Source organism: Pseudopipra pipra, chromosome 5, assembly GCF_036250125.1.
Source record: "Pseudopipra pipra isolate bDixPip1 chromosome 5, bDixPip1.hap1, whole genome shotgun sequence".
In the NCBI taxonomy this organism is placed as follows: Eukaryota; Metazoa; Chordata; class Aves; order Passeriformes; family Pipridae; genus Pseudopipra; species Pseudopipra pipra.
The window spans coordinates 39,745,955-39,858,902 of record NC_087553.1 but is presented as its reverse complement, the minus strand read 5'-3'; the positions used below and the strand labels follow the sequence as shown (position 1 = coordinate 39,858,902).

At 39.0% G+C, this 112,948-nt stretch overlaps 2 protein-coding genes and 2 long non-coding RNA genes across 11 annotated transcripts; 3 read left to right on the top strand and 1 right to left on the bottom strand.

Annotated features, from left to right (window-relative positions):
• The first annotated feature begins 6,001 nt into the window (after window positions 1-6,001).
• CNOT2 (CCR4-NOT transcription complex subunit 2) lies at window positions 6,002-86,395 on the top strand. Of its 8 annotated transcripts, none has more exons than XM_064655672.1 (17): window positions 6,051-6,132; window positions 36,291-36,363; window positions 42,446-42,516; window positions 51,927-52,049; window positions 62,547-62,613; window positions 65,917-66,064; window positions 66,680-66,862; window positions 68,836-68,915; window positions 70,054-70,179; window positions 72,696-72,820; window positions 74,252-74,372; window positions 74,484-74,640; window positions 76,459-76,520; window positions 76,617-76,666; window positions 77,490-77,590; window positions 78,163-78,307; window positions 85,256-86,395. In XM_064655672.1, the coding sequence occupies exons 4-17, from the start codon at window positions 51,939-51,941 to the stop codon at window positions 85,340-85,342; spliced, it is 1,563 nt and encodes a 520-aa protein (XP_064511742.1). In that variant the 5' UTR covers window positions 6,051-6,132; window positions 36,291-36,363; window positions 42,446-42,516; window positions 51,927-51,938; the 3' UTR covers window positions 85,343-86,395. The 8 variants fall into 8 exon arrangements, with proteins under 8 accessions (XP_064511745.1, XP_064511744.1, XP_064511742.1 ...); XM_064655673.1 differs by lacking the exon at window positions 6,051-6,132 and adding an exon at window positions 11,642-11,812; XM_064655674.1 differs by lacking the exons at window positions 36,291-36,363; window positions 42,446-42,516 and having other exon boundaries at window positions 6,046-6,132; window positions 85,256-85,361; window positions 86,115-86,395.
• LOC135414662 (uncharacterized) lies at window positions 65,011-69,592 on the bottom strand. Its single transcript, XR_010430772.1, has 3 exons — window positions 69,379-69,592; window positions 68,384-68,464; window positions 65,011-65,412 (listed from the first exon to the last, which is right to left on the bottom strand). It is a non-coding gene; the product is annotated as an uncharacterized LOC135414662 (long non-coding RNA).
• LOC135414663 (uncharacterized) lies at window positions 78,314-82,672 on the top strand. The gene is made up of 2 exons (XR_010430773.1): window positions 78,314-81,186; window positions 81,218-82,672. It is a non-coding gene; the product is annotated as an uncharacterized LOC135414663 (long non-coding RNA).
• A 6,184-nt stretch (window positions 86,396-92,579) lies between the features above and the next one.
• KCNMB4 (potassium calcium-activated channel subfamily M regulatory beta subunit 4) lies at window positions 92,580-111,363 on the top strand. Its single transcript, XM_064655667.1, has 3 exons — window positions 92,580-92,974; window positions 103,090-103,217; window positions 111,086-111,363. Exons 1-3 carry the CDS (start codon window positions 92,636-92,638, stop codon window positions 111,252-111,254), a joined length of 636 nt encoding a protein of 211 aa, XP_064511737.1. The 5' UTR covers window positions 92,580-92,635; the 3' UTR covers window positions 111,255-111,363.
• Window positions 111,364-112,948: the final 1,585 nt, after the last annotated feature.

Sequence of the window (112,948 nt, the reverse complement as noted above, 5' to 3'; positions counted from 1 at the left end):
ACATTTTTGGAGATAGGCCTGGCTGTCAGGGGAGAGCACATTTTTGGAGCTAGGCCTGGCTGTCAATCTTGAAAAACTGTCAAAAAGCAAGAACTAGAATTCAGCACTCTCCAGCCCCCTAGGCTGTTCCCTTCCCCACCTGAGACCTGTCATAAAGGAAAGGAATCATCCCTTACTGTAATTGTTTTCCTCAGGGTCCTGGTTACATGTTTTCTGATCATTTTTTACAAAGCTGTTGTAATAACTCTTTATTCCCAGGCTAACTTTTAATTATGACCATTTTAACCGCTTAAGTTTATGTTTCTATCAGCAGAGACTGCAGCTTAATGGAGAGAATGTAGCTCATATTCATTGTAACTACATTAGTTAGTCACGTGGAAAAGTCATGCCAAGGACACCCCAACACCTGGAATAAAACATTGACTGTCGTTTGACATGATCACAAGTGATGTTCCCCAGGACATTTGGGCCAGTTTTGTTTAATGTCTTTATTGATGGTCAGCATAAGGAAATTGAGTGCACCCTTAGTAAATTCACAGATGACACTATGTTGGGCGGGAGTGTTGCTCTGCTGCAGGGCAGGAAGGCTCTGCAGAAGGATCTGGACAGGCTGGATCGATGGGCTGAGGCCAATGGTATGAGATTCAACAAAGCCAAGTGCCAGGTCCTGTATTTGGTCATAACAACCCCATGCAGAGCTCCAGGCTGGGGGCAGAGTGGCTGGAAAGCTGCCTGGCAAAAAAAGGTCCTGGTTGACAGTCTCAACATGAGCCAGCAGTGTGCCCAGGTGGCCAAGGACACCAATGGTATCCTGGCCTGTATCAGAAAGTGTGTGGCCAGCAGGACCAGGGCAGTGATTGTCCCCCTGTACTCAGCACTGGTGAGGCTGCACCTCCGATCCTGTGTTCAGTTTTGAGCCTCTCACTATAAGAAAGACATTCAGATGCCGAAGTGTGTCCAGAGAAGGGCAATGAAGCTGGTGAAGGGTCTGGAGCACAAGTTTGATGAGGAGCAGCTGAGGGAGCTGGGGCTGTTTAGCCTGGAAAAAAAGAGACTTAGGGGAGACCTTACCACTCTCTATAGCTACACGAAAGGAGGCTGTAGCCAGGAGGGGATTGGTCTCTTCTCCCAGGTAACAAGCGATAGGATGAGAGATGACCTCAAGTTGCACCAGAGGAGGTTTAGACTGGATATCAGGAAAATTTTTTTCACTGAAAGAGTGGTCAGGCTTTGCAACAGACTACCCAGGGAAGTGATGGCATTATCATCCATGGAAGCATTCAAAGAATGTGTGACTGTGGCACACTTGGGGACATGGTTTAGCTGTGAACATGGCAGTGTTGGGTTAACTTTATGATCTTAAAGATATTTTCCATCCTAAACAATTCTAGGATTCCATGATTCAATAGTTTCAAATGAGAAATAGCACTTCAGACCAGGCAGCTCTCCAACACTACCAGAAAGCATGACACCGACTAAAGTCTCAAGAACTAAGGGAGGAAGGGTTTCTCTTTCCCCACTGCCATAAATTCCATCTCTCTGGGGATAATGTTGCTTGGGAATGTCAGTCAGCACCTATTCTGGCACTGACTTGTGCCTCTCTAATACTTCCCTCCTCCGGAAAACGTATTTCCATCTGCAGCATTATTCTTCTCTTTGTCTGAAGAAATACTTGGAACTGCTGCTATCTCTAACTCTTGATTTATCCTCTCATTTACTAGCACTCTGGCAGACCTCTTAGTTCCTATTCAGCAATGTGAAGCATCTTATTTTTGGAAAATTTTACATTTTATCTCCTCTTCAGGGTCATATTATTTTCCAGAATTGGCAGACTTCTTTTTAAACTTGGTATTTTTTCCCCCCAATACTCTGATATAATTAGCACTAAATCAGACACTGAAGGCACTAGAGCAGAAGGCTGAGAAAGGGTTTCCTGATAGTAAAAATATGAAAGGCTGAGATAAAGATACTTCTGCTCCCAATATTCCCTCCTGGAAACTACAAATCCAGCAGATGAGAAGCCATCTGTGTGGATACCTTGTGATGCATTTTAACACTAAAACAGTAATTGAGCTGCACTTCCAGGGCTTCCCTTGCCAGCAGCCATCCCTGGAAATCCCCTGTAGGAGTGAAAGGATAGATAAGGACAGTGCCATGGAAACAGCTGATCCTTTCCTTACCTTTCCTAAATACACTACCAATTGGAAACTAACTTGCAAAAGTCAAACTAACTAACCAAATCCATATAAATCTAAACATTTTATGCTCAATTTAAGTGGTGTAGTAATTAAGAACTATGAGAAAATACAGTAAGAAAATGTGAGGTCTTAGTGTTTTTATTCTTTAAAAAAATGCTTTAACACCTCTTTGTGGCGAGATCTTTAATATTAGGTTTGGTGTACACTTTGACACACCTTTATCCTTGTGTTTTAGAAATATTTAAAAAATCAAAAAGGCTATACTAATGAAAAAAAAAATCCACTATGTTCTTCTAGAGCAAAGATGAATGCCCAGGAGTACTGTAACCCTACAACTTTCCAAAGAGAGCAACTGAGAGACTTCTGAACATCATGCAGCAACAAGGATATCAGGGAGAAGCTGCAGCTCCATATTCATGAGTGTCACACAGTTGTCAGTTCAGCAGAAATCAGAAATTTCTGCCTCTTGCAGAAGAGGTATTTTACTGTTTTATCTAATCAAGTGCATCTTGCAATCAATGGGCAGTATCTTCTGGTTCAAGCTATTTCTTCCAAGGGATTTAAACTCTAATCTGAGAAAGGAAAATACAGCCTGTTTCACTACTGCTGAAAAGCTGCCAACCCTTGCTCTAGGTGATTGCTTTGACTGTGTTTGTTTTTCCTGAAGAATACTGGGAAAATATGTAGGTGGGAGAAGGAAGGACTCTTGCTACGTTCCAATGAATTTTTTGTTCTGTTTAAAAATGGCTTACAAGGTTATTTATCATGTTTTGCCTCTACTCATAATTGAGAATCGTGATCTTACTATGATTAATTTAATTTCATGTTTTGGTGAAGTGGAACAGTCTAACTCTGCCCTGCACATACTCTGGGCAATTCGCCTTCCTCCCTCTTCTGTGGCTGCATTGTCCACATCTTTTGGAGACACCTGGAGTCATCGAGCACCCACAGACTCTCTGGAGCAAAGGTCCAGAAGAACTGCAGAGAATTTCCAGTGAACGCTGATATCCATAAAGCATTTGGGTATTCTAAGCACACCTGACTCTCTTGATGACCCCTTCCCAAATTTTCCACCCTTTGGAAAATTTAGCTCTCTGTGGGCATTAGCAGAAGCAATAGTCAGCTGAAGTCCAAATGGCTCCTAGACATGTATCATGACTTCAGAACATGCATGTTAAGGCCCCAGCTCTCAAGAACATTAGGTCAAAGGTTGTGTCAAGTGACTTTAACAGCACCACTTGAAGTGTTGACTGCGGGGGCCTGCACACACAGTCACATGCAGGACAGGTTTTCTGTAATGTTTTATAGTTCATTCACCTGTGCTGCCATAGACAAAAGCTTGCAGATTCACTCCCACAGACCTTCTTACACTGGTTCAAGATGGATGGGTATCAGCCTGTGAAGTAAGTCAAAGGAAAAAAAGGGACCATTGATTAAATGAGATTAAAAATAACAAATGCATATCTATTTGTAGACAAACACTTGTAGGAGGTAAAACAGTACTATATATGGCTCAAAATGGATTAGGAGTGTCCACACATGATTACCAGTCCCTGCATTAAATGGGCTCAGAGCACCTCTTTACTTAAGCAGGTGCAACTATGGGAAACAGGCCTCACCATTGTAGAAAAATGTATTGAATCAAGACTAAAAGTAGCAAATGTATGAACACATACTTGAACACACCCTCTTTAGTGGCTTCAGGGTTTTTTTTAAAACATTAAAACACTAACTGCTTTCACTTTCTTTAAGAAAACAAATGAGGAAGTCGAATACACAGCCACTACAGCCTGAGTAATGAGGTTGCTCAACTAAACACATCTTTAGGAAGGGCAGGATAGATTTTTTTAATTAACAGAATTTAAACCACAATTTACACACGTTGTGGGTGCTAGGTAGGTAGTTGTATTAAGCTAACCAGTCTAAAACAATAAATGGTGGTTTTTTCCCATTACCTAGCTCTGTTGAACTATACAGGCTTCTAGTCTTATAAATGTTAATTGTTTTGCCTGTAAACTGTAATTTTACAATGGCCAGAGAGATCAGTTCATGTAGATGCAATTACAATGTCAGGTGCTTAGTTCACTTGCATCATACTGTTGAGTACCATCTTAAATGACTTCTCTTTGGGACACTGGAAAAAGAATTAGCTTTTGAAAAAGAAACTCATAATATTAAAGTGTAAAATAAAACATAATGAAGCAAAGTGTTTATAAATGGGTATAAAGGAGTCTGACTATCCAAATGGTTATTTAGCAACACTGATGATGAATAACATTGTTTACTGTTTTCAGTCTAAAATAACACTGATTATTGTTTTCAGCTTTTGTCACGTGGTATGAAGAACTGTTTGATTTTTCAGATTGAACAACAAAAGTAGTCCAGAAGTTCACACTCTACTTAAAACAGCATGTCACTTTTGGTGCTTTAAAATGGTTTGTTTGTAGCAAATATATACATATTTGAGTCACAAAAGAAAGGTTAACTTATTAGAATAGTAAAACACAGTGTTTTCCTGGATGATGTGTATAGACATTCATTTCAATGACATGGCACTCATGCTCATCATACAATTGAGCTGCATAAAAAGGTGGCAGCATTAAGAAACTGTCCTCCTGTCTTTGGTTAAAGACTGTTCTTTCATCTTCAAAACATGTGTATGTTGACAGACGTGTTACTGTAATACTAATGTTTCTATAATAGTGTTGTGCAACCTACTGAATTCTTAATTCAGTAATTCTAAAAGCAGTTTGAAGGGTCAAAACCAAACCTGAGAAGAAAGCAGACGTGAAACTATTGACAGAAACCTGTTATTTCTGGCTAAGTATCATATGCTCATCTTTTTGTTTGAATTTTTAAACTTTATGATGATTTCACAATAAAATTAAGGTAGAGTGCCATTGTTTTTCTTGATGGAGCAGAAAGCTCACCAGTAATGTTGGCCTTGATCCTGTAAACACTTGTGCAAGGTTTAGCTTTTGTACCATTGACAGTCTCATTGAATTCAAGAGGATTATTTGCATTATGAGTGTTTTGTGCATCACTTGTACTTGCTGTACTTGAGCCATTGCTGTAACATTCATGTTTTGAGGGTTGATAAATTGAAAACAAACGCCCAGTTGCATCATCTTGGTAATGTTCTTCCACTTTACTAACACACGAAGTGGATAGTAGGGCCTTCCTCTCCGCTGCTATCACACTGCAGAGAAAACGGGAATTTTCATACAATTTACCCCTTCGGGATGTCGTTCTTGACCTAGATCCCCCGCAGGATAACACACAGCCTGCGGTGAAGCCAGGCCTTTCCTTCTGCGCTCTGTAACCCACGGGCAGTGGACAGGCCAGGGCCACGGGGGATGGCACACCCCCTCTGGAAGCTGGGGCGCTTCCCAGGAGAGTGCGTCCCCCCGGGTTAGGTCTGCACAGGCCCCCGGCACCCGCGGGGGCGCAGGGGCGAGGAGAGGACCGGGGAGCCCTGCTCCGCCCGGACCCCGCTCACCCTACGCCCCGCTTTGGCCCGGCACCCCCAGCCTGGGCGCCACACTTTCCCTCACGAAACGGGACCCGGGCCGGGCGCGTCCCCGGCCGGCAGCGCCTCAGCGGTGCCGCGGAGCGCGGCGGGACCCACGGCCTGTGGGCCCGGCCCCCAGCGCAGGGCCGCGTCTCCCGCGGGAGGCGGAGGGAGCGCAGCCGAGGGAGCTGCTCCTTCCTCCTTCCTCCTCCCTCTCCTCCCCGTCCCCCTCAGCCTCTCCGGAGGGCCGGGCCGTTCCGGGCAGTGCGGCGGCGCTGCCCCCGCCCCTCGGCGCTGGCGGCCGGGCCGAGCGGCGGCGGGGTCACGGCGGCGGCCGGGTCAGAGGGTAAAGGTTGCTCCCCCAGCATCCTCCGTGCTGGATACTCAGCCATCTTGGATCCGCGGGACAAGAAAATTCATGCGGTGAGTCCGGCCCCGGCCGCCCCTCCCCGGCCCCGCCGCCGACCGGGGCCCCGCTGCCGTCCCGGCCGCGGCCCGATGCGGGAGGCCCGGGCGGCGGCGCGGCCCGCGGCGGGGTTCGGCGGGCCCGGGGCCGCCCCGCCGGGTTTCCGTTTGCTTTTGTCTCCGAGGGGGAGCGGGGGGGACGCGCGGCGCCCGAGCCGGGGGCGCAGCCGCAGGCCCGGCTCGGCCCGCCACCCCCCGCCCTCCTCCGCGGCCGCGGGCAGCGGCGGCCGCCGGGCGCCGCTCCGGGGTCGGGCGAGGCCGCGGCCCAGCGGTGCCCAGGCCCCGCATCCCCGCGGCCGCCGTTGGCAGCTCGCCCCGCGGCCCTCTCGGCCCGCCCGAACGGCTCCTTCCCGCCGCCGCTCCGCCGGCCGCTCCCGGGCCTCCCCCGTCCCTCCGAGCCGGTCCCCGCAGGGCTGCACGTCCAGCCGGCCCCCGCCCCTGCCTTCCCTGGGCCCGGCGTCGGGGCAGTGGAACCTGCCGCCCACGGCCGGGGCCGCGCCGGCCCCGCGCCTCGCCGAGCTGCCGTGCGGCCTGCGCCGCGGGCCCCGGGCGGAGAACGGCGGTGAGGCGGGGGTGCTGCTGGCTGTCTTTCTTCTGGAAAATATTTTTTTTTAGCTTGTGCCCGTTCCACTCTTCCTGGCGGCGGTTAAGGCGGTGTGTAAACAGGTTCTGGTTTTCCCTCGGACGTGTTTGTAAAACAAACTTGAAAGGGACCGAGCGCGGCCGCCAGAGGAAGGAGCCGGCCTTCCCCTGCCCGCCGAGGCGGCGGTGACAAGCTCTGTCGTGAACCTGGCCCGTGCTGGGGGAGGAGGTGGCACAGGGTGACAGGTTAGAGATGAGACAGGGACAGTAGAGTGGTGCGGAAAGGTGCAAGAGTCAATGCTGGCCATCCAGTTAGTGTATGTGTACTTCTGGTGAAAACAAGGTACCATCTAATGGGTATTTTTGGTTTTAGGGTGGGCTTGTTTTTGTGAAGTTGCAGGTAACTTTATTTTGGAGGCCCTGTAATGTGGGAAAATGAAAACACGCTTGTGTTAAGTATAGTAGCTTCTGCTGATGATCCACATCTAACAGAAGCACGTTTTTATTTCTGCTCTCTGTTTTATCAGGCAGAAAGTTGTTTCCAACTTTGCACTCTTTTATCCCCAGGGGAAGATTAGAACTTTCTGTGTCTCCTTCATGTATATATATGTATATATGTGTGTGTAACTTAGAGTGTGTGCGGGAGACATTCCTGTATGCCTGCACGGCAGCAACATCTGGTGCTGGTGACTGGCTGCTAGTCTTAACTCTTCAGCTGGGGGAAGGGAGTTTAAGATGATCAAACCTGCTGTCACATTAGTCAAGACCTTTATGTTCCTGGAAACTTGGATGTGTTTCAGACTGTTAAGACTTGTGAAGACCTGCAAGACCAAAATAATTGTTGAAGTTTATATTGCAATGACATATTTGTTTGGACCTGGGAGAATAGTTGTGTGTGTGTTGATGTACTTTGAGTTCTCTTACAGTGACACCTTAATAGAACGCAACTTGCAAGATTGAGTTTTATGGTCTGGAACATGATGTGTCCTGTGCCTTTTGCTTTTCTTTTTGCCCCCAAATTCCACTGTTGTTTATGTTGAGAATTCAGCTGGTATGCTAAACTTCAAGGCGTTGACTGCTTCTGATTTTAGAAAGGGATTTGAATACTCACTATCAAGAGCTGACTGGCTTGACTTGCAAGTGTATTTCCGTTTCACTTTCAGGAAGCTGTTGATAAAGCTAAGAGTGTAGTATTAGATAAACCTTGTCTACACATCTCTTCTAGAAACTTAATATTGCTGTCAAAGCAGTCATTGTTATTGCAACCTGTTCATGTGTAAGTTCTATCAACAAATGAAAGAAAAGCCCTTGGCTAAAATAAAGACCTCAGAAATTTATAAAAAAAGGAAGTTGAATTCTCTTTAGGATAATCTAATTTTAGAGAATTGTTATTCAGTGGAAAAAATAGGGCAGTGTCCTGAAGCTGGATGCTAAAAACCAGTCCCATAAATGGCTGTTTTCACCTGAAAATCGTGGTCTTTACCTCACTCACTTCATACAAAAATTCTAAGTGCCCGCAGTGATAGATCTCAGAAAGGATTTCTGCTATATTTGCTGTATTTCTGAATGCATTTCTGTTTAGATAGAGATTAGCTTTGAAATTAGGAACATTATTGCTTTTTTAACCTCTACTGTAGCTTTCTTAAAAACTACACTAATTTTCGTGTTGGTGCAAGGTCTGTCATAGAGTAATTGCAAAGTTGTAACCTCATTACAGCTTTAAAGCAGCCTTGTGTCATAACTTTGTTTATTCAGAAATGTTTTCCACCTTCTTTTTATTGACTGAAGAAGTGAACAGAACTTAAAAATACACCATAGTTGAATTAAAATAGAGGTTTCTTGCACCTGGCTATCTGTCTTGATCTGGAAACTGAAGAGAAGCATTGAATGGCTTGTTTTCCTATGGGGTAGCATAGAAAGTGTGCCAAGTACAGAATTTTGTTCTAAAGGAAGTAGACCCTTGTACTTAACTTTTTAAAATTATGTCTTCCCTTAAAGCTATAATTTGACTGAATACAGATTTTTAAAAGGCACCTTAAAAAAATATGTTCCCAAAGAAAAAAAAAAAAGAAGAAAAATTCTTAAATTCTTGGAAGAATACTTGCTGTATTTGTTGGGTGTGTTTCTAAATGTTAGCTTAAATGAAAGCCCTACGCCAGTTTCTATAGAAGTAGTTAGTCAAACTAACATTTTTTTACCATAGATTTAAATTATTGTTCTCTGAGTGATACAGTTTTTCTCATTTTAAAAATTATTATTAATACAGTGTATATTTGGATTTCAGCATTTGCTGTCAAAAGCTTAGAAGTTCCATTTAGGTTAACTTTGCTTCATCTGGGCTTTTGAGATATAAATAAATAAAAAAATGTAAGTCAACATTCTGCTATACAAGCTAATATTTTTGCTTGAAATTTATCCTGATGTCTCAGATGCACTGAAATGAGCAATTCAATACAGCCTGTTTCAGTTGTGTTTCCTGAATCATTGGCCTTTTTTTTTGTTCTTCTTTGCAGATGTGCTTTAGCACATAGGTGCTGTGTTTGTGTGTGTTGGTTGGTCTCCTGACTGGGGTTCCTGTAAAAGCATTTGAACACTTGAAATTTTGTGTGTAGTCTCATTGACTTCAAAGCACCGATACTCATATGTTAACTTTTTGCTTGAGAGTTTTCATGATGGATGCTGTATGTTGACAGCTAACTCTGCTTTTATTGAGCATTATAACTGCGTAGGAAGAATTGTGTCAAATGAAAATACTCACAGTAGGATATTTTAAATTGTCCTTATGAAATTATTTTGGTTTCAGGGCAGGTGTGTGTATACGAGACATGGTCTGTGCTGATCAGCACGAGATTTTTACATAGGATTGAAAATCTTTGCATTCGTATCCATAAAAATGAAAAAAAAAAAAGGCAACCCCCCAAAACCTCAACCATAAAATGTTCAGATCGCCCAAAGATGTTACTGAGACCCTGTAATTTGTCTTGAGATAGCATTGGTTATCAGTAGCGTTAGAGAAAATATGTGCATTATTCTTTACCCTTGACTTGGTTGCTCTGCCATCTGATTGTTCTTTGCAGTCGTAATATGTTTAATTTCACAACTCTCTACATTTCCTATGAGAATTCCTTTCAGATCAGGCTGGTGGGTTAAAAATTTGATTATAATGAAGACCTTTTTCAGACACATCCTTCTCTTGTTGAATTGCAATGCAAGAGTTGTTGACCAGAAATTTAGTAGTAGGTAAACAACTGTTTCTTCCTGTTTTCATTTTGATTTGGGATAATTCTTGGGGGGGTTATTTTTAAGTATCATTTTATGCACTTGAGGTGGATCAATGATGTTTGAATACAGTTGGCTGAGGTCAAGCTATTTGTCAAAAGGTATAGTTTATTTAAACTGAAAACTAGTATAACATGCTGCTGTGTTTGTGGTACATAAAATGGAAACTCCAACTTTGCATTACTCGTGCTGAGCAGGCAGTAATCCAATGGGTTGAGTTGGATTGTGCTTTCTGTCATTCTGAGTTTCATACCGAAGTGATGGTTAAGTCATTTAACCAATTTATAGCCAAGTTCTAGTCTGTAGCAAGAGGATAATGGTTTCCTGTGTTTTACTCCTATGGTTCAAGGCTTCTGTGGAACTAGGTACCAGTAGCAGTTCAGGTATATAGTTAGGGAAAACAATATTAAACCCCCTGAAATGACCAAAATAGCAATTGGGTTGTTTGTCCTTACGTGTTTCAGAATAGCACGTCCACAACGTTTTCATTACAATCTAAATATGTCTGCATTTGGAAACAATAGCAAGGAGTTTCCAGGCACCAAAGAGTAGCAGTAGGACTAATTACGGCCAACTATTTTGAATTATAAAATGTTCATGTTTAGATTTGTAGTCAGCTTCTTGGCAAACAAGTTTTTTTAAGGCTGTCTCTGTAACAGAGGCAATGATAATGTAATATCATATATTATCTTTTCTGTCAAAGGGTTGTAGGACAATGCTTGTCCTGGTGTAAAAAGAATAACTAATGCTTCCATCAGTGGACTGTGTACTTGTCATGCAGTCTATATGACTGTGTGAGTTTTTGCTTTGAGCTTCACTAGAACAGTACTTTTCCCCTTCCAGCCTGCTAAAACCTTGCATTGTTTGTGGTAAAATGACTATTCCTTGTATTTTTAATGCATTTTTTGTTTTAATTGCAAAAACTATTCGCGCAAAGGAAATGTTGCCAGAGAATTATAATGATGGAAAAAAGGTCTGCCAACCTTCTTTCTGTTGCTCTGCTGTGAAGGGGACTTGTTTGGGTATATGCTTGGAGCCTTTTACCATTCAGTAGGGATGAGATTTGTGAGAAAGTACTTGTTGCATATAAATATTTTTTTTTTGAAAAAGGTATGAAGCAGGAAAATAGCTGTGAAGCAGGTATTATATGTAAAGACTAAGTAGGTTAAAAAAACATATGGAAGAAGGTCTTCTCTCTTCTTGAGTGTTTCTACCATGTGTTGTGATGTGCAGAAGTGGGAATTGGAAAGGTTTTCAAGAAGAAATCAGCTGTACGCAGTGTCAATTTTGAAAGACTAATGAGATGATGAGCAATTCTGAATGTTAAAGTACCTTGCAATGTGGTGTCCACCTGTAAAACTGTTTGACGTAAAAAATCTTTTTTATGAGATGTTTGAATACTTTATTGCAGTGTCAGTACTGCTCTTGGTACTTCACTGTGTGGTGTACCTTTTCCAACATGCCAAAAGCACCATCATAAAATAGAAAGGTACCTTATTTTGAAATCTTAATTTTTGGATTATTTTCTGGATGTGGATGCACATTTCTAGTAAGTTGATCAAGATCAGATTGATTGAGATCAGCAATACACATGAGAATAAGTCAGTATTACTTTTTATTTCATGGTGCAAACTGAAGTAAATTCAGGTTCCTTTGCTACTGTGATATGGAGTTAATTTTTTTTTGGGGGGGGAAACTTTGGCATTTTCAGGATGATACGTTTTGGACAGTAAATACTTGTTTTCTTTCCCCCCCAGTTTCCTGAAAGTTCAGTTAGGTAAGAACATAAATGCTGTGAGACATTTGTGATGAAACAGGGAATATCCAAATTTCTTGCAAGGATAAAGTATAGTTTTCAAGAAATCACTGCTCTTCTGAACTTTCCTTATCTCAGGTCAGTGCATATTGTGACTACCAGCAGAATATGCTTGATGGCAAGTAGTATTATCATATCAGTTTAATTAGGAATTTGCAAACTGTTGATATTATCTGTAATCCAAATCTTTTAATTGTTTCCAAAAGATATAGAACTAGTTTAAATGACTTCTTTTTTAAAGCATCTGGCAGTTCTTTTGTGGTCCTCAGTGTAGATTCATTTCAGACTAGTCTGAATTAGTTTATATAGCGAAGTTTGACAAGTCTTGAAAACTGGGATGGCCAAGTGTAGGTCTGGTTGGTAACCAGGAGTGTCTCACTGAGAGGAGGCATCTTTAACTGCCCCTGAATTGTGCATTCCAGTGTTCAGCTGCTGGGCCTTTCTGTACTAGTGAACACCTGCATCTGCAGAGTCCATTTATTAAAACAGAATAATTTTGAGAAGTGTATTTTAAAACTCAGTAGGCTAAAGGTAATCCATAGGCCCTGCTGTACTTAGGAGAGAGCCTTAAGAGGAATAACATAGGCTGCAAATGAATAAACAGTGCTGGTAAAATCTGTTGATAGTAGAATGTGCTTAATGGATTGTTCTATGTTTGTAACTACAAGAAATAAAATAATTTAAAGTAGGTCAAGTATACACAGGTAACCCAGATTTTCAGTTAACTCAAAAGTTAAGCATTTAACTGAATTTATACTTTATATAGACATGTTTATATATGGAAACTTAAATCAGAAAGAGAAGTTAAGATTCAAATTATGGTCCTACAGACCTTATGAAATTGTGTCTAGGTAGAGGAAGGAAGTTCAAATTGGTGTGCAGTCTTGGAAAAGACATCCACTATGTGTTCTGTAGGATGGCAGCTGGTCAGGCATCCTGTAAGCACATGCAGACTTCCAGAATGTGTGTACTATAACTCTCTTTTCCCTGGGATGGGGGGAAAGTCATGAAGAGACGTGGAAAAGAAGGAAGTTGAGGGTTATCGTGGTTTAAGTATTAAGGAACAGAAGAACCAATCTGTAAGAAATTAATTTTTATTAGTTCTGCTGCTCATAGAAAAGAATATGTCTTTATGATTAGTAGTTTGTGTTTTGGTTTGGTTTTTCTTTATCTAATCAATGTAAATTAACTTTCATAGTCTCAGATGGTTCAGTATTTTTTGGGACTGTAAGGAGAGAACTCCAATCTGAATCAAATTTGATATTCTGCTCCAACTGAGCAGTTGTTCTTTGTGCATATTGATGTAACTGTCCAAGGCTCTGCAACAGATTCCAGTGAGGTACTTAATTTTGTAATGTGCTTCTAAAAATAAGTGCATAGTCTTATGTAACACATCTTGTATTGTTAGCACCTAGAGGCTTCATCCCCACTGGTATGAAGCAGAACACATCCTACGTAATTTTTGATTGTGGGTATTTACATCCGAAATATTTTCCCTGTCAATGTCTATGGCCAAAGAGTAGCTTTGCTTATCTTTTAGGAGTATCAAATATCTCGTTTGCATGGTTAGGTATGTTACTCCTCTGCATATCTGAGCAAAACAACAGTTTTTATATAGTTCAGCAGACATTTGTTTCTCTAAAGAAGTCCCAGGGACTCCTGCTCACAGGTATGTGCACTTTCTCAGAGACCTCTCACTTAATTTGGCTCTGTACTGGAACTGTAAGAGTTCTGTAAGTCCGTGGATGCTGCAGACATGAAAACGAGATGTTAATCATATTAATGCAGCTTTGAGGGCAAACTTGAAATCTCCTAGAAAATAAACCCCACTATTTTTTTAGCACTTTAGGTGACATTTATGATCAAATTATACTGTTCTGCTAGTTTCTGTACACCACTTGCTGTAGTCTTAGCAATGTTTTGATCTCTTTAATGTGGCTTTTCTCATGCTTTTTGAATTCAGGCTGCAAATAACGTGTTAAATGATAGTATGCATCATGTTTTGCTGATAGGATGATACCTGTACAGAACAAGCTTGTCATGTGTACATAATTTAAGGGTCAGAAATTAAATTTATCGAGAATTATAGCTTTATTATGGAGGAACTGGGTTCTCATTTTTCACCACTTCTTGAAGTAGGTGCTATATTTCTATGTTAGGAGCACAGCTGAAATTTCTGAGTAGAGGACTGAAAGTTCTTCTCGAACTCTGAGGCCAGAACAGAGACAACTGTTGTTTATTCTATTACTGTCCTTCTAAAAGTTAATTTTCTATAGTGTTGTTTACTGACATCCCAAGTCCTTCACTTTACAAGGTCCTTTTCTTTCCCTGAGGAATCTAGTAGTTCAGTGAAGAATGATTTCAAAGGTATCTGTGGTCTGAAGAAATAGATACTTGTAAAACTAAACAAACAGGTAGTCCCTTCATTAGGTTGCAGCTTTAACAATAAACGAGATTTTTGTAGATGCTTTCTAATGATTGTTTTATTTGAACAATTCAAATAATTTAATTTTCTAGCAGTGTCTAGGTAAGGTATCCATAACTTTGGGACAGGGGAAGTACTGTCAGCCCTCAGACTTCCTTGTCGACCGTAGAGGTAATCTAGAAAGATTGAAAAAATTGTAAAACTTGGTATTTATGACACCAGAAGCCCATGCTTCAGTGTGAGGGTTACCCTTGGCGAGGTATGGGTTACCTTTGTCCTTCCTGAGGCCAAACAGCACATATACATATTCAGGTAGTTAGATATGTGCCATTTCTACATGGAGAGGCTTTGTTTCTAGCTTGGATTTGGGTTGTTCTGTGGGAGAGTGGGCAACAACAGTTGCTGTAAGGCCTGTCATCCTGTGCCTTCTTCCTTTGGTTGTGTGTGTTAAGAAACCCTTTTGACCCAGCTTATGTATTGGGAGGGGAAGTCACAAAGCAATGCACCACCCTTCCTGGAGGCCTGTGGATACCATCCCCTTATGCTGGTGATGTGGAGACCATCCCTCCAGTTCTTGGTGAACTGCTGACTGTGCCTGTGAGGGAAGAGAGGGGGATATCTAACACAAAATCGTTGTTTCTTAGCTTTACCTTGTGCCTAGAAGCATTTTGCATTTTCCTCAATTCTGGGCTCTGCAGAAAGAGCCCTGGGACACAGCTGGAGCACTGTAGCTCTGGAGAAAGGAAGGAAATTCATTTGCTGGCCCTGCAGGGCTCCTGAGTGCCATGTTCTTTGTGTAGAAAGGCCAAGACTGTACCCTAGCCACCCTAGAGCAGCCATGCACCTTTGGTAGGCAATCAAGGAGCAGGAGAGCAAGGGTGGGGCAAGCATCCCAGAGGAGAAGAGCCTATGCAGGCCAGGCCCTGTTATTCTGTGCCTGGTGTGTCAGCTTGGGCTTAGCCTGTCACCCAGTACTGTGCTTGTAGAGAAGAAATGCAGTGTTTTTATAAGCAAATATGTTCTTCTGTTCTGTTTGGTATTTATTTCCTCTTTTTCTAGAGTAGGAGTCCAGGGAGCCAAACGCAAGAATAACACATTGGTTGTGTATTTCATTTTTTGTGTGCCCAGTCTTCTTTTTTATGAGTGTATCCCACGGTTTCCTCACCACAGCTATCTGTTGTCTGTCTGTCTGCTGGCAAGAGAAGATTGCTAATGTGAAGGAGGCCCTGGCAGTTGGCATTTTATCACCGAGCCTTCCTGGCTTGGTTTGAGCAGGGCTGTGTCAGGAAACTGTTGGTTTCACTACGTTCATGGGGGGTTGTTAGGAGAGGGGAGTTTTGTGAAAAGAATTTCCCATTTATTTTTGTGTGAAGAATCAGTACACACTTTTTACTTTAAATACTTAATTGTCCTGTTAATATAATTTAACTTTGTGAAGTTAGTGTTTATCCTGCACTCGTATAACTTGCTATTTATGAGAAGTTTTAGATTTTTGTGGAAGATGGTATAATGCACCCTTTCCTGTCTAATGAAGCAAAACTTTGAAATTTTATGTGAGGGTTATTCAAAATCTGACTTTTTGACGTGCAGCTTATAGAATGAATGGATAGTCTTTTATTGACTAACACAGGGTCAGAATGAGCTCACATCCCTCTAATGTTGCCCTTGACATGGCACTCTGTAAAACTGTATGAGTACGTTTTGATCCTTCTGAGGTATGATATTTTGGTTATGAACCTATTTTCTGTGAAAACCTTTTAGTCAGTAATAATTGTAGTGACACTTATCTGCTACTGTTTTTACTGGAAAAGCAAAAAGTGTATAAAAACCCCAAGGGAATGATAGATTTTGCTTAGAAGGTAAGCTTCTGAAATTGTTATGCATGAAGAACATGTAAAATAATCCAGTTGTCAGGGTTAAACTAATACTGAAACAAGAAAAAAAAATTGAAAATGGTCTTGCTTAATTAGTTGCCCTCATGCTATGTAGTATCAAACCCAGAAGACACACCAAATTCTAACTTGGTTTACAAAAGAAAGTTCCCTTTGGTGGTGTGTTTTTTCTCTCTGAATGCAGCTACCACGGTTCTGCTCAAGTTATACTTTTTTTTCTTTTTTTTTTCCTTTCCTCTATATTTTTCTCTCAGAGGTAAGACTCCAGTGGTGTCACAGGAAGGGTGCTATCTTGGAATAAGATGGACAGCTGCTGATAGAGTGGGTTTGGTTTGGGTTCTCCACAAGGCCTTGTCGTTCACTGGAAACCTCACCAGGTCCTGCTCCTGTCAGGAGTCTGACCTCTGTGGAAACTGTCAAACTGGCAAAATAAAATCAGCAAAAAATCAGAATTACGAATGGCTAGATTACTAATGGAAATATGTCCCTTGAGTAAGAATGAGACTCCTAGTGATACCTTGTAATTACACATCTGTTATGAGAAACTAATTTAAATTTGAGGTTGATGTATGCAGTGATAGTGATAGAAATCTATGCAACACTGGTGAGATGATCATATTCTTGCCCATAATCATTCTTCTGTAATATCAAATAGGGTTTAAAGTTTTAGCTATTAAAAGTTTAAAATTTTTTTCACTTACTGTGAGAAGCTTTTAGCTGGGTTAGTATATAAACCTAGAGAAGAGCAGCTATGTTCCATCAAATGGTGAAGGCTTTCCCAGTGTTAATATAGGCACATGATGCTGAGAACTTCAGTTTATCTGAAGGCAGGGGTTTAGATAGATGCAAGGCACTTAAGATAGCTTTTTTTTGTCTCCTGTGCTCCCAGAATGCCTCTCTTTTTCTACCTTAGGTATTCATACGATTTGTTGGATAGTTTGGGTTTTTTTGTCCCTGTGCTTTTCTTACTCTTTCATCACTTGTTTCCGCTGAGTTTCATTTCTTCCCCAACAATTTATTGAAAAAGATTGAAAAGCAAAGTTTTGGATTACCTCATTGTTCTTCCTGATGCTTAGTCTTTGTTTTGCCATGTCATAAACTTGTCTCATTTTCAGTTCATAAACTAAGAGAGATGTAGGTCACTGTTTATATGAGCGTTTGAAGTTTTGTTACAAACTCCTCCCTCAATACATAAGACCCTGCTTCAGTGACTGTTAAAATTGCAAATTCAAGGGAATCTGAATTGAAGAAATACTGGAATGAAGGTTTTCTTTCCTATCTTAACTCAGGATCCATCTCCATGTCACTGTTATATAGTTTTCTTCATCGAACGGTGTTTTCCCCAGAGCACTCTGGTCTCACTGGTTAGAGTGGATGCATGGTGTTCTCTCACTGAGGTTTTTTTTAATCCCCTTGTTCAGATCGTGCTATCCAAAATTATAAGTAAATACTAGGTTAATGTTTTCTCTCCAGTTTCTTCGTTACAGTTTCATGCAAGTGCTTTATAATGTTTTTTGAAAAAGTTATATTTTATATTTCCTCACTGGAGTGACAGCCATGCATTACAAATAGAGAAACTGAGACATTGGTTTAACATTTCATAATAGAAATGCCTTTCATTTAATTTGCAGCTGTGAATAGTTAATGATTCTGCATAGACTTGTAGTATTTCAAACAGAAGACACTTGTGAAAATCTTTGTGTGGCTCCCCCAGCATTATTAAAAAAATGAAAATACAAACCTTAAGAGACAGGCATAAAATCAGTTTACATATGGGGAATTTAGGCATCTTAGCTAGACACACTGTTTTCTTCCTATAGTCTCTGTGTAATTAATTAGAAGAGGATAGAGGTGCATCTTGACAGTGGTCCCTGGTCCATTGGCCAAGAAAATCCAGAAGGGGTGGGTCCAAGATCTGAAGCTCTGCATGCTGTAGCAGCAGGGTCTTTGAGACCCTTCGCTTTCCCATCAGCATCTTACATATCTGTCTCTTTCTTTCTGCAATTTCTTTTTCTGTTCCTGTTTTGAACTCTAATTCCTCTTCTGGTTCCCTCCTCCCCTAGCTATTTTCCTGATAGCACCCAGCGGGTTTGTAAGAGAATTAAAAGTATTTCTCAGTTCTAGGATGAAGTGTCCTTAGCTTTTCTGTAGCTAGGCTTACATCCACACCATTGCACAGAGGTCTCATGCAAGAAGGTGAAATGTGTTGTAAATCAGCGGAGAGCCTGTACAATCTCTGTGTAGCATGTGAGCAAGGTGGTGTTGCAGAGCCTGGCAGCTCAAGCAGATTTGAGCAGGTCTTCACTGTTATGGTACACAGTGCTTTCTTAAGACATGAACATATCATACTTGTCAGTGTTGCACAGTGTTCAAGTCCTAGAGCATCCCAACAGACTAGATTTTAAGATGTTTTCAGCTGGAGGGGGAGCAGTGTTTCTGTTAAAAAACATTCAGAAAAGATTGAACTATCTTAGCTACTGAAAAAAAAATAAATCTGATCAGTTTAGCCTGAAAGGTAGTTAAAGGTTGTCTTTGGGCATAAAAAGCTTGTGCGTTCTGTAATTTGGCCAAGTGAATTGTCTTGGTTTGAATATGGGGTCTTAAAACAGTGACTAAGATTATCCATCACAGTATTACTGCCTGTACTTTCTGTAACAATGTGAGTTCTTAAAAGTAAAACTGAATCTATGTTTTCATGGCTTTTTCTTCTTCCAAAGTAGTGCATTTTAAGGCAATTTTAAACAAGGCTGAGATTAAAGTGCATTTCATGTTGCATTATTGTGCAGTTCTCTGAACATGGAGTATAAGAAGAGCTATAGAAAATTTCTGGAAAGTCCTTAATTTAGAAGTGTTAGATAAACCTCAAGTTACAAGATTTTTTTCAGAATTCCTACCTTTAAAACATGATAGTTTTTAAAGATTCCTTTTGAAAATGGCTCTAGAGTTGAATGCTTAAAAAGTATTTTTGTGCTCTTGAATTTTATTTTTTTCTTTTCTGAAAAGAAGCCTTACTTGAAGAGATAAGTTGTATGCATAAGAAGATTATTGACACTTATAAAAATGGATTGGAAAGCAGGGGTTAGCTGTGACTTTATAGTTAAAGAATGACTACAATTGTTTGTGTGGTAAATGAAGATACTTTAGATGTAAGGGTATAGGAGGATTATGTGATGAGGAAAAGGGTGAAGCATTTAAAAGCGAAAGTGTTACGAGAGGAGTGAATGTTCTCAGGTGAGGTGAAGGTTTTAGTTTTATTTGTTGTGTTCACCTACATTAAAACTACTATGAAAATAGTAAAGATATTTATTTAAGCAACATGTGACTAATTTTTTCCACTTCTTTGTATTTTACAAGTGAGGCAATTAATACTCAGACTCAGCTATAAATCTTTAGGTGTCTATTTAAGATCCAGATTTATCCCACATATCTTTCTCCACTTAATTTTAATGCTTGAGATGAAATTTCTGTCCTCTGACTTCAGCAGGCTAAGAGGTAGGCATGTAGGCCTCTGGAAGTCCAAAGAAATGCAAGAACTTAAGTATCCTTGAAAATGCATGCATAGACCAAATAGGAGCATTTGCTCTCTGAATGAATAAGAGTATGTGTGTTACTGTAATGTCATAGCCATTGTAAGTGGTGCTGTGCCCTTTTCCTCCTTTTCAGACTAGCTTTTGGCAATACACATACAGCAGATGTATATGTTGTGTAAATACACTGCAGATAATGAACAATTCGGTAGTTTTCAGTAGGATGAACTTATGTGTAACTGTGACATTGTGAATTGCTGGACTAAAGCTTTTCTTCTTTATGCTTCTGTTTCCAGAGTGGGGTATTTTTTTCTGATTATGCAGGTCTCGTTTTCTTCCTGTAACCTGGAGTTTTGGTAAAATTCTTCCTATGTAAATAGGCAGTAGTGATACTAGACTTGTGCTAAAGCATAAGAACCTGAATAGGTCTCGTATCACTATAGCAAATTACAATATATTAATGATTGAGAAAACCTTGGAATAATCTTTAAAAAACACCAGAAAACCCCAAAACTAAAACCCATGCAACGATGTATAGTCAGTAGAATCCCTGTGGGAGTATGTGTTTTTTAAAGACTGCCTCTGTGTGCCTGTGTGAGTAGTGATTATTGAGATCTCAAATGAGAACGTGGTTAGCATATTTTCCTCTTAGGGATCGGTTCTGGACTCATATTTTCTTCTACCCCCCTCTGTCATCCCTGTATTGTGGTGCTTGTCCTTCTTGGTGAAGGGCCTGTATTGAATTATGGTTTGTTTACTGGCTCTTCACTGTGTGCTTACTGCCTCCTTTTTAGGCACAGAGCATCTGAGATCTCTCCTCTTAAACCTTCTTTGTCTGGGAAAGCCAGAGTTTGTAGTTTATAAAATTTATTTAGGTTCTTTTGGCTGAGAAGTGTGATAATTTTTTAGTGTATCATTTTATAATGATGTGTAGTGGTACTGCAATTGTGTTAGTTTTGCAGTCTCTTAATGTGTACTTCCTCCTTTAGATGCATATACAAATAATTGCCAGTTTTGACTAAAAAGTGTGATTAGGTTACAGTTTTGTGCTTATTTTAAGAGAATCAGAACAGTATAAAACGGATTAAGTGTAGAATATGCAGAATAAAAAGTTTGCAAGCTATGTAATTTTTGCTCAGTAAATGACTCGGTGTCCTCTAATTGAGCACTTCTCTTGAGATCTGTTGTGATAAACCCCTTACTGGGCCACCGTGCTGACAATATGAAGTTAACACAAGGTACAGACTTTGCTTATTTAAACCTCCCTAAAATATGAGCTATAGGTCTTGTCACCAATTTCTGTGTCCTAACAAAGTTCTAACTCAGGCTATGTTGCCTTTCAGTTTTTTTAACATTTTTTCTTTAAAATTTCTTTTGTCAAGTGTGTAATGTACTCAAGAATCACTGAGTTTTAGTAGCATTACAATTTATCTTTATGATATGTTTGTTCCTTAAATTGTCTACTAGACATTAGAAATGTGCTTGATGGTGATGAACTTATATAAACTGATAGACTTACTAGAAACATTTACTTACAATTGTTTTTAAAAAAAGAAGAGTTCTGGATTGGTAAGAAATGTAATGGTAAAGTCTAATTTTTCTAAAAAGAGATGTGAAAATGGTTCAAGGGAGCATCTGTTAGAGCAGCAGATGTGTGTTACTCCCATATACATCTTGTAACCGACACGTGTTGATCGTGGTGCACTTCAAAGGAGTAAACTACTGAAACAATTTCTTTCACTTAAGCTTTTATCTTGGAATGTTTGGTCATAATTTCGGAATGCTTTACTCTGAAAGAAAAGTATGAGTGGGTTAATTGTATTTTATTGAAAACTTTTTCTTAAAGAATTTTTTACCTTGGAATCTTCCTAAATAACATTAAATAGTAACTATGCCAATTAGAAAAGATCATGACACTCTTTCATACTTGAGTTAAAAATTTTAACTTGCATTTCATGTGATTTTGAAGATTCTTGAAGGGCCAGTTCTTTTAAAAGGTGAAATTCCTTTTGTATTAAGTGTAGACCTTTCTGACGCTGGATTTAATTTCAGTATTAAAACCTATAGTTTCTCAGTCTTGCAGTTAACAGATACAATAGCGATGATTCATTTTGTGTGTGTGTTTTCATCATGTTACAGAGAAGTCTGGAGATATCTGGATTTTTTTTTTTCTATGTTTGTTAATTCCGTAGTGAAAAGTATGTGTTTATTCTCAGTTTGCAAACATGAATTGCAATCTCCAGACTGATATGCCATCAGGTATGTATTCCAGAATTGGTCAGTTTGGGTTTTTCTAGTTGTGGTTTGTTTTGGTTTTTATTTTTAACACATAGATTTGTTTTGAGAGTTGATATAACCTCAGATTGGCTATGGTACATTTTGCATTTTTTCAGAATTTAGTAAGCAGTTGTCAAGTGAACTTTTTCTTATAGAACCTTCTCATGTGAAATACACCAAAATTAAAAGCATGATACCCACTTAAAAATAACTTGTGTCCAGATAGGAGACTGAGAGTGCCATCTTCTATTTGTTTCAAAGTACACCTTTTTTAAGTGACCACTTTGGATTATTGGGGTGCTTAAAACTACCTGATGGACTTGCTAAGTAATGTCTCTCTTAGCCCTCTAAGTAAATGATGTCACTGTTAAAGGGTCAATGCAGATGTTACTTAGGCATGAAGTCTAGCTTCCCTCAGCTAGCTCTAAGGATCTTGCCATAGGGCTGTTATTATGGAAAGTAAATGTCCAGATCTGGGGATTCACTGCTGCAGCTGAATTAGGAGAGGGAGAGAAGATTCTGAATCTCCTGTCTTGGAGATCAGTGTCCTGGAAGGTACTAATATTTGATAAACAGATATCATACAAGACTGGAAGGAGGGTGTCCTCTGAAATACTGCATAAGGGTTTATAAAGTGGAAGTCATAAAGCTGTTCTTCATTTCTGTGATTTCTCTGATTCCTTGCAGCTGGTCTTGCAGCTCACAATTCCAAGGGCATAGAGGAGTAAGCTCTGTCTCTCAGAATTATTTTTACTTATCTGCCATTTCTTGAAAATGCCGGTGTTACTATTCATAGCCTGCAAAAGGTGTTTTCTCTGGGAAGTTGTATTGGATCTGGCTGAGATGGAGTTCATTTTCCCACAGCAGCCCTCACAGTGCTGTGCATTGCATTGGTAGCTAGAAAGGTGTTGATAACACCAGTGTTTTGGCTACTGCTGAGCAGAGCTGGCACAGCATCTGTTCTGTCTCCAACATTTCTCCCAATCAGGGGGCTGGGGGTGGTCAAGATCCTGGGAGGGGACACAAGTGGGCCAGCTGACCCGAACTAACCAAAGGGATGTTCTATACCATATGACATCAGCTCAGGTATAAAAGCCAAGGAAAGGAAGAGGAAGGGGGAACATTCGTTACTTACAGTGTATGACTTCTGAAGCAATTGCTACATTTGCTGAAGCCCTGCTTCCTGAGAAGTGGCTTGCTGATGGAAAGTAGAGAATAATTTTGGGTTTTCTTTCCTCTTTGCTTGTGCACATGCAAACTTTCACCTTTGCTGTCATAAACTGCCTTATCTCAGCCTATGAGCTGTTTTCTATCTTATTTTCTTTCCTCTGTGCAGCTGGGAAGGAAGAGTGATAGAGCAACTTGGTGAGCATCTGGCACCCAGCCAAAGTCAACCCATCACAGAAGTGAAAAGCATTAGATGGAGAGATTTTAGAAAAAGCATGGGAATTAAGTTTTTGGACATTGTGGGCTGTTCAGAACAGTGTCATGTTTTTCTGTCTTGGAAGCAAGAGGTACAAGCCATTTATGCAAGGTGCTGGTTTCCCCCAGAAAGAGATTATGGAAGAACAAAATAAAGCTATTCTGTGGTGTCAGCCTTCTGAGTGAAATGTCAGCTTCAGAGCAATAGCTTTGTTACAGCTCTGTCTGAGCAAACTGTTCATCACTACCACAAAGAGCTTTGCGCTTCCTTTTTCCCCCTTCATTCATAAATGCCTCCTGGCAAACAACGGCCTGCCAGCACAGGTACCTGTAAGACGGGGAAGTGAGCAACTAAACATAAACCCAGGAGATCCTGCCAGTTGGTAAACTGGCTAGAAAGTTGCTGTGAGAACCAATGGAGAAGTTGATTGGCAGAGCCTGCTCTGATAAACGTGGAAAGTTGTTTTTTCGCTGTTCATTGCTAGACAGGCTTGCGTACTGCCTTAGGCTCTAACAGTTATCTCTGATTTCCAGCAAGGCAGCTGAATTAAAGAGAACTGCTGCATCAGGGAAAGACAGAAAAAAGTTTCTAAAAGGATATTTTAGGTAGTTTGCTGGGTTTCTCTCCAGCTTAAGCGTCATGTAGGAAGCAATTAGTGTTCTTGGTTCTACTCACAAAATTAGATTTTGGAGGTTATAGATGGAGTATTTCATAGATGGAGCAAGATCTTGGCTCGCCAGCTAGTTTAAAGGTGTCATTGAAGTAAGATGATGTGCATCTGTTCCTGGTGTGACTGATGTGAGTTTCACAGAGGATGCATTTGAAATGGACCGAGTCGAGGTGAAGTCCAAGATTCTTTCTGTATAGGATGCCCATTTCTGTAACTGTCTGTAGCATGTGTACTTCTTTTGCACAACTCTTCCAGAATAATTTCTGCCTTTTTTTTTTTTTTTTTTTTTGTTCTACCTTTGATGCCTGCTTAATTATCGTGCCAGTAAGCAAATGGTTAGGGGGCTTCTGTTTTCTGTGTCAGTATTACCTTTTTACAAAAGCTACTAACCCAAAATAGAACAGTTCAGTTAGGATGAATCTGCAAAATGACTTAATGATAAAATAAATTTTGTGGAGGAGAAACTTCAAATCTGTGATCTTGCATGCCTCTTAGGTTTTTTATTTTGTTTTTGTTCAGTTTTTATCTATATGCCTATCTTATCCAAAGGTAGTTTTCTAATGTTTCCCAGCAGTCAAATTACTTACCTTCTTTCAGTGTGTCTGTTCCCAGGAGCCAGACCTTTCCACCTTTATAGTAGCAAGTCCTAGGTCTGGCTCTTGGCTGCTGTAGGCTGACTATCCATTATAATAGACTTGTAGAATTTATTTCTCTAAGAATAGCAGTTTTTATAGTAAGTTCTGTTTGTCTTGCTTCTCAGACTTTAGATGAAGAGACAGAAGGTGCATTCCTTGCATTCTATCCATAGTGAGGAAATGAAGGAGGCAACTCAGTGCCTTCAGTAGAAGGTATAAACCTGGGATTTGCTCTTCTGTGTAGTAGCTATTTTTAAGGGATAAAAGGCCAGCAAATACATGGCAAGAAGTATTGGAATATGAAGCAGCCTGAGGATGAAACTACTAGGAAAACTTGTTAAACTTGTTAAAAGACTATATATATTTTTATATTTAAATAAATATCATTATCTCTTAGCATTGAGCCAGTGGCTGCTGGTGGGCGAGCAAGCGAGTGGCTGCGTGGTACTTGACTGCTGGCTGGGGTTAAACCACAACAGTCCTTTTTAGGCAATTAACTCTGCCCCAGCTGAAACCAGCTAAAATGGTTTCAGGACAGGTGTTTAGAAGGGTGTTCCAGTTCCTAGCCTAGAAAGTGAGCCCCATGGCAAGCAAAGGAGCCTGCTTCACCATGTTTTCACTACAAGCTGCAAGAGAACCTTTACTTCCCCTGCTCCAAGCATCCCCCCTGTTCCTTTCATAAGCAGTGAACAGAAACCATGGATGAACCAGGTAGGGGCCAGTGAGAGTGAAACCAGTCATCTGCAAAGTGTTCTCAAACCAAATAAGCAAAAAGCCTAACAATATTTTGAGTTAACTTTCCTCGATGATTCCGCATTTGTTTGCAAGCAGAGCTGACAACTGCATAAGCCACTATTTTGTACTTTTAGTAAAGTCCACAGTGGGTATTTATTGAAGTCATGTGCTGTAGTCTCTCTAAGGCGTATGTGTATATTGAGGGTGAAGGCGTGTCTCCTTATCCATGGAATAGTAAATTCTACTTAGGATATATGTAGCTGTTTATCATGAATTGCACTTTTATTTTGCTCTGTTATTCTTGCTACATTACTGTAAAATTGCTCTACTGACAATCTAAAAATAAGGGCATTTTGGAGTTATCTAATATCCATTTAAATAACAGTGGATAAAATGCTTGAAACATTCATGGGATATTGTCCTGTAGTGTTGAGTTAAACGGAGTGATTGGAGAAAAAAGTCGCCCATGTCTGGGCTATGTTGTTTGAGTAAATTAAACAAAATAGTTCTGCATCAGTGCCTGATTGTGCTAGAGTAGCACATGTGTGTTTATAGCTCCATATAAACATACAGTGCTTGAAGAGTTAAGTAGAAGAAAAATTGAGGAAGTTGTAATCCATTAGATGAAATAGAATGAAATTCAATTTGCCTATTAATTGACTTCGCTGCAGATCAACTTCAGACAAAAAAGCAGGAATAATGCAGATGTGCTCAGATATGTGCTGAACTCCCAGTGTCCAGAGGCTGAGTTGTCGCTGTTGGCATTGTCTCCATTCTGTTTCTGCACACGCTGTGCCAAATGCTGCTTGTGCTCTAAAGCTGGGACTCGGATCCTGCATCCAAAAGTTAGAGAAGTACTTGGTTAACTTGTTATTTGCCCAAATACGTTATTGAATAGAATACTCCTTTAACTGTACTTTAAAAAAATATATTATTGCAGGTTTTTAACAGATAGGAGGATTGTTTTACCTTTGAGGCTTGAGTCATATGTGTGTTCACACAGAGATCCTTGTATGCACACAGCTATTTGAATTAGAGATCTCTTCTATTTGTAAGTGGTATTTAGCTGGAGCATTCTTGGTGCCCTCCCCTGTTTGCTGACAACACTTTACTATTTTTGTTTTTCCCTGAGCTGCGCAGTTTTTTACTCAGTTTCTGGCCTTTAAATCTACTTGCCCTATTTGTCATTGGTATCTGTGGTAGTGGCTTTATGGTCTCTTTAAGCTGTGTGTAGTGTAGGGCAGGGCCAAAAGATGGTGGCTAGGTGCAAAAGCTTCTCTTTATCTCTTTCTTAAACAGCAGATGAGGTGGATGCTTGTTAACTTAACCTGTCTGGGCATGTGCTCCAGGCTGTGGATTTGTAGGGTACTCTAATGGATCTCTGTCTTCCCCACATCTTCTAGGAATAAAATAACTTCGTAAGACAATGCAGGTCTTCAGCCATCTTTGTCCATCAGAGAGAATACCATCTGCAAGTGCTAGTATGACAGTGGCTTTACTTCTAGGATTTAGGTGCCCACGCTGCAATGTCCTGTGTATTAGAAGCAGTAGGGAAGGGAAGCATCCCACAACCCAACAGATGCTCTGCAGTAGCTAAATTGTTCTTACCTGTAGGTGTTGCCAAAGCATAGCTGTGCTTCACTGCTGACTTTGCTTCTGCTGTTGGGAAAGGAAAGTCAGGAGTTCCAGGCTTCTAGGAGGATATTTTTGATGTTGCTGTCAAGTCTGGCTGTCTTGACAAAATCAGAGAAGTTTTGATAGGCAGGAATATACCCGTGTTTTGCCAAAACGCTTGTATCTGTTGTAGAGGGTCTGCCTTTTAATAAACCTGTTTGCTGTTTGACCTGAAAACAGATGGTCTTTCATTTTGTCAGAGTTTCTAGCTGACAGTGATGTCCACTGAGCCTTTTTTTTTTTTTTTTTATCCCTAAGGTGGCTTTTGTATTGCTTGGAGTTCTCGGTTTCAGTTTTTCAGTCTCTCTTCAGGCTTCCAGAAATATAGTCAGAGTTGAAGTCTTCACAAGTGTTACCTCCAGTTCCAATGATTCATCTATGTTCACTGTGTTGCTGTCACTGTAGGTATCCCAGCAGGTTCGTATTGCCTGCTTTGTCCTTCCTGCCTTCAGTTTCCTTCTCTAAAGTAAAAACAAACAAACGACCCAAACCCACAACAAACTCTCTCCTTTTCTTGGTGCACTAGCCACAAGTCTTACCAGTCATGCAACTACTGTCCTGCAGCTCATCACTCACTACCTTTCCCTTTCTGCAGTCAGTTTGGAATTTTGCTGTATCCTACTGAAAATTTCATTGCACTGCAGAGAGAAAGTATTTTTTATGGCCTGTTTTTCTAATATCAAAAAGGAGGAGAAAGATGGAGTAATATTCTTAAGCATTCATCTTCTCCACCCCCTTTTCCTTCAGGCTTTGGGACTGGCTGTTCTCTTGGCCATTCAGGAAAGAAATTGGTGTCTCTCGATTTCAAAACACTGCAATGGAAATATGGAAGTGAGTGTCACAGAGGAAGTATCTTTTTTTTTTTAAATGGTGCAGATCTGCTAACAGTAAAATACGTGATTGATTGGCACTAAGATATGGTGATCTTGTCTCCTTTCTCTTCATAGTAATGGAATAGGGGTCTTTTGATTGAGACTCAAGAAACTGTAGTGTCAACTTGAAGCATCGTTGGTTTGTTTCTCACTGGAAGACTAAACTTCAGGCACAGTGCCCAGAAATTTTGCATATATCCTATTCAGTTGGATGCAGCTGACTGGGATGATTTTGGGCACAGTGTCTGTGTAGACTTTTCTGCCTTAGTGTCCTCATAACTATTAAGTCTTGCTCTAGTTGCCTGTCCTGCTGCCTAGAGTAAGGCCCTTAGATTGTCTTCATAATGGGTTACTCCTTCTAATGTAAAGTTTGATTTGGATTAGCTTTACTTAAGGATGGGATGCACAGGTCTTGCACTTCAGAGTTGCTCATCCCAGTTAAACAAAAATGTCACATCATCTTTCTGGAGCTGGTCAGTGAAGTGGAGCAGCTGACATGTTGCTGGTTTTGGGTAACAATGATGATTTGTATCATTACAGTGTAGCAATATTGAAAAAAAATGTTGTGAAGTCACGTGATGTTCAGCAGGACAAAATAATTTAACATGTCAGGGGTTGAGTGTGCCTTTAGTTGTTCTCTGGGTGTTGTGAGTACCTTAGCAAAAGTCTGACTCACTTCATGGCTTTGATGGTGAGTGGGAGATTTGGACCTGTAAGGTAGACGTCTACAGATAGATCTGTCATCTCTGTTATGCATTCAGAGAATAATTCTTGAAATATCAGATCTCTCTGTGTTAGTGCTGCAGTGGTGTGTGTTGGGATTTGAACACCTTAGGGTGCAGCAGGGCCAAATTTGACCCTTAGCACAGCAAGGTCAAAATTTGCCTTAGACCAGTGTATATGCCATCCCAGATACTGAGAAAGACGTGAGTTTGTACACAGGTAAGAGATGTGGATTTTAAAGTTATGTTGTCTGAGGTCCAGTATGAGGAAGAATTACTAGTAAAAGATGAAAAGGAGTTGTCAAATCATACAAGCTAATGAAGAAATTTGAAAGAAGCAAGTTGAGAAATGTGATTGAATGTGCGAATATTGTTAGCCATAAACTGAATATCATCCTAGGTTTTATGACTTTGAATACTGTTCCATTGCTCTTGTATGATCTTTTCAGGGCAGGAGGGATAAAAGAAAGCTTACATTATAGGAGTTTTATATTATCAAATTTAAAAAAAAAAAGTTCTACCTATTCATAAAGCTTTTGAAATCTGTTGTCTGTAGGGAGACTTTTTTATTGAGATCTGCATGTACACACATATTTGTGTGTGTGTTTGTATCTTGATTCATGGATTGTTATACCCTTGCCCCCTAAGTTGGTGAAATGATAATCTTTGTTCTGCTAGAGTTGTTAAGTCATCTGGGTGATGCAAGTGAACAAGAATGTGGTTGTAAGGTGCCAAGTAGAGAGGTTTTTTTTGTTTTTACAAGTAAACTGGACAGAAAAGTATACAGAAGTGTGAGTGTTTTAGGAATATCTGTCCATTAATATGTTAAAGCTAGTAATTAATAATCCTGCATTGTTTTTCATCATAATAGTCAGATGTGACTTTTTTTCTGAATGGAAACTGTTACTGTATTTTGGATTTATGTATGGAAAGAAAAAAATGATCTTTTTGATTTTATTTTGTGAGGTGGTTAAAGGGGAAACTGAGATGAGAACAAGCTCCAAGTATTTCTTTTTCCCTACTTAATTTTACCTGAATAATAGAAAGTTTTAGAAGCCTAATTTGGATATTTCTATGCATCTGCACTTACTAAGTGTGACAGTCACGTAGGTGGTTCTGCTTTGAGAGCAGTCTCCCATTCAAGTTGATAGAGGTGGTGTCTGTGTAAAAGATCATTCAAGATTACTGGTCCTTTATGTCCAATGTTTGTTTTCTGTTAACTGCCTTTTGTGTAGTTGTTTTGTGCTCCTGCCAAAGCTCTGCATGTTTGAGTAGTTTATAAATAATTTTTGATTGTTCTAAACGCAGTTTATTGGTGCCTGTTCTACTTTAGGCTTGAGCTGCTGCATCCTGAGATACTAGTGTCAATTTAGAACCATTTTAGATGAGCGCAAGATGCAGTTGAAATAGAGTATGTGAGAGCATAAATAAGTGAGCTGCAGATAAATACAGCAAGTGGTAAATTTTAGTTTAATTTATTGTACATGGTTAATTAGTTATTCGTTTTAGCTGGTGGTTGTTTTTGCGTGTGACAAATAAAATGATGGCATTCTCTTTAGCATGAGCCATTGGAATTCTGGTGTGACAATTTTAGGATTATTGGCTTTGTTTCAATCATTAAGATCAGAGGAAATGTGAAATATGCTCATTTAGGTCCAGTGGGTAGGTCTGTCTCACTTATATTTAACTACCAGTAGCAAGTTTGAAATCTACCTCTTTAAACTTCTTTTGTAGTCAGTGGCTCGAGATCACTCCAAGAGCGATTCCTCCCCTGACACTTCTCTTGCCTGTCTGTAAGGCAAGCCTAAGTGTTTTTGAAAGCAGGATTCTTCATGCAGCTGTTTCTTAGCTTTTCAGTTGCTGGCAAAGAACCTGTGCTGCAGACTTGCTTGGTTTGGTGGAGCATACAAAAGGGCTTAACACCTAGAGAAACCTTTTCTTTTTATGTGTGCATTAGTACACACAGGATGAGTGCTATTTCTGTGTAAGAAAAAAAAATTCTCAACAGATTGTTCCTGAAAATGACCAAAAATAGTTGGGATTAGAATCACTGATCAGATGAAGGTTTTTCAAGTATGTAAAGTCAAAGCAGTATAAGAATATTTGAATTTGAAGAAAGATGTTGGAATAAATTTCAACTATGACAAAAGCAAATGAAAATTAAAAATAATGAAATTGTCCATCAGTCAAGACTAACGAGTATGAGACTACAGAGAAAATATTTTTCGGAGTAAGTCTTCTACAGGAAAAAAAGCAGGCAACTTTGTCCAGTATTCAAAATGCAAATATTAAACTCATGTATCACAAATAGAAGCAGAATATAAAAAGCTGTATCTAAGCTTAGCATAGAGGAAATTTTGTAAAATTACATATGTATTTTAATGTTTTTTAGTATAAACACTGTTTTGACATTTTTACTGGAATTTGTAAATTAAATAATTAAATCTTTCCAATAGTGAAATATTTCCATTTGTCTTTGCTGTATGTGACCTCAGGTCTCAATGTCAGAGGCATCTTTGTTTTAGCTTTGCATGAACTTGTATTAAAGTTTGGAATGCTTGAAGAAATATTTTTCAATTTTTCTGGCCCGTACCATGTGTATTTTCTGGGTTTTTTTAACTAGGATTTTTTTGTATGGAGACACTTGTCCAAGCTATCTTGTCTTAAATTCCAAGTGGAACTGTGTCAATGTGAATACTGCATAGTATTTCTGAAAATCAAAGAGGAGAGGGGGAAAGGGAAGCTGTTGTTTGAGAAAATTTTGGATTTTTTGTGATTTTGTCAAATCTTAAGCTAATAGCCATTTTCTCTCCTTTTTTTTTTCTTAGATTCTTTTTTATTCTTCTGTGACCTCCACTCTGTGTCTTACTTTCTTTTCAAATAAGATGCCTCTTAGAGTGTATTGTCTTCTTTCTCTTGTTGTTAAGCTTTTTAAGTACTTAGCAATTTTTTTTTCAGTTAGTAAAAATGGAGGGTTGGTGACTTGGTTAAGGTTTGTAAAGCTCAGATTATAGGTGGAATTGGACTGGGCTTGAAGCTTATTTTGAAAGAGATTGTGTACAAAATCAAACTGTGCTGAAGCAATTATGTTCTCTGGTGGTGGAGCAGAAGATTTGACTAGAGTAGAAGCAGTATATATTGTGTATTTTAAGAAAAGCTTTTGGCATACTCTGGTATGGTCTACATAACTTAGCTAAGGAGGTGTGTCCTAGACTGAAGCTTTAATCAGTTGTCTGGAAAACTGTAGTATGAGTACTTCACTGTGAAATGGTAGGGAAACTTCAGGTTTCATATACATTTTCTTGAGCCTAGTCCTTGTCTATACTTTTCTGAATTATTGGATAGAATAGAGAGTAAATGTACCCATTTTGCATAAAAATGCAAATACAGAAATGCCAAACAGTAAAAATATGTGATCAATTAGCAGGAAAGGATGTAATGCTTGTAGTGAGCAGTGAGACATTGAAATCTGCTGTGTGTTGTTGAGGGAGAGAGGGAAGCTGACACTGTTCCAAGATGTATTCACATGAATGCCTGTGTCCAAATAGTAGTGAAATTCTGTTGCTGCATTCAAAGATGCTAGGACCTCATGTGGAGTACTGTACTTACAGGACTAAAAAGGAATGGTTCTAGCAAGATGGACCAGAAGAGCAGAGCTGTTCTCTGCTGGGAACAAGTACAATACCGTGCCTCACAAGCACCAGAGGAAAGGGAGAGGGAAAGCTGTTCTTTGCCCTCTGGGAAGAGACAAGATCATCAGGATGTTTTGTATAAAAAGGTTTTCAGGAGGTTGGAGGGAATTTGGATAAGTATGGTCAGATGGTGGAATAGGTTCCTCAGGGTGGCTGTGTAAGGTCTCTCCTGGGTCTGAGAGCCATTAATGGTGTTACCCAGTAAATACTGGCTCCCACCCTCTGGAGAAGTGAAGGCTCAGCAGGAGCCAGGAACTACCATGCAGGACATGGTAGCAGCTGTCAGCTTCTCTTGAATATGAGGTAACTGTTTGCTATGGAGAATCTAATGTTTCCTGAAAAATTTTTAGTCAACAAATTAACATCTGGTTTGGAAAAGAAGAATACAGTTTGATGCACAGCCTTTGGGCCAAAGAATTCTCATTTCCCGTAAAACTTGGAGAGCAAAAGCCCTGTAATGAGGTGGAATTATGGTGATTTTAATCAGAATAGAGTTTGTGTTTGTATGGGTGAAACAGACCAATATTTGTATTAGCATGTTGTCTTCTCAATATAATATTATAGACATATGTAACAACATGAAGATTGCCATTTTTCTCATTCAGATGTATTTATTTCCAATTTGGTTTGTCTATAATGCTCTTCAGTCATATGTATTTTGTTACTTGAGTAAAGTCCCACTTGTGCTTTATCAATCCCTGTCGTAGGGATAATGAGGCTGGAGTGTTTTGGAATTTCATCAATGCTATTTTAATTTGTCTGGTAAAGATTGCATTATAATGGCATGAGATGCCTTTCTTCCCTTGGAACTGAACAGAAAGCTTCTTTGGTGTTGATGCTGTAAAGAGAGAAGAGAGAGGAGCTGAAAGAAACCCACTTCCTTCTGTGACTGCATAGAGAGGCTTTGCAACCCAAGCCTTTTCCCTTCTTGCAAAACAAAGGGGGAATCTAGTTTTGTGTTTGATATGACACTTATTTACTGATTATACCCTAGCACCAGTTGCTTATGCTGTGATTAAGTTTGTAATATCTATTCAGGAAAAGAATATAACCCTTTCTCTCTAAGTTCTCTTATGATTTTGTTATATTTACATGTCAGCTATGGTGTATGCTCCCACCAATAGGTTTATAAGACAGGATGAAAGAGCATGTGTAGCAAGTCTGAATTTAATGAAATAAAATAAATTTATTACAGTCTGAATGATTACAATGTTAGAAGAAATATGTAATATTGTGAAGTGTAGGATGGTAGAATTGAAATCATAACATTTTAAGACAAGTAAAGAAAGCAGCATTACTGAATATGAGGTGAATTTAGAATCTACGCAGAAGGGAGTTTTGGAAACTGTAAAGTTTTCTGTCCTACAGCGTTGGAGTCCTTGAAGGATCCAGTACTTTTTCAGGCGGAAGGATTCTGCCAGTAAGATTTAAGTGGTATAATTTGTATTTTTATAGCTAACTGCTGTGGGCCTGGGCAACTTGGTTGCTTTCGTCAGACACTTAAAGCCACGTTTGGTGGTAGTCTCCTTGAATAGGTCCCCTGCAATGTCAGTGCTTTGGGAATAATTTCAGTGAAGTGGTTTTTTTGTGTTCCTTAAGGCTGAAGAAAAAATTTTGCAGACTAAGCATATACAAATTAGTTAGTAAAACTGCTTTATAATTTTGCTGCTTTTCTAAGGTAAGAAACCTTAGGAAAGTATGGTGTAGTGAGTTGACCCTGGCTGGATACCAGGTACCCCCTAAAGCCAATCTCAGTCTCCCTCTGCAACTGGACAGAGAAAAAAAAAAAGCTAAGGATTCATGAGTAGAGATAAGAGCTGGGAGAGGTCAGCAGCTGATTACCTTCACGGGCAAAACAGACTCAAAGTGGGAATAGTACTTAAATTTATTACCAACAGGATAAGAGCAAAAGAGTGAGAAATAAAACAGTCTTAAAAACACCTTCCCCCCACCCCTCCTTCCTTCCATGTTCTCCCTCCTCCCCCCCAGCAGTGCAGGGGGACGGGGAATGGGGGTTGCGGTCAGTTGTTGTTTCTGCCGGAGTCATTTCCCACTCCCGTGGGGTCCCTCCCACAGGAGACAGTCCTTGATGGACCTCTCCAGCGTGAGTCCATCCCTTGGGCAGCAGTTCTTCCCAAACTGCTGTTCCATGGGTCACTCCTCCATGGGGTGCAGTCCTTCATGAATGAGCCATACTGACCTGGGTCCCCCACAGGTGCCACAAGTCCTACCCAGGAAATGCCTGCTCAGTGTGAACTCCTCTCTTCATGGGCTGCAGGTCCCTGGCAGGACCCTGCTTCATCCTGGGCCTCCCACGGGGTCACAGCTTCCTTCATTAATCCACCTGCTCCAGCATGGGCTCCTCCATGGGCTGCAGGTGGGTCTCTGCACCCTGATGGTCCTCCATGGGCTGCAGGGGCACAGCTGCTTCACCATGGTCTGCACCACGGGCCGCAGCTCTGGTGCCTGGAGCACCTCCTGCCCCTCCTTCTGCACTGACCTTGGTGTTTACCTTGTTGTTCCCATGTTCTCACTCCGCTCTTCCCTGTCTGGAATTCCTTCTGCGCAACAACCTTCTGTTCTTAAATATGTTATCACAGAGGCATTACTTTAACTCCTGATTGGCTTGGTCTTGGCCAGTGGCAGGAAGTCCATCCTGGAGCCGGCTGGCATTGGCTCCATGGGACAGGGGAAGCTTCTAGCAGCTTCTAACAGAAGCCACCCCTATAGCCCCCCCCCGCCACCAAAACCCAGCCACAGAAACCCACTACAGGTGAGAAGGGACAGTGCAAAACACTTGGTGGAGTTTTACCATGTAGCTGCAGTACCCACATCTGCTTGTGTTTTCCTCTTCTGGGCATCACTCTTACAGTGTGGGTATGCTCTTTGGCTTTTTGGTGAAAGAAAAGGATAACTTTATGATTGTATGCAACAGCTGGTTCCTTCACCAGAACCTGAAAGATCATCCTCTGCTTTCCGAATTGTTTTTTGGTGTTGGTTTTTCTGTTTGTTTTTTTTTGGTTGGTTGGTTTGTTTTTGTTTTATTATTTGGGATTTTTTTTTGTAGGGTTGTGTTGTTGGTTGGCGGTTTTTAATTATTTTTTTCTTCACGTTATTTTCTTAATAAACTAAGATTTCTGTTGGGAATGGTTTTTCTCTTTCTTCTTCTCCTTTGGATTTGGAAACAGATTTTGTGCTTTCACTTTAGGTTTTGTTTTTCCAATCATCTCTGAAAACTGTTGGGCCATAAATTTGAGCTTGTTCTCTTGCTGTCCCAAGCATTGGGTTTGGAAGCATTTCTGTCTTTTTATAAGGAGGAAAAGTTCCCTTTAAGATGGATAATAAGGAGTTGTCAGTATTCAAGTTCTATTTGGGTTAGCATAGAATAAATTACATACAGTTAAAACTAACTTTGGGAGCATTTGTGATTTCTTATGTAGTTTTCTTGAGAGACAAATCTGTATTATTAGAATAACTTCTCTTTACAGGATCAAGACATCTGTGCCTTTTTGTTTGGAGAAAGGATCTGTAGATACATTAGATGTCTGTAGTCTTTCAGTAATTTTGTGAACTTTCTTTTTCTGGGAAAAAAATTGCAAGACTGCTGATACATCTTTTTCTCAAGTTGCCAAGCAAGTAATAATTTTGGGTTTAAAATGAAATTTCTCTTTTAATGATTGCTGTTTCAGTTTGATCTTTATTGTATTTGGATTTTTTTACTTTAAAACTACTTAGAAGCTTTTTATTTTAAGTTTATTTTCATAGTATTTGCAGTCCATAAAATGTTTTCAAATGCGTTTTTTTCCTGTTTATGGAACAGTAGGAGTTGTAAGAAGGTTGGAAGAAAACAGTATATTTTTATTAATAATGTTTTATTAATCTACTTCATTTACAGGAAGCGGTCATCAGTCAAAATTTACTTACCTCAGCAGAGACAAAAAATTAATGGGCAAAAGTACAGTGTGTAGGTAGGTTGCTGTTTTCAGTGCACTTAAGGTTCTTCAAAGAGAACCTTATTCCAAGGGAGTGGGAATAGCTATCAAAATATAAGATTTTGGTCTTTAAAATATTAAGGTAGTAGATTCAACAATGAGGTGTTGAAGGAACTGGCTTTGAAGTATATTAAAGTGTTCCCTTCTTTTATGAAGTTTTTATTAAAAAGTGCCTTGGAATAATGCATATGTGCATTTAAGTGGTTGAGAAAAATAAAAACAAGTATGTTTATTTGTACATGTGCTTTAAAAATTTTTGCAAATACTTTTCTTTAGAATTTGTAAATAAAATGTTCTTTCTGATAGTCTTCCCAAATTTGAACATAACTTATGTAATACAACTTATAAAATGATTTGACACAGTCATCTTTGTTTATTTTTGTATGGTGTTTTACTACGTTTAGTGCATTGAAACGTACTGCAATAATTGTTACACTTCAGTATCATTTACTGTAGTCTGTAATCATAACAAAGTTAGTCAAGGTTCTGGGATTGTAACTTTGCAGCAGTTGTACCATACAGTGGGTGGGTGAATTCTGCATTTTGGCATATGAATAACAATCACATTTTATTTATCTCCTTAAAAAAAGAAATAAAATAAATCATTAAATTTTTTGTACTAACAGAATTTGCTTTACACATAAATGTTATTTGGAATTCTTAGTGCTCCCTTAGCTCAATTAGCAAGGCTAAAAAGATCTGCAAAAAAACCCCTTAGTTTTGCTCATACAGAAGTGTATGTTGTTAATAATGATATGGGATATTTCAGGATAGCATTACATTTAATTCAATAAAATTGTCTTTGAAGATGGATGGTTCAATTTCAGGACTGTTTTATCTTTACATCAAGAAATAAAAATTCAGTGCATCGTTTTTTATTGCAAGTCTCAAACTGTGGTACTATATAAGTGTAGCCAATTTTTATATTTGTGGCCTAAACATAGAGTAGGAAGGAGGTGACATTTCTAAATTGGGTATTATGGCATTTTAAATATAAAATTTGTTACATTCCTGTGAATTAGGGAGGTATTTGAATGGTCTGCATACTGCATTAATTAGAGACTACAAATTATTGGGGGGGGATGTGAATGTGATAAGAAGGCATGAAGTTAAAAACATATGAGTTAGTTTTGGGGTTTTGCCAAATAGCATGTTAAAGTAGCATGGTCACATTCCCAGAAACGCGTCATGACATGCTTGGGAGTCATTAAATTAAGATGAGCAGAAGAGTTAGTAAACCTCAAGAATAGCTTGCTTTTGTGATTACTCTGTTTTACATTTCGGCAATATGTGTCTGAATTTAATGATACACTGTGGAAAGTCCCAGAAGTAATTTTGAAGAGTTTTTCCTTTCTTTTGTCACGTATTGTTTGTTATGCTTAGTTAAAATTCAGTTGGAGGATTTAAATCCGAATGTGGACTTTCTCCTATGGGATCCTACCTCTTGTCCCAGAATCCCAAATTGGTTGTGAGAAAGCTATGCTTGGCACAGGTTGGCTTCTTGTTCCTCAGAGTAACTTATCAGTGTGTTGCTTTTGCTTTCCAAGGCAGTCTCCAGACTGTTTTGGCTTTCCTAGAGCAAGGCTGAGTAGGTACTTAACCATTAGAGACTGCAGCTTTTAATCAGTAGTTTTTGAGAGTTACTTTTTGTAGCAAAGCATGTTTCTCTTCAGTCTCCCATGTAGTGCTTGGAAAAAAGCATAGATCTGAGCAGCCTGTGGTGTGAAATTTAGTTCCCTGTGCAGGTGAAGGCTCAGCTCTGAGGGCCAGTGTTTAAAGTGCAGTAATGGAGTATGCAGGCTAGTAACCAGGAATTTGGGAAGTTGTAGTTCCAGATACTTCAGTACCAGGAAGTTAGTACTGACTTAATTGCTGTGATAAGGAAGGCAGATGACTGTTCTTGTTCATGAATTTATGTTCTGAACTAGGCAATAGGATCACTTCTTAAAGCCAGAAATGCTTGAGAGAGATGCATACACCAGAGTAGGAGGAATAAAGACTGGTATAGCTTGAGAGCCCCTAGGCGTGTGATTCAGGAGTGGCAGTGCAGCCCTGCTTATTTAAATTTGGACTAGATATGATACTTAGTGAAGCAGTACCAGACAGACCTGTTTTGAAATACTGGATCCATAGATGAAAAGTCATTAATTTATTGAGAGTAATCTTCAGCTCTGTTCATTTTGAAGTATTAAAATGGGTTTGTCTTGTAAAAGAAGCCTAATTTGGTTGTGCGCTTCTTTATCTCTGTTGTCTCTCATTTCCAGTTTCTAGCAATTTTGATACCAAGGAGTTTCACAGAAGCCTTTTACACAAGACTATACTTGGTATGTTTTTCTTCCTTTAAAAGTAGGTATTTTAGAACAGAACTTGGAACTGAGAGATGCTTTTGTGAGAATGTTTTCAGATACAGATTTTTGTTTGTATTAAATCCTTGCAAACACACTGTTGCTGTGAACAAGAATGAAGCAGTTATATTTCAGAGCCCCTGATTCAGAGGATATCTGTCCCTATGAATGTATATGGAGGGAGGGAGCAATGTGTAAAATTCTACTTTAATGTAGGTGCAAGACTAATTATAAAAGTTAGTAGTCTTTACAGAAAGGGACCAGAGAATTCCTGTAGGGAGCAGCATGCATACTCAGCTCTTGATGAGAAGAAATTTGGAAACATCAGAACAGAGTAGAAGTTCAGATAAATATTGTAAGTCACAAAGTTCCCAGAGGGACTCCTGTCTTTCTCCTAATTAGGCTAAGCCACAGCTTTTCTTCCTTTTTTGTTGGATCACTATAAATAATTGACATTTGAAGTAATTTTTCCCCTGAAATTTATCAGCATTTTAAGACAGAAGGCTGTTACACTGGAAAACAATAATAAAAGGAGGAAAATGGAACTGACCATGAATGCACTTTCTACCTAGAAAGCAGAAAACTTAAATGTTTTCATTTCAATTTGTTATCAGTTAATCTGAACTAGAGACTTCTCAGGAAGCCTAGAAAAATGAATACACAGAGGATTCAGAGAAAACTTTCCAAGTGCTTAGAGCCATAGTATTCTGAAAGTCTATGTAGAATTAATTCTTTTGTAAATAACCTGAAATGTAGAAACTTTTAAGTCCTTTTTCAAAGTTTTATATTTTAAAAGAAAATCTACAACTCCTTAGTTTTATCTGCTTAACTAGGACTATGCATGCCCAAAACAGTAATCTAAGCATTTAATCTAAAGTTTAGCAAATTTATAGCCAACAACAACAAAAGGTGCTTCAGATCATGCATCTTTTCTCTATATGTTCTTCATGGCCTGCTGATAGATTATTTTCCTTTAGTGTTGTTTTTGAATCATGAATTAACAGGCACTGGTCAATATTTTGGTTTTTTCAATTGAAATTTTAGACTGAGGCTTAAAGCTTGATGTGAAATGAGAAGCATGAAGGTAACAATAGTAAAGATCTTTTAGTATCCATGGGTTTATTGTCATTTGTTGTTATTCTTTCCCAGTGAAAAGACAATTGGGCAAATAAAGAAAATAGCATGCAGGTGCTGCATGCTGATTGGCACCCTGTGGAGTGAAAGCAGGGTGATGTACCTGCCGTGTTCTTGCCAGCAGGATCAGGGAAGTGATTCTTCCGCTGTACTCAGCACTAGTGAGGCCTCACCTCCAGTTTGGGGCCCCTCAGTTCAGGAAGGATATTGAGGTGCTGGAGTGTGTCCAGAGAAGGGCAACAAGGCCGGTGAAAGGTCTGAAGCACAGGTCCTATGAGGAGCAGCTGAGGGAGCTGGAGTTGTTTAGCCCAGAGAAGAAGAGGCTCAGGGGAGACCTCCTCACTCTCTACAACTGCCTGAAAGGAGGTTGTAGCCAGGTGGGGGTTGATCTCTTCTTGGAGGCCACTTACAATAGGACAAGAGGGCATAGTCTTAAGCTACACCAGAGGAGGTTCAGGAAGAAGTTCTTCACAGGAAGGCTGATTGGACGTCGGAATGGGCTGCCCAGGGAGGTGGTGGAGTCACCATCCCTGGAGATGTTTAAGAAAAGACTGGATGTGGCACTTAGTACCATGGTGTAGTTGACAAAGTGGTGTTAGGTCATAGGTTGGACTCCATGATCTCAGAGGTATTTTCCAGCGTGGTTGATTCTGTGCTTTTGTTCCAGAGATGTCTGTACCTGCTGTAGGGATGGATGGACAGGGTATGTGTAGCAAATCCTATATGAATTTCACTGGCGGTACCTCAGTTGCTACTTGTGTTCTTTAACTTGTCAGCAGCCCCTGTGGAAGGGGCATGATGAAAAAATTTAGAATGGCAACTATTGGTCACCCTAGTTCAGTTTCAGCACCACATGTGATCAGTTACATATTATACTTCCTTAATAGTGTTGTCCATCATACAGGGATTCATCCTTCTAATAAAGTGCATTTGGGCAACAGGGTGCTTCCTTTGATCTTCAGATACAGTTTCCCGACTGTTAACATACTGTAAATTGAGGCTGTGGTTATTTCATGGTCCCACCTGCTATAGCATGATGTAACCATGGTTGTAACCACATGGTTATAGCACATCTGGACCAAGGGCCCAACTGGCTGAAAATTTAAGGAGCCAGCCAGGAGCAGGACTGAGACGTAGATTTTACTGCTGTGAAACATTATGCCTTGTGAAAATCTTGCTCAGTGATGATTCACACTGTAATGAATCCTTAATTATAAAACAAAAATTAAAAAAACCTTCCTATTCCAGACCCTTAATGTAAGATTTAGATTCTTAATGTAAGAATTGTCCAGTGAATTTGTAGAAGGTTTCTCTCTGTCACTTCAAAATCCAAAAGACTTGTTTTTGTAACTGCAGCCTATAGTAGATCATGGTTATGTGTTAGTATTCACCTTCCCTGTAACTGATTTACTGACACTTTTAAACGAATTTTAAAGTATCCTAAACAACCTTCTTATTTTCAAAGAACACTTTGAGACTTAAATGAACTGCTTTCTACCTGTAGTGTATCTGGTTTTCCTTGTTCTGCTTTCAGAGCTTTTGTTAGGTATTTAGTTTGAGTCATCTACACCTTTCTTTGCAGTTGCTTGAAAAAATTCAGGTCAATACTTTAGATCCTCCCTTCTAGGAATCTGAAATTTTGGAAGCAAATAGTTTGTCTGCAGTATAATTTTCTTGATAACAGTGTAAGTTCAGATTCTTAAAAAAAATTCATTTGATTGAGATGAATTTTTTTCTGCGTTTCACTTAGATGTGGGCAATACAGCAGTCTTGTCAAGGTTTTTTTTCTGTTAATAAGCAAACAGCTTTTGATGTATAATATATATGTCCAGTCACTATATGAAATATATTTTTTTTGTTCTTTTATACTTAGCTGTATATATTAATAGTATTGCTGTTTCTGAAGTAGTTTGTTGAAGATAAATTCTGGTCAGAACTAGGGAAACATACCTTTTTGTGCGTGGCTATGTTTTGGGAATTACAAATTGTGCGCAGTGCTGCTCTATGGGCTGTTTATGTACACTGCTCCCAGAAACGGTTTTCTTTGTAGCAATAAGCGTTTGGGTAAGTTCCCTTTAAAATGGGGGAAAGGATTAACAAAAGTGGTAAAGAATATGTTTGTTTAACGGTGCAGTAAAAAAAGCTTATGGCACCACAAAGATAAAGAAACAATTTTTTAAAAATTATAGTAGTGAGGGAGTTCAAGCACAAAAAATATTTCAGTATTTGTAAACACTATTGACATTTGTAGTTTTTGAGAGCAAGCTACTGTACACTTCAGTCACTGAAAGAGAGCTGGAGTATCTGGGTGGTATTTAGTTTAAATTAAAAATAATTATAAATTTATGCAATATGTAACTGCCTCCAGTTATCCAGTATGTAGGTTCATGATGAAATGTATCACCCTTCATGTTCTTAGCACCCTGAGAGAAACAGAGAAACACACAGATGTAGGAATTGTGAGCAAAGCTATATACTTAAGCTGAAGATTGAGTAGACCCATTTTCAGTAAAAGTACTCTTTATTTTTTAATGAGACCAGAATAACAGGAAGCAATACCCTGTTGCTTGTTTTACCAGGCTGTTGAGGCACTAAACAGTCCTGTCTTGGAACTCTACATACAACTGTTTTCTGAGAAACTACAAGGAAGGTATGAGACGAAGGCGACCATCCCATGTCTGGGACTTGGGCCAGGTCTCAGCAACATTTGCAGTCTGAGCTTAGACTGCCAGTTTGAGGTAGCTCTGTTTTAAAATGTTGTGGTGTAAAGTCTGCCGCTTCCAAGAGGAGTTGCTTTTAATTGAAAAATGACGTTATTTAGTTTCTGATATTTGAACCAAGTTTACAGTATATATTAAGCCAAAGTTTTTACAGTATAGAAATCTGACTGAAGTCCATGTGCTTAAAATGATAGAGTGCATAGCTACTCTAATTCATTTTTGACAACCTTAATGGAGAACAGAATGACTGAAGAGGTTTAAATTAAACGTGTGGAAGGCATGATAGGTGCATTTACCGCTTTCTTAATTTTTACCTGATGATTATGTTTGCAGTAGCGTATAGGGAGCTCAGAGACTGTAATTTATCTTTTCCAGTGTGGAATAGTATCTAACTCTGAAAATTCTATACTAACATCAATTAGCACTTAAATAATGAAAAATAATGAAGAAATGCAGTTCAGAAATTTAAAGTCTTAAATAATTATGGTACTTTTTCATGATCTTTTTTAAAAAATCAGCTTTTTTGTTTGTTTGTTTTTAAGACTGGGTTTGTCCTTGTACTTATGATATAAAAGCATTCAAAGTTGTTTTGTCACACTTTATTTTATGGCTGAACCCAGTACAGCTGTAATCACAACATATCCTGGCTGTGCAGTCTGAAGGTTACAAGAAACAGGCCCTGGAATATTTAGGAAGCGTCTTAAGGCTTTCATAAAAAAAAAAAAATTTTTTTTAAACAATAACCAAAGGATAGAAGTCTGTAATTTTAACTTGCATTTTTGCATTTGCCCTGAAGGGTCACAGACTCTTAAGTGTGTTTTAGGAGGATGCTCTAAAAAGCCATAAATGAATTTAACTTTAACCTGTCTGTGCTCCTGGAAAATGTTTCTGCTTTTGCAGAACATAACATTCATCTGGAGAAGGAGAGTCACTGAGAGGCAAGTATGCTGCCAGGAGGTTGTGACAGCTCGTAAATGTTTCTTTCCCTTCAAGGATTCAATATATTAAACATACACAATGTTTTGAATTTTCCAGTTGTGTTTTAAGGTAAGATGTTTGATGTGCTGTGTGTGCAGAATGAATTTTTTGGCCAGAATGTTCTCAGCTATTTCTATTTTTAGAATACCTCTGTGGAGAAAAAAAAGAGCCCAAACCAAAAGGAACCGTGTATTTCTTAAAATTCAACATAAATTAAAAAGTGTTATTACCCCTTTCTTGAGGATGCTCCTAACAAATGGTTAGCAGTTTACATTAAATACTATATGTGTGAATGTACTGATAGATAACTCTTTTAAAAAATAGTTGCTTTCTTTTTCAGTTATCTTTACCTTGTGCTCCATATACAAAAACACCCCCAAACTCACCAAAAACATACCTTCTCTTTCCCCCCCCCCCCCCAAAAGCTGGAGTAGAAATGGGTCTAGTACTGATTTATTTAATGTCAACCAACTCCATCTGAGTAATGAAAGGAAAAAAAATACTCTGTTGCTACTCCATTAATCATCCTCTACATCTGACCGTACACTACTTAACTGCAGGAAATGCTTGGGAAACCAAGGCTTATTTAAAATACAATGTTTTAGATTAAACAAACATGAAAGTTTTGACTGTATCCGGGAAGAAATAGGTAGGCAGTGCAGCTGTCTTAAAAAGTAGTGGATTCAGTGTTATGCAAAAAAACCCCAAAAAGGCAAACAAGATAAATCCCCCACAAAAACCTAGTCAAACAAAAAACTACAACCAGCCAAACAAACAAAAAAACTCAGCAAACAAAATGAACAACAACTAAAAAAACCCTACAGTATTCCTCAAAGAGGAGCCTGTTCAAAATCAACGTGGAAATGTCCCAGCTGGAGCAATGGTTACCCTTTTAGTTGAAGCAGAGATGCTGAAGTCTAGCCTTCTGGCTGAGAGTCTCAGCTGAAAGCAAATAGAAAGTCAAAGGAGCCCTATTCTTTAATTTTTAATTTTTTATTCTTCTCACACCATGTAAGAGATTTGACGTGATGAAAACACATGAATCCTGTGATCATGAGCCAAATTTGAATTAAGTTTCAAGGTTTGTTTTTTCCTCTTGGTTTACAAGCTTTTATCTCTCTGTCTGATATATAGTGCAAAAGTTTTTAAATGGTAAATGAGCCAACAAAAGACTGTCTAGTGAACAGATACAGACTATTTAATAGTTATTGTGACATACATCATTTAATAAGGCTTAATATTTTACAGACATACAGATCTAGAAAGCTTCTCAGTGGGCATTTTTGGCTTCAACTGAATTGGGTGTTTAGGAAGTGTTAAGAAATACTGCTTGAACAGTATGTAAGGTAATGACTCTACAGAGATAGCTGGAGGCACTTAGCAGATGAAACTGTGTCAGCTCAGCTTAGATGTGATGTAAAGGACCACAGTAAGATTAAGAGAAAGAGGGGAAAAACCCCCCACTCTGCCAGCTACAGAGCATGCATGTGGTCATCTTACTGCTCATTGACAAGCATATCAATGCTGTACTCTTAATGTTGCTTGAGAGTCGCCTCTTTGCTGCACTATCAGCAACCATCTTCCCTTGCACGTGAGGCCCAGCTGACCTTCACTCCCATCCCCATGCTACCACCCCCTGCCCTGGCAGTGTCCTTGCTGCAGGCGGTTTTCATTTTTGCATCCCCAGGAGAGATAAAGCCTCCCTAAAACCCGAGTGTTGTTTCCTTTTTCTTCACCACCAGCTTTCCTTGTAAAAATTTCTGATTTGGCAGATTCTGATTTCAGAGTAAAATATTGTTTGCATGTTACTCCACCAGGGGTTTCCTTTTGTTTTTATAGCTTCTTAGGGGACTCATCACCATGAAAGGTTTCTGAGATGCTCCGTATAATGAAACCTTTATATTATTTCTGTAATACTGGGAGCAATTATCTCTGCTGCAGAAGTGAGACCACAGTGAGAACAATTGGCTGACTTGGACTAGACTAGGACCTGGTTTGTTTTCTGGGTTAAGCTCTGTTGGTCCATGTGTGCATCATCTGAGTTGTCTGTTGTTTGTGGAAAAAGTTGTTGAGCAGCTGAGAGTGATACCAAGCATCAGAGATGGCAAACTATGTCATACTGATATCAAAGCTGTAACACTTGGTAGAGAAGAAATATTTTGGCATTGCAGCTCTCTTGATTGTGAACCTGAAGTCCAACCTATGTAATGTTACTTAGTTAACTTTTGTTCTAATTGCTATTACAATGTGTTTTGTGAATATGTGATGACTACTGAATACCAATGAAAAATGAAAACCTCTTAAAAGTGGTTTTCTTCTCCCCTCCTCCCCCAAACTGTTACAAGCTTTTAATCAAAAATCATACTTGTTTGTATTTTTTAACATACTTGACCTGTCTGGGGATTCTGTGAATTGAGATGCTATAATTCCAAACTTGGCTTATGGTCTGTCTGATTATCACTTAACCTGCTTAGCTCTCTTCATAGGAGTGTATTTATGTCCCTTGAGGATCTCTTCTCTGCTACATGCCCATACACATATTATGGAACATGCATTAGTTAAACAACTGCCCTGTTTTGGTGCATTTTAGCAGAGGGGCAGTACAAGCAGAAGAGAGGACTAGTAGTCTGAGGTCAGACTGGCATGTCCCTGTTGAAATCCCCTGTTGCTCGTACAATTTTTTTCAGACTAACACTTTTTGTTCCCTATATCTCCTTCGCTTTGTTGTCTTGGCACCCCTCTTTGAGTTTTCAGCTGAAGTTACTTATATTATAACCAGTTCTATGACTTACTTCATACAGAGTTTTTAGAGTAGGAAGTGTAAATTTCTTTAACTGCTGACTTTTTTTCCACTGTTTCCTTTTTTGCCTCCATGAGAAATGTATGGAATCCATCACAATTCTAAGTATTTCAGAAGAACAATTTGCATGTGCTTAGTGTGATTTTATTTTATGGGTTCCTTTCTCCGGTTACCTGATCCAGCTTTCAGACTGCACACCCATCATATGAGTTTGGCCATTCACACAGTTTGCTGCAATGGAATTTCGCTGAACACAGGAGTGTTCATCAGTTTGCTCGGAGTATTGCAATGTTTAAGAAAATGCCAAAATCCTACTTCTTTATCTGGGGCCTGGAGGGAATGGTAGGATTTTGTTGTTTCTGAAGAACTTAGTGTGTTACGGATTTTCTAATCTTTTAAAGCTGGGCTTTACAATTGTAAATGCTCTATTAAGGAACTCTCCAGAGTGCCTTTGAGTGAATCTAGAATAGCTAACTGGGTAAAGTGTCTTGTTATATATTTTATTTTAAAAAAACCTAAACAAACATGCCACAAAGCAACAAGAAAGGCAAGCCCAGGTATAAAACTGGAAATAAAATTCAAATAGATGCACTTCCTAAATAAAGGGTTATCTTACTCTAATTTTTTATGAAAATGTAATTTCTGAAAAACAGGAAAACTTTTTTGTCTACAATAAAATACTCAAAAGCACTAGTGCAATGTTTGTCAGTTACAAAATCAATTTTTAATTAAAACTGCAAGTAGTTTTCAACCAGTGCCTTTCTGAATTACCTAATGGGATGAATCAAAGATTATCAAACACAAAAAGGTATGAAGTTGCCTTCCAATAGCATTTTTTCTTGTGGCTCAGGTGCAAAATACTAGTTGAGGGAAACTCACAAAATAAACTTCTGAGGAGCCAGGAAAAGTGCCACTGTAATAGTAAGTTTATTATGAGAGTATTTGAAGAAATGTGATTATCTTTCTGGAATGGAATTTTGAGTTTTTTGCTTATTTGTTTACAAACTTTACAGCTGAATTTCTCCTTTCTAAGGTTGGCCCATTTTCATAATAACCAAATACCAGGTTTTGTAGGCAGGTTTACTGTAATAGTTACTAGAAATGCAGGATTGTCTCTGTTATTTTATGTGCTGCTTTGCTCGTTCGTTGGGTTTTATTTTGTTTTCCCAAGACAACATAGGTACTTCAGAAGCTCGTTTTGTTTTTGAACCTAATTTTAGTTAAGTCAGGCTTCTTAATGTAACTGATATCTTCTTTGATGGTATTCCCAAAAGACGATCAGTAGATAAGTGTGATATACAGATAGCGTATATTTAGCTGATAATTGTCTTGGTGCATCATCAACTGAGAACATACTTTAAAACTTATTTTTTGTTAACAAATTGAACTTGTTTCTTAAAAAATTTTATGATGGAGGAGCTGTCATAAGAAGGTAACAGGAGTATGCCAGTACGTAATTTATTTTCAAGATTCTTGCTGTTGTTCACTGCGTGCAGACTTAAAATAGCATTGTAAGTACTTTTGCAACATTATGCTAAAGGATGAGTTTACAGAAGTGCACCATTTTTACATTTTTAATGAATGGTTACAACTGCCAATGTGTCTTGTGCAACAAAGAACTGATTTCCCACAGTAGAACAGGAAGAGTAGTTAGAGGATTAGGAGAGGTATCTGTATGACATTAAGCTGACTAGATGGGAATTCTTTGCTTAATAAAATTGCCATGCAACTGGCATACCTCTTCTGTGAGATTATGTTGGCATATGTGTGTGTATTGGTATGAATGAGGGACTTAAATACAAGAGCTGATTTCTACCTTTCTTCACCTCACCAATCTAGACTCTGTGAAGGTACGAAACCTCAGGTCACTGTTATTTTCCAAAGGGTTTAAAATGTATTTGGAAGTGCTCCATGAACTTTGCTGTATTTACTTTTGTAGCTGCTTGGACAGTGATCTATCAGTTTATGAAAAGGGAGCTGCAGTCTTTGTGTATGAGGTTTCCTGGTGGCTTCTTGTCCTAAGAAATAAGCAATAAAGTTCCACCTGCAGATCTTCTCACATTTGGCACAGAGCCAGTTATTCTCATGCCTTCTTATGAGGACTGCAACAGTGTTTTTTCAATATCTGTGCATATGCTTTTAGCATGAGTGGCTAATGTGTATGTTAGTGAATACTGGAATAAGTTGACATGAATAGGAAGATGCCTACTGCTAACTTGGCAATCATATGACACTGTCATTGCATAAACCTGCTGTAATATAAAAGTCTGAATGGGGATAAGTGCTCTGATTCAGAAGTATTCCAGCTGTTTACAGTCACTGGTGACTGCTGGGAAGTAGATAAACTGGCTGCTGGTGTTAGCTTCAAAACGAGCAAAAAGTGAGCAACCTGGCTACAGCAGCTGCAACCTAAGTGTCTAATCCCGGTTGCTGCTCTTTCTGTTACAGATCTTTAGCAACTTGACTCGTTTTATTGTGCTGTTAGTTTTGTGACAGGGCTGGATAGCGGCATGAATTGTACCATCATGTTTTTCTGTTGTGATCTGTGCTGTGGTTCACCCTGAGAACAAGTGGCAGTTCTTTCTAGTGAAGAGGAATCCTGTTAGGGGTACAGGCAGTTGCCAGAATGCCCTCCAGTGCCTCTACCGCTTCCCTCAGAGAGAGCGTGGACAGCTTGAGCACTGCGTGTGACTGCTTCGCTTGGCAGCATTGAACAACACAAAATTGCTTACAAAAATGCTGCTGTGAAGAGGTGTCAGTCTCTGCAAAAAGGTTTTGAAGGTCTTCAGGGTAGTTGGGCACAGTGATGCAGCTGGGTCACAGGCAGGGCTCCTCCAGATGTCCCCTCTTCCCCTGCAGCTGCAGTCTGCAGTGCACTGTTCTGCTCTCTGGAGTTCATCAGCACAGTTCTATTAGGTGTCATGTAGAAATATGCATTGCCAATAAAAATATCAATATTTAATCTATCTAATTATTAAAAGTTTTCTTAATTTCTTTCTTAATAGCTATGCTCTTGTTGGACTCCATATTAATATCATTGCACTTCATCAGTCTTAAGGCCATAGTCTTGATTAGTTTTTGGGCCACTGTCTTATATGATTATCAGTATAGAAAATAATCTTTTAGACAGTTGAAATTTAATGGAGAGTTTAAAATATCTTTCAGCTTTTCAGTAGATAGACTTCATATTTGGGCATACTAGCTTTCTTGCAGTGACTATAAACATATATTTTGAAAGCTTTGACCCACCAATTCAGAAATCTTTATGGTACATGTGTAGCTAGCCATGTGTAAACCTTTGCAGAAATAAGATCAAAATCTGTAGGGTCAAAGACAGAACCGTTTTCTTCCCCTTATATAGCTCCTGGATCATAGCTCAGGGTTAGGCAGTGCATTAGTACAGTACTGTATGTGCTTCAGTGACTTGCTTTCTATGACAATTCAATTTTGTTATTGTGATGATGTATCACAAGAGAGGGTTATGTGGCAAAAAAAAAATCCTTTTCTTATCCCAGGTATTGTTAAAGGAGCATCAAAAAATTCTTCAGGGCTTGTGAGAAGCTGCCTTTTTGTTTCTCAAAAGCAGTAGTTGGTTGAGACTCACAGCTCCTCTTCATTGCTGGAGATAGCTTCACCAAAGCATTTCACTATCCCTTTTATTGCCTTTGAAGGTAACTGCTCATCTCTCTCTGCACTTTGCTCAGGCAGAGCAAAGGACAGGATAATCCCCTTAGCCTGTTAAATGCTCCATCCCATCTGGTAGGTGATAATTGCATTGTAGGGGGATTAACACAGTGGGATATGCTTACAGTGTAATGAAAACTTCACTGTAAGTGTGAAAGTCAACTGAATGCATTCTAGCATTTTGAGACCTTACATTTGCACATTTTTTGTGAATATCATAAAACACAAGTTTCATCTGAAGAAGGTATGCAGTACCTTTACATGCCATCCTTCACATGCATGTGACAGGTTATAAATTTGTTTTGAAATATCACTAGTCTGAAGATCTGAAAGCCCCTTGTAGGAGTAGTAGAATAGACTTGTTTAGCCGAATCTTTTAGGGCCATTCTGTGAGTATAGCTGTATTAAATGCATTCTAAGTGTTGACTTTACTTTTACTCAAAAGTCCTATGACTTTGAAATCATGGGGTTGTTACCAGAGTAGGAGTACTCATGTTATTTAAACACTGCCTACAAATCTTCGTCAGTAAAGGTGAAATTTGAATAAGCCGCACTGTGAGGAATATCACAGTAATTTTGCATTAGCAGAGATTAGGGGATTTCAGGCTGAAAGTAGCTTTTCTTCCAGCCAACCAGAATAAATACTTTGAAACTTCAGTTTTAAGCGTGAGCCTGAGGTAGTGCAAACTGACTCTTTAAAAAAAATAATGTTAAAAATCAACCTGTTTTTTTGTAAGTTTACCTAATGCTGTCAGTAGTGAAGATAGTAAATCTTAGGATTCAGAGCATTTCATAAGCTAACTGTAACTTAGCTTTCTTACCTTTCAATTTGATAAAGATCCGTGTGAAGATAAGTAGTGCAGTAGCTCAGGGTTGATTACCATCCTGTTGTTTGCACTCTCTCTAGTCTCCCCATATGATACAAGAAACTGGATAAGTTGCTCTGTGCTGACCAGTTTGTGCCATTTCACTGGTTTGAACATTAACCTGTTAGGTTAAAACAGGGCTTGGTTAGTCCACGCTGTGCTGTGATAGTGTTTCATCGTCAGATAGATTAAATAAGAGTCAGATATATAAATATGCACTGTGTGCAGTAGATGCTTTAGCAACATTGTATGACCTTGCTGCAGGATTAAATTTTCTAATGAATTAAGGTTCTGTGACCAGCTGTGTGGTTGCTGTTTCTTTAGTTTCCAATTCCTGACTTAGCAGCTCTGTCTTTGTGTGCATCTCTGGCAGTAAGGGCAAAATAAAATCCAGGGGTTTTTTATGGGCTGTCTGCAGTAACTTTGCCAGTCTGTGATGAGGTTGTTGAGTGTGGTTAAGCTCAGCCTTCTCTTACTTGATCTGAGTAGGGTGAAGTAGAAAGCTGCTTTTCCAAAGTTATGGTGATGAGACATGGAAGTGATTTCACAGATTATTTTTTTTCTTCTCTATTTTATTTTGTTATTTATGCTAAGGTGGGTGAGCTCTAAAGAATGTGCCTTAATTTTCTTCTTTTAGATTGAAAGTGTTTACCTTTGGAGAGGAAAACTGGAGAAATTTGCTCTTTCATTTTCTGACATTCTGTAATTTTAAATAAATTTGGTTGAAAGGTCACAGAACTCAGACAACCAACAAAAAAATACTCCTCCAAAAAATGAAACATGTCCCCTCTACCCACTCCAGTTGTTTCTGGAATACGAGTTTCTGTCGCATGAAAATCTCTCTTGAAAGAACCATTAAATTGTCAATATACAGAAAGGATTTTTAAGAGGCATTTTCAAATATTTAGAAACAGGGGGCTTTTAACAATTCTTATGTATATTTAAATATATATGCCAAGTATGTAGCAAACCAAATCATATATGGTATATAATTGGTTTTCTTCTTATTTAGGTGACAAACAGCATGTTTGGTGCTTCAAGGAAGAAGTTTGTAGAGGGGGTTGATGGTGACTACCATGATGAGAACATGTACTACAGCCAATCATCGATGTTCCCACATCGGTCAGAAAAAGATGTAAGTTGAATAAGCTTATTTTTTCTTCTTTCAGTAGTGAGGTAGTTTCAAGTACATGAAATATATGTGAAGAAAGGCTTTGTCTAGCTTTAAGCTGTACGTGACTGTTTTCAGTGGCAAGTGCTTTAATTTCAGTGAATTTATGTATGTAAACCTCAGCCATATGCTTACCAGCATTTTATTTTTTCATCTTGAAGAATTGTATTTGCAATTTTAATTGGGTTATTGATTATACCTTGTGCTTACATGCTGTGTCTACAAGGTTTTTGTTGTGGTTTTGCATTTTACATCTTCAACTGTTTTTAGTTTCTGAAAATATCTTGTGCAGCTTGTTTGCTGAAGTATTCTGAGTTAGGTATTTCTCCCATTTGTGATACCACAAAGTTATGAAACTAGTAATTTTTTCCCCTTGGTAATGCAATACTGTATGTTAGAACTGTGTTGACATTACTGAAGCTCTGCTTCTTACCAAAGATAAATAAATAGGGCAGTAACATATTCACTTTCATATGGAGTGGCATGTAGAAATACGTGGAAGACTTGAAAGTGTGACTTGAAGTTCATGTCACCTGAAGGTCAGTAATATAATCTATTGACAGGCTTGCTTTTAATATGTGTAGGCAATGTATTCTTTTTAATTAAAAAAGAATATATATCCTTTCAAACTTTCAAAAAGGTACAGTTGCTTCAAGTCTGCCTCCAAGACATGTCTTGATAGACTTTGACCTATACAAACATAAGCATTTCCTATAGACCCTTAGCTGAATTTTAATCCAGATTTTCAAAGAGAAGGGAATAGATTTAGAGTAGAAGGCTTTTTGAAACAAAATGAAACCCCCCCAAAAAGGTGTAAATGGAGCTTTCTGATTCAGTTTCATAAATTTGATAAGAAGTTTCAGGTGATCCAGCAAAGGATTAAAGTGTAATACGGTATAAAGAAAACTAAAGAGGCTGCTCTTTTCTGTTTATGTTGATTACATATGTGCATGTACCACAGATGGAATATTTATAATGTTGAACATACTTTCCTGTCTATGGTCACTGAGAGGTGCAGCTAGCACTCTCAAAAACAGTAGACACTATTTCTCCAAAGTGATTCTTGGACATTAGATCTGCACTTTTAAATTTGATGCACTGGGGGAAAAATTGTTACGGTGTAGTAAGAAAGGCAGAGTGAAATAAATGCTGTGCATTACAGTGTACACAGTAAAAGCTGATGCTTGGCACGTTGTGTCCCAGCAAATGAGTGTTTTAGTTGCCTGCTTTTTCTGTAGGCAATGTTGCAGAAGTGGATCTTAGAATGGCACTTCAAGACAAGAAAGGTGGGTGTTCCAGACACCAGGAGTGACAAATGAGAAATCCTGAAAGCTTGTGGGAGAACTGGCCAAAAGGGGACATAGAAGCTGCTGTAGTTGTCAGAAGAGTGATGTTATTCCGACAGGAAATAGAAGAGTGTATTTGCAAAAGCCTTGTAAAATTTTATTTCCAAATCCTTTTTAAGGTTCCCCCCCAGCCCTGTAGCTTCACTGTTGACCACGACAGCTTTCTGAGTTTATGCTTATGAAATTTTAAACTGTTAAATGCTATTGTGATTTTTTAAAAAGTTGATCAAAGTGAATTTATGGTGGTAATATTGACTGTACACCTTTGATCACTCAGGTATAGCTAGATGTGTATGCTATCTTACATGTTCCATTTGCTGTTTCATTTGGTTCACAGTAGATAGAAAGGTTGGAAAGGTGGTTATATTTTCTTTCCAACCAATTTTGCAGGTTTGAAAACCTTTTCCAGTTGAAAGTAACCATGTTTTCAAATAATCTTTCCACTAGAATTTTGCTAAAAATGTTCTGTATTTGAGAACACAATAAATAGATTGACTTTGTTCTTTGGATAATGGTATTGACAGACTAAAATAAAATTCCTCAGAATTTTGCCCAAATAAACTAATAAAGACTAATGTTCAAAACCTGGATCCAGTTTTATGAACACATGGGGGAAAAATTCCAGCGTTCTAGATTTTGAAGCACTTTGAAGCTTTCTGTCTTCACATTTAATGTGGGGATAAAATAAAGCTAGAATAAATATGAGGGAAAGGAATAAATCGTTTTTATCTAAACAAGGTGCAGTTTTACTGTAATTTAAATTATTCCTCTTTTTTCATTTTCAGTTGAACATAGGGTGAAATCCTCTTAAAATTTAGAGTAAGGACTTAATGCAAACATGTTTGTAGAAACTTTAAAACCTGTTTTTTGCTTTACTTTTACGGTAGGGTTTCTGGCCTTTTGAAGAGGCATTGTGCTCAGATGGGGTTTAGTGATGACTTGTGCACTGGGTTTAACTGAGTTGTGTGCTTTTCAGCTTTCTACCTTGTTTTAACACAAAATGTGGAAGTTTCCAAATTATATTAGGAAATAATTTTCACTTACTAAGTGAAAAAAAAAATCTAGAACCCATCTGAAAATTATGTGAAAAAGATATTTTATGCCTTTTAATAAACAATTTTCATAACACTTAGTGGTGTGGTATTTTTTGACTTTTTGCCTTGGCTAATTTGAATTGTAAAATAATTTCCTTCAGACAATTATAAAGTGAACTAAGGTGCTCAAGTGCTCTTTGAAACTTCAAAGACTTTTGCCAAGGACAAAGACAGAGCAACAAATAGTTTAGGACATGTTACTTTTATTTCAGAGACTCAGTGTAGCTAAAAGCTTTCTTTTAACTTACCTGTTCACTAGAGAGTGCAGTTCCAGACAGGCAGGACTAATACGGTAGTTGAAATGGAAAAGTTGCATGTTACTCATGTGCACAAGTGCTTCCAAGATTGTACTGATGCTGATTGGATCTATTACTTTGGGCGTAAACTTATGGTTCCTTAGATGAGATTACATTGCTCAAACCATCTGATGCTTCCTTTTTACTAATTAAGTGGCTTTGCCTTGGATCATCACATACTTGCTGTGCTAAGTAGGGAAGTGGAACAGAGTGTGTCTGTGAATGCTCTGTCTATGAATTTTTGTTGTGCACTTGGTCGGTGCGTGATAACCAGGTCAGTAATTCTTTGGCAAAGAAATTAGGTATTTTATAGAACTTTCAGAACGTGAAACAGGTTAAGAAAATAGTTTAACTTCTGGCTGGAAACAAGTGTGGTCCTTTTAATGTAAATTGACAAGATGATGCACTGTGTTGCCACAAAATAATTGCAGAGCTTATTTGTGGCCAATTTCAGCAACTTAATTGAGCTGTCTATGCGCTCAGCGAAATAATTTTCAGGACATGGGTACATGTATTTTTATTTGGATAGAGTGACAATGGTAGAAATCAGCAATTCAAGGCATTCGTATACTTTTGAATCTATAGTCATCAGTTGAGCAAAACAAAAATGTCTGTGAGCTTGGACAAGAGATTGGACCAATCCATTCTGAACTTCTTTGATTTCTCATATATGGGAATGTAATAAGGGCTGTACAAGATTTGACCAGTCTAGCCTAATCCACCGAGGATGCATACATGAGAATATGAGCTGCAGTCATAAATCTGGCAGTAGACAGACATGCCTTTTAATAAAGATCTGCCCAAATGATCAGGAAAAGTTAGATTTTTTTTCAGTTAATGCTTTTTCTACATCTTGGCCCAGTGCTTTGCTGTTCATTTTCTTTTCCAGTTGCTCAACAAATTGTAAAATGCTTTCAGTAACATAGTAATATTTCTGATTTGCACTTTTAATTGGGACAAGTAAAATCTAGCCTGAAGATTAGATTTGCCTCATTGCAACTACTTATCTAGCTCCCTAACTGTAGAAAGTCTTCAGATATCAATATTGAGTACAGTGAAATGGGTTGTTGATTCTGGAAGCCTTCTTTCCAGAAGTTTCTTCCATCTTGAGGTAGTAGAAGCATGTCTGTGATGGATCAGATTCCGGTGTTCCTCTGTCATGAGGCAGTTTCATGAAGGCAGATGTCAGTGGTTTTGTCTTGTAATGGGCAGAGAGGTGGTGGTAAAACAAAGGATGGTCTGAGGTCTTTTGCTGTGATTCTATTAAACTGATTTATAGAACCTCTACTTAACTTTTACTGTATTTTGAAATGCACGGCCTTATAAAGAGATGGTATTTTACAAGAGATAAAACCATGAAACAAGGCTTAGCTTACCATCAAATTGATATCCATAATCTTGCTAAGTTTGGGAAACTATTTGTATAAGAGTTTAATCAGTCTTCTGGAAACAGCCTTGGCTTTAGGTTTGCTGAACACCATGTTATTCCAGATGAATTGTTGGCTTTTTAATACTATTATTTTAGGATTCTAAGGAAACCTATGGTATCTTATTTCCCAAGGCTTCTTTCCTGGCGTTTGTCTTAGTCATTGCACAAGAGTTCATTAGCTTAGTCATAATTTAACTTGAGATGCTTCACATGGAGTTGTAAGTATTTAAGAATTCCCACAAAACCCTCTTGAGTCAGGAGTAGTTGTTGCATTCACACTAATGCTGGTTGGCTGAATAGAGGCACTGTACATTAACGTACTTCGTAATAGTCTGAATAGTTTTGATCCATTTGTGGAAGGGAAAAAAATAAAGCTTATTTTGGGAAAGAAATAGATTAATGTCTTTAATTATAAATGGCAAATGAATATTTTCACATGCATTACTTTGCACATAAACGTTCTTGTAATTTGACTGAATAGTGGGCTGCTTTGCCCTGCTTGCTTTGTGCAACAGAGCTTGGTCTTCTCTCTTTGAAGTGTGGTTCCAAAGCAAGAGAGTTGCTTTTTACCTTCCAGGAGAGTGATTAAACATTCCTTGCATCAATTAGTGAGTATACAATAAGTTTTTTTTTAAAAAAACAATCAACCAACCAAAACCACAAAAACAAAACAAAAAACCCAAACAAAAATCAAACCAACAAAACCCCCCACAAACAAAAAACCAAACAAAACCAAACAAGCTTTTAAATGGATGAAAATTGCAATGCCGTTAATAACTAAAAATAGTTGGATAGGACTTGCAGGGGATGAGATTAGAAACTATTCCAGGAACTTTTTGTGTTTTAATGCAGTTCCCTTTGAGAACCTATAGTCATTCTGCCTGTAGGTTGCATTTTTGTAAGAAAGTTACACAGTTTGATGAAAGAACAAAAAGTTTCAAATGCAAAATGCACCTTTTACTATCTCACCTATAAGTTTGTACCTGAATGGATTTATCAAATAAAACAATACATCATAAACTAATTTTGCTTAGAGATGAAAGTGGTTTTTATACTATTTCACACAGTTTGCAAGTAAATATCTGAATTTGAGTTAGTTCATATCACTTTACAATTTGAAATTATGTCACAAGGAAATTAATTTTACTGTTGATGACTGTATATCATTTTCACTACATTGAGTTTGTATTTAGTTTTTTTACAGAATAGCTAAATTACTATGGTAGGTATTCTTTACTTTTCTGTACTTCATCTTCACTTCATCTAAAAGCTTTATTTTACTGCATCTCCACTTAACAGTGTACAGTAGTTTTTATATGTCAGCTTTAGCTTTTGAAGTGGTATCTTGGACTAGATTAATTCTGTGCATAAAATCATCTGCATTTTCTAGAACAGGGTTATGGTTTCTTACTCAATAACTCAGTTCATTGAACATACTGTTTTGTAATATTGGTGGTTTATGGGCTCAGTGTGTTGGGTGTTTTGTTTGGGTGGTGGTGGGGTTTGTTTGGTTTTTGTTTGTTGTTTGTTTTTTACAGCTTATTTATAAAATATTTACTTTGTTGTCCTAGTTCTTAATTGCTTTGGCATTTTTTATAGCATCTTTCAACGAGTTTTCAGTAATCTTTTGGTTTATTAATATGCAATATATCTACACAGGGAGAATTTGTTTTTGGAGTTTTGCTTGGGTAGCCATGTTAACCTCATGTTGATAATGTCATTGTCATTCAAAAACAACATCTTGCCTCTCAGGTCTTGAGATATTGCTTCCATCACCAGTGTGGTCCTACTTCCTTGGGGACTCCCAAGTGCCTCTGGAGGCAGACGATCAAAACCATAAATGATGAAATCTGAAAGACTAAATAAAATTTCATTTATTTTTTAGTATTGTATTTCATTTTATATTTCACAAATTATTTACATCAGTAATAATTTTCACTTGCAGATAATAAGCTGCATTTATAAGGCTTTCAAAACTTCTTCATTGATTTATGATGTTGAGATTTGGAAATATTTTCGGATATTTTCTTGCAACGTGGGAATTTTGCGAGCACTGTATTAAAAGGTGGTTTAAAGAGGAGGACTAATAACACTATTAAAAAACTGGCAGACTCTAGAAAAATGTGTAATTTTATCTGTTATTTGTTGACTTGGTTTACTACTATTTTTTAGGTCAGTATAACACTTTCCTCTGAGGCTGTGGGTCGGATGTTATTAAATAGTGCAGCACAGATGACAGGTACCAGAAATAAAGTAGTGCAAATACAAAATGGTGCTGACGTTTGCACCCCTGAGAAATCCATCATATATCAGACCAGATACTACTCACAAGCTTGCTTATTAGAACCTGTTTTGTTTTTAGGAGTTGACTTTGTAGTGCTGGCTCGATGTATTTTAACTTCAGCTTGCCCTGCGTTTAAGAAAGTAGCTTTAGGCTATAACTGCATAATGTAGCAGCCTGCACAGTACTGTTGCTTTGCCGAGTTTTCTTGGTGCCACCCTGCCAAGGTGTGCCACCCTGGCGGTGATGGTGATGGGCAGCTGTCTCCATGCTGAGAGGGGTCTTTGCTTGGAAGAGGCAGGATGCTGCAGTGCAGGGAAAAGCAGGAGCCTGCTCAGCCAGCTCTACTGTTGGACCTCCCTTCCACCGCCTCCCTCTGCTTCAGGGAGGCTGCAGCCTATGTTCGCAGGCCTCCTGAGGGGGCTGTAAAGTGCAGCAGTTTTTTCACAGTTCTAGCAAATTTAAGCAATTGCTGGTGCTTTTTTTTTTTTTGAGATTGTTGACACTCTTAAGTGAATTTATTGCAGTAAACCCATTAAGAGTTAATGAAAGCTGTTACAGTAAAATCTAATTCAGCACTAAGGATAGGAAATTGCCTGATAGCCCCTTACAGCTTATTGATTTTCAGTATGGACCAGTCCAGAAAAATTGAGCCATCTGCTTGGATCATCAGTTGGTTTGAGTTTAGATGCATAATCTTCCATTATCAGAACTGTGCTATGACTGTTTGAGACTTGTGAGTAAAATGATGTCCATGTCTTAGTTGACTGTTGTCAACTCAGTCTTTCAGCCTGCCAGTACTGAGTGTTGGTCCTTCCCATATACTGGCAGAATAAAGTGCACCCGTCATGTTACACAAGGTCTTTTTTGCTTGGTTGTCTCTGTGCCCTGTGGGAGATGCAAGTCTCTATCTCCTAAAAACATGTACAGGGAAAGCCAGTTGAAAGAATCTGTCTAGTTCTGTCATACAAGGTTGGAATAAAAGCAGAAATGCCATGCTACTTTTACAACTGGGTTTTGTAGCTGTTAACTGCTGGCAAGTCGATTTAGATTGTTACCACGATAATTCTGAGCGTTTTTCCCCTAAGATTTGGGCATAATTGGCTAAAGCTTAATAGGTTTTAACAACTAGAAGAGGCTTTAGTTACCTTAAGGCTTAGTCTGCTTTAGTTTTTATTAAGGTTATGACCTTTGTCTGTTGTAGACTAAAAGAAATTCAAGGCTGACTTCCAGCCACAGTTGCAAGTATGCTCTCGGAGAGTTGGTTATATTTTGTGTGTTGTGTGGCAAGTAGTCCAGCCAGGTGAAATAATGATTGCAAAATGCCAGAAGGAATGTTTTTAGTACTACTAACACTGTACCTTTTGAGTTGTCATTATCTTTGGTAGACCAAGTTTGAGTAGACTATATCAGTGACTCAGAGGCTGTGAATGCAAATCAAGGTCCTGGTAGCATAGGTTAAGGTTTTGGCGAATTTAGTTGTTTTTTTTCTTGTTGATATAAGTTATATGGAAATAATAGAAAAACAAGACAATTTTAAACTGTTCCTTCCTACGACAGAAAAAAGTGTTTAATAAACTAGAGAGGGAATAATTGAGATATCCATACAGCATATTCCTTCTCCATGAGATTAGAGAAGTGCTGCATTTAATTTGCCTGGAACAGATCCACAGCAATTGTTATTGATTTCTTCTTGAAGTTTGTTATCTTTGATGTTCTAAGTACATTATAACATTAAGACTAAGTTGTGAGACTTAGTGAATTTAATGCTTGGCCTTTATTATGGTTTTCTATAAAGGTTTCTCTACAAGTCATTTTGCAATTAACTTTTCATGTAAAAGTAAATGACACAATAGATGTGACCTACTTTGCAATGTTTCAAAAGAAAATCCTCTTTCTAATAAGCAGTGTTTAATAAATATTATTTTCCATTCCTTTTAACTGAATTTAAAAAATCAAGTAGTACTCAGTGTAGAAGAGGTGGGATTCATTTTCTCTCTTTCACATAATGTAGTGCCTCTAAGGGGTTTTCTAGTTGTTTTTATTAGTCCAAAGTAACATTACAAGTGAAAGGTTTTTATGCTGAGGTTTTGTACCATCTTCTACTTACTACATCACATGCCATCACAGCAATTTTTGAAGTCCCTGAGCAGCTGTTCTTATGAGACCTTCTTTTTTGGCTTAATTAATCTGTCCCAAAGTTAGTAGTAGTTTTTGACTGATGTTTCTATCTCAGTTTCTGGTTTGTTTGTTGTTTTTTGGTTTTTTTTTTCATTTTTTTGACTTGTGAACCCTTATCATTGTCTCTGAAGGTATCTCATAACTTTTTACTCTCCTTTTTTTCCCATAGAGTTACAATTTGCCACACCTTGCAACATATTTTAGGATTTTCAACTTGTCAGGCTTGAATATTGCTGTCTTTAACCTGAGCACTTTACTTTCTTAAAACTACTGTAGCAGCTTACTGTATCCATGTTTAATCAATTTGTTAGTTTGGGGGAAGAGTGCTTTCGAAATATGTCTCCCGAGTGTCCCCACTTCAGCATGCTTTGGTTTGCATTGCAGAGCAGTCTTGGTGTGAGTGAATTTGATTCTTTCTGGATGAAAACAGGTTGGAAGAGGTGCTCCAGAAGTGCACCAGACATGTACCACTCACTAATGGGCAGTCAGTCCATGGCATCAGGTGTTTTAGTCATGGCTAGCTCTAGTTAGAAATGCAGTAGCTATGTTAGCTCAGAACCAACTTGTTTGTTTTACAAGTGCACTTGTCTTTGGCTGCATTACTTGCTGATGCAGATGTGGCCTGTGAACTTGGCTGTGAGTGCTGAGTTAGAGCCACTGGTAGTTTAATTTAAAGTGTTCTTTTTGTTCACAGCGAGTTCTTCACTAAGAAAGTAGATATCTGACACATTTTATAGGTTTGGGGGGTTTTTTGCAGAAAGTTTTTTGTCTTGCTATTTCAAACCTCTTGTGTACACAAGTGTGGATGTTTGTTCCTGTGGTTGCTTACTTTCAAATATGAGCATTTTGTTGGAAATATGTGTGAGTATAATATATAGGAACATATATGAGTACATATATATATATATGAGAAATATGTGTGAGGAGATATTTCTGATACATTTTCTGATGGTCTACAGTAATTACATGCTGTAATTTCTTTTTTCGTGTTTCTGTATATATTTAAAAAAAATCATAAATACTTTGTGATTTACAGATATGAATGCTACTTTTGATGTTTAGTGACTTACCTGCATGTCTTGTTTCGCATTTTTACCATCTGGATTTGGCCCAAGTATAGACAACTGGCTGATTCAGTTTATAAGGTTTAGATTTTACATCTGTCTAGGTGATACCAACAAAACAATTTACAGTTTATCACAGTAAAAGTTATTTTGATTTGAATTTTTTGCTCTCAAGTTGAGAAAAGCACGGAATCACGTTATGTCTAAGAATCCAGACATTCCTTTCCATGAAACTATCTTAAAATTCAATCCAAGTCCAGACTACTTAACTAAACAAGCAGACATTTGCCCATGTGTTAGTAAGTACAAGTAGCATGTTCTGTGGTGAACTGGATGGATTGGATCAATAATAGCTCTTCTTGCTCCAAGAGACAATCAGCTATACCTAATGTTGATTAACTACTAATCTGTTCTTTAAAGACGTCCAGAAATTGATGTTCCAGTACTTAACTGTCCTTAGGATCACAAAGTGGTTTTTTCCAAGTGTTCAGCTTATATAATCTGTTTCTCAAATGCAGTTATACTTTCCATTTCTGCAGCAGCACGGAGAATAGTTGATTCTTTTCCTCTTAGAACACTGATGTGTGTAATATACTGTTACAGGTGTTACTGTGCAGATATTTTTGGGAGTTTCTAAAATTTTTGATGACTTTGAAGGAGTTTTCAGTTGTTTTGGCTTTCTTGGCATAACATACTGTTGCAAACTTTCAGAGCAAGATAGCACAGTATTTTTGTGTCTTTAATAGCCTTTTATTCTTCTTACATTGTAGATGCTGGCATCACCATCAACATCAGGTCAGCTGTCTCAGTTTGGGGCAAGTTTATACGGGCAACAAAGTAAGAATTCTTTTTATTGGTTATATGTTTATTTTATGCTAAATATGTTACAGTTGCACACTCTGGATAGAGAATATGCAGATGGCTTTGTTTTCTGGTGATTGTAAAAATGACAGTATGTCCCCTTATGTGCAATTATTTTAATTTTTTTAAGATATATTTTTGCTTTGCTTAGTATGCATTTTTGCAGTGTTTAATGTACAAAGTGTCACAGTGCAAATACTGTATAACTGTTAAATATCCAAATATAACCATGCTATAAAAAATGTCTGTGATTTAAGCATGATTCTCTGAAAGAAAACCTAAAGAAAGTGAGCTGGGCCAAAATGAGCCTAGTTCAGAAAAATATGTAAAGAATTGAAGGAAATTATACCTTAAATATAACTGATATTTCATGCTCTGCTGGAGCATATTGAATCTTGCGTATGTGCTTGGCAACTTGCATTTGGCAAAGATTTGGCCAGTAAGATTATTGCCTTCTACACCACTGTTTCTGTATCTGTATCTGCCAGTCTTGTGGACACTGTTGCAATAGAAGACCTATAGAGCAACAGTCACATGTAATTCTAACTCAGGGCCAGTGTTGAGAACTGAAGCTCCTTGTAACTGAGAGGTGCATTCAGACAGTGACTCAGAATATCTGAGTTAGATACAGTTCCACAAGTAAAACTGGTTGTGAGCATCATCTCTCCTGTGTCACTGTGTGGTTTTGAATGTTTTCAGCTGTTTTGCCAAGTGCTTCTGACTCAGATTCTACGAAAAGGTGTCTTCAGAGTAGTTGAGAGAGTCTGGACTTTTTGTCTGGACAAACTAAAAGCTTTGTTTGCTAGATGCATGGCCTTCCCAATTTCTTTGAGCTTTCTTCAAATAGCTTCTTAAAAAATATAGTGGGCTTTCTTTTTTGTTGGTTTCTTTTTTGTTGTAGGGTTTGTTTACTTATCTCAGTGGCCATTGATGAGTGACTATGTAATATAAATTGGCATTTGATTATGCTACTGGGATTTATATGAGCAGCTTCTAGCCAGTCCAAGAGTCCTGTTTGTGTCTTGTCTTTTGGGTCCTGATTCTGGCACAATTGAATCTTTCAAACTTAACTGTCTACAGATACTGAAATAGTTTATTCATTCTATTTGTCAGTTATTTGTTGTTTATTTTTAAGGTCAACTTTTTTCATCAACTTAGTTGTTCATAGAGTTGGTTGTGGTGCCTAGGATGTAATCTCTAACAGGGAGGCATACATAGCCAAAAACTTAAAAGTAAATATTATCAGAAGTCAATTTCTACCAAATCTTGAGGAAAAGCAACAAGAAACTTCTGTGTTGAAGTCATGCTTATGATTAAAATACTTTTTTAGGAAAAACAAAGCTGATAATGGCTATGCGCTTTTAGTGATTGGTAGCTGTCAGTCATTAAGCAAGATGCCATGTTATAAAGCTAATGTAATTTAGACATAAAATTAGGAAGTTGGCCATTTCATTGATCAGCCTCCAGTATAGCCCATATAGATCTCTTGTCTCAATTAGAAAACTGGAAAAAATAAGAAAAAAGTAGGGCATTTTCTCAGTGACTATTTCAACTGCCCCTTCTTGCCAGGAATATAGTTCTACTTCGCTGTAACATCCCTAATCATTAAAAATTCTAGTTTAAAGAAAGCCAACAAGAAGAAATAACCATCAGTGTAAAACTGGCTTTGCTAAAACAAATGCTTGCACAAAATTAACTTGAATGTTGTAATTGTGGTTTTTTGGTGTGCTGTATCTAGTTTAAAAGTGTATGTATTTTTTCATACTATTTTATTTTTAAAATTCCATGTAATTGTTAATCATTGTGAAATATTATTTATAACATATATTTATGCTTATTTTCATTATTCTGATGCAGTAAATTGCCAAAATATTTACAGTGAACACCTTGATATATTTTAATGACGTGTTAGGATGCTTGTTATAGCAAGTTACACTAGCTCTTAATCTGAATGTATAGAGACAGATTTGAGTGTTATAAACACTTTGAGTTTTGTTGCAAACTTTTTGGGTTGTAAATTGTAGGATAGGACACAGACACCAGTTCTTTAAGTGTGAGAGCTAAATGACTGGGAGGTTTCTTCAGACCTTGTCTTGATAATAATTTGAGCATATGCTATGTCTGTCTTTTGCATTCTTAGTATTTAATCACATTATACAATGGCATATTCAGCTCTTCTGCAGTGGCGATCTACCATGGGAGAGTGCTGATACATCATAATTTTCTTTTGTTTGGTCTGCAAGATAAGGTTTTGAGTTCTGTGAGTCTACCTCAGCAGCCTTGTGCCAAAGCAAAAGGAACTGTCACTTACAGTTATTGCATTTTATATGCTAAGTTTGTTCCTATTGCTATACTGCACTAAATGACTTTTTTTTGTCTTTGATCATAATTCTGGAACTTCATAAACACAGAAAAGTGATGTGAGAATGATGAGGAACTTCATAAACCTTTTGGACATTTTGGGACAGGGCAGTAACTGGTTATCTTCTGCTCTTCTAAATTGAAGTAACTTATTTTTTTACCTTACTGAAAAAAGTGTGAAAAAAAGCTTGCATTATTCTGTCACACAGTTGTTTGTATAGAAAATACTTTTGATCACAATGTTAAAACTCTTCTGTATGTTTCTGAATGCAAATAGAGGGCATTTAAAATTCTGCTTGCTTTCTTTTCTCAAAAGGTCAAACTTGACTTGATCATGGACACTGAAGTACTGTTGCCATAAAGAAGCAACTTAAACTGTAGAGAGAATTGGCCTAAAATGTTGCTTTCGTTGTCCTGAAAACAATGTTACTGTTAAGTAAATATCCATCACTTTCTTTTTTTTATTAAAGATTTGCTTAATTTTTAGCAAGACAAATTGGTGTTCTAAATACTGGCCAAATATATATACCAGTTAACATATTTCTTGAGTGCAGTTGCTAATTTTCCCAAAATACTGCCTTTCTATGAGATAATTTATAGATTTTCATGTCTCATAAAAAACCTCAAAACTCAGCCCTTCATCTACAGTATACATCTCAAAGGAAACAAAATTTTGTTAGCGACTTCGAATACAGAAATTCCTCAAAGAGCCTGTCTAAGTTAAAGAGAAATAGGGCTGAATTTGATGATTAGACATCTACTATGAAGACAAGGACTTAGTTTTTGCACTGCACTTTCCTTCAGTCTTTACACTTTTTGGTACGTTGTCAGCATAAATTGTTTCCATCTACACCTGATGGAGAAGACTTTGTTCCTGATTGCTCTGTATCTCCACCCCTCTGAATTTTTTTTCAATAGGTGCACTAGGCCTTCCAATGAGGGGAATGAGCAACAATACCCCTCAGTTAAATCGCAGCTTATCACAAGGCACTCAGTTACCGAGCCACGTAACGCCAACAACAGGGGTACCAACAATGTCACTTCACACGCCTCCATCTCCGAGCAGGTATTTATTGACAGCCAATATTTCTGCGATTGTGTCTTTTTGCAGAGCTCTTGTTAAATGGTCTGCATATTTTGCCTCACCTACTTTACAGTCTGATAAAAAAGAAGAAAAGTAGTTTCTTATGGACCACTGCCTGTGTTAGGGAAATAATACAGTAAAATAGTAAGGATTTACTGTAAGACATTATTTGATTTTTGTATATAAAGGACAAATTGCTGGCAAATTCTGCTTCAGAATGTAAGAGGTTGTTATTTGATTGTTCAGGTAAATATACAGTTAAAATTTTTATAGGATGTCATACACTGTGTAAGAATATTAAGATAGTGGGTCTGAAGCTCTCATTAAAAAAGGAGTTGTAACACCTTTTCGTATTTATAATATTTAAGTATTTATCTAAACTTGACCAAGGACTTGATTAGTATGTAAAGGGTCATCTGGTATTTCTGAAGAAATCCAGAACTGCATTAATTATAGAGAGTAATCCAAACATGCTGTTTGGTCACTAAGTGCAAATTAAATTGCAACAGCTCAGAGTCCATCCTACATTAGTAATACAAATGAGTAGCCAAATACTGTTGTACAGATTCATCTCTGTGGATGGTTTTTCTCTTTCAGGGGGATATTGCCTATGAATCCTAGGAATATGATGAACCACTCCCAGGTTGGTCAGGGCATTGGAATTCCCAGCAGGACAAACAGCATGAGCAGTTCAGGGTTAGGCAGCCCCAACAGAAGCTCTCCAAGCATAATATGTATGCCAAAGCAGCAACCCTCTCGACAACCTTTTACTGTGAACAGGTAAGGCTCTTTAGTTGGACCATCCCTGTAGAGCCATGTACATGCTAATCAGGAAATGTAATTTTTATCCATTAGAATAAGTCTCAAAAACTGCTTCGTGTGTTCATTAGGCTTCAGCTGTGTTTTGATGCTATGTTTATGCTTTCTTCATACTGATAAACTTGTTGTAAGTGCTGTCTTAGTTCTAATTATTTAATGTGTGTAGTCACAGCTTTGCATGGCTGGCTGCTTTGTTCCATGACCTCATGATCGCTGTGCTCCCGGTTTTGTCCTTTTTCTCCCTTCAGGCCCCTCCTTAGGGGAGTCGCTCTTAGAGGAGCACAAACATGCTAATGCAGTCAGGTGCCATCTCTAACCCAATATAGTATTTTATAAAATAGATAAAGGAAGGTGAAAACTAATGTCACAGTTATTTGAATCTTAATCAGGCTACTTAGTTTTGTAGTTTCACACTGATATAGGCATACAGATGCTTTTCTCAATGATCACAGCACTAGCGATTCGGTGGTAGCAGTTTATGTTCTTGGACTACGAGAAGACTTTGTGTCTTGCCTCTGATTACATAGAATATGCCTTTTCTATCCTGTATAGTGTCAAGTAGAGGAGAGGATAATTTTAAAAGATAATATCATATTTTAAAGTGTTTTTGAAATTTGAGATCTCAGAAGGTTGAAGTAGTAACATACTTAAAAACTCTACATGCAGAGGACAATAATATTGGATATTGATACATGTACAGAAATTATGTGTTTAAATTTCATTCAGCTGTAGAGAAAATAATGAAATCCCTGTCCGTAGGAGCATTTGAATTAAAATCCTCATCTTTCACTGTTTCATTGTATATCTCACTTTCAAGAAGCTACAGTTTTTACAAGTTGAAAAGGAAATATCTCTGGAACAATGACAGGTTCTTATTCTACAGTTTATTAGGCTACAGAAGTATAGTAGTAGTACAATATCCAATTACTAATAGATATATTTAGCAAAATTTTGAAATCATTGTTGGGAAAAAGTTTATGGTGTTTGCTTGTCAGGTGCATGAATTATTTGACTTCCAAGAAGTGTTTTCTGAATAGTTGCTTAGTTGGAGCATTGAAAATTTTTAGGTTAGGTTTTTGAACATGAAGCAATTAAGGGTATTTCAAATTAGAGTGAAATGCTTCAGATTTGTAACTGTGTAAAAAGTTGCTGTGATTTCCACTAGGAAAGCGTTTATTTATTTTTTAATGGAAATTTCTAAAATATCAGCTTTCATCCTGTTATGGGGGAAAAGTGAATGTCGTGATTTCCCACTGGGCAGACATTCAGAATTTTACTCAACTGGGGCCTACCTTTGAGCTTCTCAACATCTCCAGCTCTCATGGAATGAAGCAGATTATTTGTGGGGTTGTCTTTCCAACCACACTAGACCTATATGATATTTAGATGTTTTCAGGTATTTTTGCCTGACTGTATGAAACTTTAACTTGTGTCCTCTTATGACAGAGACTGTCCCTATGCTCGTAGTAATGCCGTGTGTACCTGGTGGTGATTGCACACCTTAATCGTTCAGATTATGAATGAGTCGTGACAAACTTGATCACTCATGATCCAGCTTCCCACCTGCAAATGAATGAATTACAGTCTGACTTTTAACTACTGCATTTACTGCTGCTTCATTTTTCTGTATGAAATTATTGAGTAACGATTGTGTTTGTCATAACCTGTTGGTTGACAGATATCTTAAGACATGGTGGCTATTAAAAAACGGAGCTATTTTGAAGTCATTCTAGTTGACTTGATTGACTCTGCTGCTCAGAGTTTTCAGAAGTATAAAGGAAAATAATTAAAACCTGAGTTTAGGCTAATATGGGTTGCTTAAGCTTGAAATAATTTAAATGTTCTAGGGGTTTTTTTTGCCCCCTTAATACCTTCCACTGGAAATTAAAACATACATATACCCTTTTGTCTGACTTCCTGAATTTTTTTCACAGTATGTCTGGATTTGGGATGAACAGAAATCAGGCATTTGGAATGAATAACTCCTTATCAAGTAACATTTTTAATGGAACGGGTGAGTTTACTCTGTTTAATGTTGATCTTAAACTACAGTAGAGATTTTTTTTTACTAAATAAGTCTCATTGAAAAAACTTTGTTCTGTTGGAGTGCAACTTTCTTATAATTTTCAGTTGTTCCATAGAAATGCTGCTCCAAGAGCAGCGCTAGCAAATTGTTACTACTTCATAGCAGTGGATTTTAAAACTTTTGAAGACAAAGTACTCTGTAGTATACTCGCTGTACTTCACGTGGTTATAGATTATTCCTCTTTGATTAGAAATGCAGAATAGCTCATGGAATTGATAAGGACATCAGAGAAGAAAAGATTTATCCATTTTCTGTGAAAACATTAGATACATAAAACCAGTGGAAAAGCATTTTTTTTTGAAATCTCAAGCTCCTTTTGAACAGCTGGCTTATGTATTCCTTTCAGTCAGTTGTTTCAGTTGTGATTTTTCTCTGGGAATTACTTCTTCACCTGAATTTAATGAACTAGAGAGTGGAAAATATCCTTGTGCAGAAATGCCTTAGGTTCATGTGTGCTGATGTTTCTGTAGGTGGTTGCATATATGAAGCAACCTGAGGTGCTGGTGACATCACAAGAGTGGAAGGATTTGGGCATTCCTTAGGACACTGTGACATTTTTGTAGAGCTGCAGCTCTGGCCTCACCCATGTAGTATTTTCTGCTGCAAATGAAAAAGTGTTCCCATGTAACTTGCACTGCATTGGCTCTTCAGCTGCTTCAGCTTTGTCTTACTTTGTCTAAGGACAATAGAGCTCTTTGATGCTGCTGCTAATATGGGTTATTCTCTCAAATTTCTTCTTGATAGCTCTTCAAATTTAAAACAGACCACCTATCCTAGTACTGTAATTTTGATCGTCTGCCTGTATTTTACATGTGCAATCTTTAATTCAAAAGGAGTAGACCTTGTAACTAAATGCTGTTGACTAGCTATTATTTAAAAGCAAACCTCAAACATCTTGGTGCTCTTTAGGCAAGTCTTGTAACACAAAGGCTGTAGTTATTTGTGATAATAATAGTACAAGAAAAAAGACCAACTTAAAGAAGATATGTCCTACATTTGTCTTGCACATAATGAAGTCTTTGAGCAAAGTATGTAAGCAAATTAAAAATATCTGTTTTTATTGTAGATGGAAGTGAAAATGTGACAGGACTGGACCTCTCAGATTTTCCAGCACTAGCAGACAGAAACAGAAGGGAAGGAAGTGGCAATCCAACTCCATTAATAAACCCTTTAGCTGGAAGGGCACCCTATGGTAAGACTATACTGAAAGCTCTTTGAATGAAATAGGTATTTGCTTAATTCAGCTTTTGCTGTTCATAAGACATTAGGTAGTCTTTTCAAAAATGCCAGATGTGTGAGCTCCTAAGACTCATTTAAAAAAAGAAATAATTAATATTACGGTGATGGGAGACTCCCCGTTGTAAGTATCAGAATTCATACGCTCTAGTTTTACTGTCAATAGAGATTGTTGGGTATTTTGGTCTGTCCGGTATGATTACTCTGAGGCTGCTCGCTCAAGGTAACAGGTAACCTTAGGTAACAGGTTTTATTCAAATTGCAAGAGCTGTTGATGTCTGAGTAATAAGTTACAGGAATAGTATTTGAATAGTAGAGATGTTACTGTGTAAAAAGTCAGCAGTTGTAAACATACTGTGTATTTTTGCTGTTTATTAATAGTATTTGCTGTAGTACTGTTCACCATCACTCTTATGACAAACATCAAATTTCAAAAAAAATAACCTGTAAGCGTCAACTATTATCAGTCAGATTCCAAGTAGGTATCTTATATAGTTCTTGCTGAACAACTTAAAAACAATAAAAGGAGAAAACTTTAGGTGGATACAAATCTTATTAATTGGGTCTTGAAAAAATTCAGGTAGGCTTAGTGTGAGGCACAAAACTTTTTTTTTGTTACTGCTTTAGTAGATTTTGTCATGCACGTTGCATCAGCTACTCTGAAAAGTTGCTTTTATAACCTATTTTTGTGGTACTTGTCAAATTTTTAACCAAAAATAACTTAGTGTTTTCTAACTATAAAAGCTGGTGTTTTTCAGAGATAGCTCAATCTGTGGTTGGAGATAATATGTACCTCATTATCAACAGAAAGTAGCCTCATGGATTTGGCATAACCAGGCCCTCTGTGTAAGATAGCTGTGAGAAAGAACCAAACAAGTTAAACTCGCCTGTGCCAAACACAGGGAAAAGTCACTTCCCCAAACAAAGACACTCAAAACTCAGACCAAGAGTGGAGACCTAATACAGCTTGCATGAAATTTTGTCCATTGTAGAATCATAGAATGACTTGGTTTGGAAGGGACCTTAAAGGTCATCCAGTTCCAACTCTGAAAGAAAAGACATTATATGAAAAAATGATAGAAGGTAGGAGGGAGATCCACTTCCAGATGTACTTCCAGCATGGATCTGGAGTTCAGCGCTCGACAGCACTGCAGCATAAAAAAATCCCCTGTAATTGCTCTCATGCTTACACCATTTCCCCATTTTGGTGCTAGCATAGCCGTTTGCACAACTGTATGGTGAACCACGAAAGAAAGTTCTCTGTTTGAAGAGTTATCTTGAGCTGCTTAACACAGGGGATGCATATGGAGGTAGAAACAATCCAGAAAAGGAGATGTGAGATGCACTGGATGCTGTCTTCCAAGACAAAAATGGTTGTGGACAAGAAAAGAAGGTTGGAAACGGAGCAGAGACATACTTTCTTCATGCTTGGTTATTCAGGAAAATTATACTTCAAATAACTTTTAGATAGAATAAAAATATTCATTAAAGTTAATTCATTATCAGGTTTATTTATCCAGTGGAAGACATAACTCTGGATGAAAAGGCTGGACAGCAGAAACAAGATTAACTCAGTGTTGTTCTTTTTTTTTAAATAAAGGAACTTTGACCTCTAACTTCAGAATAGTCATATATAGTCATCTACTGAACCATTTTAGATCCTATACATCTACTAAGAACCTTTGAAAAATAGGCCCTAGACTTCCTTCTGTTTTCTGTTCCTCTGTTGCAGTGTTCTTTGCAACCAAATCACTGTATTACTTCTCTGTGTCTAGAAAAGTCTTTGCTCTTGGGTGCATTGTGTGGGAACTTGGTTTGGTTTGGTTTGGTTTTAACTGGCATAAAGGGGAAAAAAAACAAACCACATTGCCTTTTTGCTTTTCAGTAGTCAGAATCCAAATTCCAGTATGACTGGCCTGCTCTTTTGAAATTAGGGTCAGAGCACTGAGAGTTGCAGGCTAAATGTTCTCAGTTTTCATGCTGAAAGTAGGAGTTGTTCTTACGTCACAGGCAAGTATTTAATTCGTGACATGTTCTGTTGCAAGTTAGCTGGGCGTACTTTGAGAATACATGCTTCTGAAGAGATTATGCTACAAAATTCTTCATGCAATTAGGGGATGGAGGAAAAACATATCACACTCTTAAAAGAGTACATCCTTCATCAGTGGATTTACCTGACTACAGCTTTAATAATGCCTGTAAAGATTATTTGATTATTTAGATGTGCCAAACAAGGTGGCAGTGGATGTATTTGAATTTAACCCATAGTGTTTCTCAGCTCACACTTGAATAAAAGGCTTTAGTCTAATGTGTGAGGATGTTTTGAATGAGTATGCTTTGTTTTGTTTTACCTGGTTTTTTAAGTCATCGCTTTACAGCTTGAGCATAGTGAAAATGGACAGTGAGCAAGATCAGCAGAAGTCTTTACTTAGCGGTTGTTTAATGTTATTCCTGCTTGCATTTTGATGATAGTTGGAATGGTAACAAAACCAGCAAGTGAGCAGTCCCAGGACTTTTCAATACACAATGAAGATTTTCCAGCATTACCAGGCTCCAGCTACAAAGACCCAACATCAAGTAATGATGACAATAAATCTGTAAGTAAACCCTTAATCTTCTCTGTTTTAGTGTTCATACTTCTTTTGATGATTATATTTTAAAATGGGTAGTGACTATATCTGTAATACAAGATTTTCAAATTTGTCCCTCTAAATTGGTGAGAGATTCAGCATAAGCAGCATGGAATTTCTCAGGAAGTTTTTTGGTCCAAACAGTCACTGTGACCCTGCTTGGACACCTCAAAATTTATTTTTGAGAATTGGTATATATTTCTCAAGTTTGCAATTCATAATTTCTTTTTCTGTCAGTTGCAGCTCATTTTTTGCTGTTGATGCCTCTCATCAGTAGTAGTAATTTACACGTTATAACTTCTTTCTTCAAATTTGTCAAATCTTTTGAAAGTTAGGTGGTACAATATCAATTCAAGGTAAAATTCTTATATGCAGATGTGAAATCAAAGTGAACAAGCTCTTTTAATAGAGATCATTCATGGCTGTATTGTAGACTAGTGGGATACATTGTATCTTAAGTATTGGTATAATTATAATAAGTTAGGTATGTAGCTTAGTTCTTAAAATTATGGGCTTTTCTTCGTTGTTTGAAAAATTTGTAATAAAAATTGCTATTTTATTGCAAATGAAACATGAACAAAATGTGGATGACAGAGGACAGTTTTTCACAGTTTTTGACAAAATGTTCTAGTTTCTGATTGTTTAATTCTAATTGCAAAAAATGTGTTAATGAGGGTGGCATAAATACTGATGAATAAATAGTAGACGTGACTAATAACTCATGTGAGAACTAAAAAATGCAACTGTTCAAAAAAAGGGGCAGTAGGAAGCCCGGGCCCCAAATGTTGTGGCCAATTTTGTTGTGAGGAAGATGTTCTGATACAGTTAGCATTGAGTACAGTAAGGAGAGAGGGAGTAAATGCGATTATGTTACTGTAAACTTGTTCTAATGGATATGGCAGATTCTTTTGTCAGTATTTGAGTACCTAGAGCACAGTCAGTTTTCTTGCCAGACATAGTGTTTACATGTCTTTCCTGATAGTTGCAAATATGCTTACTGTATGTTGCTTGCACCTGAAATTGGCTTATTATCTGTTGCTATGTCATGGAGTGTTATAAAGGAGCAAGACTGGGGGGAAAAGTACACGATGTGGGTGAGTCCAAAAGAAACTCTAGTCACAGGCACTTGGGAGATCCAAATCAGGTGTAAAATACTTCCTTATCCTTTTAAACTGCAAACTCTTAGCCTGTTAATAGCACTTACTGTATGGTAGGTATGCTTTAGGAAGTGGTAAACACTACATAAGGTTTGTCAGCAGAACTCGAGCTTCAGCTTGGAGCCATTTATTAGAGTGACTTGAGGTACTGGCTTAGAGTGCTTGACTGAAAGATATGATCTGTGAGTTTTTGCATTTGGTTTGTTTTCGTCATACCAACTCTGCATATTATTTTTAATAGAATTTGAGTACATCAGGCAAAACATCATCCAGCACAGATGGACCCAAGTTTCCTGGAGATAAAAGTTCAACTACGCAAAACAACAACCAGCAGAAAAAAGGGATCCAGGTGTTACCTGATGGTACGTGTCATTCCACTTTTTCTGCTTTAAAAGTTTTGACAGTCTTTTAGATCTCCTTGTCGATTTCTCCACTTCTTAAAAGGAGAAAATTAATTTGTTCTTCTTGCCCAGGTCGGGTTACCAACATTCCTCAAGGGATGGTGACGGACCAGTTTGGAATGATTGGCTTGTTAACATTCATCAGGGCAGCAGAAACAGATCCAGGAATGGTACATCTTGCATTAGGAAGTGATTTAACAACACTAGGTCTCAATCTGAACTCTCCTGAGTAAGTTTCTGGTTTTTAATACTGTCTTCAGTTTTGGTTTTGTTATGCTGTCATTCATAGTACATTCACTTAGCTCACTTGACTATCAAACCCACAAGGTATTTTGCCAAATAAAATTTGAAAATGTAACGATGATAAAATAAAATTTTTGTAAAGAAGAGAATTGTGCTTCAAGGCATGCTGAAATCCTGTTATGCAAGCTTTCTATAAACCTAATGGCTTTACTTATTCTCCTAACTTCTTTAGGACTTTCTTCAAGGAATTGACAGCATATTGTTTATAAATGTCATGTATAGATTACTTTTCAAATAATAATATATCCTGGGGATATCTACACTTAATTCTCAGCAATCTGGGGGATAAATTCGATTTAGTGTAATAATGAAGAGAGCACCTGCAGTGTTACACTGCACAGAAGATAAATATAAATGAAAATGTAGTTTTATAGTTAACTTCTAGTTAGTCAGTTCACCTAGGTGAACTAGTTTAGTCATCTAGGTTTGCTATAGAGGCAGTGGGGAGAAGAGCAGTTAGTGACTGCACTAATGGTAAGAGAAGTGCGTAAGACAGGTGAGATGAATAACCAACCAACCCAGAGTGCCTCTCTTTCTCCATGAGTTACAGAAGGAACTTAGTGCAGTTTGGACAAGACTGGTGTCTTCTAAGAACTGTAATTGTGAGAGAAATTTAATTTCTGGTGCTCTGACTTTCAGCTGACAGTCTCACACCATTTTATTCCAGCAGAGATTTACATAGCATTAGCCTTATAGGCAGAGTAACATACGTATTTTAAGGTTTGCACATACTGTATTAAAAAAACAAAGACCAGACACCATACGTGCACAGTTTCCATCTTTCACAAATTTATATGGAGCTGCATATAATCATGGAAACTTAATGAATGTGGATATCAAGCACAGGAGAAATGGTTCTTTATTTTTTAGCAGCTGTGCTGTAAATAGCTGGATTTTTAACATTCTTAATATCTAATTACTGTATAGCGTATTTAGGTTCTTGGATGGAGAGCATAGAGTTAATGTTTAATCCAGACAGTTCTGTATTATAAAGTTGGTTTTACTTTATGCTACAGAAAAGCTTTGCAAACAGCCCATGCAGTCCTCCATGTCTGGCCTGCCATCTTGCCTTATGTTAAACGTTCTTTGCTCTGTGAATTGTTGTTTGAAAAACTGAAAACAGTTCACATATGAAAAGACAAATTTTTCTGCCCTGTGAGGTACTTATGATGGTAAAAAATACCTGTCTGACTTGGAAACACAACACAATAAGTGTGCTTTTGGAAACAAAATTTAAGAATTCTGTGTGTATTTCTAATAGTTTAAATTAACTCTTCTAATTCCTGTTCAGAAGAAAAGTAAAATCTTTACTGGTTAGTTTTAAAAAAAACAACCTTCCAGTATGAGCTTCTCCTCCCCTTTGAAACCATAGGCTAATAAATCAGAACCCACCAGGCTTGTGACAGCTGCTCCTAGTCAAATTGAAACCCTGTATAATATTGGATACCTGAAAAAGGGATCTCTGACACTTAAGTTTCCTAAGAAGGAAAGATAAAGGAAATCTTGACCCTGTAGTTTCCCATGGCAGTTTAAATGCAACCTTACTCTGAATATTAAAAAGAAAATTAATAAATATAACTGTTTTAGGAAATTTTCCTCCTTTTTTTCTCACCCCAGCTAGTGATTTGGTTGTGTGATAGTTTTTAGGTTTTCAGGGTTGTTTATGGAGCCTTTTTTTTTTTTTTTTTAAGTCGGTTGGTTTGGGGTTTAATTTTTATAAATTTATGCTTTTCTTTTTCTTCAGAAATCTTTATCCCAAATTTGCATCCCCCTGGGCATCATCACCTTGTCGACCTCAAGACATAGGTAAGAGAGAAATAACTATTTAAATCAGTATTAATATTTGCAAACTACATTCATTTACATGTCTTAATAGTTGCATCAATTCCGATTCTTTTTTAGACTTCCATGTTCCATCTGAATACTTAACTAACATTCACATTAGGGATAAGGTGAGTACATGTGTCTATGTGTGTGTATGTGTGCATTTTTTGTTACTTTATTACCAGAAATTTTCTAAATTTTCTTTCAGAGAGGTAATGTTTGAAATCAGTGCATTTTATGGATCTCCTCAGTCTTTCTAGGAGCAGTGGTGTGTTAACAGGCTGATTGGACACATCAAGCACCCATTATACCTTACAAAAAGAGAATGGGCATGCAAAAGAATAGCAAAAGAGCACAGTATGTTTTTAAGAGTTTGCTCTTCTCCCGAAGATTAGGATTCTTACAGTGTTATTCAAATGCCAAATTAATTAAATGGAGATATTTCTTCTTGAGATGAGTTCAAAATTGTGGTTCTCACATTTATCTGTTCATTCTGTATCTACATGAATAGGGATTTTTTGATATATATTTTCTTTCAACTGTTGTGGTTCTCTAAGAGGGATCATTGAAAAATAGTGAAAGAAGTTTTAGTAATATTGCTTAATAGAGTGTGAAGTGAGCAAATACATGCAGAAGTTGTTCTGTTGGGTTTTTTCAAACAAAATAAGTAGGTGAGGATACACACATACAGGGAGAAAATTCTGTCTTGCTGATTTGTTACATCTGTTTATTTTTCTGTTGTATCCTTTAAGTTGGAAAGGTTAACTAAAAGTGAAGAAAAATTGATTGTTTTAGTAATTATTACTCTTGTTATATTAGAGTATCATTTTCAACACACTTAGGATGGAAGCACATTCTGGATGTATCCTTGTGTTATTTAAGTGGGATAGTATGTTTTAAAACATTTATCTATTGTGATTTTTCATCCTCATTTTCTTCAATCTTTTGCAGCTGGCTGCAATAAAACTTGGCCGATATGGAGAAGATCTCCTGTTTTATCTCTATTACATGAATGGAGGAGATGTATTACAGCTATTAGCAGCAGTAGAGCTGTACGTTCAAACTATTTTGTCACTCTTATATGAGTTAATCTATTGCAGTAATGAAGTAGTAGATGTAAAAAAAAAAAAAAAAAAAATCACACCCCAACAAGTTAGACATTGAAAGAAAGAAGCTTAGTCATCTTGAACTGGAAATCTTTTTTTTAAAATACCTCCTCCAACTTTGTTTTCATATGGGTTTTTTTCATTCATATAGTGGAAATCAAAAGCCTGTCCCATGAATTTTGCATTATGAAGCACTGTGAAAAAATGGCAAGTGCCAATCATTATTAAATGTGTAACTTACCTATCTTCAGCAAAACAAAAACCAGTAAATACTCCTAAAAAGAGTTTGTTGTTTGAAACTATCAGACTTCTTAAAGTTTCATATGTGTTTATTTTGAGGTGTAATAATTTTATGGAAGAGGTATGAAATCACAGGTATAATAACAACATCGTAGAAATCTTGTATTGGATTTGAATGCAATGCACAATATTGATTGAAACCTTTAAAATTAGTTTATTATGTCAATTTCAGATAACTAACACTAAAAATTATTTTTCCCTCCTATTGAAAATGAAAGATTTAACCGAGATTGGAGATACCACAAAGAAGAACGAGTATGGATCACCAGGGCACCGGGCATGGAGCCAACAATGAAAACCAATACGTACGAGAGGGGAACATATTACTTCTTTGACTGTCTTAACTGGAGGAAAGTAGCTAAGGTATCTCTTTTCCCTTGTGCAGATGTTTTAAATCTGTCAACCATGTATTTTTAGAAAGACAAAATTAAAACACAACCTTCTCCACAAAAATCTCAAACTTTTTAACCTCCTGTTGTTCATGATCCTAATTTCTGATGTGTGAGGGAATAAAGGTTGCCTAAAACACTGGCTTGCTTGTGCAAAATAAGAAGCTGTCTCTCTTATTTCCGGTTTTCTTTGGGAGGTAGAAGGACATAGAACCTCTCTTATGAGTTTTGTTACAATTGAAAGCTCTTTCCAGGTACACAGTTATAGAATGGAAAGCATTATTTGGCATTTTAAAAATTGTGCTTATGAACACTTTATTATTGCTTCGGAAAATTAAATAGGATGCTACCACACCTTACTTTGGAATTAATGGATGTAGAATGGGTGTAGGGAATGCTTTTTTTGTTTTTGGGTGCTGTCTCTCCTTGACCGTACTTCAGGACATCCATGCTGTTGTCTAACATCAGAGTTCTTTGAAATAATAACTTCTTTTAAGGGGGAGGTATATTTTCATGATGCTTGTTTTCTATATTGTAGACCAAAGCATTAAAAAAATCAGAAAGCTACAGCTTTTTCCATTCCCAGCTCTCATAATCTATTTATCCCATTCTGTCCATGAATATTCTCAGTAATGTTCTGTGTCAGACCATCTGTAGGTACAGTATCACATCTAACAGATCAGATCAGACCAACTCAACAGATGTAATTCCAGCACGTTGGAACTATATTCTGTGATTCCACATGCTTAGGTATTTCATAAAATCAGAAATCTTTTCACCTGCGGCATAACTTAAGAATTGTTTGCTGAAAAGCTGTGAGCAAGTTGTATTTATACACTTGGAGATTATGAAACATTGCTTTAAATAGTTACATATATGTGTTGATGTGTTTTTAAACATCTGTTTTAAAGAGAATAAAGTTGAGTGTTCTTCTCTCTGTGTATTTGCCATCATCTTGACATTAACTAGATATAATTCAATTTTTTTCTCTCCCCCCCCCCAAAATTTGTTTAGTTTGTGCAAGCTCCCCTCAGAAATCAACATTTTTAGTTGCTCTAAAGGATATGGGAGGTTCTTCAGTCCAATTGCATGTGTGACTCCTTGTCTCTTCTGCCTTTCTGCTGCCATAAGAAAACCTTTGTAACTGAAGATTTTAATGGCAAGCCCTAGCTGTATGGTTTTTTTAAGTGCAAGGTAATTCCAAAACTTTTAAGCAAAAGCATCACTCCCCTCAAACAAAAACACGAACAAAATGAAAGTTTTTGTTTCTACTCAAATTGTTATTTGATGCTTGGTATACTTCCTTAGGTTCCCCAAGATGCTATTTAAAGCTATTTTATTATTACATAAGATCATCAGAGGGGAAGTAATTACCTTTTGAAAGGATAGCTTTCTTTTTTGGAGTCACCTGAATATATTCCACTTATTTATGAGCATTGAGAGCCTCACGTAGGTTCATATATCAATGGAATTGCATTTTTAGCCTGCATGGAAACACAACATTTCTTTTACTAGGAGGAAGTGGTGCCCATTGTATAAGAAAAGTAATCTTTTCAGTGTCTGTTCTTTTCCTGCCTGTTCTAAATGTATAAATCTGCTACTTGATGCTTTAGCATTACTTTTGAAGATAGTATTGTCTCTATTTGGAATCCCGAGTGCTGTGCTGAAACTCAGCATCCAGTCCTTAAGTGATGCACATTACATCCTTCTGTTAGCATTCCTGGAGACACTGTGCTGAAAGAGAGATGGGAATCACTGCTGTTCTATGAATGGTTTTTCCCAAGGTCTACATAGTTTCTCTTCTCTTTATTTACATGCTGAAAATAATTCCCCCGACATTAAGAAGCTGTTGATAGCTAGTAAGGGAGAGATAATATTTTCTAAAATTTTGCACCTGCAGTGGTAATTTAACAAGGAACATGATTATTTTATTTATTCCACCCCCAATGTCCATAGGATGCAATAATATCTTTTCTTTTAGGCTGGCATATTCCTTAATGTAAAAATTTGAACTGGAATATTATTTTGAAATTTTTATTTAGCTTTGATTTGTTTTGCACATGACTATGTGCAAAATACAGCAGGCAAATTGAGTATTGATCACAGGAAGGCAGAGAATGATTTTGGGGAAAATTGTGGGGTTTTGTTGCATGGAAAAGGAATTGCATACTAGAAGTAATTCTGTGACATTTCCATCTGTGATGACATACATCTAAGTTCTTATTTATTTAAGTGTGATATTAACATTCAGTGGTAATTTTGTTACCTCTGGTATTAATTTCTGGAATTTGAAGAAGACTAATGTAGACTTACCGTAACAAGAACAGCAGTATTTAATAACTGTGTTGCTTTGAATACAAAGAAAAGTATGGCTAAGTAATTTATTTCTAACAAACACAGGAGTAATTAATAAATGTTTCAGGAAGTGAAACCTATAAGGAGCTGGAGAAGAAAAAAAGAATTATGATAAATTGCAGTCTCTTACTGTAACTGCTACGTTATTAGTGAAGGCTGGGAATATCGGTTCCTTAGAAGTCCACAATAGTACTTACTGCTTAAGAGTTCCATTAGTCCTTTGAAGCAGTCAGACAGGAAAAATTTCTGGTAAATTCTGTCTCTTTTGTGTGCATGTTCAATTGTTTTTCAAGGTGCTTTATCAATTTGTCTGTTGTTCCAGTGTATATGCTCAAATATAGGGCAGCACATATTCTAATGTATTGTACTTGGCAGACATTGCTTGCAGACATTTGCAGACGTGCATTATGAGCTTATGTATTTATTGTCCCCGTTTTAAATTACGGTGCAGTATGATAGATACAATGAAATACAGCCGTTAGATAATGTGACTAAATCGTAGGACTAAGTTTGTAAAATCATAACCCAGTCATGATTTAATAGATTTTTTGATAGTGTCCTACATTGATTTAACAAAAGTAAAGAAGGATGAACGAATTCTTTCAAGAAAACATCAAATATATTTATCTTTTTTATTAAACTATAGGCTCTATTTTTATATTCCTAGTCGATAATAAACTGAAGAAGGAAATGCAGTAAAGTAGCTGAGTAATAAGAATTCCTAAACTGTTAGGAAATAAAATCAAATGGATTCTGTTTTGACATACTGGTATTTAATAAATAGTGTTTAATAAATAGTGAAGAAAAAATAAATGACAATAAACTTCAAATTCACCTTAAATGCAAACTAAAAAGCAGGAGAATCTGATTATAGATATGTCTGTATATGGTTTTCATCCTAGGGCACATGGAAAATACACTGAGGTTAAAGACACTGATTTTTTCACTTAGGTTGTGGCTATAGTTTGCTGCTGTTGAGGAGACATGAGAAGGGAAGTAGATATGACACCAGAAGTGCTTTCGACAATTGCACATTTACTGAAATCCTGATTTAAGTTGTCTGAAGTAAGCTATCTAGAGTTTCTCCTTCTTGCTTTTCAGTAAGGAGACTTAATCTGTTTAAGGAGCAAAATTATAAGACCTTTTTACTTTGATTTTATAGTTACAGAACATGGAATCTTTATGGGACAGAAAGTTCAGAAAGTTAGATTTCCAAGTGTTTATTTGCTTGTCAGGGTTGCTGTCTATGTGAAATTACTCCCTATCCTCTTAAGATCAATATTAATTGAAGTAGTTTCATAATTACTAGAAAGTTAATTTCTTATTCTAATAGAGATGTGCCATAGCATTTCAGTTCAGCCCCTAATTTTAATTAGGGTCTTTGCCTCCATCTCTAAGTCAGTATAAATGCTACTTTTAAGTTCCATTTGGAATTCTTGAGCTAGCTGTGGGATTTCTACCCTCTGCTCTGATGGATTTACACAGTCCAGAATATTTATCCTCAGGGACACTACCTATTCTGCTAACTTTTTTGTTTTGTTGTACTCTATTAATGCTTAAGATCATTCTAAGCAATCCTCTTCTGTCTTAAGTATCCTGTTTGTACATGTGCGGGCTGATGTAACTTTACCATCAAAGCAAGTTCCTAGGATGATGTGAGAAGTGGTTATTTTCTTTGCATAGAACAATTTATTTAGTGTCACATGTGTGCTCTAAGTTTTCACACACATTTAGTATTTATTATTCTTGGTTAATAAACGGTATCTACATTTTAATAATTACCTCCATGTGGAAAATAAAACAATTTAACGCATTTATCAATGGATAAATGGTATTTTTTTACATTTTGTTTGTATCTGTTTATATTAAAAGTATCTGCTGTTGACATCCTAAACCCCAGTGGCAAAAACAAAACCATAAAGTATACCTGTAATACAAGTATTTTCCTATATGTAATAAATAATTGCCTTTTAGTTTTCAAAAATTCTCGGTCAATGAGTTCTCTTTTTTGTTTTGTCAAATAAAACTTCAGGTGTTCTTCTACACTGCTGAATATTGAATTTGAGAATTGCTGATACTGCAGTGCAAATCAAAAAGGGTGTTTTAAGCCTGTTTATTTTAGCAATCGATGACAGTTTGAAGTGTGAACTCACATGCTTCTAAAGAAAATTTGGTAGGGAATCATACTCCTCCTTCTGAATGAGGGACATCAATTTGTGGGACAAAGGATTGCTCAAGCTACTGAGCATTTATTCCACACACACCTTGCTTGCAGCTACCACTGCCAATAGAGGCTCACAACAGCTTTGGATTTGGAAAACCCTTTTTTAGGATACTGATACTTACTATATCTTACTAGTCTCATTAGCAGTTTTCCATGGGTAATTTTGAAGGCATTTCAGACAGAGCTTGTGGAGGTTCAGTTATCTGATTAAAGCTGACCATAGATTGATAGTAATCTGCAGGCCTTTCCATGATTATGTGCAAGATAGAAACTTTGACAACTGTGAATGGGAGAGAAAGCTTGAGTAGTATCTTTTCTATTATAAAATGGCTGCAGAATTACTGAAGATCGTGGAATCATAGAATAGTTTGGATTGGAAGGGACCTTAAAGTTCCAACCCCTCTGCTGTGGGCAGGGACACTTTCCACTAGACCAGGTTGCTCAGAGCCTCATCCAACCTGGCTTTGAACACTTCCAGGGATGGGGTGTCCACAACCTGTATGAACAACCTGTTCCAGTGCCTCACCACCTTTACAGTAAAGAATTTATTCCTAATAGCTAATCTAAATCCTACCATTCTTGATCTTAAAACCATTCCCCTTTACCTACATGCCCATGCAAAAAGTCTCTCTCCAGCCTTCCTGTTGGCCCCATAAGATCCACACAACCTAATCTAGCCCAACCTAATCTAGGCTATCTAGCCTTTGACGCTAAAATACATACACAGATTTGTACACCTTCATCTTGCTTCTGACCCAAGGAGGGAGCAGGCATCTATTCAGTCTCAGCACATGTATGTATCTGCACAAAAAGAGAACACACACAATTTGGCATGCAGTTTTAATTAGGAATGCCAAAAGCAATTCACTTCTGCATATATTACCTAAAAGGTCAAAACAAACAAACCCATCACCCAAATAAATAAATAAATAACTCAAAAAAACCCCAACCAAACAAAAAACCCCTAAAAACTTGTTTGGAGTAGAGAGCAGGGAACCAACATTTCAGTGCAGATGGTTGTAACCTTACATAGATATTGCTATGGTTTTCCAGTTTTAGGGACAGTATTCTCAAGGGAATACAGAATGCTTCACATTTACCTCTACTTTCTTTTTTTACCATGCTGAATGTTCTTTTTATGCTAAATGGACCTTGTCTGCGAGTTGGAGTTTCTAGATTTTATTTCTGTTGTTGAATTGACTTGGTCCTTAATTTAATTTGTACTGAAATATTATACTATTTAATCACTTCAGAGAGTGTTCTAAAATAATCTGTCATTACTCTCAGTATTTTCATCTGTATGTAAAAATAGTGGGGCAAGTTTGCTCTGCAGATAGAGATGATGTCCTGCTGAGATTCTCCACCGATTTAGGCAAAATAAATTAACTGTGCGTGTCCAAGGTAACTTTTGTTGAATTACCAAGCACTACCATTAAAGAGCAGTTCTGAAAGTTCTGCTTACCCTATTTCTTGAATGAAAATGAAATAGAGATGAGACATAATTACGCTGCTGAAAGTATCTGAAAAATACAGGATTTCAGGTTTGCTGAGTCTGGAGCTTAGATATGAGTATGAAACATGGTGAAATATTTTGATAAATTCTGGCTTAAGTAGGTCTCAGTACTTTGTGTCTATAGCATTTTGGATAGTGTTCCCAAAGGAGAAACTTGGCTAGTTTAACTTACGATTTCACAGAATTACAGAACCATTTAGGTTGGAAAAGACGTCTTTGGATCAAATCCAGCCTTTGACTGGTCACCACTATGTCAGCTAGACCATGGCACATGCAGTTGTTTCTTGAGCACCTTTAGGGGTGGTGACTCCACCACCTCCATGGGCAATCCATTCCAGTGCCTAACATCCCTTTCCCAGTATCCAACCTGAACCATCCCTGGCACAACTTGAGGCCAATTGGTCTGGTAGTATGATACAAACTATTCCTAAACTTCAGTTCATCCAAACTAAGCCTCTGTACTCCTGACATGTGGAAAGACAGACGCTTTTGTTCATAATTCAGCTCATGCTGTGATTGCATATTTGTGTTTTGTGTCTGTGCATATATAAAATTGTTTGAGATCATAACAAGGGTTTTGAGGGTCATGTAGCATTAAAAGAATAGGAGAGCCTACGTGTTGCAGGTATAATGGCTTAGGATAGTTATAATTGACTGCTTTTTCCTACTTAAAATATGGAATCCAAGATAGCAAAATCAAGTGTTTCTGCCTTAGGATAAGTTAGTGTTTGATCTCCTCTGTATTTGTGCTTTTCAATGGCTGGTAGAAAGACCAGGTCTCAACAAGTAAATGATATGTCATTTGGTTTTGTCTTTTTTTTTAACTGTAGGAGTTCCATCTGGAATATGACAAACTAGAAGAAAGGCCTCATCTGCCATCAACCTTCAACTACAACCCTGCTCAGCAAGCCTTCTAAAGACTTCCCTTTTCTTGGGGTATGGCTGTCTCAGCACAATACTCAACATAACTGCAGAACTGATGTGGCTCAGGCATCCTGGTTTTAATTCCTTGAGGATCTGGCAATTGGCTCATGCGAAGGGTCACCATTTGAGGTCCTGCCTTACTAATTATGTGCTGCCCAACAACTAAATTTGTAATTGTTTTTCTTTAGTTTGAGCAGGGTCTGAATTTTTGTTTTTGTTTTCTTTTTTGCCAGCAGACAAGCTTGGGTCTGTAAAGACAAGCGAGTACACTGACAAAAGTTTACCACTTAGTTTTCCAAAATGTAAAAACAAAAAAAAAGAAAAAAGACAAAAAATTAGACAACAAAATTTGCATTGTTCATTGTAGCACTATTGGTAATAAAAACTGTTTGTGCATTTTTATGTGAAGATCCTTCTCGTATTTCATTTGGAAAGATGAGCAAGGTTTGCTTCCTTTATTTTACTTCCCCTTCTGTTTTTGAAAGGCAGTTTTCGCCAAGCTTAATGCAAGAATATCTGACTGTTTAGAAGAACGATATTGCCACAGTCTCTGGTTAGTTTCCAGAGTTGTGTATTACTGAGCTTCATCTTTCCAGAATGAGCAAAACACTGTCCAGTCTTTGTTACGATTTTGTAATAAATGTGTACATTTTTTTTAAATTTTTGGACATCACATGAATAAAGGTATGTATGTACGAATGTGTATATATTATATATATGACATCTATTTTGGAAAATGTTTGCCCTGCTGTACCTCATTTTTAGGAGGTGTGCATGGATGCAATATATGAAAACGGGACATTCTGGAACTGCTGGTCAGGGGACTACTTTGTCGCCCTGTGCACTAAAGGGCCAGATTTTCAGCAGCCAAGGACATCCATACCCAAGTGAATGTGATGGGACTTAAAGAAGTGAACTGAGACAATTCACTCTGGCTGTTTGAACAGCAGCGTTTCATAGGAAGAGAAAAAAAAAAGATCAATCTTGTATTTTCTGACCACATAAAGGCTTCTTCTCTTTGTAATAAAGTAGAAAAGCTCTCCTCACTGCAGTGTTGACTTTGATTTGAGATTGTGAAATTATTTCTTCAACAATGAAAAATGGAAAAAAAAGTTGAAGTATTAAAACTATGAAACTGTACAGTGGTTAAGACACTTGAAGAGTCTTTTTGCTGCTGACAAGTAAATTTATGAGAGTTTTATATTCTTTTCCACAGCCAAAAAGTTTGGTTAACTTTCGTTTCAGATCCCTTCTCTATACTAGCAAATAATTTTTCGAAAGACGGGTGGGGTAACATGTCAAGTGATAGAAAGATGCTTCAAGAATTCGTCACAGAAGGAACACCTGGAAGAAACTTGGGTTAGAACTGAGCTCAGCTTAGTTCCATGTTGGTGTTTTCACACTTAAAACAGAAATACATTTCATTTGATGTTCACTGCTACTTGAACTTCCAGATGCTAACAAACATGAATATACATTTGTTCTGAAAATTATAACTGTTCTCTAGAGCAGAGCAAGAAAAACCTGAACTGTTTGGATAGTTTTCTTTTTCTAGATATGATTACCATTTCTGGTTGAGTTGCCTCTGGCCATGCAGACCATTTCAAAATACCTGAAATTACCAAAGCAAGAAAAGACACGTCAACGAATCGTGGGGGGTTGTCTTTACGTTTTGACCCATTTTTCTATGTAGTGCAGAAGCAGCTTGTTGGCATGTGTTGAATTATGCTTGGAAGTTGGACCATTAATGGCCTTGCTGTGGTTCTGTGTCAGGTGTATGGCATTTTAAATTCTGCACTTTTTCTAATCTCTATTTTAAGATGGTAGACATAAAAATATAAGCCTGTTGATTTTATTTTTTCCTATTATTAAAGAAAACTTTTCTCGACTTGAAAGAAGAGGATAATTATAATCCATATGATGGCTAACACAGCTGAAAAAAGGTGGTGGCTTTTTCTTTTTCTCAAACTAAAGCAGATTCAAACATATCTTTGATTATTCAAACATAAATTTATGAATTTTCAAAAGGATAATTTTCCAAAAGCGTCTTATTCCCTCCACAGTTAATGTTACGTTTTTTATTGTTGGATGTCCACTGTGACCTTTGGTTTTTTTTTTTCCTTAAGGATTCCTGAAGTGGTGTTTGCGTCTTCAGATCAAATGTGATTATTTTTTATTATATGGGTTTGGGGTTTTTTTAATGTGATGTGGAAATAAACAACATATGGGAAAGGGAGCAAAATAAGTTGCATTAAAATACTAAGTATCTATGGTACTTTAAAAACAATTAAACTGAAACTGTAAACCTATGTTATCAAAAAATTTATTTGACGATACAGTTGTATTCAACTCCCCAATCTTTTAAAAATGTGAGATTCATGATTTTAGGATACTTCTCACCTATGAGCAAGGAACTACTGCTTTGCTTCTTCCAAGGAGAAAAACAGTCTGGCTTTTTTTATTGATTCAGTAAGCATATATGGAGACTTTAAAACTTAAGACTTAATTTCATATTATACTCTGGGTTGAAGCAAGAGAAAGAGGTTTAAACAGGAAAAAAGGTGTAAAATTGGAATCATTTTTAGCTGATATCGTATTAATTTAAAAAATTGGAAAAAAACGATGCTACTTTTTTTTTCCCAAAAGGAAAAAAACCTCAGCCCTCATTTATACACTCACACACATAGCAAATGGGCAACTGAATTGACCAAGAGATTTCCAAACCAACAATTAAGGTCTGAGGCTTGTTTAATATGTTTTTACATTCCACTAGCACTATGAATAGGCAGATAATAGTATGCAGTTCTAAAAATACCTTTATTTGAGGTGGGTGTTTTTCCCCATAAATATAGCTTTGTACAACAACGTGCAAGGTAAGTTCTGAGTAGTAAACTGGGTGCTCTTGGAAACAAGAAGTATTCCTGTTTCTGGTTTGTTCAACATACACTCCCAGTCATCGCTCCATGTTGCGTGTTGTTTATAAATCTTTATTGAGTAGTTGACTCCAGTTTCTCTGCAAATCCACTGCCCTCAATTTCCAGGATTAAAATGGGTTTCACCAACTCGATTACCCCTCCTATTGCAAAAAAACACTTCTTATTTTAAATTATTGCTCAAACCACCCTGCTTGTGGAAAAATCAAGGGTACCAAAGAGTCATGGAGGAAGGAGTTAAGGATGCTCCACTGAGGTATTAAAAACTGAACAAACAAAAAAGCCACCCAGAACTCAAATCTCTTCCACCTTCATACCTGGTACCACAAATACTTAAGCACGTGAGAACCTTCATGGGCTTGATTAACCTAATTGAAGACCCAACTAATCCAGGGAAACCTGCAGATACTCATATGGGTAAAAATATTTTTCGTTTGATTGTGACTTCCAATGAAGTGTTGACTGTACGTGTGTTGGGATTCACGACCACACCACTCCCTCATGATATGACCTCTATGCAGTACATAACACATGTACAGTTTAATCATATCACTTTGCTCCTTGTCATGTCTGAAATCCTCTCTGTCCCCAAGCCAGTATTTTTTGTACTTCTCTGTTTCCATTTTACGGTTTCCATGAAAAAAATTACCAAGAGTGTACCCAAAATAAGAACTTGTGCATTGTAGTCAGAGGCAAAATTTTTTGCAGAGTGTTAAGAGACTCTTTCTGTTGACCATAAAGAGACTAGAAAGCAGTCTTTGGCACAACCTAGGCAGCACTGGGAGACATAGAGGTCTGTGAGGCCGTCGCTTGATTCTGAGTGGCTTGTAGGTGGCCACTGCTATGGGAGAAGCTGTACAGTGTCTAAATAATATTGTTTAAAGATACTTGTCACCTAGAAGGACCTTTTTTGTTTGAGTTTTTTTTTTCTGATTGAAAATACTTCCATAGCTGGATATTAAGTGAAACAAAAGAGTAAATTTGATTGCTATCTGTCACTCAAGAAAAGCTTCTAAATGCACAACTGTCATCCTAAGCATGAGGTAGCTTTTGGTTTAGGATCCTAAATATAACAATTCCTTCTATTAAAGCAAAATGTCTGAGCATTCTAAGTTTTCAAATACCCTTTCATCTGTCATGGCCCATAATTTATGCTAGTAGAAGTTGAATTCTGGTAAAGAATGCAGATTGGACTAAGCAGTTAGTCTGGGTTGACAGCTGATGCTTTTTTTTTCATATATTGTATGAGAACTGAAAAGGTGTAGCTGCTTTTGTTTCTCTCTTACGAGCATGCATTCTGTCATTTCCATAAATCTGAAAGCTTCCAGTACATTGTAAAGACCTGAGGAAATGCAGCTGGATAACTTATCTTGAAATTATGGCTTTAATTGCTTCAGTAGGTTTACCTCTTAAAACCACTTTACTGTTAGAGGTAAACTTTTTTTTTTGAAAGTAATGTTAAAGCACATTGAATGATAGTTTTGAATATTGATGATTCTGGATTAGCAGTGCTAACCAAGTTTGTGTATTATTTTTCTAGACTTCAGTTTATCGTTTGCATTTCATATTCTCTTGTTGTTATTAATATGCCAATATTGGATGTGGGTATATGTCAGGTTTTTCCTGCTGATACTGCCAAAATACTTTTCTGCAAAATCACTTGTTTGAACTCCCTGTGGTGTAACAAACAATCCAGAGAAGTAGTCAGTTTTCATGGTTGGACCATCCTGCATCACCTGTAAACAGTCCTGATGAGAAGTGAAAGGAAGGCAGGCGTCCTGAAGCCGCTGTGATGCAGATGTTGATGACCCTCTGTGGAAACCCTTCTCTACATCTCTTCTGGACAAAAGGGCTGGTTTGGTTGCTCCAAATGATCTCCCTCCCTTGGAAGGCCCATTTACTTTGTGGTGGGCATCACAACATTGGTTTCAAAAAGGCGTTTTGTTATTATACATAAAGACATTTGCTGTTGGATAGGCAGTTCATTTCTGGCACTTTCCTGGAAGAGGTGTGATCAATGTCATGAGAAGCACTGCTAAGCTTCTGCAAGGAAACGGAGATGTGAGCCCAATCCCAGCAACGGGCCGTGTGGGTGTGTGGTGGCAGAGCCCCAGCGCGGGCTGGGTACATGACCACGGTAGAGGCATTCTCAGCACCAGCTGTACCAGGTGAGTCGTCTGCAGTTGGCCACAGGTAAGACTGTCCCTTGGTTGTGGGGCAAGGAAGGGCCAAAAAAGCAGATAGCAACCTATTTTCCTGCTGTTGAGAATTTCATGCAGACATTTAACTTCGTATGGCAGCTTTTTCAGCCCTGGCAGCTCGTTATGCCCATGGTCCTGGAGCCAGCATCCTGACTCTTGTCCTCAGCAGGTGACAGTAGAGCTAAAATCTTTACAGCAGGCCCCTACTACCCAGCTTTACTCTCTTACAAATCAGGCATTGGTGATCATTTTTCACTTCCAGTGCATCCAAATAGACTTTGAGACCTGACTGAGTCGTTTATGCAGATCTTCAAAATCTATGAGATCACCTGGTGAATATTCAGCACCATTCCCAGTTAAAATATAGACTCAGCATCTCCTCCAGCTGTAGATGATGTAGGGGTTGGATGCACACAGGAGGACTAACTCAAGATTGCTGTGTCACCCAGTGATCTGTTGCCTTCATTTTCATCTGACAGTGCTTTATGTACATCGGATTACAGGGAGCTGAATGGAGTACTGAAGGCCAGCTGCTCAGAAGGTAAGACAGACAAGAAGCCACAGTCCATCTACACTGGGAAAGCAGGGCTGGAGCTTACTTTTTCAGGTGGTGACAAATCGACCTCATTAAAATTTTATTTTTTATACTACGAAAGCTATATGCAACATCATTAGAGACTGCTGTCACCACAAGTGCTGGCAGCAAAGCCTGACTTATGGGAATGGATGAACAGAGCCCAGAACTAATCAAGATGAGTTCAGTTTCTAGTATAAACGCCTCCTGCAGGTTTAAGTAAAAAAAAAAAAAAAAAAAACAAACAAACCCAGGCTAAGAGCTGGCATAGTATTTCAGAAACCCATTGGTATCAGGGCAGGCTGCTTACAAAGCAGCTGGCCTGAGAGCAATGTGGTAGTGCACTGGTGCAAGCAAGGACAATATTTACATCCATTTATATTCATGTCACAGCATGGATTCTTAATAGCCTTCCTGCCAAACCTTGCTCAATAGTCCATTTGGAGAACCTATGGATCAACTTTATTTATAAAAATTTGACATTTTACTCTGCAGTGGGAAAGTGATTGAAAAAGGTGGCCAACAGAAAGTGCTATTTCCCGTATTTTTTCTGTATTTTTGTACCTTGTTGTCTGCTGTGTCATCGAGTTCAGCTGTCACCTCTGAAACTGTCACATTTTGTTCTAGCTAATTGCCTGTGATAAAGGCTACAGAAAACAAATATAACTATTGCTTATGGTCCTTTGGCACCAAAGAGCTTGTTGTATTGCCACAGTGGGAAATGCTGGGTTATAACCAAACTTCATTTGCAAAACAAATGTGTTTTCTTGGATTGACTACTTTTCTTGCAGACGACTTGGAAGGAAGCATTTCCTGGGGTGAACCTTCAAAGGTCAATACCTTCCTGTTGAAAGCAATTCCTGTGTGTGACCTATCATCTTGCTTCCCTATAAACTTCAAATAATGGTGGAAGAGACTGGGTCTGTCTCTGCTTGCAGATGCTGGGTTTGGGGCTGGCTGGAGCAGAGCACTTAACCCTGCAGCCCCAAAAAGTCATGTTGAGGCAGGATGACATTTGGCCAACTCCCATTATGTCCCTTCTCAGTCAATAAGGTGAAAATAGCAGCTGCTTCCTCATTTGCACATATTTAATTTCTTTAATTTCAGATGAGATTCCTCATGTAGATGTAGAGACCTTGCAAACTTTTATGCAGAGGGCTACTAAGCAGGATTTCACACAGGGTCTTCAGGACTTAAGCAAGCCACTGGCAAGATATTGGCTTAGAGAGAGTGGGTGGGTGGGGGCCTACAACGCACCCAAAGGGCCCCCGCCCCCCACCCCCTTCTAGATATTGTACCTTGCATGATGGTACCCAATATTAATCCAGACTAGCCCTCCCCACAGCAAATCTCCAGGGGTAGATAATCCCGTTGCAAGCTGTCCCTTTCCACCCCTGGAGGGCCCTGAATTAGGTCAGACTGGATTAAGTTTGCATTTTATTTATCTAATTTTTTTTTCGTGCTCGTTACACGCACACTCAGGCTCGGAGGAGGCGGGGAGGGAGGCGGGGAGTGGCGGGAGCTTTAGCCGATGGCAGTGTCTGATGCCCGGCGGCGGATGCCAGCGGCAGCCGGGCGATGGCGAGGAGCCGGGCGGCTTACGAGTACACGGAGGCGGAGGACAAGAGCATGCGGCTGGGTTTCCTCCTCATCGCCGCCGGCTTGCTTTCCCTCTTGGGTTTGGGTTGTTGCTGGCTTCGCCCGGCGCTGCAGGAGCGGGGCGGCGGCGGCTCCGCCAACTGCACGGTGCTGGCGGTGCGGCAGCTGGGGGAGCGCTTCGCCTGCACCTTCTCCTGCGGGGCCGCCTGCCGCGGCACCGCCCGCTACCCCTGCCTCCAGGTCCTGGTCCGCACCTCCCGCTCCTCCGCACCCGCCCTGCTCCACGAGGACGAGCGGCAGCTCCGCACCAACCCCAAGGTGAGACCTGCGAACACCCTCCTCTCCCAAAATGCGGGGTGGTGGGTCCCGCCGCGGCGATGGTGCCCTTTCCGTGGCCCCGGTGCCCGCCTTGGGCGTCCCGGTCCGCGGCAATCGCCCTCTGTTCGGTGCGGGTTTTAATCTGAGAGGGGGGGGAGTGGATGAAGTCCCGGAGCATCCCTCCAAAATACCACTCTGCTGTTGCTCAGTAAAACGTAGTATATCTCTATAGTGTGTATATATATATATATATGTATATGTGTATATATATATATACGTACTCTACAGAGTGCATCTATATTTATGTGTTGTGTGCATATAGATATCTAGCATGTCAGGGGTGGTTTAGGCTCGATATTAGGGAAAGGTTCTTCACCCAGAGGAAGGCACTTACAGGCTCCCCGGGAATGTGGTCACAGAAACAAGCCTGCCAGAGTTCAAAAAGTGTTTGGACAATACTCTCAGGCACATGGTGTGATTCTCGGGGATGGTCTTGTACGGGGCCAGGAGCTGGACTCGATGATCCCTGTGGGTCCCTTCCAGCTCAGGATATTCTGTGATTCTATATGGCATAGTATAACATACTATCAATGTATAATGTATAGTATGCTACATACTATACTACACTATACTATACACTATCCTAAGTACAGTATAATGCTATATACACACACACACTCTATAAATACGCACACACACTATATAAATACACACACACACACACACACACACATACAGACACGCACTTCGCGATCAGCCCCATTCATTTCCAGCCCAACCCTCCGCGTCCAGAGCGCAGCCCTCGGGCGGAGCGCAGCGGGAGCAGCGGAGGCTCAGCTGCCGTTCCCCGTCCCGCTGAAGCCCCGGGACGCCGGCGGGGAGCCGGGGAGAAATTCCTGCTGCCGGCGGGGAGATCTGTCTGCTCGGGCAGTGCCCGATGCCGCTGCGTGATCCAGAGGGTGGGGGGCTTCCTAGAGCAACTCCCCGAAGCGCAAGGGGAAGTGTTAACGGAGCCACTGCTGGCGGGGCGTCGGGGAGAGGGCTGCGCCGAAGCAGAGGCTTCCTCCATACTGTTTTGATTCTTAGACTTCTCCATCACCCACATGAAAAAGGACCGAATGGAGGAGTACCAAAAATTGCATCTTACAGCAAACTGGGGTAGTCTGAAGGCAACGTGTGACTTGTGCTTTCTCTTTCTTTAAAGTTATTCTGCCTTCTCCTTTTTCTTTTCATGTTGGGTAAAGATGGCCTTGACAGAATGCTGCCTGAATGAAGGAGATTTTATTAAGTAGTTTCCAGAACAAAAAAAGATGTGATGGAATCCCCCTACCCGTGAAAGGACTTCAAGTCTTGAGTGTATTGGAGAAGGAAATGTCGGCTTTTTGACTGAGATGTGGATGCAGCACAATGTCAAGGGGCATGTTAAGCACGATGCAGGGGTCTGCTTGCAGGGGCCAGATAGCAGGCTTGAGTGTCCAGTTGGTATGTGCAACCTCACATCTCCTCAGTCATACTTGCACTGATCTGGCTCTGTCCCTTGGAAGGTGGATTAAATTGCAAGCTTAGGGTTCAAGGGTTGCTTTTTTTCCCCTTGACAGCTTGTGGCCTTGGAAGGGTGGTTGGGGCAAAAATCAGCAGAGTAAGAAGCAGGATGGTAAATCTGCAAGGATTTGGATTAAATTTTTGGCACTGCTCAGAAATGATGAGTGATGAAGCTGCAGTGCTGGATGGTGCCCCATAGCAGCTTGTGAGGGAGCTTTGCAAATTTCACCTTTCCCTGGGAGTGCTGCTGCCAAACTCCCTGTGGTTACAGGGATGTGCTGTGAGTGCCTCAGCTGTCTGAGCTCCAGAACTTCTCTAAATATCTCTCAATTTTCAGGTGGGCAAGGGGTAATTGGTAAAATGCAGGAGAAAAAGCCACCCTTTCGATGTGGGGCAAAGATGACATGGTGCTGCAGAGGGTGCAGCGTGGCTCTCCCTGAACACGGCCCAATGGCCCTGTTGTGGCCACGTCCAGCAGGGATGGGAGGTGGAAGATGGGAGGTAGGTGCTGAGCCATGCCACCAGAATGACTGGGCTCAGCAACTCCGCCAGCTTCTGCAGTTTCAGCAGAGGCTTTCAAATTAGACTGCGACCACAGTAACTTTCTGAGTGGTCCAAGTGTTTTGTTTTTACTTCTTGATCCTGTTTTCTTCTACTGTTCTGGAAGTCTGGTGGGAAGAGAAGGATTACACCTGCTCGGGGGCTGGATTGCAATTCTGCAGGGAAGCACCCAGAGCTTCAGAAGTAATGCCTGTAAATGTCACTCAGAAACCTATTTTTATTTAACAATTAATTTTATATTAACAATTGATAAAGAAACAGGGCTCTGTGTTGGCAGTGTGGTACTTGCATGCTCTTACAAATATAATCTATTTTCTTTACCTTCCTCCTTGCATCTCTAGGTGTGGGCTGTTTACGCTGGCTATTGATTGTTGAGGATTAAATCTGATTTACCAGATGAGCCCAAGCTGAAAGGATGCATTTTTTTTGATGTAACTGCATTCTCTAGTAGTAATTGAATTTAACTAAATGGAAAACTACATAGGAAAAAAAATGTGCTCCAATTATTTTCCCTACTTTAAGAAGCTTGTGTAAAACCAATGGAAAATAAGAAGAAAAGTTGTTTAGGTGTCATCAGGAAAACATACTGTCGTAAGGAACTGAAGTCTGTATTTGTTGCTTTGGTTTTCCCTTTTTTCTGCTAGTTCAATGTCTGTGGAACCAAACAGTTATACTCTCCTTTTAATTTTTGTTTTAAAATCTCACCTTCTTTAAAAGCTTTCAGGATTTTATGTTGAAATATATTAAGCAACAGAGTAGGAATCTGCTGAATCTAATGCTCAGGATCCAATATGTATTTATGAATGAACACTTAGGGATTCATTAACCCTTCCTGTTCCCATCACCTTCTTGCAGTATGCTTCCTTGTGTTCATGCAATTTGACATACAAAATGTTAAGCAGTTCCAACTAACTGCAAGGGGAAAAAATGACCAATTTTGCTTTGAACAGTCTTTAAATTGTATGTTCTGTTTAGCTACTTCTCTTTGTAGGGTAGCAATTTTCCCCTGTAAATCAATAGTGTGGAAAAGGCATAGTTCAGGTTCCTTACAACACACAGTGCTGAATTAGTTGGCAGCTTCACACTCCCAAAAATCCCCAGTGCATTGAACTAAAAACCTTCTATTTTCTGTAGTAGAGTGGGCTGGCACTTCAGCATATTGCAGCTATGAATCTGTCTGTTCTAGCGAGGAGAAAACTGTTCTAGATGCAGGAACAATAATTTTTTTCCTCTCTTGCTTTCTAAGATAATCACATCATTGGACAGCCCAGGATTCATTTTAGCTCTTAAAAGATTATATAGCTGGGTCAGAGTTAATCCAGGAATGTATATAATAAAGCACCGGACATGATTACATTCGTGTTTAGTCCAAGAGATTTGTGGATTTCTTTTTTTTCTTTTTTTTTTTTCTTCTTTTGATTGCTGTCTCAGAGGAAGAAATTTCATTGGAGTGACAGTAGCCTTTCTTCAGCTGCCTTGATAGCAATAACAATCTCTGAAATAAGGCTTAAGGGGGATTAATTCCAAAGTCAAGTTGTCGCTATCACTCTCTGGCCATCAAGTAAGTCGGCAAGTGCATAGAGCCAGTGCAGGGACCAGGCTATAAGCTTGGTTCGGAAAAATGACAGGGGAGTGTGTCAGCTGCTAAAACAGTTTACTTTCTTTCTTTTTAGACTTTTCCCTTTCTATATTTGAAGTCAAGAGTAGGGTCAGAAGAACTTGCCCACTGTTTTGCCAAAGAAACTTTAATGGGAGTGACTGATAAGGCAGATGTTAGCAGCTCTGAAGCAGGACCTGGTTTCTCCATCCTTGTCCTTGGGCAGGGTAGCAGAGCAACCACCTACCGCTCCTTGTCTGCATTCCACATCTGCCCGTGCTGCTGTCATGCTTCTTTCTGTATCTGCTCCACCTGACAAGATGATGTGCAATTATCTCTTCTGTGCACTTGTAAATAGAACTGGGATTGATTTTTGGACTCCCTTAAATATGACCCATGACAGAGGAGGTTCCATAACAAAATATGCCCAACTTTACAGTAATTATGGGAGGGTCTGGTGCATCTGGTGAAGCATCAGATCTGTATTTGGGCTGGTACTGTGATGGGCAAACTATGCAGATGCTGCCTAGCAATTCCTCTGGAAACAGCCCCAGGGGCCATGGATAAACCTCACCACCCACTTATCTCACCTGGGGCACTACTCACTGCCTCAAGCCTCTGTGATGAGTTGTGGGTTTGGTCACTCCTGGTGGGTTGTGCTGATGAAGTAAGGTGCTGACAGATGCAGGTGAAAATGAGACATGGTGCTCAGTTCTAGCTCCCTCAGGACACCCAGATGGAAGGGGGCAATTTTTTTGTATTAATGGAGTGAGTCCACCTGCTCATCTCCTTCTACAATAGGATGGTTGTGGCAGCACTTCTTCCCTTCCATACCATGAAGCTCCCCCAGTAATGCATGGAGACACACAAAAATTTAGGAGCTCATATATGGTTTGGGGGGGGGGGAATTGACCCTGGCTGGACTTCAGGTGTCCACACAAGACACTTTATCACTCCCCTCCTCAGGTGGACAGGTGAAAGAAAATATAAGAAAAGGCTCATGGGTCAAGATAAGGACAGGGGGAGATCACTCACCAGTTACTGTCATGGGCAAAATAGACTTAACTCAGGAATATTAATTTATTGCCAATTAGATAAGGGTATTGTGTAGAAAAAAATCAAATCTAAAAACACCTTTCCCCAACCCTTCCCTTCTTTTGGGCTTAACTTCACTCCTGATTTTCACTACCTCCTGCTCCCCAGGAGTGCAGAAGACAGGGAATGTGGGATATGGTCAGTTCATCACACATTGTTGCTCCTTCCTCCTTCTTCTTCTGCTCCAGCATGGGGTCCCTCCCACAGGAGACAGTCCTTCACAAACTTCTCCAACATGGGTCCTTCCCATGGACTATAGTTCTTCATGAATTGCTCCAATGTAAGTCCCTCATGGGGTCACAAGTCCTGCCAGCAAACCTGCTCCAGCGTGGGCTCCTCTCTCCACAGGACCATAGATCCTGCCTAGACTCTGCACCAGCACAAGCTTTCCACGGGGTCACAACCTTCTTCAAGCAGCCGCCTGCTCTGGTGTGGGGTCCACCACAGGTTGCAGGTGGGTATGTGCTCCACTGTGGATCTCCCTGGACTGCAAGAGAACAGTCTTGTCACCATGGTCTTCACTGTTACCTGCAGGGGAATCTCTGCTCAGACACCTGGAGCACCTCCTCCCCTCCCTTCTTCGCTAACCTTTGTGTTTGCAGGGTTGCTTCTTTCAGATATTCTCACTCCTCTCTCCTGGCTACTATTGTGCAGCAGTTTTCCTTCTTCTTAAATACGTTGTCCCAGAGGCTCTAGCACTGTTGTTGATTGGAGTCCAGCAATGGGTCTGTCCCAGACCCATCTGGCATTGGCTCTGTCAGACGTGGGAGAAACTTTTTGCAGCTTCTCACAGAAACCACTTTTGTAGCCTCTCCACTACAAAAATCTTGCCAAGCAAACCCAATACACCTGAAGATCAGGTGCTGGCTTTAGTGGTGTGTTGTACTTTTGCAGAGATACTTACCTACAGCATCCTTACCACTTCATTTCATCACAAAGCTTCACAAACTGTGTGGCATATGATGTGGAGCTTTGCCAGCCAAACAAATGGTACGTGCTCTGTCCCATAGTTCACCAGCAGCCAGGAGGATGGCCTTCAACAAGTCACCTGGCAAGTGAGTTTGGAGACTTGCTCCTTGGTGACATTGGTTTGTGTGCTGTTGAGCTGACTTATTTCTAGTTATGTCTATTTGCATTTAAGACTTTCTTGGTCTTGCCTTGTGGACTGTGTCTTCCGGGCTTGAGACAGCTTCCCTCAGAACCTACCAAGTCTGTCTCCTTTTTCTTAAAAATGTAACTGAGTTAGGCAAGAATTAGTCTTTGAAAAGCATGAAATGCTACCTGGAAGTTAAGCCATCATCAAGAGTTCAAGCCTCTGTTCTTTCTCTGTGATGTGGAATAACATCTGCTCTGATGAAGGATCAGAAGGACCTTCCCACACATCTGCAGAGACACTGAAGTGGGAGCATCCTGCAGCAAACACAGACACAAATCTTACAAAACCTTGGGTAAAGATCTATTAGCAGTTCACTGACATTTTTATTGAATTGAATCCTGAGCCATCTAGCCAAACACTGGCTTTGACTGAAGAGGGAATATTATCAGCCTGATACTGATTCTGAGCTCTGTAATTGAAACTGTATTGGAATTCCATAATAATTTTATTGTTGCTATGGCATAGTGTAGGAGGTGCAATTATAGTTCCACGTATCAAAAGATGTGCCAAAAAGGAGTCTGCTCCATCAGATTTATTCTGACTGTCTAATCTTAAGTGCTATTCTCCAACTTCATTGTCACTTATTAAAGAAAAAAAACATCAAAGCAATATAGAGTGGGATACTTTCACTGAAAATGGATGTTTCTGTGTGAGCTGCAGTTGAGCATCAGGTGTCCTAGCTTGTTTTCAAACGGTTGGCATTTGTTTATATTTTGATGGCAGTATTTCATGCCATGTCTTGTGAGGGAGGACTGTATAATTAACGTTTCAGAAACTGCCTGTTGCTAAAGTGAAAGTTACAATTCCCTTTTATCTGACTGCTGACTATACTTTGGAGAGTGATACAGTTGCTCAAATAAAATCTCCAAGAAGTGTGCTTGGGAGGCTGAGTAAAGAGAGATCCATCTCTTATGTGGATCCAAAGGAGACAAAATGTATGTTGGATTGGTGGGGACTATGCTGGCAACCCAGGGAGGCAAACAAGCTCCAGTATTTCTGCAGCAGGTGATAAGTTCACATTAGAATTGGACCTTGGGTGTTCATTGTGGCTCAAGGGCTTCATCACTTTGAGTTGATGTTTCAGAGTGACCTCTGGGATTCATATTTGGACAGAGACCACTTCTCCCTTCAAGGTTGTTAATCCTCAACAGTCTCAAGCAGTGAGGTCACATCAATTTATGGTGATACCCAGGGTGTCCCCTTTGTGTTTTCTACATGAAGATAAAGAGGTGGAAATGTATCCAGCATGCTTTATGTCAGCTGTCATTGGGACTACTTGTGCAGAGAATTGTGTGAAGTTTGAGTTGCAGAGATCATTTACTGTTGTCCCCTTCCTGTAGGTACTGGCAATACTCCCACACACTGTCTTGCTTTGGTATGGGGAAGACAGAAGTGTTGAAGAGAGAAGTTGTCTGTGAGCCCCTTTACATCTTCCAAACCAAGAAAAATCCCTGCCCTGAAAACCTCAATGTTTAATAGCTTCATACTGAGCTAAAAGTGTGGGAACTGATAGCAAAAACTGTGAAGTAATCTGTGATGTAACTGTCCTGGGAGACTATTATAGCTTGATACTTTTCTGTTCAAATGGGCGTCTCTTGAGAAAAGGAACCTCTGCAGTTGTTTCTAAGCCTGAAACTCAGGATGGGGCTAAACAACAGTTCACCAGGTCATGAACTTCGTGAAGGATTCGTGCAATATTTTGTAAGGGTGGAAGGTCTCTAAAAGATCCAGAGAAAGTTTAGCCAGGAGTGGTGGGGAGGGTGCACTTTCGTAGCAGAGAATAGCAGTAAGCTGTAGACACAAGAAAGAAACATTTCAGAGGAGAGGGGGAATATGCATATGTAACCAGTACCACAGGAATAGTAGTTTTTGAGATAGTTGAGGAAATTTAGGCAGAAGAATGTACATTGGTACTTAGTTGTTTTGTCTAGTTCTGCATTTTGTGTGCTGGCTAAATAGTGGTTGGTTTGGGGGGCTCTTTTTAGGGACCCCAGAAGCTGGGGGCTACCTACAAGCTGGGGGCTTGGGGAAGAGCAGGATGGTGACTCCAGTCAGGCATAGGCAGTCAGTGTACAGTCGGTGGGATATGATACCATTGCCAAAGGAGGATCTGAAATCCTTCATAAAGAAAAGCATCAGAGCGGAGGCTGGGTGTGCTAGACCCCAGGCCAAACAGGGAAGAGGGGACCAGCTGGCATGGTTGAAGTATGTTGGGGCTGTCATGGGGGCAGAGCAGAGCCAGCATTGCACTCAGGTGTCTTCGTGCCAAATTTACTGACTCGTCTAGCTGCTGCACAGATGTGTTTATGCACTGGGGGCATGCAGGAGAGAGGGGGGGTGCCTGCTGCTTCCAAAGTACACAATCAAAAAAACCCACTGCTGACCAGGGAGTATTATCTAAGATGGCAATAACTGCATGCGATAAATCCTGCATTCTGGTTTCTGAAGTAGAATGGCATTGCTGCTTGTCTCTGTCCTCTGTCATCAGCAGTGGGAACAATCCTTGTTTAGGGTCGTCTGAACAGGGAACTAAAGAGAGCTTTGTGCCATGGCAACACCAGATGTGGGTTCATGTGAAAATGGGAATCCTTGCACATGAAAAAGGCAAGTTCCAGCTTGGAAGCAGAATGGAAGACCTTGCAGATTTTTCCAGTCTTAAGCATGGAAGACACTGACAACAATTGTATGTGCTGACAGAAGTGGCCAGATTTTACATCATTGGGGGAATAAAATCCTGAGATTTCTCCCTTCTCCCCGGAATGGCAAAGCTTCAAGCTGTTGTCTGGTGGAGATGGACTTGTAGGTCTGTACAGTTTGGGCATAGTGTGCAGCTGGGAGCAAGGTAGGCCCCCTGGGACACTTCACCAGAAGGAGAGGAAGCACTCACTCGGCACAGTGAGTCATGATCATCTTTATTGTCATATTAGAGAGAGTATCTCTCTACTTGTTGTTACTGCCTTCAGGATACTGTGAAGAAATTAATGTTGTGATCATATGTGGGCACCCCTTTAGGGGCTTCCCACAGCCTACAGCTCCTGCTTCCTCATCATACCCAGGTAGGAGGCTTTTTAGCTGCCTTCACAGTCACAGTTTTTTCTGTTTGCAGCTTACAGTTTTAAAGGAATTGGAATTCTCTGTGTGCACCTGAAGCCTTGGCGTCCATCTGTCCTGCAGGGTGAAAAGCCTTTGTGTTATCTGAGGATCAGTTAAGCTGTGTTACTCAGTGTGGTTCAACATCTCCTGTAATGATCTCCATGGACGCCCAGTACAAATAAGAGAGATTGTTCTTGGACACTGAGATCCTGATACTGCCGACATTTGATTCTGTGGACTATTTGTTTTCTATTGTTTAACTGGCTGTGGCTAGGAGGTAAGGGTGGTGTGTCAAAGACAAGACTTGGAAACTAAGATATGTGTGTGTGTGTGTGACCCGAAGCAGAGCCTCTGAAAGCCCAGTCCCAAGTGCACCAAGCTGTGGGAGGAACTTCCCTCGAGTTCTTTAGGTTTTGAAGCAGATGTCTGAGGGTGAGATCTGCAGATAGCTCAGCTGCATGTTCAACTCTTATTGACTTCTGTACAGCAGAAGCAGATGCTGAAACTTTCTGCTGAAGAGAGGCTTTGAACTTTGTTGCTTGTTTCTCTCTGTTGTAAGAGTGGAAGAACACCTTCTTTTACCAGCGGATTTCAGCCAGATATCAGATATCCCATCATCTGGGAAAGCTTGCTGGACTCTTTGAGTTATTTATTAGCATGATACTAAACAAAACTTGTGATTACATGCCTCACTGAAAATAGGAAGTTATTCAAATCCAATCCATGCGGCTGGCTAAGAATTCATCAAAATGAAACAAAATGAAACAATTATTTTCCCATTCATTATGCAAACCCCCAAGGTGTTATGAGGCAGTTTGGTTTGAAAATGGAACAAAATATGACAAAGCCTTTATTTTGTTTCTGAATGCTGGCATATTCTTTTCCAGTACCTTCATGGAGTAACAACAATTGAAGTAAATTTCAGCTAACTTTTCTTTTTTGTTTCTGTGGAGCTTGTTCTTATTATTCTCTGTCCATTTCAGTCATGCTGGCGTTATGGAAAATGCAGAGAAGTGATGCCCTGTGTTCCTGAGCACAGAAGTAACTCTGTTTTGCAACGTGTCTTGGCAGTGTTCATACATCCCTCCCTGTGCAAGAGATGATCAGGAGAACTCTGAGAACGTCACGTACAAGCAGAAATACTGGAAAGAGAAAGTGGGCTCTCAACCATTTACATGCTATTTTAACCAGCACTTGAGGTGAGTAATCTTCATTTGGCTAGGCAGAAGTGCTTATTCATCTGTTTAACAGCTGTCCATTGGTTCTGTTTGAAAACATATATAAATGTATGCACATGTATACACACATCCGGCCCCCCAAGTGATGTGGTTTATCACACAGAGCTCAGCACAGAACTCTGCAAGACAATTCTGTTGATGAAAAGCTATACAGAAAGCACAGGAGTGTTTTTATCACTTGAAGTAAAAATACAAAACTCTGAGGAAAGTTTCCCTTAAACCACACAATTTTTATGACAAAAAGCATCTTGGCTTTTAACACTCAAATGGCAAATTTCTGGTTTGGAAATTAACATTCCTTCCCTCCACTGAGAAGAAACCCTTCTGTATTTGTGGAAGAAAAGGGAAGATCAGTAAATACTACAAACCAACTCAGGAATTGTGTTCACAGAGGATTAATGAATCAGGTATGTGTAATAAGCATTCATAGAATTGCCAGATTTCATAAATGCTTGCAGAATAGAAAGTAGTAAGCTAAACCATCTCCCCTTCTGTTTCAATTCTTACTTTTATTGCTGATATTTATGTGACTTAGAGGTGTATGAGGGTGACGTGTGGTTTCCTTCCTTCCATAAACAGACAGGGGAAGGAGTCCTTTTGCCTCTCTCTTTCTGATGGTGATATGCCAGGAAATAGAAGGTGATGTGGCAGCAGGAAGAGGTTAGTCCTACCCCGCAAACACTTGGAAGTTAAACAGATGAGGGAGACCTAGGAGGGAATAGCTTGGGGCTTGCAGGTGTGATTTGGGGCTCAGTGTGGGAATGTTGGCACCAGATATTCAAGTTCATTTAGACAAACAGGAGGAAAAGGATGCCAGTGTGTGCTAGGACCTCGGACGAACTGGGAAGCTGGAGCAGGGTGGCAGGTGGAGAAATGCCTAACTCTCCTGTGGGTGGCCCACTGAGTGCCTTGGGGGCTTCAGGTTTATCCTAGGCTGGCTATAATTATTACCCCCTCCCTGAAGAGACGTAGTCAGCATGCCCAGGATGACAGTCTGTTGCCCTGGTTAACTCCTTGTGGAGGGATCCCACCAGCGCTTTGTAGCAAAAATTGTTGTTCCTTATAGAGGGTAAAGAAGAACTGCTTACAGCACACGCAGGTTAGGGCATCCTATGTGGTGACATCAGACCTGTCAGGGACCTTCTCAGGGGGTCCTTTGGTCCACAAGGTGCCAATGCTTGGGTCTGCTAATCACAAGCCCGGTTATAATTTTGGCTTCCCTGAACAGGCATGTGCTTCCAGTTCCCCCCACTGCTGAGACCTGGGACCTGCAACAGCCACTGCCTGAGTGAGCAGGAGAATTGGAAACATGGGATTGTCTGCAGGAGAAGTCATGGCTAGGATTCATCTGAACTAGTGTGGACAGGATGCTGTGAAAATTAGCTTTTCTAGTCAGCGGAGAGAAACAGGAACCTTTTACCTTACCCCAAAATAAATGCCTAATTTGGTCAGATGCCAAGAGGTGTTTATTTATCTCCTGTAAATGAGCATAGGGTGGTAGGCATCCAGAGCTATGTGATCTGGTTCTCACATTTAGGTGAAGCACAGACAAAATTTTTCTGAGGCTGCATACCATGTAGCATCTGCCATTCATGTAAGTTGACATTGAGGAATTGAGCAGCACTCAGGCAAGGTTTTTTTCCTTAAAGATGCTGAATCCTATACTGCTGAATGTTCTTGCCAGTGCAATGGTTGACTTGAAATGCTGCCTTTTGCTGATCATACAACAATTCACGTACAGCAGAAGACAGGCTCACTGCCAGAGATACTTGAAGATAGTCTAAGCCAAAATGTGTACACCATTTATTTTCTACTGGAGATAGGAATGAACTTTGGGAGATAAGTTTTGCTGACTAGGAATGTGCATGTTAGGTATACTTTTAGAGCAACAATGACTAAGCAGCTTGTGAAGCAGTAAAAAACCCCATAATAAACTGAGGAAAAAGTCTGTTCACTTCAAAATAGAAATGGGCATATTTTCTGTCAGTATTTTTTTCACTCTATGGATAAGCTAAGTCTTCTGTGTCAGTCTATATAAAACATACAGAAAATAGCTCCTTAGAGAGAGTATTATTTGCAGTATTAATAATCTCCCTTTTGAAAAGGCAGAATAAAATTCTAAGTAAATATATAGGCAATGAGTTAACATCATCTATTCTTCATCAAACTTAATTCAGCTTCATTGTCAGAATTGTTGCTGCATGCAGAGTGTACTATTAGGTTACATCTCCCTTCAGTTTGGTGGTGCACATTTCAACAGGCTACTGTGAAAAGAAAAAAAAGATGCAATTCTTACAGTTCAAAAGGGATGAGAAGCAGACTTGGCAATTTCAATCATTCTTGGTTAATATAAATTGAGATGCCCAGCAAAACTAGCTCTCTGACATTTATCTTAGGGAAACTAAGAGCAGCTTAGCTTGGAGCTCAGTACTTTACTGAAAATTGAGTTCTTGCTTTGCCACTGTAGGCACTTACTTTTAGTGTGCCACTCTTCTCTGGCTGGCAAGTTGCAAGTTGCATGGGAAAGTTGCTTTTCTGGACCTCTGGTGAAGGTGCCTGTGTGTTGGCATGATGACATTCCAATCTGAAGGAAGCCTCGCCCAGCAGAAGAAAAAATATTTTATATTTCAGAGCATAAAACAAAGGACAAATTCAGATAAAGTTCTCAGGCTGTTGCCAAAGGTTTGAGAAGACACTGAGCTCTAGTGCTTCAGTGTTCTGGATTTCACACCAAGTGTTCAAGGGGATCCGTTGGCAGGACCACATGCAAACAAGTGTCACAGCTGCATGTCCTAAAATGGGATGTCTGGGGAAACAGGTGGGATGGGGAAGATCCTGTCACTTTATTTCTTCATGTTCCAGGTCTCACTGACATCCACAACAAGAACAAAAAATAAGATACCAAGGTTTCTGTCAACTCAGACTACTCTGTCTCAGAGACTTGAAGGGCAAACGCTGTCCAGTGATTAGCAACAATCTGTATGTTGTTGGGGTACCCTGCAGGGTCCTTATTTATTGGGGAATAATTATGTGTAGAAGCCCAGAGTGCTCAGGTAGTAGGGCTGCTCATCTGTAAGTGCTGGAACATAAATCTTGACTTGCCTGTTACTGCACACTTTTCTAAATTAATTCTGTCCAGTCAGAAGATGCTGTTGCTATTTCCTGTCCTTTCTTTTATTTTATCACCTGTGGAGCAGTGCTTGGGCCAACAGGAAAGGACTTTACTGTTAGTAAGACACAGCACTGCCCCTGCATGCAGCCATCTAGGTGAGGATCTCTGCATCTTGCAACAATAAGGGAAAAAATGACTGCTTGTCAGAGCGACGGGATGTGAACAACTGTGGGCAAAATAAGTGTATTGCAAACATCTTAATTCCAGATTGTTTGAATACAAAAAATATTTGTAAGATTACCCTATCCCATGCCCCCACTTTTGTCAGCTTTTGTTGTGTAACATAAGTTGCACAGTGTGGTTCATAAATGATGACTGAAATGTTTATGGGCCTGTAACTTTTTGGTCCTACATGACTTTTTGGTAATTCCTGCACTGCAATTCTTCCCATGATGTTCCATAATGGCTCTGAAGGTTCTAATGGAGGCCTGCTTTATCTGGTGTCTGTTTGAACTGCTTGGCAACACCTAACAGGGGTGTGTTGTATAATGAAACAACTAATCCAATCAACCTGGCTCAGAGCTCCACAAGGGTCTAGCCCTGAGCACAAAGTCCTGCTAAAAATAAGTCCTCGTCTCACCTTTTAGCAACGAAAACAAAATCCCTTCCTCCTTGTCTGTTCAGTGAAAGGGAAAGCTGTATTTTTGGGGTTGAAATAGAGACTTCTTCAGGGATACTTTTTAGTTTGTTCATTCGTTTTTCACTCCAGGGCTGCTGCTGGGCAGTGATGGTGGTGCTGCACAATGGCCATCACTGTTTGCAGCAGAACAAAGTCCCAATGTCTAAGCAGGGTTTGCAAGTATTGTGGGTTTTTTCCCCCTTGGTCTCTTTTTTGTCTCTGCCACCGTTTTCTGCACAGATAACTGGTGTCAGGAGTTTGGGTGCATCCCCTCAAGAGGCTTTGCATTTACTGGAGGCCTGAATGGCAGCATCGCTAGAAACAAGAGATTGCCCATAATGGACCTTAGGGGAATATGTGCAACCCCTCTGCCAACATCTTTGAACTGAAATGTTGTATGAAAGTCACAGAGCAAAGATAGGTTTATTAAATGCACTACACTTACAGGGACAAGGCAATATATTTAATTATATCTGCTGATTTTTACAGGGAAAATAAATAAATTTCCAGGCATGACATACCTTGTTTGGGTTCAACATGAGTGCCTCAGCACCAGGAGAGTGATGCTGTGGGGGCTTCCAGCAAAGACATGAGAAGGTTTCCCCTAGGGACACAGCACCTTTCCTTTTCTGTTTCCAAGCCAAACAACAAGCTTTCAGATTCTGGGAACAGGCACATCATCTTTTAAAAAGCAGCAAGAAAAAGTCAAAACTGCAGATTCAGTACATGCTAGCCTCACCATGCAAAACCAAAGCAGTTACATTACTGTGTTTAGAGTGTCACGGAATCCCAGAATATTCTGTTGGAAGGCATCCACAAGGATCATCAAGTCCAACTCTTGGCACTGCACAGGACCACCCCAAGAAACACATCATGTTCCTGAGAGCATTGTCTGAATGCTTCTTGAACTCTGTCAGGCTTGGTACTGTGACCACTTCTCTGGGAAGCCTGTTCCAGCTTCCAACCACCCTCTGGGGGAAGAACCTTTTCCTAATATCCAACCTAAACCCTCCCCTGACACAACTTCAGGCCATTCCCTTGGGTTCTGTCACCGGTCACCACAGAGAAGAGAGAAGCTTTGCTGAAATCCAAAAAGATTACATCACCTGGCTTCTCTTGGTCAACTAGTTGGGTTACCTTGTCACAAAAGGAAATTTAGATTGACAAGCAGGACTTTACCCTCATGAAGCCATTCTGGCTCTGACCAATGACTGTGTTGTCCCTCAGGTGTTTTTCAATTACTCCCAGAATAATTTCCATAATTTTGCCAATCACTGAAATGAAACTGAGAGGTCTGTTGTTTCCAGGGCCATCCTTCTTGCCCTTTTTGAAAACTGGGACAAAGTTAGGCAGCTTCCAGTCAACTGGGATCTCTCCAGATTCCCAGGACCATGGGAATTGATCCAAATTTGTCCCACTATTTTTTTTATGCCAAGAGTCAGTACCAAAAGGCTACATCCCAGAGGGTTCCAGAGTTTTCCTGGGTGTCAGATCACCATCCAAAAGTGCTGCTCCCTCCTCTTGGCTACAGAAGGGCATTTAATATCTTAATTGTGGTGCCAGTAGCCATTTATTTAAGTATTTTTGGAGGACTCAGTCATGTCTTGATGCATTGTCTGCAAAGATGCTGTGTGCAGTCGACAGTGAGTCACTGCCATATAAAAATTGCACAGGGACTCTTGCTGAAGCTAAAAATAGCAATAATACCCACCTGAACCAAAACCTCATCTTGAGGCTTAATTAAAGGCCTCTGTCTTTGACTCTTTTCCAAAATTACTAAGTTACAGTCACACCTATAATGAGTGTTTGGCATCCATTGCTGCTAGCTTTGGTATGTGTTTTCAAAAACATTTAGGAATTTGTCAAAAAGATACCTTGCTTTCCCCAATCACACTTTCTTTCCTTTAACTGAATGCAATTTTCTAGGTTTTCTTCTTGCCCCTTATTTTTGAAATCTTTGATGAGTATCTGCTTAAAAAAACTCAAACTTAAAATTCAATGCCATTTGTAAGCTGAAAGTCGTGAAGATTGAGTGCTCTCTACATTGCCAACTAGCACTCTGTTATGCACAGATGATGATACAGTAAATATGAGGGAAGCAGTATTATACTTCTTGTGAAAGGATTTTTCTGTTCAGGTGTTGTCATTCTTATGGCATAGGCTGGTGAGTTTGTGCCTATAAAGTTATTACTACTTCATTCAATTTATAGTCTCCACCTGTGCCTGCCTATATATATTTAGGATTTTGGTTAAGCAGACTTCATGCACTCCACTGTTGAATACACCTGGGGTTCTTTTGACAATTTTTTATGTTGCTGAATTTCAACTTCTTTATAGCTGAGCTGCTCATAATCAATCTTATTCTGCTTCTTACTACACAAACAAAGAGAGATGCATGGTGTCAGCCTTGGGGACTTGCAGGCTGGCACAATGCAGAGGATCCTTCACATAGCAATTTTGGGTGAGAGATCCCCAAATGCAAATCCAGGTGCAATTAAATCTGGGATAAGTTGTAGCTTGACAGTCTAGCTCCATTAACTCCGTAAGGATGGATTAAACTCCATAGATTTGCAAACATCTCCATAAATTAACTTCTCAGTGAAAGAATAAGAGGTTCTTCTTCCTTCCTCTATGGAGAATGCTTTCTTGGTGCTGCTTTCTGATCAGGATAAAACTATTGTGGGAGAGACAGCACAGTCATTGAGCAGGTATCTGCTTCCATGTACCACTGTGTTAGAAGAGCTTAATTCTCAGGACCTGGCTGGATGAGCCTGGGTTGGCAGGGTTTTAGGCTGCGGGGTTTGTTGCTCTAAAGAGTGTCAGATAGCATTGACAAAGCAACACGTGATGGGAGAGTTCAATGTAAATGAGGACCAACATGAGTCAAGGCTATAGATATTTTCCTAATTAGAGAAAGTCTGTTTCTTTCCTTTGTAGGTAATTTTCCAGGGACTGCATGTGTCTGGCTTTAGATGAGAAAGCAGCAACAAAATGCAAATGCCATGAGACTGATTTAGTAACTGTTAAACTGCAAGGAGAGCAGAAAGAGCCAGAGCTGAGGAAAACCTGGCATCGGATTTCCCAACCGACTTCCCAGACTTGGAAGAGGCGGATGGACAACTGATATTTCAGACACGTGGCACAGCTAAATTTCTGAATATCTTAAGATGCTTCCTCCTTGCTATTAGCCTTTTCCCTTGGAAATGCATAAACCTGCTACAGACCCGACCATGACTGTGTGTTAGATGCTGTTGATGGAGGCATGGAGGTTCAAATGTTTGGGGGAGGCTCCCCAAAGTGTCCCTGTAGTAGCCTACTTGGATGCTGCTGTTTGCAGCACCAAATCACAGCTTATTGTTGAAATAACCACTGCTGGGAAGGGGCTGAGTCGGGAGCCTTGGCCATGCGGGGCCAGGCTGTCGTCCTCCTGGGGACAGACTCTGTGCAGACTCCTGCCTGCCAGTGCAGCTGGGCTAGCCTGGGCCACCAGCAGTTCAGGGCTGAGGACAGGGACCGGCTCTGTACCCAAACCACAGCCAGGACTTACTTCACCAGGAGCCTTCATGAACACATCAGTGCTCCAAGCTAAAAGGGAAGCTTTGATTACACTTAAGCCATTGCACAGGGCTTGATGACATCTGAGCTGGACATGTATAAATGCTGCCTGGTATTATGTTTTTGCTAGAGTGGTTTTTCCAATCCACAGTCAGTGTGATACTGTATCTCTCACAGCTCTTTGTGATGACCATGACCCCTAGAAGACCTGAAGTACCAACCCCCCCCCCCTTTATTTTTTATCCAGGCAAACTTGTTAGCCTGTAAACACTGCAAGTGGAAAGCTCTTACAGCCCACCACGAGTGCTGGTGATAAACGGGCAAACGAAAGCAGTGAATGAAATGGTCCACTTAATCATTTTCTAACACTGTAGCAAATAAAACACCTTTACTCTTTCCATGGTGGATGATTTCCACTAATGATGAGCTGATGATATTGAGTTGATTTATATTTTCTACATTTTCTGTTCCTGCTCTTCACAGGCCAGATGATGTGATGCTGAAGCGCACCCATGATGAGACTGTCCTCTTGCACTGCTTCCTCTGGCCTGTGGTGACATTCCTGGTTGGAGTCCTCATCGTGGTCCTGACCATCTGTGCCAAGAGCTTGGCTGTCAAGGCAGAGGCAATACAAAAGAAGAAGCATTTGTGAGTGGCAAGGCTGCTGATGGAAAAGAAAAATCTGCAAGAAGGTCTCAAGTGGGGAAACTTGACACACCTGCAGGTCTGCGGGGCACCCTTCGTCTCCTACCAGGGTCTGATCTGATGGTGGAGTTGCTCTTGCCTCAGGATTTTTCTTAGAAGACTGCCCCATGAAATGCCAGCTAATTGCTTCTTCTGCTATGACAGTAAATAAGTATATTCTACCAAAAAATAATAATCTACACTGCACCAAATATGCTGTGTGTTGTTAGTGCTGAACTGCAGCTACCCAAGTCCTAGTGGAATTGAGACAGTTTACAAAACTCCCTGATGATGCTCATTTCATCTCTACAAAGCGATCTTTGCTAATGTTTAATATTAAATTTTAAAATATTTACTTTAGATAGACCTTATTTTCAAAATAATAAAATTTGATTGTTTTGGGTTTTTTAACCTTTGGAATTTTTTTTTATTTAAAAGGAAAGGCTTTAAGACAAACATAACACTGTGCTGATTTGGGTTTTTTTCCCCACTGTGTAGAACTTAATTTTAAAATTTAAACTTTAACTTCTGTCTAGACTAAGTCTTTCATCATCACCTGTTCATTTTGATGAAATGTAGAAATCTCTCAAAAGTAGTTATCAAAAAAATGAAACTATTATTGGAAAGATGATTAAATGCTGGATCTAATTTTATTGCCTCAGTGGTATTCAGTCCCTACAGTTGTTCTTGTCCCCTCTCAGATACACTCTTCATGAATGCTCTCAGACTGTAAGCAGCAGGAATTTTACATTAGTAGTTTTACATTATATATTTTACTAGCATCTTCCCTCAAAATTGGAGTACCTGTGCACTTGCTGAGGAGAGCCTGTGAGCAATGGTGTGATCCATCTCACCAGAATCCAGGAATAGCCAGGGAAGACATCAGCTCCTTGTAGGGCTCTAGGTGTTTGCTGTTAAACTGCCCATCCCAGTCACACCAGCTCCATGAAGGCTCCCACGCAGGGGACGCTCCAGAAAATGCAAGGCAATTCGGGCACGGAATCTTGCTGAGTCTCCTTTCTCTGCTTGCTCCAGGTCCTCACTGTGTATGATTGGAGTACCAGCTCTTGTCCACTTGCTCATTGCAGAGATTTCCATATTTCTGGCAGTTTCCCTGGGCACATTTTTTTGCATACCATAGTCAGGGGCTGAGGCCAGAGTAGCTTCATGGCACACGTCCATCCCCCCACAGGGCTGGACCCCCCTGGGACCAGCTGTGCAGCTTTGCAAGGCTGAAGTGCAGCAGAGAAAAGCCGTGTGGCTCAGTCAGGAAAATGAGCGATTACTAGCAAAGCATTTTAATTTACATTAACAATTCTGCAATTCTAAACATACTGTGCATTGTACTAATCTCTGATATTCTTAGTATTACATTTAAATACCTTGTGTTTCGTTGTGATTTTAACACTTAACAGAAGTATTTCCTGAGGATGAGAAAAGTGCTAGATTTGAAAGCCTGAAAGCTTAGTTGGCACAGTGACAAATCTGCTTGTATTGCCCAGTGTCCTCTTCAGATGAATTGTATTGTGTGTTTTCCAACTGATTTCCATGAGGCTTCTTGTATGCATTGTGGTTTCCAGTGATAAGGGTGATATATGGCAGGGGCAGCAGGTGACTGGAGGTCATTCCCAGCCCCCCTTCTTACTTGTTATGTGACTTTTG

What these genes read in the sequence shown, in the direction of transcription:
- CNOT2 (XM_064655675.1), top strand. Translation starts at nt 51,939, where the DNA reads ATGTTTGGTGCTTCAAGGAAGAAGTTTGTAGAGGGGGTTGATGGTGAC. An exon ending in CAACCTTTTACTGTGAACAG is followed by an intron (nt 66,863 to 68,835) that starts GTAAGGCTCTTT and finishes TTTTTTTCACAG; the next exon opens with TATGTCTGGATTTGGGATGA. An exon ending in TTGTCGACCTCAAGACATAG is followed by an intron (nt 76,521 to 76,616) that starts GTAAGAGAGAAA and finishes ATTCTTTTTTAG; the next exon opens with ACTTCCATGTTCCATCTGAA.
- KCNMB4 (XM_064655667.1), top strand. Translation starts at nt 92,636, where the DNA reads ATGGCGAGGAGCCGGGCGGCTTACGAGTACACGGAGGCGGAGGACAAG. An exon ending in AGCTCCGCACCAACCCCAAG is followed by an intron (nt 92,975 to 103,089) that starts GTGAGACCTGCG and finishes GTGTCTTGGCAG; the next exon opens with TGTTCATACATCCCTCCCTG. An exon ending in TATTTTAACCAGCACTTGAG is followed by an intron (nt 103,218 to 111,085) that starts GTGAGTAATCTT and finishes TGCTCTTCACAG; the next exon opens with GCCAGATGATGTGATGCTGA.